This window comes from Salmo salar, chromosome 12 (genome assembly GCF_965601325.2).
Source record: "Salmo salar chromosome 12, fSalSal1, whole genome shotgun sequence".
NCBI classification, from domain to species: Eukaryota; Metazoa; Chordata; class Actinopteri; order Salmoniformes; family Salmonidae; genus Salmo; species Salmo salar.
This window is the reverse complement of record NC_138302.1, coordinates 95,078,991-95,223,169: the sequence shown is the minus strand read 5'-3', so window position 1 is coordinate 95,223,169 and position 144,179 is coordinate 95,078,991. Positions and strand designations below refer to the sequence as shown.

Below are 144,179 nucleotides of genomic sequence, written 5' to 3'. Positions count from 1 at the left end.
TTGTGTTTTCCCCTGTGTTATTCCCTATCTTCCTGCTCATCAATGGTGTTTTCCCCTGTGTTATTCCCTATCTTCCTGCTCATCAGTGGTCTTGGTGTTTTCCCCTGTGTTATTCCCTATCTTCCTGCTCATCAGTGGTCTTGTTGTTTTCCCCAGTGTTATTCCCTATCTTCCTGCTCATCAGTGGTCTTGGTGTTTTCCCCTGTGTTATTCCCTATCTTCCTGCTCATCAGTGGTCTTGTTGTTTTCCCCAGTGTTATTCTCTATCTTCCTGCTCATCAGTGGTCTTGTTGTTTTCCCCTGTGTTATTCCCTATCTTCCTGCTCATCAATGGTGTTTTCCCCAGTGTTATTCCCTATCTTCCTGCTCATCAGTGGTCTTGTTGTTTTCCCCAGTGTTATTCTCTATCTTCCTGCTCATCAGTGGTCTTGGTGTTTTCCCCAGTGTTATTCCCTATCTTCCTGCTCATCAGTGGTCTTGTTGTTTTCCCCTGTGTTATTCCCTATCTTCCTGCTCATCAATGGTGTTTTCCCCTGTGTTATTCCCTATCTTCCTGTTCATCAGTGGTCTTGGTGTTTTCCCCAGTGTTATTCCCTATCTTCCTGCTCATCAGTGGTCTTGTTGTTTTCCCCAGTGTTATTCTCTATCTTCCTGCTCATCAGTGGTCTTGGTGTTTTCCCCAGTGTTATTCTCTATCTTTCTGCTCATCAGTGGTCTTGGTGTTTTCCCCAGTGTTATTCCCTATCTTCCTGCTCATCAGTGGTCTTGTTGTTTTCCCCAGTGTTATTCTCTATCTTCCTGCTCATCAGTGGTCTTGGTGTTTTCCCCAGTGTTATTCCCTATCTTCCTGCTCATCAGTGGTCTTGTTGTTTTCCCCAGTGTTATTCTCTATCTTCCTGCTCATCAGTGGTCTTGGTGTTTTCCCCAGTGTTATTCTCTATCTTTCTGCTCATCAGTGGTCTTGGTGTTTTCCCCAGTGTTATTCCCTATCTTCCTGCTCATCAGTGGTCTTGTTGTTTTCCCCAGTGTTATTCTCTATCTTCCTGCTCATCAGTGGTCTTGGTGTTTTCCCCAGTGTTATTCCCTATCTTCCTGTTCATCAGTGGTCTTGGTGTTTTCCCTAGTGTTATTCCCTATCTTCCTGCTCATCAGTGGTCTTGTTGTTTTCCCCTGTGTTATTCTCTATCTTCCTGCTCATCAGTGGTCTTGTTGTTTTCCCCAGCACTGGCACTATACCTGACGATACAACGGGGGAACCCAACATGACACACAGACACTAATACACTATATATACAAATGTATGTGGACACCCCTTCAAATGAGTGGATTCTGCTATTTCAGCCACACCCTTTGCTGACAAGTGTTTAAAATCGAGCACACCGCCATGCAATCTCCATAGACAAACATTGGCAGTAGAATGGCCTTACTGAAGAGCTCAGTGACTTTCAACGTGGCACCGTCATAGGACGCCACCTTTCCAACAGGGCAGTTTGTCAAATTTCGGCCCTGCTAGAGCTGCCCCGGTCAACTATAAGTGCTGTTGTTGTGAAGTGGAAATGTCTAGGCGCAACAATGGTTCAGCTTCGAAGTGGTAGGAACAACAATGGTTCAGCGTCGAAGTGGTTGGACTCTGGAGCAGTAGAAACGCGTTCTCTTAAGTGATGAATCATGCTTTACCATCTGACAGTCCGACGGACGAATCTGGGTTTGGCGGATGCCAGGAGAAAGCTACCTGCCACAATGCATAGTGCCAACTGTAAAGCTTGGTGGAGGAGGAATAATGGTCTGAGGCTATTTTTCATGGTTCGGGCCCCTTAGTTCCAGTGAAGGAAAATCTTAACGCTACAGTATACAATGACATTCTAGACGATTCTGTGCTTCCAATTTTGTAGCAACAGTTTGTGGAAGGCCCTTTCCTGTTTCAGCATGACAATGTCCCCGTGCACAAAGCGAGGTCCATACATAAATGTTTTGTTGATGTGGAAGAACTTGACTGGCCTGCACAGAGCCCTGACCTCAATCCCATCGAACACCTTTGGGATGAATTGAAACGGTGACTCTGACCTCACTAATGCTCTTGTGGCTGAATGGAGCAAGTCCCCGCAGCAATGTTCCAGCATCTAGTGGAAAGCCTTCCCAGATGAGTGGAAGCTGTTATAGCAGCAAAGGGGGGGACCAACTCCATCTTAATGGCCACGATTTTGGAATGAGATGTTCGAGGAGCAGGTGTCCACATACTTTCATGTAACGTATAAACATTCGGATTCAGAAAACTTCAATGTCTTCAAAGAGGCCATTCATCTTGCAGCAGTCATAAAACATATCACACATAAAAAAATGGAAATACATAGTACAGGATATTTACAAACAAATAGGCAGGTTAAGTACAATTTCATAGTGCAAATGCTAAGTGCAATTAGTACAACATTTTGTTAAGTTGCAGAATTGCATTCGGAATAAAAGAGTACTTGGCCCTATTTTTACATTTTACATTACATTTTAGTCATTTAGCAGACGCTCTTATCCAGAGCGACTTACAAATTGGTGCATTCACCTATAATATCCAGTGGAACAACCACTTTACAATAGTGCATCTAAATCTTTTAAGGGGGGGGGTTAGAAGGATTACTTTATCCTATCCCAGGTATTCCTTGAAGAGGTGGGGTTTCAGGTGTCTCCGGAAGGTGGTGATTGACTCCGCTGTCCTGGCGTCGTGAGGGAGCTTGTTCCACCATTGGGGTGCCAGAGCAGCGAACAGTTTTGACTGGGCTGAGCGGGAACTGTGCTTCCTCAGAGGTAGGGAGGCGAGCAGGCCAGAGGTGGATGAACGGAGTGCCCTTGTTTGGGTGTAGGGCCTGATCAGAGCCTGAAGGTACGGAGGTGCCGTTCCCCTCACAGCTCCGTAGGCAAGCACCATGGTCTTGTAGCGGATGCGAGCTTCGACTGGAAGCCAGTGGAGAGAGCGGAGGAGCGGGGTGACGTGAGAGAACTTGGGAAGGTTGAACACCAGACGGGCTGCGGCGTTCTGGATGAGTTGTAGGGGTTTAATGGCACAGGCAGGGAGCCCAGCCAACAGCGAGTTGCAGTAATCCAGACGGGAGATGACAAGTGCCTGGATTAGGACCTGCGCCGCTTCCTGTGTGAGGCAGGGTCGTACTCTGCGAATGTTGTAGAGCATGAACCTACAGGATCGGGTCACCGCCTTGATGTTGGTGGAGAACGACAGGGTGTTGTCCAGGGTCACGCCAAGGCTCTTAGCACTCTGGGAGGAGGACACAGGGGAGTTGTCAACCGTGATGGCGAGATCATGGAACGGGCAGTCCTTCCCCGGGAGGAAGAGCAGCTCCGTCTTGCCGAGGTTCAGCTTGAGGTGGTGATCCGTCATCCACACTGATATGTCTGCCAGACATGCAGAGATGCGATTCGCCACCTGGTTGTCAGAAGGGGGAAAGGAGAAGATTAATTGTGTGTCATCTGCATAGCAATGATATGAGAGACCATGTGAGGATATGACAGAGCCAAGTGACTTGGTGTATAGCGAGAATAGGAGTGGGCCAAGAACAGAGCCCTGGGGGACACCAGTGGTGAGAGCACGTGGTGCTCTGTACCTGAGTCCAGTAGTCTGTACCTGAGTCCAGAGAATCAAATGCAAATGTACTTCCTGTCCTGGGTCATTTGCATAACATGCACATACACAGAGGATCAGACTGCATCACACCAAACCATTTACATGCTAAACCCATGACAGAGGATCAGACTGCATCACACCAAACCCATTTACATGCTAAACCCATGACAGAGGATCAGACTGCATCACACCAAGCCCATTTACATGCTAAACCCATGACAGAGGATCAGCCCGCATCACACCAAACCATTTACATGCTAAACCCATGACAGAGGATCAGACTGCATCACACCAAACCCATTTACATGCTAAACCCATGACAGAGGATCAGCCCGCATCACACCAAGCCCATTTACATGCTAAACCCATGACAGAGGATCAGCCCGCATCACACCAAACCATTTACATGCTAAACCCATGACAGAGGATCAGACTGCATCACACCAAGCCCATTTACATGCTAAACCCATGACAGAGGATCAGACCGCATCACACCAAACCATTTACATGCTAAACCCATGACAGAGGATCAGACTGCATCACACCAAACCCATTTACATGCTAAACCCATGACAGAGGATCAGACTGCATCACACCAAATCATTTACATGCTAAACCCATGACAGAGGATCAGACTGCATCACACCAAACCCATTTACATGCTAAACCCATGACAGAGGATCAGACTGCATCACACCAAATCATTTACATGCTAAACCCATGACAGAGGATCAGACTGCATCACACCAAGCCAATTTACATGCTAAGCCGATTACAGAGGGAGGACTGAGTGTTCACTCGCACTCAGGTTGTACCCAAACCCACTGCTGTACTGGCCTGTCCCTGGGGGTGGTGCAGAGTGGGGAAACCCTGCTGTACTGGCCTGTCCCTGGGAGGGGTGCAGAGTGGGGAAACCCTGCTGTACTGGCCTGTCCCTGGGGGTGGTGCAGAGTGGGGAAACCCTGCTGTACTGGCCTGTCCCTGGGGGTGGTGCAGAGTGGGGAAACCCTGCTGTACTGGCCTGTCCCTGGGAGTGGTGCAGAGTGGGGAAACCCTGCTGTACTGGCCTGTCCCTGGGGGTGGTGCAGAGTGGGGAAACCCTGCTGTACTGGCCTGTCCCTGGGGGTGGTGCAGAGTGGGGAAACCCTGCTGTACTGGCCTGTCCCTGGGGGTGGTGCAGAGTGGGGAAACCCTGCTGTACTGGCCTGTCCCTGGGGGTGGTGCAGAGTGGGGAAACCCTGCTGGTGCTTCAGATGGCAATACTACAAAGCAGGATCAATGAGTAAACCAGCTAACTTCCCTTCATTTTCTGAAGTAAGTTCTTCAGAAAGATAAGCTTGAAATTGTCATGGTCTAATTGACCCAACAACCAAAAACACATATATAAGTTTAGCTTTCTTATTGAACCAGAAAATCAGTAGTTATTTCTGGTTGTTTATCAAAGTTAACTGGCTAACTCATTGATCCTGCTTTGTAGTAAATCCGTCAGGGCAGCCTTCAGAGTGTGCTTACACAGAGTTTTCTACCGTGTGGTTATCACTCAGGCTATGCGTAAACCCATGCTGTTCTTCATGTATGGTCTTTCCTTGTGGCTCAGGGCTACAGAGGGTTTTCCTCTCATCCAGGCTGTACCCACAAACCCACTGCTGTATGTAGTGTGGCCTCTCCTCTTCTGGGGTTGAGGAACCCTGGTACCTAAACGCTGCAGTCAGAGTGTGTTTCCACAGCGCTGCTAAGCCCCCAGAGGATAGAGGCCCACAGTGGACGCCTCCTAATACCCATAAAACCTAGGGGTCAAACACTGGAAATGGTTCCAATCGTTGTTTTTTTCACCATAAATTGTCTCCCATATGGGAAACCCACTTCAAACAAGGTTTGTGTTTCATGCAAGCTTTCCCTGGCGTGACGTTTTGATAACCGTTTAAATCTCTCTCGGACAAGGTGACTTTTATCAATATATTGGCTCTATTTACTCTCAGATTCTAAAATGCTAATTAACATCAAAGTAGACATCATCCAAAACTACAAATCCCTGCAGGCTCCTAGCAACTAGCTACATCGATCCAAAACTACAAATCCCTGCAGGCTCCTAGCAACTAGCTACACTGATCCAAAACTACAAATCCCTGCAGGCTCCTAGCAACTAGCTACACTGATCCAAAACTACAAATCCCTGCAGGCTCCTAGCAACTAGCTACACTGATCCAAAACAAACTATATTGAACATTTGCATTTATTGTTCCATATTTTCTTTAACTAACAATAATATTTGTCTTATTTATGCATTTGGTCTTGTGTCTTATACTGAATACTACCCTAGTAGCAGTCAGACATTTATAATGTGACATGAAAACTAGACTTGTTTTTTGCAAAGAAGTTATATAGCTAGCTAGCTGATTATTAGCAACATACCCTTATTTGACCAGATCCTCTTCTCCTTCCGCCGGTGGTCTATATTTAATCCCTTGTAATTTCTGCCAACTATATGAACGAGGTGAAATCTATTTCAATTCATGGTGTCAGAATGCATTGCTGTATTAAAGCAATTCAGAACTAACTTGTTGACATGTTCTGTTAGACCAGATGAACTCATTGCAGAATGAAATAAGCAGCTATTTGACAAGAACTCACCTAGTCACCCATCAATCACGTCAAACAACTGAACTCCAACAATGACATTGTTTTAAAGAAATCAAAATACTAAACAATGCATACATATGCCTTTTATACATAACATACACTGGGTGTACAAAACATTAAGAACACCTGCATTTTCCATGACATAGACTGACCAGGTGAATCCAGGTGAAAGCTATGATCCCTTATTGATGGCACTTGTTAAATCCACTTCAATCAGTGTAGACAAAGGGGAGGAGACAGGTTAAAGAAGGATTTTTAAGCCTTGAGACAATTGAGACTTGGATTGTGTATGTGTGCCATTCAGAGTGTGAATGTGCAAGACAAAAGATTGAAGCACCTTTGAACTTGGCATGGTAGTAAGTGCCAGGTGTACCGGTTTGTGTCAAGAACTGCAACGCTGCTGGGTTTTTTCATGCGTGTGTATCAAGAATGGTCCACCACCCAAAGGACATTCAGCCAACTTGACACAAATGTGGGAAGCATTAGAGTCAACATGAGCCAGCATCCCTGTGGAACGCTTTCGACACCTTGTAGAGTCCATGCCTCGTTGAATTGAGGCTGTTCTGAGGGCAGAAAAGGGGGGGTGCAACTCAATATTAGAAAGGTGTTCTTAATATTTGATATACTCAGTGTATAAACATCTGACTTTGAAGTAAAGATTAAATGGTTTATTCTCAATGTCACAAACCTGGGACATAAAGTACCATACAAACAATTATTATTACTATCCGAGAGCTCAGCGATTCTTCTGCTTTTCCATTTTAGGAATTAGACCGACACAAATAACACAACATTTAAAGCAGCATATTGAGATTTTTGATGGGTGAGTTACAAATGGAGAAACAACTGGATTTGTAAGGTAGGTTTAATATAAAATACTAGTTTGACTCCTGCAGAATGAGAAACACACTTTACAGACTCAAAACAAGGAATGCCTAAACACAGCTATATCAACACCCTTCTGGTCAATGTAACAGGTCCATGTAGCCATGCCTAAACATAGCTATATCAACAGCCTTCTGGTCAATGTAACAGGTCCATGTAGCCATGCCTAAACATAGCTATATCAACAGCCTTCTGGTCAATGTAACAGGTCCATGTAGCCATGCCTAAACACAGCTATATCAACACCCTTCTGGTCAATGTAACAGGTCCATGTAGCCATGCCTAAACACAGCTATATCAACACCCTTCTGGTCAATGTAACAGGTCCATGTAGCCATGCCTAAACACAGCTATATCAACAGCCTTCTGGTCAATGTAACAGGTCCATGTAGCCATGCCTAAACACAGCTATATCAACAGCCTTCTGGTCAATGTAACAGGTCCATGTAGCCATGCCTAAACACAGCTATATCAACACCCTTCTGGTCAATGTAACAGGTCCATGTAGCCATGCCTAAACACAGCTATATCAACACCCTTCTGGTCAATGTAACAGGTCCATGTAGCCATGCCTAAACATAGCTATATCAACAGCCTTCTGGTCAATGTAACAGGTCCATGTAGCCATGTCTAAACACAGCTATATCAACACCCTTCTGGTCAATGTAACAGGTCCATGTAGCCATGCCTAAACATAGCTATATCAACAGCCTTCTGGTCAATGTAACAGGTCCATGTAGCCATGCCTAAACATAGCTATATCAACAGCCTTCTGGTCAATGTAACAGGTCCATGTAGCCATGCCTAAACACAGCTATATCAACACCCTTCTGGTCAATGTAACAGGTCCATGTAGCCATGCCTAAACATAGCTATATCAACAGCCTTCTGGTCAATGTAACAGGTCCATGTAGCCATGCCTAAACACAGCTATATCAACAGCCTTCTGGTCAATGTAACAGGTCCATGTAGCCATGCCTAAACACAGCTATATCAACAGCCTTCTGGTCAATGTAACAGGTCCATGTAGCCATGCCTAAACACAGCTATATCAACAGCCTTCTGGTCAATGTAACAGGTCCATGTAGCCATGCCTAAACACAGCTATATCAACAGCCTTCTGGTCAATGTAACAGGTCCATGTAGCCATGCCTAAACACAGCTATATCAACACCCTTCTGGTCAATGTAACAGGTCCATGTAGCCATGCCTAAACATAGCTATATCAACAGCCTTCTGGTCAATGTAACAGGTCCATGTAGCCATGCCTAAACATAGCTATATCAACAGCCTTCTGGTCAATGTAACAGGTCCATGTAGCCATGCCTAAACACAGCTATATCAACACCCTTCTGGTCAATGTAACAGGTCCATGTAGCCATGCCTAAACGTAGCTATATCAACAGCCTTCTGGTCAATGTAACAGGTCCATGTAGCCATGCCTAAACACAGCTATATCAACAGCCTTCTGGTCAATGTAACAGGTCCATGTAGCCATGCCTAAACACAGCTATATCAACACCCTTCTGGTCAATGTAACAGGTCCATGTAGCCATGCCTAAACACAGCTATATCAACAGCCTTCTGGTCAATGTAACAGGTCCATGTAGCCATGCCTAAACACAGCTATATCAACACCCTTCTGGTCAATGTAACAGGTCCATGTAGCCATGCCTAAACACAGCTATATCAACAGCCTTCTGGTCAATGTAACAGGTCCATGTAGCTGATGTCAGTTGTGAGCAGCACATTTACCACTGCATTCAGTCTGAACCCCAGAAGAAGCAGGAAGAACACACCATTACACAGGAGAAAAAAAAGGTAGCAAAAGCAGTTTAAATGTGTTACTGAGTCTAGATGTTATCCAATCTGGAGAAGAACAAGTGAAGGAAGCAGGGAGAATGGGTGAAGGTAGGGGGGGTTATAGAGATAAGACGTAGAGTTCCAAAGTGTCTGAAGTTGAGGGACCATGGAGCAGAAAATGCATTGTGTGGAATAAGCGGTAGCTAAAGGGATGGTTGGAATAAACATTAAACAGGGTGCTGGAATAAACATTAAATGGGGTGCTGGTAGGCTGAAATAAACATTAATGGGGTGCTGGTAGGCTGGAATAAACATTAATGGGGTGCTGGTATGCTGAAATAAACATTAATGGGGTGCTGGTAGGCTGAAATAAACATTAAATGGGGTGCTGGTAGGCTGAAATAAACATTACATGGGGTGCTGGTATGCTGAAATAAACATAAATGGGGTGCTGGTAGGCTGAAATAAACATTAAATGGGGTGCTGGTAGGCTGAAATAAACATTAAACAGGGTGCTGGAATAAACATTAAATGGGGTGCTGGTAGGCTGAAATAAACATTAAATGGGGTGCTGGTATGCTGAAATAAACATTAAATGGGGTGCTGAAATAAACATTAAATGGGGTGCTGGAATAAACATGAAATGGGGTGCTGGTAGGCTGAAATAAACATTAAACAGGGTGCTGGTAGGCTGAAATAAACATTAAATGGGGTGCTGGTAGGCTGAAATAAACATTAAACGGGGTGCTGGCATGCTTAAATCATACTCGACGTCATTCCGACTCAGTTGCAGCATTCAGATCGTGGTCATCGTGTGAGTGACCACAACATTAAAGATGAGTGATCACAACATTAAAGATGAGTGACCACAACATTAAAGATGAGTGACCACAACATTAAAGATGAGTGACCACAACATTAAAAATGAGTGACCACAACATTAAAGATGAGTGACCACAACATTAAAGATGAGTGACCACAACATTAAAGATGAGTGATCACAACATTAAAGATGAGTGACCACAACATTAAAGATGAGTGACCACAACATTAAAGATGAGTGACCACAACATTAAAAATGAGTGACCACAACATTAAAGATGAGTGACCACAACATTAAAGATGAGTGACCACAACATTAAAGATGAGTGATTACAGGATTTCCACATATTGAGCCATATGCAATACAACTTCAGCATTGAGAGCAGCATTTTGTTGACAACATGGTGGTTTGCTCTGTGTCCCCTGTGTGTGAATGATGGAAGAATCTTACCCCAGCTGTAAATCCATTTTTTAATGTTTAGGTATTTTTCTTAAAACTGCCATGTTGGTTAAGGTCTTGTCAGTAAGCATTTCACTGTAAGGTCTACTACACCTGTTGTATTCGGCACATGTGACTAATAAAATTTGATTTGAGTGTGTGTGGTCCCTTAGGCCTTCACATCAACCAGTACTGGGACCATTATATAGACATGAGATGCTTACTCTCAAAATGCAGGAAGTTGACAATCTGTGGCTTAGATTAAATTCAAAGTTAACACAATTTATAAAACTAAGCAATACGATGCAATAACCTACACATATGAAAGACCGTAGCACACAGGCCAGTACATTAACCTACACATATGAAAGACCGTAGCACACAGGCCAGTACATTAACCTACACATATGAAAGACCGTAGCACACAGGCCAGTACAATAACCTACACATATGAAAGACCGTAGCACACAGGCCAGTACATTAACCTACACATATGAAAGACCGCAGCACACAGGCCAGTACATTAACCTACACATATGAAAGACCGCAGCACACAGGCCAGTACATTAACCTACACATATGAAAGACCGCAGCATACAGGCCAGTACATTAACCTACACATATGAAAGACCGCAGCACACAGGCCAGTACATTAACCTACACATGGAGGAGGCCCTAAAGGCACATGCAGTACCAACCAATACTACTCACCCGACAGACAGGGCAGGTGTGGTGCCAGCCCTTGGCTGCAGTCTTCTGGTCAGCAGCTACTCATTTCCTCTTCTTAGCAGCCACCGCCTTGGCATCAGTCAACAAGTTCAACTTCAACTTCAGATTGGAGCATGCTGTCACAATCGTCAAAATGAGTAGACCAAGGTGCAGCGTGGAATATGTTCATCTCGTAGTTTAATGCGAAAGAATGAACACTTTACAAATAACACAAAAAATGGCAGCAGACAGTTCCGTCAGGTACTTAGAACTAAACGGAAAACAACTACCCACAAAAAAAACAAATGAAAAACAGGCTGCCTAAGTATGGCTTCCAATCAGAGACAACGATAGACACCTGCCTCTGATTGGAAACCATACCCGGCCAAAACATAGAACACAAAACATAGAATGCCCACCCACCTATCACACCCTGGCCTAGCTAAACAGAGAAAACACAGCTCTCCTAGGTCAGAGCATGACCATACACCCCCCCCCCCCCCCCCCCCAAAGGTGCGGACTCCCGGCCACAAACCTGAACCTATTGGGGAGGGTCCGGGTGGGCATCTATTAATGGTTCGGGGTGGAGCCCCCACACCGCCCGCTGATCCCCCCGCTTCTGTGTTACCGGAGGAACCAGACCGTGGATCAGCGCCGGAGGCTCTGAACTGCCGACCGCCGCTGAGGACTCTGGGCTGCAGGCCGCCGCTGAAGACTCTGAACTGCCGGCCGCCGCTGAAGACTCTGGGCTGCAGGCCGCCGCTGAAGACTCTGGGCTGCAGGCCGCCGCTGAAGACTCTGGGCTGCAGGCCGCCGCTGAAGACTCTGGGCTGCAGGCCGCCGCTGAAGACTCTGGGCTGCAGGCCGCCGCTGAAGACTCTGGGCTGCAGGCCGCCGCTGAAGACTCTGGGCTGCAGGCCGCCGCTGAAGACTCGGGGCTGCAGGCCGCCGCTGAAGACTCGGGGCTGCAGGCCGCCGCTGAAGACTCTGGGCTGCAGGCCGCCGCTGAAGACTCGGGGCTGCACGGGGCTGCAGGCCGCCGCTGAAGACTCGGGGCTGCAGGCCGTCGCTGAAGACTCCGGGCTGCGGACCGCCGCTGAAGGCTCCGGACTGGGGAGCGTCGCTGAAGGCTCCGGGCTGCAGACCGTCACTGAAGACTCCGGGCCATGGATTATCACTACAGGCTCCGGGCCATGGATCATCACTGGAGGCTTCGTGCCATGGATTATCACTGGAGGCTTCGGACCATTGATCATCACTGGAGGCTTCCTACGGGGAGCTGGAACCGGTCTCACCAGACTGGGGAGACGCACAGGAGACTGGGTGCGCAGAGCAGGCACAAGGCACACTGGGCCATGGAGGCTTACTGGAGGTCTGGCGCTTAGGGCTGGCACAACCCGTCCTGGCTCGATGTTGACTTTAGCCCGGCAAGGGCGGAGCGTTGGTACAGGATGAACTGGGCTGTGCTGGTGAATGAGGGGTACCGTGCGTAGAGCAGGCGCAGGATAACCTGGGCCGAAGAGACTGGCACAACCAAGGTGCAGCGTGGAATATGTTCATCTTGTAGTTTAATGCGAAAGAATGAACACTTTACAAATAACACAAAAAATGACAGCAGACAGTTCCGTCAGGTACTTACAACTAAACGGAAAACAACTACCCACAAAAAAAACAAAGGAAAAACAGGCTGCCTAAGTATGGCTTCCAATCAGAGACAACAATAGACACCTGCCTCTGATTGGAAACCATACCCGGCCAAAACATAGAACACAAAACATAGAATGCCCACCCACCTATCACACCCTGGCCTAGCTAAACAGAGAAAAAACACAGCTCTCCTAGGTCAGAGCATGACACATGCATTATGTAAGGGATAATCAACGAGGGGCTATGCGTTCTATGGAAAATAATCAACAACATGGTAGATGTGTTCCACAGCGCACTATTTATACCATGGCTATAATTTAACACATTTGCCGCTAGAAATGTGTTCAACATCCACTGAAGTAGCTACAAATGTTACTAGATAGCTACAGTAGTTGCCTTGGTAACAAAACAAACAGACTTGCTTGTTTAGCTAATCAATACCCTGTAATCAATGGCTCCTGCATGCTGGGAACAGGGTGGATAGCTCCAGATCTGAATGGCAGGAGTGTGTAGAAGCTTTCCTTCCAGCTCATACCTGATTACAAATCATAGCCTATCGCTGTGATTCGTTATGTTGATTGTTTAAGTCAGGTGTTTGGGCTGGACCAGGACAATAACCTTCACACACTGCTGGTCTTCAGGACTTCCTGCAACGACTGAAAGACCAACGCAGGGGAATAGTGTTCCAGGTGAAAACAGCTGACCTAGTTGAGAGGTGATGAGACTCAGGCACACCCATTGGTTATGGAATAAACAAGGTGCAAATAAGGTTTGCAATTTGGCATTAATAACATGACAGTAATTTTACCTCAAAAACAAATGTGTGAATCCCAATTCATTTAAAACCCAACATAGCAGGTAGGACTAAGTACAGTTACATAACCGTATTTACTAGCTATACTAATGATCTGCTGTTCAGAGGGTAACAGCAAACAGATCAATGTCTTCCAGCAGTAAAGTAAGCACACTGTTGACTCAAGAGAGGATGCTAATCAGTCCATTTCTGAAACCTCTCAAAAAGCCAGACCAAAATAATACAGCAAGCCAGGGTCGCTACAAAGTCAAGTAGTTACTTGAAGTAGGATACCCATCCCTCACCCACAGACACAAACAAACTGTAAAAACTATTGTTCGCTAAATCCGGAGAAATTACGGACCATGTAAAAAACTATTAGTCACTAAATCCGTCTAGAAGGACCAGTAAAAACAGTTGGTTGGTATGGCCTCACCTGTCTGAGTGGTCGGCTGTGAATGCCCTCATTCGCTATATACAGTTGAAGTCGGAAGTTTACATACACCTTAGCCAAGTACATTTAAACTCAGTTTTTCACAATTCCTGACATTTAATCCTAGTAAAAACCCCTGTCTTAGGTCAGTTAGGATCACCACTTTATTTTAAGAATGTGAAATGTCAGAATAATTGTAGAGAGAATTAATTATTTCAGCTTTCATCACATTGCCAGTGGGTCAGAAGTTTACATACACTCAATTAGTATTTGGTAGCATTGCCTTTAAATTGTTTAACTTGGGTCAAACGTTTCAGGTAGCCTTCCACAAGCTTCCCACAATAAGTTGGGTGAATTTTGGCCCATTCCTCCTGACAGAGCTGGTGTAACTGAGCCAGGTTTGTAGGCCTCCTTGCTCGCACACGCTTTTTCAGTTCTGCCCACAAATTTTCTATAGGATTGAGGTCAGGGCTTTGTGATTGCCACTCCAATACCCCGATTTGTTGTCCTTAAGCCATTTTGCCACAACTTTGGAAGTATGCTTGGGGTCATTGTCCATTTGGAAGACCCATTTGCGACCAAGCTTTAACTTCCTGACTAATGTCTTGAGATGTTGCTTCAATATATCCACATAATTTTCCTCCCTCATGATGCCATCTATTTTGTGAAGTGCACCTGTCCCTCCTGCTGCAAAACACCCCCACAACATGATGCTGCCACCCCCGTGCTTCACGGTTGGGATGGTGTTCGTCGGCTTGCAAGCCTCCCCCCTTTTCCTCCAAACATAACAATGGTCATTACGGCCAAACAGTTCTATTTTTGTTTCATCAAACCTGAGGACATTTCTCCAAAAAGTACTATGTTTGTCCCCATGTGCAGTTGCAAACTGTAGTCTGTTTTTTTATGGTGGTTTTGGAGCAGTGGCTTCTTCCTTGCTGAGCGGCCTTTCAGGTTATGTCAATATAGGACTCATTTTACTGTGGATATAGATACTTTTGTACCTCTTTCCTCCAGCATCTTCACAAGGTCCTTTTCTGTTGTTCTGGGATTGATTTACACTTTTCGCACCAAAGTATGTTCATCTCTAGGAGACAGAACGCGTCTCCTTCCTGAGCGGTATGACGGCTGCGTGGTCCCATGGTGTTTATTCTGCGTACAATTGTTTGTACAGATGAACGTGGTACCTTCAGGCGTTTGGAAATTGCTCCCAAGGAGGTCTTGGCTGATTTCTTTTGATTTTCCCATGATGTCAAGCAAGGAGGCACTGAGTTTGAAGGTAGGCCTTGAAATACATCCACAGGTACACCTCCAATTGACTCAAATTATGTCAATTAGCCTATCAGAAGCTTCTAAAGCCATGACATCATTTTCTGGAATTTTCCAAGCTGTTTAAAGGCTCAGTCAACTTAGTGTATGTAAACTTCTGACCCACTGGAATTGTGATACAGTGAATTATAAGTGAAATAATCTGTCTGTAAACAAATGTTGAAAAAATTACCTGTGTCATGCACAAAGTAGATGTCCTAACCGACTTGCCAAAACTATAGCTGGTTAAGAAGACATTTGTGGAGTGGTTGAAAAACGAGTTTTAATGACTCCAACCTAAGTGTATGTAAACTTCCAACTTCAACTGTACTTCTAACTGACTGGTTTGGTTCTGTGCTCTATAGTGCTGTCCGGTTAGAACATGATGTTGAGGCCCATCACTGTACTCTTGACTGTCACCACCACACACAGACAGCTGTTTCCATTTGAAGATGTTTATATGATTCTGGTAATCCGGATGACTTGGAATGTTACTGTTGTGGTTCTATAAGACAAAGATATGAACACATGTAAACAGTATTAGTTAAGGGTTATTACTATGCAATGTACATGTACATGAATAAATGCATATGGCATTACACTTATAACATGTCTATAAAGGTCTATAAACACGGCATCAATATAAACATACACTTAAACATTCACTTCTTGGAGAGAGAGAAAAACAAATTACTTGGATTGACAAAAGGTAAAGATTTATGGCACCTTCTCTCTCCAGCCTTGTGTGAGAATGGAAAACTACTATGGAAAACTATGGAAAACTACAAAGGAAAACTACAAAGGAAAACTACTATGGAAAATTACTATGGAAAACTACTATGGAAAACTATGGAAAACTACTATGGAAAACTTCTATGGAAAACTACGGAAAACGCTGTGGTAGCGTGTTCATGCAAAGACTAAGTTTACCAATACAACATTTAAACCACTTCTGTAAAAGTACTGGTGCAACCAATGCAATAATAACACTGATGGTAGTACGGTATAATACAACATACGATAAACAATAGGCAAAGCAGCATTGGTAACTCTTAACATTGAAGAATAGTAACAGTTATACAGTAATGGCTGAAACTTGTCAAATTAACAGGAAGTAATTAGTGGTAATTACCTGTTATTACATAGCATGTAAAAACCTCAATAAACCCCCCTGCAACTTACATTTTGATGCAGGCACAACGTTCAGACATTCATGTTACCGTTGAAAAATAAAAAGTCCCCTGAAACATGTGTTCTCCCTTCAGACTACTATAACTACTGAGTGGGCGGGCACAGCGTTTCCAAGCGCTCTGATTGGTTGGGAATGGCAGGGCTCTGATGGGTGAGGGATAACTAAGGTAGGCTGAGCAGCCAAACTAACGGGACTTAAGGGAAACTGAAGGGACTGTGAGGGGAAGTTAGGTAGAGAGGAGAGGAGCGGGAAGGCCTTTTTTTTATACAAACATTATTAAGAATGCCTAGCTTCACCATCTAAATTAGCTAGCTAGTTAAAAGCAAAGGAAGCTAAACCCGTTTTTATGAATTTCTTATGTGTTTAAATGGTTAGACAAATAGACGGCTAATGTAGCCATCTAGCCAGACTAATGTTGCTAACCATGAGCTAGCTGGCTAAATAATATTGTGTACATTTAAAACCTGCCCAAGACAGTTCTCAGAATTGGCAATTTAAACAAATGTAGCCAATTTATGAATTACTAAATGTAGCAATTTAATGTTAGATAGTTCATCCAGAGATTCTTACCAGTCTCGTCCAGATCATCATAACCCTGGTGAATGAGGTGAAGCTTGAGACAGGTATTTGTAGTTCTGATAGCCACATTAACAGCTAATTAGCGTTTCATGGGGGGGGGGGGGGGGGGGCAGTAAATACAGGCGAATAAGTCACCTTGTCCGAGAGAGATTTACACAGTTATCAAAACATCAAGCCTACACGAAACACATCCCTTATTTTAAGTAGAAAATTACGATTGGAACCATTACCGTGTTGGAACGCTAGGTTTTATGGGTATTATGACTCATACTGTGGTTCTCTATAGCCAAGGGCAATATCTACCCCATGTTCACCTTGTGATTTACACCCAGGTTATGCCCCTAACCCACTGCTGTTCTGCTGTATAGCTTCTCCTGGGGACGGTGTGTGGATGATGTGGGTAATGGGGGCAGCCTAGTGCCTCAGGTGTTTCCAAACTGCTGCTAATGTAACTCCCAGAGGAGGAGAGGAAAGCCCAGGGTCCATCCCATCCTCAGGTCCCCCGTGGAAAAACACCCAGAACGCATCTCTCTCTCTGTGTAGTAGCAAATAACTGAAGTTGGTATTTTCCTGAGTGAGACAGATGACTGTGTGTGTGTGTGTGTGTGTGTGTGTGTGTGGTGTGTGTGTGTGTGTGTGTGTGTGTGTGTGTGTGTGTGTGTGTGTGTGTGTGTTGTTAGAGGTCTTGTTGAGTGAGATTCCCCTGGCGGTCACAGTGACCTTTCAACCTGTCACAGCTTATGTAACCCTCAACAGCCCAGCCACTGCACTCCACATGTTCATTTTATTCCACTCATTTGTAGTGTGTGTGTGTTTGTGCACTGCGTGTGTACGTAATCTGTGTGCGTGTGCATGTGTGTGCCAGTCAGTCAGTCAGTCCGTACTCCGCTGCATGGAGGAAGAGTCTGGAGATTCTTCTCAGTGAAACAACTCCCCGTCTCCCTGCCGCGGCAGCAGGCAAGGTGCACACGTTGTCATGGCAGCAAGCCCAGGCAGGCAGCCTCTTTCATGTCTGTCAAGACTGGCTAGAGAGACAGAGAGAGAGACAGAGAGAGAGAGAGAGAGAGAGAGACAGAGAGAGAGACAGAGAGAGAGAGACAGAGAGAGACAGAGAGAGACAGAGAGAGAGATAGAGATAGAGAGAGAGAGAGAGAGAGAGAGAGAGAGACAGAGAGAGAGAGAGAGAGAGAGAGACAGAGAGAGAGAGAGAGAGACAGAGAGAGAGAGACAGAGAGAGAGAGAGAGAGAGAGAGAGAGAGAGACAGAGAGAGAGAGAGAGAGAGACAGAGAGAGAGAGAGAGAGAGAGAGAGAGAGAGAGAGAGAGAGACAGAGAGAGAGAGAGAGAGAGAGAGAGAGAGAGAGAGAGAGATGAGAGAGAGAGAGAGAGAGAGAGAGAGAGAGAGAGACAGAGAGAGAGAGAGAGAGAGACAGAGAGAGAGAGAGAGAGAGAGAGACAGAGAGAGAGAGACAGAGAGAGAGAGAGAGAGAGAGAGAGAGAGAGAGAGAGAGACAGAGAGAGAGAGAGAGAGAGACAGAGAGAGAGAGAGAGAGAGAGAGAGAGAGACAGAGAGAGAGAGAGAGAGAGACAGAGAGAGAGAGACAGAGAGAGAGAGAGAGAGAGACCTAAAGTAGGGGGAACCAGCTATCTAATGGTGTGGCATGTAGTTTGAGTGGCACAAATATGTGTGTGTGTGTGTGTGTGTGTGTGTGTGTGTGTGTGTGTGTGTGTGTGTGTGTGTGTGTGTGTGTCTTTGTGCAGGTGCATGTAAATGTGTATGTTTTTCAGTGTGCATATGTGCATACATCTGTGTGTGTATGTGCATTCACACCCGTGTGTGTGTGTGTGTGTGTGTGTGTCTTTGTGCAGGTGCATGTAAATGTGTATGTTTTTCAGTGTGCATATGTGCATACATCTGTGTGTGTATGTGCATTCACACCCGTGTGTGTGTGTGTGTGTGTGTGTGTGTGTCTGTGTGTCTGTGTGTGTGTGTGTGTGTGTGTTTGTGTTCCTTACTACTATATCTCAGTGGACCAGACTCAGGCTCAGCTTGGACTTAAAGTGATGCTGTTGATTTGCTGACAGAGAGCCTGCCTGGTCACAGAACATGAATCATTTAGTCACCAGAGCAGCCCTGGAAATGTCACGTCTCATCACGACGCACCATGCCTCAGTGCCCCAGTAGCTTCACTGTTTACATTACAGCAACCTGAGTTAAGAGGAAGAAGACTTGAGTAGAGATAAACTGAGATTTGTTGCGTCAGGGTTGCTGTTCCTGGGGGGATACCGACACTATCAAGGCCCAACCCAGTGACTCTGCTGAGAGAAAATACAGAACATAACAAAGATTCATTTAAGGAATCAAGAGATTGATCCCTCTAGTCTCTTGATCCCTCTAGTCTCTTGATTCCTCTAGTCTCTTGATTTCTCTAGTCTCTTGATCCCTCTAGTCTCTTGATTTCTCTAGTCTCTTGATCCCTCTAGTCTCTTGATTTCTCTAGTCTCTTGATCCCTCTAGTCTCTTGATTTCTCTAGTCTCTTGATTTCTCTAGTCTCTTGATTTCTCTAGTCTCTTGATTTCTCTAGGTCTCTTGATCCCTCTAGTCTCTTGATTCCTCTAGTCTCTTGATCCCTCTAGTCTCTTGATTTCTCTAGTCTCTTGATTTCTCTAGTCTCTTGATTCCTCTAGTCTCTTAATCCCTCTAGTCTCTTGATTTCTCTAGTCTCTTGATTTCTCTAGTCTCTTGATTCCTCTAGTCTCTTGATTCCTCTAGTCTCTTGATTCCTCTAGTCTCTTGATCCCTCTAGTCTCTTGATTCCTCTAGTCTCTTGATTCCTCTAGTCTCTTGATTCCTCTAGTCTCTTGATCCCTCTAGTCTCTTGATTCCTCTAGTTAAGCTTATTGAAATCAGTTTTGAAGTCAAACTGTGGCCTGATTCTCTTATTTTCTTGGTCACCCAGTTCCTGTCAATCCAATTTCATTCCTTATCTGAGTTTTACCCTAACTGACCCGACTTCTAAAAAATGCTGACTTGACCTTGACTGTCAGATGGGAAACTAACAGTCTGAAAGACATCGTAAGCAAAATGTATTTTGTAGTGCTTCCATTCCTCTAGGACCAGGTTTCAAGAACAAGATTAAGACTGCTCCTGAATTTTAAATGATTCTGAATAGGCATTTTAGTCCAGGACTAGACTTAATCTGAGCTGGGAAAAAACAAGTTTGACTTGAAAGCATATTTCTGTGTTGTGTAAGCGGAGTCTTTCCAATTAAGCAGGACCATTTAGAAAGTAACAAAACATAGAATTATCCAACATACATCACAATAAACACGGAACACTTCTTAATTATCTTCTTCAGAATCTTTATTACAAGATATTAGGCTACAGTACAAATCAGTAAGATCATAGTACAGTACAGTACAGTACAAGGTATGTAGTATTAAGATGGTTCTGGAGGTTAGTCGTTCAAAGCTGGGTACCAGGTGTTCCAGAATACACTAAGATCATCTTTAGAACGTTGCCATGCATCAATCCATTTCTGCCATGCATCAACCCATTTCTGCCATGCATCAACCCATTTCTGCCATGCATCCACCCATTTCTGCCATGCATGCGTTGGTAATTCAGTGGTAAGAAATAGCCCTGAACAATGGCAACAACCGAAGAAGAACAAAATGTCTACATTTATAACGGTATAGAAAGCACAACATAAACAACCAAGTGGTCTGCTTATCCCTCATGATATTTGGCACACACGATAATGCGCAATGCAATAGAAATAGTTTATCAATAGGGGAGGGTGTACAGTTGTATTTAACGATCCAGACTTAAGCCTCTTGGAACATTACAAACATGTGATGTACAGTCCTGTATAACGTATATAAATGACTCTATAGCTGCAAAAACTGATCAGGCGACATAAAAATTCATAAGAAGTAAAAAAGGGGAAATCGCTTTCATTCATTCTGTCATCGCAATTCTCTACATACAAAACTGTCCCTCAGTCAGGCCTTGAGCACTGGAAAATACGTATCCAAAGGGTCAATAAATAAGGTATCTTTACACACACACGTTATGTTAGATTACAACAAACCATTTCACGCTTCTTTTCTCCTCTGTGCAACAAAACGCTAGCCTGGTTTCCAGATCTATTTGTGCTGTCTTGCCAACTCTTTATCACTCATTCTGACGCCAAACATGACAATTCCATAAGGAGTTGACAAGACAGCAGGAACAGACTGGTGTCCAGGCTAACAAAACGTGGGGCTACCATTTCTTATTTACACGTTTCCTATATTATTTGTTTGCACTCGTCGTCATAAGAATCAAGAGCAGAAAGAATGGTTATGTAATATCATACGGTTTGATTGATATAACAATGTGTGCTTTAGTTAAGTAGATCATTTATACTGTTTTTATACTGTTCCTTCCCTGATTTCTGTGAGGGTTCGAAAGCATCGTCTCTTTCTACCGCTGGAACCTTAGATTCATCCTCTTCCTCCTTCATCATCCTCTCCTGGTTACATGGTTTAGCTGCTCCAAACATACTGTAAACACACCTGATTCTACTAATCACCTGCTACCCAGGAACTTGATTGGCTGAATCTGGTGTGTGAAAGACCCTTTCTACACGGCTACATTTGTTGGCTGCCTGCTTAGGAGTTTTGATTGTACGACCAATGGTTGACTAGTGTAAAAAAAGTGTAGGGCTGGAGCAAAAGCCTGCTGCTCACCCAGTAGCTCTCTTAGGCCATTCCTGTTTTAGAAGAGTTCTGTGGGCCTAAACCCTGGATGATAGAATTCACCTATTTCACCTGGGCCTCTGTCTCCGCCTCTCTCTTCATCTCTGTCTCTCTCTTCATCTCTGTCTCTCTCTTCATCTCTGTCTCTCTCTTCATCTCTGTCTCTCTCTTCATCTCTGTCTCTGTCTTCATCTCTGTCTCTGCCTCTCTCTTTATCTCTGTCTTTATCTCTGTCTCCGCCTCTCTCTGTCTCCGCCTCTCTCTCTGTCTCCGCCTCTCTCTTTATCTCTCTCTTCATCTCTGTCTCTGTCTTCATCTCTGTCTCTGCCTCTCTCTTTATCTCTGTCTTTATCTCTGTCTCTGTCTTTATCTCTGTCTCTGTCTCCGCCTCTCTCTGTCTCCGCCTCTCTCTCTGTCTCCGCCTCTCTCTCTGTCTCCGCCTCTCTCTTTATCTCTCTCTTCATCTCTGTCTCTGTCTTCATCTCTGTCTCTGCCTCTCTCTTTATCTCTGTCTCTGTCTTTATCTCTGTCTCCGCCTCTCTCTGTCTCCGCCTCTCTCTCTGTCTCCGCCTCTCTCTCTGTCTCCGCCTCTCTCTTTATCTCTGTCTTCATCTCTGTCTCTGCCTCTCTCTTTATCTCTGTCTCTGTATCTGTCTCTCTCTCTGTCTCCGCCTCTCTCTTCATCCGTCTCTCTCTGCCTCTCTCTTCATCTCTGTCTCTCTCTCTCCGCCTCTCTCTTCATCTCTGTCTCTCTCTCTGTCTCCACCTCTGTCTTCATCTCTCTGTCTCCACCTCTGTCTTCATCTCTCTGTCTGTCTCCATCACTCTCTCTGTCTCCACCTCTGTCTTCATCTCTCTGTCTGTCTCCATCACTCTCTCTGTCTCCACCTCTGTCTTCATCTCTCTGTCTGTCTCCATCACTCTCTCTGTCTCCACCTCTGTCTTCATCTCTCTGTCTGTCTCCATCACTCTCTCTGTCTCCACCTCTGTCTTCATCTCTCTGTCTGTCTCCATCACTCTCTCTGTCTCCACCTCTGTCTTCATCTCTCTGTCTGTCTCCATCACTCTCTCTGTCTCCACCTCTGTCTTCATCTCTCTGTCTGTCTCCATCACTCTCTCTGTCTCCACCTCTGTCTTCATCTCTCTGTCTGTCTCCATCTCGGCTGCTTCCCCATCCTGCCAGTATAAGTCTCAGGAGATCATCATGAGGACTGGGAGAGAGAGGAGATGGGACAGGAAGTGCTTGCTGCCACATGGAGTAAAAGTGCTTATATACAGTGTCTTTGGATCAAATAGAAAATGAGAATCTATGTCCTTCCGGGGGTTGATGTGTTTAAGCCTCTGTCTGTGTTTTCTCTGTCCCGTTTTTTAGCGCCTCGTCAACACCGTTCTCGTCCTCGACAACTGTGGAGAACATGGAAGAGATGAGGAGGAGGAGGGTGGGCACGTTATCACATCTAACAATCTAATATTTCATTGATATGAATGCATGGAACTCATGCACTAGGCTACAGCACTGCACGGAGGTAGAGAGAGCGAGATGGTGTGTGTGTGTGTGTGAGCATGTTTTGGAAGTGTTACATGTGCTACGTTTATTTAATTGGCCATGCACGACACACACACACACACACACACACACACACACACACACACACACACACACACACACACAAGAATAAGAGACACATCCAGAAAATATTCTAGAATCCTCTAGAATCCCAGCATGCATGTTGGTTGGAATATTCAGTAGAACAGCAGGACAACAGGCATTTAACAGTGCGAGCACTGCGCATCCAAACGTGTGTTGCAATGCCAACAGAATGGTTCAAACCCATTGATCCATACCATAATCATCAGAATACAGTCATAGAATGCGATAGCCTAGTGTGCGTCACGGAGAGATGCTGAATAGATTGGACTTCCCATTGAATCGCCCATACCATTATTTCCCATCCCATGATCGGATTATGAACATTGAAGACATCCCCATAACACAACTGAAAATGCTTTGATGGTCATAGGTACCTCGTTTGCTTCTGCCTATCTGTCCAAGTTTGGGCGGGCGTTTTCCCCCCTGCGAGCCGCTGAAGAAGTTGTTGGTGTCTTGGAGACGACAGGTGAAGGAAAGGTGTCCCTCGTCATCCTCATTTCCATAATGACTCATTTTGTCTTGTAGTACTTCCGACATGTCCAACTGCGTCTCAATTATCAACCAAGGTGCACAAACGAAAACAAAATGAACCTCCGCTCGACGTCTACGTCCACTATGGTGGCGTTATAACCGCTTATGCACGCTTAAAACGCAGGAGAAAAACAATGTAACGTTAACCAAGGCTACTATCTGGCTGTCCAGTCCTGCTGTCTGTTTACCTCGAAGGCACGTGTCTCGTCTGGTGCGCAACCAAACGCGATTGATCCAAATGGATTTTAAAAAAACACCCAAAAACCGCTCAATTTGTACTTTCGGAAAGCTTCGGCAACATTATTCAGATGTTCCAGTGGGTTCTACTGTGCGTATTGTTCTGTAAACGCGGGCCGCGTGGATACTGCCACCGTTGTACGACCTCTCGCTAGAAGAACGGCTGGAGCGCCGCACGGAAAGTCTGAGGAATAAATGCAAATTGGGGAGCGATGCAAAACACGGATCCCGCGGGCTGAGGGAGGGAGGGAGAGCAGAGAGAGAGAGAGAGAGAGAGAGAGAGAGGTAGAGCAGAGCAGGTGGTGCTGCAGACCACAGCCGATCCAGAACGGAGAAGATTCCAGTTTGGACCGACTGACTGACTGACTGACGGATTGATGTTACATCCGCACGCAGTGATCTAGCTGGAATCACAATCAAATTCAATCACATGTATTTATAAAGCCCTTCTTACATCATCTGATATCTCAGTGTCCTGTACAGAAACCCAGCCTGAAACCCCAAACAGCAAGTAATGCAGGTGTAGAAGCACAGTGGCTAGGAAAAACAATGACCCTGGAAAATGATTTAACTGTAGGCTAAATGGTGAATATGGTCACCTGGAAGACAAAATATTGAGCTATACATTATTTATGCATTTTCATCGACGTATTAAATAGGCTAAGTAAGAAAGAGAATGATTCACATTTTGGAAATGTAAATTCAACATTGTCTTTTTAATCCAGAGAATTGTAGGCCTACTGAGATTTTTGGCTGATTTAAAATCGAAAGTTGAGCTGGTGTCCTGTACAGGCCTTGTCACTGTATTTCCCCACTACTGTGTGATGGCCTATATTGATCTATAGTTCTTCCTCCTGTCGTGTTGTGTAGCCTAATGCCTTGTGTTACAGTCGTGTTGTAATGGATGGACCCAGCTAGTAGACAAGCAGCAAGCCTCACCAGAGGATGGCAGTGTTTTCTTATATGATCAGACAGACAGGCAGTCAGATTTATGCCCTGGTTCTGTTTGTCACCCTGAACCATGTACCTCAACTAACCTGGGAACATAAAGCCCCTACAGACTTGTACACACGTACAGTTTGTTCCCATTATACTGTTCTGAATCCCCATATTTACACACACAGGGGCAGGTTGAGTCCACTCTATCCAGAAACCACAGAGACTAAACCACACAACACAATCAAATCCCTGTAGGAAACATTCACCAGGGATGGAAAGAGAGAAGGGGGGGGGCATAGAGCGATACTACTGCTCACTACGGTAAGTCTCTCTCTACTGCTCACTATGGTAAGTCTCTCTGGATAAGAGATATACTACTGCTCACTATGGTAAGTCTCTCTGGATAAGAGATATACTACTGCTCACTACGGTAAGTCTCTCTCTACTGCTCACTATGGTAAGTCTCTCTGGATAAGAGAGATACTACTGCTCACTATGGTAAGTCTCTCTGGATAAGAGAGATACTACTGCTCACTATGGTAAGTCTCTCTGGATAAGAGATACTACTGCTCACTATGGTAAGTCTCTCTGGATAAGAGATACTACTGCTCACTATGGTAAGTCTCTGGATAAGAGATACCACTGCTCACTATGGTAAGTCTCTCTGGATAAGAGAGATACTACTGCTCACTATGGTAAGTCTCTCTGGATAAGAGATACTACTGCTCACTATGGTAAGTCTCTCTGGATACGAGAGATACTACTGCTCACTACGGTAAGTCTCTCTGGATAAGAGAGATACTACTGCTCACTATGGTAAGTCTCTCTGGATAAGAGAGATACTACTGCTCACTATGGTAAGTCTCTCTGGATAAGAGAGATACTACTGCTCACTACGGTAAGTCTCTCTGGATAAGAGATACTACTGCTCACTATGGTAAGTCTCTCTGGATAAGAGAGATACTACTGCTCACTACGGTAAGTCTCTCTGGATAAGAGAGATACTACTGCTCACTATGGTAAGTCTCTCTGGATAAGAGATACTACTGCTCACTACGGTAAGTCTCTCTGGATAAGAGATACTACTGCTCACTATGGTAAGTCTCTCTGGATAAGAGATACTACTGCTCACTACGGTAAGTCTCTCTGGATAAGAGAGATACTACTGCTCACTATGGTAAGTCTCTCTGGATAAGAGATACTACTGCTCACTATGGTAAGTCTCTCTTGATAAGAGATACTACTGCTCACTATGGTAAGTCTCTCTGGATAAGAGAGATACTACTGCTCACTATGGTAAGTCTCTCTGGATAAGAGAGATACTACTGCTCACTACGGTAAGTCTCTCTGGATAAGAGAGATACTACTGCTCACTATGGTAAGTCTCTCTGGATAAGAGATACTACTGCTCACTACGGTAAGTCTCTCTGGATAAGAGATACTACTGCTCACTATGGTAAGTCTCTCTGGATAAGAGATACTACTGCTCACTACGATAAGTCTCTCTGGATAAGAGAGATACTACTGCTCACTATGGTAAGTCTCTCTGGATAAGAGATACTACTGCTCACTACGGTAAGTCTCTCTGGATAAGAGATACTACTGCTCACTATGGTAAGTCTCTCTGGATAAGAGAGATACTACTGCTCACTATGGTAAGTCTCTCTGGATAAGAGATACTACTGCTCACTACGGTAAGTCTCTCTGGATAAGAGATACTACTGCTCACTATGGTAAGTCTCTCTGCTCGTTTTACAGGCGGTGTGGAGTGAGAGAGAGGTGATGAAAACAACAGGTCTGGTAGCGGGGCCAACTTCAATATGCCGTCAACTGTTCCTGGTCCAACCCTGTCTCACCCCGTCTCACCCAGTCTCACCCTGTCTCACCCTGTCACACCCTGTCACACCCTGTCTCACCCTGTCACACCCTGTCACACCCTGTCTCACCCCATCTCACCCTGTCACACCCTGTCTCACCCTGTCTCACCCTGTCACACCCTGTCTCACCCCATCTCACCCCATCTCACCCCGTCACACCCTGTCTCACCCTGTCACACCCAGTCACACCCCGTCTCACACCGTCTCACCCCGTCTCACCCCGTCTCACCCAGTCACACCCCATCTCACCCAGTCACACCCCGTCTCACACCGTCTCACCCCGTCACACCCTGTCCTACCCTGTCTCACCCTGTCACACCCTGTCTCACACAGTCACACCCTGTCTCACCCTGTCTCACAGTCACACCCTGTCTCACCCTGTCTCACCCTGTCACACCCAGTCTCACCCTGTCACACCCAGTCTCACCCTGTCTCACACAGTCACACCCTGTCTCACACAGTCACACCCTGTCACACCCTGTCTCACCCTGTCACACCCTGTCTCACCCTCTCACACCCTCTCACCCTGTCACACCCAGTCTCACCCTGTCACACCCTGTCACACCCTGTCACACCCTGTCTTACCCTGTCTCACCCAGTCTCACCCTGTCACACCCAGTCTCACCCAGTCTCACCCAGTCTCACCCAGTCCCCCAGGACCCGTGGGAGTCAAAGGAGAGCCCTGAAGTTAGAGACATGTATCTGACGTGTGTTTTATAGCCTTCTGTATAGAGACATTATCTAAGGGTAATGCACAGTATTAACGTATAGAGACATTATCTAAGGGTAATGCACAGCATTAACGTATAGAGACATTATCTAAGGGTAATGCACAGTATTAACGTATAGCAACATTATCTAAGGGTAATGCACAGTATTAACGTATAGAGACATTATCTAAGGGTAATGCACAGTATTAACGTATAGCAACATTATCTAAGGGTAATGCACAGTATTAACGTATAGAGACATTATCTAAGGGTAATGCACAGTATTAACGTATAGAGACATTATCTAAGGGTAATGCACAGCATTAGCGTATCAGTGGATTATTAATGTGTTATAATAGTTAGTGCAGCCCTGCATGTGTTATTACTCATCAATGCAATCAGAGGGATAGAAATGAAGAACTGTAAAGCAAAATCCAACGTGTTTTAAAATCTGGCCATTTATTCGTATAAAATGATGAGGACGTACGTGTCAGTAAATTCATAATTACAAATTATAAATCCATAAAGTGCTGTTTAACCCAAATGGTGGCATCTATTCATGAATAGAGACTGCTGGCATCTACAGAAACACAGGCACTCCTTTCTCAAGTAGTTTAATCACAACCTCATTTAAGTAGTTATGATTGTACAAGGACTTGTGTAGCGTCTTTAATACCATCAACACCTTCTATAATAGCCATTATACACTCTGTCAATCATTGTTACTGGATAACGTTTTGTCATTTTATACTCTTTCTCCCCCTCTCTACCTCTCTCTCCCTCTCTACCTCTCTCTCTCTCCCCCTCTCTACCTCTCTCCCCCTCTCAACCTCTGTCTCCCCCTCTCTACCTCTGTCTCCCCCTCTCTACCTCTCTCTCTCCCCCTCTCTACCTCTCTCCCCTCTCACTCTCTCCCCCTCTCTCTCCCTCCCCCTCTTTCGCTTTCTCTTTCTCCCCATCTCTATCTCTCTCTCTCCCTCTCTCTCCCGCTCTCTCCCCCTTTCTCCCGCTCTCTCTCCCTCTTTCGCTCTCTCTCCCTTCTCTACCTCTCTCTCTCTCCCTCTCTCTACCCCTCTCTCTCTCCCCCTCTCTCTCTCTCTCCCCACCTTTACCTCTCTCTCACTCCCGCTCTCACGCTCTCTCACTCCCGCTCTCTCCCTCTCCCTCTCTCCCTCTCTCTCTCCCCCTCTCTCCCTCTCTCCCCCTCTCTCTCCCTCCCCCTCTACCTCTCTTTAATACTTCAGACAGCGTGTGTAGGAGCTATAGATGGTTCTGTCGACCCACCGCCGGAACTTGGACACCGCTGTGTAAACGCCCGGAAACTTGGCATCTCCGCAGCCGTTTCCCCATGATACCACACCGTAGACACGCCCCTCGCACACCAGCGGCCCGCCGGAATCTCCCTGGAAACCACAAGGTACACCAAATCCTCACTCAGTTTCCATGACAACGTGTCTCTTTTTCTGAGGCCACCAATGGTAGGTAACTATCATGAGAAGAGAGGAAATTTGGAATTAAAATGTGATTGTGTTGTGTAACTATAGATTAAGGTAATAGGTTCTCGAACGCACCCTTAACTATCCTATACAGCTAGTGGGAACTGACAGGCCAATAGGGCGTGTTGGAAAACTCAACCTGTTACATCTATCAGGTCCAGTACCTTGCACGCGTCCTTGCCCCCAGCATTGTATCCGGCACAGATCATGTTGGAGGTGATGTTCCCGTTGAACGACTCGCTGCTGTTGCACCTAGCCGATGACACGATGGGCAGCTTGACAGTCCGCAGGGTGGAGGGGATCTGACCCCCTCCCAGAGAGGTGTACCCCCACCCTGACACACGACACACCCGCCCCGCCATAACCCCCGTACCCTGCCGAGGGAGGGGCGCCAGGGACACATAGCTACCCATCACCATGGGAACCCTCAGCTGCAAAGGGTGGAAGAAAAGAGATAGAGGGGGGAGTTGAATTGAGTTGAGCTGAGTTGACTGAGCTGAGTTGAACTGAGTTGAATTGAACTGAACTGAATTGAACTGAAATACATCTACTTACTAAGTTATTACAAGGTAATTACAAATGTAATACACAGCTAGTTACTCTAATAGAAGGCCTATCACTTGGCCAAACATCCTAAAACGGCTGTATCCAGTGATGTTATAAGAAACATGAATATGAAAGGTAGGTAAATATGTATATTGTCTATGGTTTTATCCTGTACCTTGATGAGCATGATGTCAGCATTGTTGGTGGTCTTGTTGTACAGAGGATGGGGGATGATTCTGTGGGGTTTGGAATACTGCTCCGTTCCCTCAAACATACTCAGAGAGTAGTCCCCTGCTACGATCATCATCTGCTCTGTCCTGGGAGGACAGGCGAGAGAGACATCAGAGACACATTCAAATGCATTGTTTACATTATCGGAGTATTGCCATCTGCTCTGTCCTTAGAAGGTGGAGTGCAATTTGAGCTGTGTTCAACTTGGCAAACACGGACTAACGTTATTTAAAATACATTTCCCCTTCTTCTTTATGCAAAAAAATAATAAAGGAAAAGACTGATTCAAAAGACTGATTCAATCTGATTCAACGTCCCAAAAGTTTCCTTTGCGCTGACTGCACTGAAGTGGGTGTATGAGTGGGTACAATGCTTCTCTGTGTGAAACAGGAACAATGTGACTGTTATCCTTTCTGAACTTACAACGTCTGACACGTTGACACCTTGTCGTGTAACGCTGCGATGACAGACATGCCAAGGTTGCCCTGCTGAGCTGAGCCCACAGTCTCTCTTATCGTCCTCACTGTCTGTCTGACCTCCCAGTCCCAGGACTCACTGAGGCTGCTAACAACCGACAATCAGAGCTCATGTCTGATTCTCACAACAACAACACATGAAAAATAATCACAGGTAAATGTGAAAACATGAAAAAATAATCACAGGTAAATGTGAAAACATGAAAAAATAATCACAGGTAAATGTGAAAACATGAAAAAATAATCACAGGTAAATGTGAAAACATGAAAAAATAATCACAGGTAAATGTGAAAACATGAAAAAATAATCACAGGTAAATGTGAAAACATGAAAAAATAATCACAGGTAAATGTGAAAACATTAAAAAATAATCACAGGTAAATGTGAAAACATGAAAAAATAATCACAGGTAAATGTGAAAACATTAAAAAATAATCACAGGTAAATGTGAAAACATTAAAAAATAATCACAGGTAAATGTGAAAACATTAAAAAATAATCACAGGTAAATGTGAAAACATAAAAATAAAAAATATTAAAACGTGGTTATTGGACATGTGTGAAACAAATCATATGAAATTCTAGTATTTTTTATATACATTTTCATGAGTGTGACGTGTTTTTTAAAAAGTTTTTAACATGTGAGAGAGACCTTTTTTTTGGAATGGGTGGCCAGTAATACACAGTTATATATAATTATTGTGTTTTTTTTGTTCTGCTTGACTTTTTCAAGCAAGAAAAACAGCCTCAGTGAGTCCTATGGATACAGTGTTTGGGAGTCATGCTAACTTCTCCTCAGTGTTATAAAGCAGTATATTGACTGACTCACCCTATGTTACAGTGAGCGGCTGTAAGCACCCAGTACTTGTGCACTAGCGATCCGCCACAGAAGTGCTGTCCCTTGGTGGTCTGTAAGGATACAATGTATTTGATGGAATTGGGGGCTGGAGCGTAACCTCCAACTATACGACCCTGTATGATCTCCTGACCTGCAGGAAGACATGGAAACAACATGTATCGTATTACACCGTCTGGGATGCGTTATAATATACAACATATTAAGAACACCTTCCTCATATTGAGTCAGATCCTGAACCATGGAAACAGAAACAGTTACATTATATTGTATGACAGGTAGAAACCTGATTATAGTGTTGTAGGACAGACAGGTAGAAACCTGATTATAGTGTTGTAGAACAGACAGGTAGAAACCTGATTATAGTGTTGTAGGACAGACAGGTAGAAACCTGATTATAGTGTTGTAGAACAGACAGGTAGAAACCTGATTATAGTGTTGTAGAACAGACAGGTAGAAACCTGATTATAGTGTTGTAGGACAGACAGGTAGAAACCTGATTATAGTGTTGTAGGGCAGACAGGTGGAAACCTGATTATAGTGTTGTAGGACAGACAGGTGGAAACCTGATTATAGTGTTGTAGAACAGACAGGTAGAAACCTGATTATAGTGTTGTAGGACAGATAGGTAGAAACCTGATTATAGTGTTGTAGGACAGACAGGTAGAAACCTGATTATAGTGTTGTAGGACAGATAGGTAGAAACCTGATTATAGTGTTGTAGGACAGACAGGTAGAAACCTGATTATTGTGTTGTAGAACAGACAGGTAGAAACCTGATTATAGTGTTGTAGGACAGACAGGTAGAAACCTGATTATAGTGTTGTAGGACAGATAGGTAGAAACCTGATTATAGTGTTGTAGGACAGACAGGTAGAAACCTGATTATTGTGTTGTAGAACAGACAGGTAGAAACCTGATTATAGTGTTGTAGGACAGACAGGTAGAAACCTGATTATAGTGTTGTAGAACAGACAGGTAGAAACCTGATTATAGTGTTGTAGGACAGACAGGTAGAAACCTGATTATTGTGTTGTAGAACAGACAGGTAGAAACCTGATTATAGTGTTGTAGGACAGACAGGTAGAAACCTGATTATAGTGTTGTAGAACAGACAGGTAGAAACCTGATTATAGTGTTGTAGAACAGACAGGTAGAAACCTGATTATAGTGTTGTAGAACAGACAGGTAGAAACCTGATTATAGTGTTGTAGGACAGACAGGTAGAAACCTGATTATAGTGTTGTAGGACAGACAGGTAGAAACCTGATTATAGTGTTGTAGAACAGACAGGTAGAAACCTGATTATAGTGTTGTAGGACAGATAGGTAGAAACCTGATTATAGTGTTGTAGAACAGACAGGTAGAAACCTGATTATAGTGTTGTAGAACAGACAGGTAGAAACCTGATTATAGTGTTGTAGGACAGACAGGTAGAAACCTGATTATAGTGTTGTAGGACAGACAGGTAGAAACCTGATTATAGTGTTGTAGAACAGACAGGTAGAAACCTGATTATAGTGTTGTAGAACAGACAGGTAGAAACCTGATTATAGTGTTGTAGAACAGACAGGTAGAAACCTGATTATAGTGTTGTAGGACAGACAGGTGGAAACCTGATTATAGTGTTGTAGGACAGACAGGTGGAAACCTGTTGGAAAAATCCAGAAAAAAGAAACCTGGAAAGGTCTAGAAATAGTGTACAATATAATACAGTACATAACATGCAGAAGGTGGAATAATACTATTCCCATAACATTGGATCTTTCACCCCTCTTAGACCCAGTAGGGAATAGAGGCTCCTTTCACCCCTCTTAGACCCAGTAGGGAATAGAGGCTCCTTTCACCCCTCTTAGACCCAGTAGGGAATAGAGGCAAAACTAACTCACTCTGCTGAGAATTACAGAATAGAGGCTCCTTTCACCCTCTAGATAAAAAAGTCCCGATACAAAAACATGATTAATTTGAATTAATCATCATTTAAATTCCGAAGTATTCATTACAAATGACCAATAAACTTTGAATCAGTGGTTTCGGCACAAAAATCGACCAGTGCTGTAAATGTTTTTCTACTGGTTAATCTTAAACAGGGCAATAAATCACAAACATTTTAGGACAAAAAAAGGACGTAAAGAACACAAAGGGCTAAGTACATCTCCTTTTCATGTCCAGTGAACTCACCAGGCTCAGCTAGCAGCCATTAACGTTGCTCGTTCTGTGACCTCCGACTCCAGAGCCGAATAAAGGATTCCCTATCTGACCTGACCTTCTACCTGTGTCCTCTAGTGTCTCCTCTAGGATGCATCCCAAATGGTATCCTATTCCCTACATAATGCACTACTTTTGACCAGATCCCTATGGGCCCTATGGGCCTTGGTCGAAAGTAGTGCACTATATAGGGAATATGGTGCTGTTTGAGACACATCCATCCTCATAGTGTTTCCTCTCTCTTCGATCTCACAGGGCTGTGTAACACCAGAGAGAGCTTGCCTTCACAGGGCTGTGTAACACCAGAGAGAGCTTGCCTTCACAGGGCTGTGTACACCAGAGAGAGCTGCCTTCACAGGGCTGTGTAACACAGAGAGAGCTTGCCTTCACAGGGCTGTGTAACACCAGAGAGCGCTTGCCTTCACAGGGCTGTGTAACACCAGAGAGAGCTTGCCTTCACAGGGCTGTGTAACACAGAGAGAGCTTGCCTTCACAGGGCTGTGTAACACCAGAGAGAGCTTGCTTCACAGGGCTGTGTAACACAGAGAGAGCTTGTCTTCACAGGGCTGTGTAACACCAGAGAGAGCTTGCCTTCACAGGGCTGTGTAACACCAGAGAGAGCTTGCCTTCACAGGGCTGTGTAACACCAGAGAGAGCTTGCCTTCACAGGGCTGTGTAACACCAGAGAGAGCTTGTCTTCACAGGGCTGTGTAACACCAGAGAGAGCTTGCCTTCACAGGGCTGTGTAACACCAGAGAGAGCTTGTCTTCACAGGGCTGTGTAACACCAGAGAGCGCTTGCCTTCACAGGGCTGTGTAACACCAGAGAGAGCTTGCCTTCACAGGGCTGTGTAACACCAGAGAGAGCTTGCCTTCACAGGGCTGTGTAACACCAGAGAGAGCTTGCCTTCACAGGGCTGTGTAACACCAGAGAGAGCTTGCCTTCACAGGGCTGTGTAACACCAGAGAGAGCTTGCCTTCACAGGGCTGTGTAACACCAGAGAGAGCTTGCCTTCACAGGGCTGTGTAACACCAGAGAGTGCTTGTCTTCACAGGGCTGTGTAACACCAGAGAGAGCTTGCCTTCACAGGGCTGTGTAACACCAGAGAGAGCTTGCCTTCACAGGGTTATGCAACACCAGAGAGAGCTTGTCTTCACAGGGCTGTGTAACACCAGAGAGAGCTTGTCTTCACAGGGCTGTGTAACACCAGAGAGAGCTTGTCTTCACAGGGTTATGCAACACCAGAGAGAGCTTGTCTTCACAGGGCTGTGTAACACCAGAGAGAGCTTGTCTTCACAGGGCTGTGTAACACCAGAGAGTGCTTGCCTTCACAGGGCTGTGTAACACCAGAGAGAGCTTGCCTTCACAGGGTTATGCAACACTCAACTACACTCACTTTCCTGTGGTCAGGATAGAAGAGAGAGGAAAAATCACTGTCATTGTTACTGTTGGTAATACTGTATAGCTCGGTTTCTACCTAGTTCTGGACAACAAGGCATGCTAAATAGAGAATCTCCTTTGGGCATGTTTTTTAGTCCAGAACAAGGCTTAATCTGTGTTCAAGAAACCTGGCCTGTGAGTTCATCCCAGTAGGACAGATTATAAATTCTGTTGTCAACAGAAAATCTAATCTAAATTCTGTTCTATTCAACATCAAAGGATCGTGACACCAATATAATACCTTTATAACAAGTTACAACATATGTCTAGACCCTGAGCATTATGTGTACTGCTGAGTAAACAGGTTTCTACTTTAGGAGGCAGTCAGCATGCAAAGACAAGCAATACAACACAATGCTAAACATGCATTGTTTTATCGTGCATATTATTGAAAGCAATTCATATATAAACACACAAATCATCAGCATATCTCCGCACTCTGGGTCACATAAAAACCTGAATAAATGATAATGAAGTATTCACCACATGAACTAGGAGGAAAATGTTATACTTACAACTGACTGCCAAGAGCTCCAAAAGCGCATAGCACAGACGGACTACTAGCAGGTTCATGATGAGAGGAGAGAGTGGAGTGCAGGCTGAGCAGTGTGATGCAATGCCGGACAGGAATAAGACTTCTATATCCTCCCTGATTCCTATAACAGGAAGAAGGACATCTCACCAGACAGCGATGAGCAGAGATCCTCAGATTTCTGAAAGTTCCGATTTCAGTCATCATGGCCCACTGTCCAGATACAACGATATATGATGGAGAGAGAGAGAGAGAGAGAGAGAGACAGAGAGAGAGAGAGAGAGAGAGAGAGAGAGAGAGAGAGAGAGAGACAGAGAGAGAGAGAGAGAGAAAGGAAGAGCAACAAAGTGCACCTTTATAAACTGTCCCCCTTCTCTGACCCCCTGACTCTCCACAGGGGCCCTTACAGTACATTACACTGTCTCCATAGTAACATATCTCATGTCCTGTGTCATCAGCAGGAGGTTCACACAGATTTTCCTCCTGTGGAAGTTCTCAATGGACCTCTGTGTGAGAGTGTGTGTGTGTGTGTGTGTGTGTGTGTGTGTGTGTGTGTGTGTGTGTGTGTGTGTGTGTGTGTGTGTGTGTGTGTGTGTGTGTGTGTGTGTTTGTGTGTGCGTGCGTGTGTGCGTGCGTGCGTGCGTATGTGTCTTGGAGATTAATTCTGAATGACAAAGCAGTATTTTATACAGTCATACCATCTGTATAACACAAATGTATTTCCCTCTGTAGAATCAACATTAGACACTGTTCTAGACTGAAGTGTTAACACTGGGCTTCTTGAGGTGTGCCATCTCACTTTCCAGGGGTCCTTCCATATAAAAAATCTGGACAGATTTGACATAATTACAGTGGATAGTACAACAGGGTAAGCATTACACCCCCCTTGTGGAAGACTCTCTCCTGAGTCCTGACCTGTCCTTGTCCCACATTTAGGGAATGAATAATTCATACTGTATTTCACCCAGAAGAATATGGCTTCTCTTTACTGCTCTTCCCACAGCAAGGTATTTTCTGAACCCAAGGTCCTTAACTGGCAGGTATAACCAAGGACAGATACTCTATACAGTATATAGGGCAGTGAATATAACCCAATGAGAATGGATATAACCCAATGAGAATGGATATAACCCTATGAGAATGGATATAACCCTATGAGAATGGATATAACCCTATGAGAATGGATATAACCCTATGAGAATGGATATAACCCTATGAAAATGGATATAACCCAACGAGAATGGATATAACCCAATGAGAATGGATATAACCCTATGAAAATGGATATAACCCTATGAGAATGGATATAACCCTATGAGAATGGATATAACCCTATGAAAATGGATATAACCCAATGAGAATGGATATAACCCTATGAAAATGGATATAACCCTATGAGAATGGATATAACCCTATGAGAATGGATATAACCCTATGAAAATGGATATAACCCTATGAGAATGGATATAACCCTATGAAAATGGATATAACCCAATGAGAATGAATATAACCCAATGAGAATGGATATAACCCAATAAGAATAAACTCTCACTGAAATGGGTTGGTTGGTTAGTTGGTTAGTTAAGTTGGTTGGTTGGTTGGTTGGTTAGTTAGCGTGTTTGTTGTGAGTAAGGATTTATTCAAAGACATACTGCATATATATGACATCATACACACTATATTCTGTCTACATATGGTCTAGTTTTCACTAACATTGTTTAAACACAAACGTGTGAAAGCTGGAAATCAAGGTTCCTGCACATATGCTTGGTTTATTCTGTTAGTGCAAACGTGGCTCAGTAACATTGTCTCCTCTATCACGAGCATATACCTACATAATATACAGTATTTTATTCACGTCTATATACATCATTGATCACGAGTAGGGCGAGACAGAAGCTGCTTCAGCATACACCTGTCTGTGCCAACACAACATATTTTACACACAATGAGATTGTGGTTATACTCTAACAGTTCCAGTTGGAAGGAAAGCATCTCTGGAGTGAGAAGGCCATTATAGTTTGGCCTCAATTGGTACCTGTGTGTCTGTGTCACATGAGGTGGCCACCTAACAGCCCTGTGCACCACATGCACACGGAAATCTACAGTACACACACACACACATGCACATAGACATCCTGTTTGTGCCTGTAGATATGTTCTCTGGGAAGAGGGAACATACCATCACCTTTCTCCTTCCCTGTAATGGTGACACCTGGGAGGAGTTACCACAGTATGGCTTCAAGTCGCACACTATGAATCACGTCAACCCACGCAGCCAGCGGTTTGTATTGATCCCTGATGAGAACTACAGACAAACATGAGAAGAACACGGGGACTCACAGACTCATGGGACGGATGTTAGGTCTGCACAAAGTCATTTGTGTGCTTGTGTAGCGTTTCAACCTGCACTGACACAGTCTACTGTCCAGATCAGTGGTCATTTTAATGAAAGATGGAAGGAAGAATGGATAAAAAGACAGAGGAAGGGATCAAATCAAATCAAATGCTACTGGTCGCATTACACATATTAGCAGATGTTATGCTGGTGTTCCTAACTGCATCTAACAATACACAACAATATGCACAAATCTAAAAAGTAAAATAATGTATATATATATATTTATATGTGTATATATATATATATGTATATATATATATACCAAATCAAATGTTAATTGTCACATGCGCCGAATAGAACAGGTGTAGACCTTACAGTGAAATGCTGAATACAAGCCCTGAACCAACAATGCAGTTCAAGAAATAGACTTAAGAAAAATATTTACTAAATAAACAAAAGTAAAATAATAAATCAATCAATCAAATCAATCAAAAAGTAACACAATAAATGTACATAACAATAACGAGACTCTATACAGGGTGTTACGGTACAGAGTCAATGTGGAGGCTCTATACAGGGTGTTACGGTACAGAGTCAATGTGGAGGCTCTATACAGGGTGTTACGGTACCGAGTCAATGTGGAGGCTGTATACAGGGTGTTACGGTACAGAGTCAATGTGGAGGCTCTATACAGGGTGTTACGGTACAGAATCAATGTGGAGGCTCTATACAGGGGTTACTGGTACTGAGTCAATGTGGGGTACAGGTTAATCAAGGTAATTTGTAAAGTGACTATGCATAGATAAATAGTCTGGGTGGCCATTTGATTAACTGTTCAACAGTCTTATAGCTTGGGGGTAGAAGCTGTTAAGGAGCCTTTTGGTCCTAGACTTGGTGCTCCGGTACCGCTTGCCGTGCAGTAGTAGAGAGAACAGTCTATGACTTGGGTGACTGGAGTCTTTGACAATTTTTGGGGCCTTCCTCTGACACCGCCTGGTATAGAGGTCCTGGATGGCAGGAAGCTTGGCCCCAGTGATGTACTGGGCCGTACGCACTACCCTCTGTTGCGGCTTACGGTCAGATGCCGAGCAGTTGCATCATATATAGCATCCCATCATATATATATATATATATATATATATATATATATATATATATATATATATATATATATATATATATATATATATATATATGATGGGATGTATTGACATTATGGACAGTATGTTGATAGAATATTTAGTATTTCTGTAGAATACGTAGATAGAATACTATATGTACAGAAATAGTTGAATAGGGTGGCCTTGACTAGAATACAGTATATATATATAAAGTGGGTAACAGTATGTAAACATTATTAAAGTGACCAGTGTTCCATGTCTATGTACATAGGGCAGAAGCCTCTAAGGTGCAGGGTAGAGTAACCGGGTGGTAGCCGGCTAGTAACAGTGACTAAAGTTCAGGGCAGGGTACTGGGCGGAAGGAGAAAGGGAAGGAAAAGTGGGATGTAGAAGAATGAGAAGGCATTGTAGAAGGCAGAAGTATTCAGACAGGCAAGTTTAAAGGGCCCAGTTTTGTCAAAAATGTGATTTCCCTGTGTTTTATATATACTTCCACACTATGAGGTTGAAATAATCGAGTAACATTTAGAAAATGATGATAATGCTCTTTTGGTGTTTTAGCTGTTTGAAAAGACAGAAACTATAGCCTGTTTTGGTGGGATGGAGTTGTGGCCTGCCTGGTGACATCACCAAGCAGTAACTTGGTTCATAGACCAATAAGAAAGAGAGTTCCAAACCTCTCAGCCAATAACAGCTAGTTTTCAGACCACTCCCAGACAGTCCTAGCAAAATTCTTGCTTGAGAAGTAGCTTTTTGCTAAGAAGCTATTTTTGTTTATTTTGGACTACTTTAATTGAAAACAAATCACAGTAAGATACTTAATTATTACCCATAAATTATTTGATATTGAGATAAAAATGGTTGCATTGGTCCTTTAAGCACAGCAATAATCATACAACGCCATTGTCTTTTCCCGCTCCCTCTCTCTCAGACTGACACTATCATATACCATCCAGCCAAACTACACAATAACCAACATACCTGGAGACTTTTCTGTGACCAGACAACATATTCAGTTCCACCTCCCTAAACGATCTCTTTTCTTCCCCCACTATTAGCAGACAATGAATGTCAGAACACAAATAATCAAGTCCCTAGAGAGAACAGGGAGGGATAATTCAAGGGATGGCTGTCTTTGGGATGTACTTGTTCAGTCTCAGCTTTGTGTCTGTCACATCACCATCTGACAGCCACGGTCATGTTCATTAGGTCATCAAACAGAAGAAAACACACTGAAACAGAGAGGGACTACCTGAATTTGTCCCTATTTTTAGTTTCCGGTGCAAAGTGTTTTGGTTTGTTGTGCGCTAATGAATAAGACTTTGTTACGTAGAGACACGGTAGGGTGGACAATAACCACAATAACAGGAACAGTCGAGGGAGAGCAGGTATGGTTACTATATAAAAAGGTGATGGGTATTTCACAGCTGTTCTGTCTGGGTGTGAGACGAGGGGGAGGGGGTGAAGACTTGTCTGTAGACAGTGTTTAGTTGACTGTCAGAAGGGTGAGTAGGTTAATGATGCTTTGGATGTACATTTTCTGTTTGCAGTCTTTTGGTAAAAATGAAAATGTAAGACATTGAAGAAGACATAAGTGATGATTTGGTCTTTGGTAACACATATCACACTTGTAACATAAATATTGAAAACCTTTTTTTATGAAATATTAAGTGCATTAGATAGAGCACAATTGGTGAATGTGTTTATACACAGGGGTCTGAGCATGCTCAGAGCTGTCAGCTTGGATGATCTGGGAGATTTTATGGATATGAGGAAATTGATAGATTAATTAAGAATTATTGTGTGATTCTAACTAATCGTTCATGTCTGCGTTGGAACAGACCAGACCAGACCAGTCCAGACCAGACCAGTCCAGACCAAACCAGACCAAACCAGACCAGACCAGTCCAGACCAAACCAGACCAAACCAGACCAGACCAGACCAGACCAGTCCAGACCAAACCAGACCAGTCCAGACCAGTCCAGACCAGACCAGTCCAGACCAGACCAGTCCAGACCAGTCCAGACCAGACCAGTCCAGACCAGACCAGACCAGACCAAACCAGTCCAGACCAGTCCAGACCAGACCAGTCCAGACCAGACCAGCACAGACCAGTCTCACCTTAAACATCCCTTTCCCACATCCCCCACCCCTTTTCTATTGTTCACTTGAATTAATCCACTTTTCATGTATTTTACTTTCATCTATTATCATTCATATATTCATTCCCTCCCAGGTGTACTGGGCCAGAGGATCATCGGGGGTCAGGAGGTGATGCCCTACTCTATAAAATACCAAGCCTCCATCCGGCACCCTCATACACCCTCAGTGGGTGGTGTCTGCTGCCCACTGCTGGAAACCATGAGTAGTGCAACTTCAAATTCATTTTGTAAAGGTCGCGTTGACATGCTCAGATGTTGCATGCATCAACCAATAGTTGCGTGCCACGTCATCGACCGTGTCATCGACTGACAGATTGCTATATCATATGATGTGATTAGCTGATAGTTGAAATACCCATCAAGGCATTGTAAGATGCGGCATGCGTCAGACACAACTGGGCAGAGGAACGCGTCTACAGTCTCTTTCAACAGCCACTGTGTCTGGAGTGCATCCAGTCTGGCTAATCTCGACCACCAGCTGGCTCTCTCTCCCAACCTTCCTCAGTCTGGCTAATCTCGACCACCGGCTGGCTCTCTCTCCCAACCTTCCTCAGTCTGGCTAATCTCGACCACCGGCTGGCTCTCTCTCCCAACCTTCCTCAGTCTGGCTAATCTCGACCACCGGCTGGCTCTCTCTCCCAACCTTCCTCAGTCTGGCTAATCTCGACCACCGGCTGGCTCTCTCTCCGAACCTTCCTCAGTCTGGCTAATCTCGACCACCGGCTGGCTCTCTCTCCGAACCTTCCTCAGTCTGGCTAATCTCGACCACCGGCTGGCTCTCTCTCCGAACTTTCCTCAGTCTGGCTAATCTCGACCACCGGCTGGCTCTCTCTCCGAACCTTCCTCAGTCTGGCTAATCTCGACCACCGGCTGGCTCTCTCTCCGAACCTTCCTCAGTCTGGCTAATCTCGACCACTGGCTGGCTCTCTCTCCCTACCTTCCTCAGTCTGGCTAATCAAGACCACCGGCTGGCTCTCTCTCCGAACCTTCCTCAGTCTGGCTAATCTCGACCACCGGCTGGCTCTCTCTCCGAACCTTCCTCAGTCTGGCTAATCTCGACCACCGGCTGGCTCTCTCTCCGAACCTTCCTCAGTCTGGCTAATCTCGACCACCGGCTGGCTCTCTCTCCGAACCTTCCTCAGTCTGGCTAATCTCGACCACCAGCTGGCTCTCTCTCCAAACCTTCTTCGGTCTGGAAATTGAGGCTACCAATAGTACTACATGATAGGTTATGATACCATCATAGGATAGAGTTAGGCATTTATAAATGGTACTAGTACTCCCTATATGTAGCTTCATTATTTTGTATTTTATTCATCTTGTGAGTAGTCGTGTTATTTTTTATTATTCCTGATTTTTAACAAATTCAAATTTGATATACATTTTTTTTGTCATTTAGCAGACACTCTTTGCGACTTACAGGAGCAATTAGTGTTCAGTGACTTGCTCAAGGACACATCGGCAGATTTTTCACTTAGTCATCTCCGGGATTCGAACCAGCGACCTTGTTTTCAGATCTCTCCAGAGATGTTCGATCGGGTTCAAGTCTGGGCTCTGCCTGGGCCACTCAAGGACATTCAGAGACTTGTCCCGAATCCACTCCTGCGTTGTCTTGGCTGTGTACTTAGGGTCGTTGTCCTGTTGGAAGGTGAACCTTCACCCCAGTCTGAGGTCCTGAGCGCTCTAGAACAGGTTTTTATCAAGGATCTCTCTGTACTTTGCTCCCTTCATTGTTCCCTTGATCCTGACTAGTCTCCCAGTCCCTGCCTCTGAAAAACATCCCCACAGCATGATGCTGCCACCATCATGCTTCACCGTAGGGATGGTGCCAGGTTTCCTCCAGACGTGACGCTTGGCATCAGACAATAGAATCTTGTTTCTCATGGTCTGAGAGTCTTTAGGTGCCTTTTGGCAAACTCCAAGCTGGCTGTCATGTGCCTTTTACTGAGGAGTGGCTTCCGTCTGGCCACTCTACCATAAAAAGCCTGATTGTTGAAGTGCTGCAGAGATTGTTGTCCTTCTGGAAGGTTCTCCCATCTCCACAGAGGAACTCTAGAGCTCTGTCAGAGTGACCATCGGGTTCTTGGTCACCTCCCAGACCAAGGCCCTTCTCCCCCGATTGCTCAGTTTGGCCGGGTGACCAGCTCTAGGAGTCTTGGTGGTTCCAAACTTCACCCATTTAAGAATGATGGAGGCCACTGTGTTCTTTGGGACCTTTAATACGGCAGGCATTTTTTGGTACCCTTCCCCAGATCTGTGCCTCAACATAGTCCTGTCTCGGAGCTCTACAGACAATTCCTTAGACCTCGTGGCTTGGATTTTGCTCTGACATGCACTGTCAACTGTGGGACCTCATATAGACAGGTGTGAGCCTTTCCAAATCATGTCCAATCAATTTAATTTACCACAGGTAGACTCCAATCAATTTGTAGAAACATCTCAAGGACGATCAATGGAAACAGGATGAACCTGAGCTCAATTTTGTCTCATAGCAAAGGGTCTGAATACTTATGGAAATAAGGTATTTCTGTTTCTTATTTTTAATACATTTGCAAAAATGTCCAAAAACCTGTTTTCGCTTTGTCATTATGGGGTATTGTGATGTCATTATGGGGTATTGTGATGTCATTATGGGGTATTGTGATGTCATTATGGGGTATTGTGTTAAGATTGCAGAATTTTATTTTTTATTTCATCCATTTTAGAATAAAGCTGTAACGTAACAAAATGTGGAAAAATTCAAGGGGTCTGAATACTTTCCCAAGGCACTGTATGTGACTTAGTATGTCTTAGAAAACACTTTATACATCCTATTCATTGCATCTGTTGAGAGATAACAGACATTAATGCATCATCTGCATGTTTCTAAGGGAGTGCTTTTGCCCTGTGCTTTTCCATGTCTCTACAATAAAACAATAAAGATTCATATTTTTACCAAGCTGTTCCGTTACTAATCAGTAGCTACTCATCAACAAAACAAATTATATTTTATCAGCACACAAATCTCATTCTGTGAACTTTATACACTGCCACAAAGAGAACACTTACAGTCAGCTGTAAACACCCCCAACTCATCCAGACCTATCAGAGAGGGGGAGGATATACACGCAACAGGGATTGGCTATAAAGCAACTCCCGCCCCCTCATCTATTACAGAACAAGGTAGACTCACACTTCCACAAAGTAAGATAAACTCAACAATAACAGACACAAAGACCTACGAGCAGATACCCAGGCACAGACTCAGAAGCTAGGATAACACAGATACCCAGGCACAGACTCAGAAGCTAGGATAACACAGATACCCAGGCACAGACTCAGAAGCTAGGATAACACAGATACCCAGGCACAGACTCAGAAGCTAGGATAACACAGATACCCAGGCACAGACTCAGAAGCTAGGATAACACAGATACCCAGGCACAGACTCAGAAGCTAGGATAACACAGATACCCAGGCACAGACTCAGAAGCTAGGATAACACAGATACCCAGGCACAGACTCAGAAGCTAGGATAACACAGATACCCAGGCACAGACTCAGAAGCTAGGATAACACAGATACCCAGGCACAGACTCAGAAGCTAGGATAACACAGATACCCAGGCACAGACTCAGAAGCTAGGATAACACAGATACCCAGGCACAGACTCAGAAGCTAGGATAACACAGATACCCAGGCACAGACTCAGAAGCTAGGATAACACAGATACCCAGGCACAGACTCAGAAGCTAGGATAACACAGATACCCAGGCACAGACTCAGAAGCTAGGATAACACAGATACCCAGGCACAGACTCAGAAGCTAGGATAACACAGATACCCAGGCACAGACTCAGAAGCTAGGATAACACAGATACCCAGGCACAGACTCAGAAGCTAGGATAACACAGATACCCAGGGACAGACTCAGAAGCTAGGATAACACAGATACCCAGGCACAGACTCAGAAGCTAGGATAACACAGATACCCAGGGACAGAGCTGAAATGGGAGACCTACCGATCCAGATGCTCCACGGTAAGGACCAGCGGTCGTGGCTCCACCACCCACCCAGCCAGCGTGTACCAGGACGGGATAACAGTAGAGGGGCTCATTCGTCGGTCCCTGGAGGCCAAGGAGTTCGCCTACTGCCCCTACAGCCGGTTCAGGGTGGGGGCAGCCCTCCTGGCCCATGACGGCAAGGTGTTCACAGGTGAGCTATCTGCTCAATAGATTGATTAATTGATTGATTGAGTTTATGGGGCAATTTAAAAAGATACCACTGTCAATCAGTACTTACGTTCAGTTATCTTTATTAGACCAGGTAAGTGAATTGAAAGATGTGGGAATATTCTCAGTGGTGAGAGATTGAACAGGCTAAGTGTTGTTACTACATTAATGTAAACATGTGCAGAGCCTGTCTCTGGAATAAAATGCTTTTATGTTGCGTTCACAAAGATAGATTTACTTATGATCTATTTCTTAATTATAATCAATAACTCTCCAGTTCGGAGGCTTTGTGAGTATTTCATCACATGACAATATCATCATTTTTACACTGTAAAGTGTTAAAGTTGATAGTGTACAGTAACAATATCATCCTTTTTACACTGTAAAGTGTTAAAGTTGATAGTGTACAGTAACAATATCATCCTTTTTACACTGTAAAGTGTTAAAGTTGATAGTGTACACTCAAAGCTTGGTTTCAATCTGGAGCAGGGGCGTGTAAGGGTGTCAAATGCAACGCTCCAAGGTTCATATCTGTTTTTGCCATTTCTGACTACTCATCATAAGGAATTGTTTCATGAGTCCATCTGACTAAGCATTATAGTGAAGCAAACCTGCGATGTACATACAGTATGATGTAGTTCTGTCTGTCCAAGATCTGCACTTCGGGAGATTATTTCCTCAGTCAGCATTGGAATTTAGTCAGTCAGAATTTAGTCAGTCAGAATTTAGTCAGTCAGTCAGTCAGTAAATTGGGCAAGAAGCCTTTTTGTGCACAAGTATAATTAACAGTCAGTAATTCAGAGTTTCATTAACTTTGAAGAGTATATTATGTTATTTTGGCTGACTGATTTTGAATAACCTGTTAATGATGATTGGAGGGGAGACCATCTAAACTAAGTTATCTCCGTGGCATAAAGACATGCTTTTAGCCAAACAGAGCAATTAGCATATTGGCCTGTTCGGACACACATTTTTTCTCGAGGTCAGCCGAAGTTCTAGGAGCCGAAATCTCAGCCCCATCGTCCGTGATTGGTCACCTGTAGGGATTCTTCAATAAAGTAAGTGTTGTCAGTAAGTGTTGCACATTTTTTCATTGAGAAATACTGCACCAAACATGTTAGTTAGATGTAATAAATTGCGCAACTAAGATCTTTCTCTGCAAAAATTTCAAAATGAATGACAGATTTCTTGAGTTATTTTAGATTAATTCTGACCTTTTTGAGGAATGTATACTGGCTACGGAATCTGAAATATGACAAACAGTACTATTACTCTTTTTAAGCGAAGGTCTTTTAAGGGAGTATACGAGTACACTCGTTCGGTTTGCCTAGCGGACTTCGGCTAGCCGTCAGCTGAACTGAAGCATGCTGACCAGAGGTAGAAAAACTACTACATCCTCATACTTGAGTAAAAGTAAAGATGCCTTAATAGAAAATGACTCAAGTAAAAATGAAAGTCACCCAGTAAAATACTACTTGATTAAAAGTCTGAAAGCATTTGGTTTTAAATATACTTTAGTATCAGGAGTAAATGGAATTGCTAAAACTCCAACACTCCTACACTCAGACATCATTTACAGATAGCCAGGGGCACACTCCAACACTCCTACACTCAGACATCATTTACAAACAAAGCATTTGTGATTAGTGAGTCCACCAGATCAGAGGCAGCAGTGAAGCATTCAAAATATAACGAGTACTTTTGGGTGTCAGGGAAAATGTATGGAATAAAAAGTACATTATTGTCTTTAGGAATGTAGTGAAGTAAAAGTAAAAATATAAATAGTAAAATACAGATACCCCCAAAAAACTACTTAAGTAGTACTTTAAAGTATTTTTACTTAAGTATTTTACACCACTGATGCTGACGACATGGAAATAAGTGTTGCATAAAGTCAGAGATGATTTCAAGTGTTATACTCCGTACAATTTCAAAAATCAATAACAAAAATGAAAATCAAATGATTGATCAATTAATCAAGCTCATTAGAGGGGACAGGCAGGACATCTCTTCAGCTCTGCCTGGTCTACCTGACTGTTGGTGAATCAGAGATGTTAACCCCAATATAATGTGAAGCTCTGTTAGACCATGGGAAACTCTCTATACTTGCACACTCATCTTCTGCACATCTATCACTCCAGTATCTCTACTTGCACACTCATCTTCTGCACATCTATCACTCCAGTATCTCTACTTGCACACTCATCTTCTGCACATATATCACTCCAGTATCTCTACTTGCACACTCATCTTCTGCACATATATCACTCCAGTATCTCTACTTGCACACTCATCTATCACTACAGTATCTTTACTTGCACACTCATCTTCTGCACATCTATCACTCCAGTATCTCTACTTGCACACTCATCTTCTGCACATCTATCACTCCAGTGTTTAATTGCTATATCGTAATTATTTCGCCACTATGGCCTATTTATTGCCTTACCTCCCTTATCCTACCTCATTTGCACACACTGTATATAGACTTTTTCTACTGTATTATTGACTGTATGTTTGTTTATTCCATGTGTAACTCTGTGTTGTTGTTTGTGTTGAACTGCTTTGCTTTATCTTGGCCAGGTCGCAGTTGTAAATGAGAACTTGTTCTCAACGAGCCTACCTGGTTAAATAAAGGTGAAATAAAATAAATTAAAAAACATGACAGTAAATGTGATGTTATCTCTTTAGGCTGCAATGTGGAGAATGCGTGTTACAACCTGGGGGTGTGTGCAGAGAGGAACACCATCTCTAAAGCAGTGCCAGAGGCTTACAGGAGCTTCAAGGCCATCGCTATCGCCAGGTAAAGTTCACGAAGTAGGTGTTCTTGGAACTGTTCTAGTTTACGTCCCAAATCTCTTCCAAGTTTTCACCACTCTAATGCTGACCCCTAGTGTCAAGAACGTGCTATAACATCTTGATAACAGTCAAGCGTTCTGTAACAACTGTGTCAGAGGGGCATAGTGCAGTGTGCAAGGATATTGGTTTTATTTTCATCAACTGTATTGTAAAATGTCTTGTATCTATAATATCTGCAGTGACTTAATCGACCAATTCATCTCACCATGCGGCGGCTGCAGGCAGTTCATGAGAGAGGTAAGGATCATTCAAGCCTGGCATCAAGCCTGGAAGTTGAGAACAGGTATCAGTGTCATTTACAGCATCTTTACTGTAGGACTACTGTGTCTCCTTCCGTTACTATGCCTTTTGAGTGCTTATTGGTCCATGTTACATCCTGGTTACCAAGGTAGTTGTAGAGCAAGAAATGTTATCCAAGGTGTCCATGTACTACAACATGCTTATGCTTGTCTCTCCTCTTCCTTCTCCTCCTCCTCCCCCTCTCCTCCTCCTCTTCCTCCTCCCCCTCCCCCCTTTCCTCCTCTTCCTCCTCCCCTTCCCCCTTTTCCTCCTCTTCCCCCTCTTCCTCCTCCCCCTCCTCTTCCCCCTCTTCCTCCTCCTCCTCCCCCCCTCTTCCTCCACTTCTTCCTCCCCCCTTCCTCTTCCTCCTCCCCCTCCTCTTCCTTCTCTTCCTTCTCCTCTTCCTCTTCCACCTCCTCCTTTCCACTTTGGGGCCAGCTGGGACGTGTATCTGTCCTAGCCAGACGGCTCGTACGTAGAAATGAACATAAGCGATCTGCTTCCTGTCTCCTTCGGACCTGAAGACCTTAAGACCTGTCCATGAAAAAACTCTTAACGATCCCCAACCAGTATTAACCTGTTAATATCCTACCTGTTAACCTATTACCTGTACACTGCCTGTTCTAACTACCCGTGTTTCATATTTAATCCTATTAGGAAACATAAAGCATTGGTGCTTTTATAAATCAGGAGAGAGGAGTAGTTAAAGCCACTGTTATAAATTATCAATATATATTTTATAAGTAATATATATGTCTGGAAATCTATTGGAGAGATGCAACACCATTCTTCCACGAGAAAGTCCATAATTTGGTATTTTGTTGATGGTGGTGGAAAACGCCGCTCCAGAATCTCCAATAAGTGTTGAATTGGGTTGAGATTGGGAGACTATGGCTGCGTTTACACTTTCTTGCCACTAATTGGTCTTTTTGACCAAAAATAACACTAATTGGTCTCTTTTCACATCAGATATTTTTAAGATCTGATTAGTCAAAATACCAATGAGTGAAAAAAAAGATCAGAATTGGGCTGCCTGTCTAAACCCACCCACACACACACACACACACACACACACACACACACACACACACACACACACACACACACACACACACACACACACACACACACACACACACACACACACCCACACACACCTATTAAACCACCTATGTGCCTTTGGAATGTTAATTGCTTAATTAACTCAGAAAACACACCTGTGTGGAAGCATCTGCTTTCAATATACTTGGCAATGTATCAAGTATTTCCTTTATTTTGGCAGTTACCTGTATATCATTGAAATATAGTAGATTGAGGATGAGGATGACTGGATTGAGGATGACTGGATGTAGAATTCTATGCATTTTCATTGTTAATGTATATAAAATTGTAAGTAACTTTACATATTTAAGTGCATTGATCAATTTGTTGTGTATTAAATAAATACGTAAAATGTTTGTCTCATTTAGCTGGTATTTTTCTTCAATCTAATTCTGTGAGTGATAGATTGAGAAAAAGTGTATTTGTGTTAAGTATGCATATAGGCAATATGAAATACGTATGAACAGCACATCAAATAATTATATATTATTCACATTTTCACAAATAAACAGTACATACAAATATTTTAAAATGGTCTACAGTACTACCGATTCTCCCAAACAGCTGATATAAAAAATTAAAGGGGCAGTGCAGTTTTTTTTATGTAAGGGGGGTGGGCCCTAGATCGTCCTACCAGCCAATCAGGGTTGTGTATGTAAATATCTTCAAATTTGTTGCCTAACGCCTACATGATCAGACTGAGTATTTCAAAGGCCAAAGAAGGCTCATTCATTAAATAGTACCCGAAAAACACCAGTCTCAACATCAACAGTGAAGAGGCGACTCCGGGATGATGGCCTTCTAGGCAGAGTTGCAAAGAAAAAGCCATCTCAGACTGGCCAATAAAAAGAAAAGATTAAGATGGGCAAAAGAACAGACACTGGACAGAGGAATTCTGCCTAGAAGGCCAGCATCCCGGAGTCGCCTCTTCAATGTTGACGTTGAGACTGGTGTTTTGCGGGTACTATTTAATGAAGCTGTAGTTGAGGACTTGTGAGGCGTCTGTTTCTCAAACTAGACACTCTAATGTACTTGTCCTCTTGCTCAGTTGTGCACCGGGGCCTCCCATTCCTCTTTCTATTCTGGTTAGAGCCAGTTTGTGCTGTTCTGTGAAGGGAGTAGTACACAGCGTTGTACGAGATCTTCAGTTTCTTTGCAATTTCCCGCATGGAATAGACTTCATTTCTCAGAACAAGAATAGACTGATGACTTTCAGAAGAAAGTTCTTTGTTTCTGGCCATTTTGAGCCTGTAATCAAACCCACAAATACTGATGCTCCAGAAACTCAACTAGTCTAAAGAAGGCCAATTGTATTGCTTCTTAAATCAGCACAACAGTTTTCAGCTGTGCTAACATAATTGCAAAAGGGTTTTCTAATGATAGATTTGCCTTTTAAAATGATAAACTAGGATTAGCTTACACAACGTACCATTGGAACACAGGAGTGATGGTTGCTGATAATGGGCCTCTGTATGCCTATGTAGATATTCCATAAAAAAAACAAAAAAATAAATAAATAAAATCAGCCGTTTCCAGCTACAATAGTCATTTACAATATTAACAATGTCTACACTGTATTTCTGGTTAACTTGATGTTATTTAATGGACAAAAAATGTGCTTTTCTTTCTAAAACAAGGACATTTTTAAGTGACCCCAAACTTTTGAACGGTAGCCTGTATATAGAGTTGAAGTCGGAAGTTTACATACACCTTAGCCAAATACATTTAAACTCAGTTTTTCACAATTCCTGACATTTAATCCTAGTAAAAAATCCGTGTTTTAGGACTGTTAGGCTCACCACTTTATTTTAAGAATGTGAAATGTCAGAATAATAGTAGAGAGAATGATTTATTTCAGCTTTTATTTCTTTCATCACAATCCCAGTGGGTCAGAAGTTTACATACACTCAATTAGTATTTGGTAGCATTGCCTTTAAATTGTTTAACTTGGGTCAAACGTTTCAGGTAGCCTTCCACAAGCTTCCCACAATAAGTTGGGTGAATTTTGGCCCATTCCTCCTGACAGAGCTGGTGTAACTGAGTCAGGTTTGTAGGCCTCCTTGCTCGCACACGCTTTTTCAGTTCTGCCCACAAATTTTCTATAGGCTTGAGGTCAGGGCTTTGTGATGACCACTCCAATACCTTGACTTTGTTGTCCTTAAGCCATTTTGCCACAACTTTGGATGTACGCTTGGGGTCATTGTCCATTTGGAAGACCCATTTGCAACCAAGCTTTAACTTCCTGACTGATGTCTTGAGATGTTTCAATATATCCACGTAATTTTTCTTCCTCATGGTGCCATCCATTTTGTGAAGCGCACCAGTCCCTCCTGCAGCAAAGCACCCCCACAACATGATGCTGCCACCCCCGTGCTTCACGGTTGCGATGGTGTTCTTGGGCTTGCAAGTCTCCCCCTTTTTCCTCCAAACATAACGATGGTCATTATGGCCAAACAGTTCTATTATTGTTTCATCAGACCAGAGGACATTTCTCCAAAAAGTACGACCTTTGTCCCCATATGCAGTTGCAAACCGTAGTCTGGCTTTTTTATGGCGGTTTTGGAGCAGTGGCTTCTTCCTTGCTGAGCGGCCTTTCAGGTTATGTCGATATTGGACTCGTTTTACTGTGGATATAGATACTTTTGTACCCGTTTCCTCCAGCATCTTCACAAGGTCCTTTTCTGTTGTTCTGGGATTGATTTGCACTTTTCGCACCAAAGTACGTTCATCTCTAGGAGACAGAACGCGTCTCTTCCTGAGCGGTATGACTGCTGCGTGGTCCCATGGTGTTTATACTTGCGTACAATTGTTTGTACAGATGAACGTGGTACCTTCAGGTGTTTGGAACTTGCTCCCAAGGATGAACCAGACTTTTTCTGAGGTTTTGACTGATTTCTTTTGATTTTCCCATGATGTCAAGCAAAGAGGCACTGAGTTTGAAGGTAGGCCTTGAAATACATCCACAGATACACCTCCAATTGACTCAAATTATGTCAATTAGCCTATCAGAAGCTTCTAAAGCCATGACGTAATTTTCTGGAATTTTCCAAGGTGTTTAAAGGCACAGTCAACTTAGTGTATGTAAACTTCTGACCCAATGGAATTGTCATACAGTGAATTATAAGTGAAATAATCTGTCTGTAAACAATTGTTGGAAAATTGTCTTGTGTCATGCACAAACTAGATGTCCTAACCGACTTGCCAAAACTTTAGTTTGTTAACAAGAAATTTGTGGAGTGGTTGAAAAATGAGTTTTAATGACTCCAACCTATGTGTATGTAAACTTCCAACTTCAACTGTATACACACACACACACACACACACACACACACACACACACACACACACACACACACATACAGTGTGTATACATACATACAGTATCTCACAAAAGTGAGTACACCCCTCACATTTTTGTAAATATTTGAGTATATCTTTTCATGTGATAACACTGAAGAAATGACACTTTGCTACAATGTAAAGTAGTGAGTGTACAGCTTGTATAACAGTGTAAATTTGCTGTCCCCTCAAAATAACACAACACACAGCCATTAATGTCTAAACCGCTGGCAACAAAAGTGAGTACACCCCTAAGTGAAAATATCCAAATTGGGCCCAAAGTGTCAATATTTAGTGTGGCCACCATCATTTTCCAGCACTGCCTTAACCCTCTTGGGCATGGAGTTCACCAGAGCTTCACAGGTTGCCACTGGAGTCCTCTTCCACTCCTCCATGACGACATCACGGAGCTGGTGGATGTTAGAGACCTTGCACTCCTCCACCTTCCGTTTGAGGATGCCCCACAGATGCTCAATAGGGTTTAGGTCTGGAGACATGCTTGGCCAGTCCATCACCTTTACCCTCAGCTTCTTTAGCAAGGCAGTGGTCGTCTTGGAGGTGTGTTTGGGGTTGTTATCATGTTGGAGTACTGCCCTGCGGCCCAGTCTCCAAAGGGAGGGGATCATGCTCTGCTTCAGTATGTCACAGTACATGTAGGCATTCATGGTTCCCTCAATGAGCTGTAGCTCCCCAGTGCCGGCAGCGCTCATGCAGCCCCAGACCATGACACTCCCACCACCATGCTGGACTGTAGGCAAGACACACTTGTCTTTGTACTCCTCACCTGGTTGCCGCCACACACGCTTGACACCATCTGAACCAAATAAGTTTATCTTGGTCTCATCAGACCACAGGACATGGTTCCAGTAATCCATGTCCTTAGTCTGCTTGTCTTCAGCAAACTGTTTGCGGGCTTTCTTGTGCATCATCTTTAGAAGAGGCTTCCTTCTGGGACGACAGCCATGCAGACCAATTTGATGCAGTGTGCGGCGTATGGTCTGAGCACTGACAGGCTGACCCCCCCCCACCCCTTCAACCTCTGCAGCAATGCTGGCAGCACTCATACGTCTATTTCCCAAAGACAACCTCTGGATATGACGCTGAGCACGTGCACTCAACTTCTTTGGTCGACCATGGCGAGGCCTGTTCTGAGTGGAACCTGTCCTGTTAAACCGCTGTATGGTCTTGGCCACCGTGCTGCAGCTCAGTTTCAGGGTCTTGGCAATCTTCTTATAGCCCAGGCCATCTTTATGTAGAGCAACAATTCTTTTTTTCAGATCCTCAGAGAGTTCTTTGCCATGAGGTGCCGTGTTGAACTTCCAGTGACCAGTCAGCATGAGGGAGTGTGAGAGCAGATGACACCAAATTTAACACACCTGCTCCCCATTCACACCTGAGACCTTGTAACACTAACGAGTCACATGACACCGGGGAGGGAAAATGGCTAATTGGGCCCAATTTAGACATTTTCACTTAGGGGTGTACTCACTTTTGTTGCCAGCAGTTTAGACATTAATGGCTGTGAGTTATTTTGAGGGGACAGCAAATTTACACCGTTATACAAGCTGTACACTCACTACTTTACATTGTAGCAAAGTGTCATTTCTTCAGTGTTGTCACATGAAAAGATATACTCAAATATTTACAAAAATGTGAGGGGTGTACTCACTTTTGTGAGATACTGTACATACATACATACATGTGTATCTATTCATCAATATCTTCTACGAGGTCTTCCTTACAATGTTGTTTTACATGTTTTGCGTCGTTGGGAAAAGCCTCTATCAATCCTTGATACAGTTTGGAAATCCACTTTGGAGGTTTGTCAGACTGCCTTGAAAAAAAGCATCCGTCTTGTCCAGTGTTAACTGTATAGAGAGAATAAAGTGTTGTACCTGAAAAAAATTCACCTCACCCCTTTCACTGACTGGTCTTCCCTGGCTGCCTTACCCTGCTGAGACCCCTGTCACCATCTGATCCTCCTAAAATGAGGCATGATAAAGAATTACCATAGTATACATTTATACATTATATTATCCAAGAACAGAATCAACGGCTCAATAATTGAAATTATCATTATTCCCAGATCCCAGACTGTAGCTTTAATCTTAAACTGCTGTCCTGTAGGTCTACCCATCAATTAAAGAGGGAACTTTGTATCAGTCACTAATATTGTTAATATAGGCCTACTGCAAAACTCACCTGAGCTCTGTCTGATCCTGCTAAGACATGATGAGCATAGTGTTGTGTACTGACTGCACTACAGAGCTGTATTCCCACGGGATGCCTGCAGGATGTGATGAGCATAGTGTTGTGTACTGACTGCACTACAGAGCTGCATTCCCACGGGATGCCTGCAGGATGTGATGAGCATAGTGTTGTGTACTGACTGCACTACAGAGCTGCATTCCCACGGGATGCCTGCAGGATGTGATGAGCATAATGTTGTGTACTGACTGCACTAGAGAGCTGCATTCCCACGGGATGCCTGCAGGATGTGATGAGCATAATGTTGTGTACTGACTGCACTAGAGAGCTGCATTCCCACGGGATGCCTGCAGGATGTGATGAGCATAGTGTTGTGTACTGACTGCACTACAGAGCTGCATTCCCACGGGATGCCTGCAGGATGTGATGAGCATAGTGTTGTGTACTGACTGCACTACAGAGCTGCATTCCCACGGGATGCCTGCAGGATGTGATGAGCATAATGTTGTGTACTGACTGCACTACAGAGCTGCATTCCCACGGGATGCCTGCAGGATGTGATGAGCATAGTGTTGTGTACTGACTGCACTAGAGAGCTGCATTCCCACGGGATGCCTGCAGGATGTGCGAGTCCCGACAGATCATTGATGCGTGGTCAGCATTTTTCATGCTGCGGGCGGGAGCAGGCCATCAGACAGACGACTTTGGGATGAAAATATTTTTTGTTGTCCCACAGATTATTTGGAAACAGTCTACTTTTTGCTTTGTATGCGTTAGCCTAAATATTGTATTAAAAAAACATATATTTTTTTGTATTCAAATTCAGTAGCCCACCTCTCCTAGTTGAGCGTGAGAGTTCGAGTGTGCCTAGTATGTGTGGTCTCATTGAAATAGAGTAGGCTGCCTACATGGGCAGAGAATCACGTGGAAGTTAACTTGAATAGGAAATTAACTTAAATAAGATTAGACTGTAGTTTACTACAGAGTCTGTAAATAAATATTGATAATGGAAAGAAGTGGAGGGTGCTCAACCAACGTGAGTCGAAGTTCAATCAAAAAATGCAATCATCATTGAAAAGGAAAAGGCACAATGCCCACATAGGTTAGCGAGCATTGAGCCTTTTCATTTTCAATAAATATTGATTACACATTTATTTCTCTCTGCCTGCAAATCGCCCTCCTAAAAGGACTATAGGCCTACGCAAAACGTAGCAAGTGTCACTACATTACAACGGCTTGATTTGTTTGATCTGAGCAATTCTTCTTAGCTAGCTACATAGCCGTCTTTGTATCAAAGATAATTGTGTTGTTTAGAGTAATTAGAGTAAATATCGAGGCTAGCTATCTTCGTCCTCCTAACGTAGTCAACACTGCTAGCTGCTAGCTAGCTAGTCATCACTGCTAGCTAGCCAACTTCTACCGACTAGCAGCACTGCAGAAACTATTACATTACAACGTAACGACTTGATTAGTGTGGTGTTAGTGTTAGTTAGCCAGCTACATAGTTATCTTTGCTGTCTTTGCATCTAAGATAATTGTGTAGTTTGAGTAATTATCGAGGTGAGCTAGCCAGCCGCGACGCGGCGCCAGACTTAGTCAACACACCTAGTCATCATTAACCCACTGCTAGCTAGCCAACCGTTACCGACTAGCAGCGCTGTAGATACTAATACTTTACAACGGAACGATTTGACTAGTGCAGTGTTAGCTAGCTAGCTACTTAGTTGTCTTTGTCATAGCTTGATAATTGTGTAGTTTAGTAATTACCGAGGTTAGCTAGCCAGCCATCGAGGTCAGCTAGCCAGCTATTTCCGTCCCCCGCGACGCCATTTTTCCTAACCCAGCCAACTATTACCGACGAGCAGCATTGTAGAAACTAAATACATTACAAGGAACGTCTTGATTAGTGTTATGTTAGCTAGCTAGCTACAAAGTTGCTTTGTATCATGACAAGGGGTAGTACTGAAACTAGCGAGGTTACCTAGCCAGCTACACGTTCAAAGTCAACAACGCAGCCACTGCTAGCTAGCCTACTCCACCAGCCAGCAGTACTGTATCATTTTTGTCATTTTAGTCAATAAGATTTTTGCAACGTAAGCTTAACTTTCTGAACATTCGAGACGTGTAGTCCACTTGTCATTCCAATCTCCTTTGCATTAGCGTAGGCTCTTCTGTAGCTTGTCTACTATGTGTCTGTCTATCCCTGTTCTCTCCCCTCTGCACAGGCCATACAAACGCTCCACACCGCGTGGCCGCTGCCACTCTAACCTGGTGGTCCCAGCGCACACGACCCACGTGGAGTTCCAGGTCTCCGGCAGCCTCTGGAACTGCCGGTCTGCGGCCAACAAGGCTGAGTTCATCTCAGCCTATGCTACCCTCCAGTCCCTAGACTTCCTGGCGCTGACGGAAACATGGATTACCACAGAGAACACTGCTACTCCTACTGCTCTCTCCTCGTCTGCCTACGTGTTCTCGCATACCCCTAGAGCATCGAGCCAGCGGGGTGGTGGCACTGGAATCCTCATCTCTCCCAAGTGGACATTCTCTCTTTCTCCCCTGACCCATCTGTCTATCTCCTCATTTGAATTCCATGCTGTCACAGTTACCAGCCCTTTCAAGCTTAACATCCTTATCATTTATCGCCCTCCAGGTTCCCTTGGAGAGTTCATCAATGAGCTTGACGCCTTGATAAGTTCCTTTCCTGAGGATGGCTCACCTCTCACAGTTCTGGGTGACTTTAACCTCCCCACATCTACCTTTGACTCATTCCTCTCTGCCTCCTTCTTTCCACTCCTCTCCTCTTTTGACCTCACCCTCTCACCTTCCCCCCCTACTCACAAGGCAGGCAATACGCTTGACCTCATCTTTACTAGATGCTGTTCTTCCACTAATCTCATTGCAACTCCCCTCCAAGTCTCCGACCACTACCTTGTATCCTTTTCCCTCTCGCTCTCATCCAACACTTCTCACTCTGCCCCTACTCGGATGGTATTGCGCCGTCCCAACCTTCGCTCTCTCTCTCCCGCTACTCTCTCCTCTTCCATCCTATCATCTCTTCCCTCTGCTCAAACCTTCTCCAACCTATCTCCTGATTCTGCCTCCTCAACCCTCCTCTCCTCCCTCTCTGCATCCTTTGATTTCCTCTGATCCCCTATCCTCCAGGCCGGCTCGGTCCCCCCCTCCTGCTCCGTGGCTCGACGACTCACTGCGAGCTCACAGAACAGGGCTCCGGGCAGCCGAGCGGAAATGGAGGAAAACTCGCCTCCCTGCGGACCTGGCATCCTTTCACTCCCTCCTCTCTACATTTTCCTCTTCTGTCTCTGCTGCTAAAGCCACTTTCTACCACTCTAAACTCCAAGCATCTGCCTCTAACCCTAGGAAGCTCTTCGCTACCTTCTCCTCCCTCCTGAATCCTCCTCCCCCCCCCCCTCCTCCCTCTCTGCGGATGACTTCGTCAACCATTTTGAAAAGAAGGTTGACGACATCCGATCCTCGTTTGCTAAGTCAAACGACACCGCTGGTCCTGCTCACACTGCCCTACCCTGTGCTTTGACCTCTTTCTCCCCTCTCTCTCCAGATGAAATCTCGCGTCTTGTGACGGCCGGCCGCCCAACAACCTGCCCACTTGACCCTATCCCCTCCTCTCTTCTCCAGACCATTTCCGGAGACCTTCTCCCCTACCTCACCTCGCTCATCAACTCATCCTTGACCGCTGGCTACGTCCCTTCCGTCTTCAAGAGAGCGAGAGTTGCACCCCTTCTGAAAAAACCTACACTCGATCCCTCCGATGTCAACAACTACAGACCAGTATCCCTTCTTTCCTTTCTCTCCAAAACTCTTGAACGTGCCGTCCTTGGCCAGCTCTCTTGCTATCTCTCTCAGAATGACCTTCTTGATCCTAATCAGTCAGGTTTCAAGACTGGGCATTCAACTGAGACTGCTCTTCTCTGTGTCACAGAGGCTCTCCGCACTGCTAAAGCTAACTCTCTCTCCTCTGCTCTCATCCTTCTAGACCTATCTGCTGCCTTTGATACTGTGAACCATCAGATCCTCCTCTCCACCCTCTCCGACCTGGGCATCTCCGGCACGGCCCACGCTTGGATTGCGTCCTACCTGACAGGTCGCTCCTACCAGGTGGCGTGGCGAGAATCTGTCTCCGCACCACGTGCTCTCACCACTGGTGTCCCCCAGGGCTCTGTTCTAGGCCCTCTCCTATTCTCGCTATACACCAAGTCTCTTGGCTCTGTCATATCCTCACATGGTCTCTCCTATCATTGCTATGCAGATGACACACAATTAATCTTCTCCTTTCCCCCTTCTGACAACCAGGTGGCGAATCGCATCTCTGCATGTCTGGCAGACATATCAGTGTGGATGACGGATCACCACCTCAAGCTGAACCTCGGCAAGACGGAGCAGCTCTTCCTCCGGGGAAGGACTGCCCGTTCCATGATCTCGCCATCACGGTTGACAACTCCCTTGTGTCCTTCAGGCTCTGATCAGGCCCTACACCCAAACAAGGGCACTGCGTTCATCCACCTCTGGCCTGCTCGCCTCCCTACCTCTGAGGAAGCACAGTTCCCGCTCAGCCCAGTCAAAACTGTTCGCTGCTCTGGCACCCCAATGGTGGAACAAGCTCCCTCACGACGCCAGGACAGCGGAGTCAATCACCACCTTCCGGAGACACCTGAAACCCCACCTCTTTAAGGAATACCTGGGATAGGATAAAGTAATCCTTCTAACCCCCCCTTAAAAGATGTAGATGCACTATTGTAAAGTGGTTGTTCCACTGGATATTATAAGGTGAATGCACCAATTTGTAAGTCGCTCTGGATAAGAGCGTCTGCTAAATGACTTATATGTAAATGTAAATGTAATGTAAATGTCGTCATTCTAGCTGCTTTCAGGTCAGTAGCCATACCTGCGAGATCAGGTGCGCGTGTGTTCTCAGTTAAATAGAGTAGGCTATAGCCTATACATGGGCGGAGAAGCACGTGCAGTTATCTTTCCAAGGAAATGTTCTTCCTAAATAGGCCTATGATTAGGCTATAGTTTACTACATTGTCTAGAAATAGGCCTAAATATTGATCAACCATATTTCTCCGTCTGAAAATATTCCCACTCCTAAAAAGGTGGGCTATAACAATAGCTCAAGAGAAAGTGCAAGTCACTCCAACTCTGCTCTCTTCAAACTACAGTACCAGTCAAACGTTTGGACATACTCATTCAAGGGTTTTTCTATATTTTGACTATTTTCTACATTGTCGAAAAATAGTTGAGAAATCAAAACTATGAAATAAAATATGGAATCATGTAGTAACCAAAAAAAAGTGTTAAACAAATCTAAATATATTTTAGATTCTTCAAAGTAGCCACCCTTTGCCTTGATGACAGCTTTGCACACTCTTGGCATTCTCTCAACCAGCTTCACCTGGAATGCTTTTCCAACAGTCTTGAAGGAGTTCCCACATATGCTGAGCACTTGTTGGCTGCTTTTCCCTCACTCTGCGGTCCAACTCATCCCAAAACATCTCAATTGGGTTAAGGTCGGTTGATTGTGGAGGCCAGGTCATCTGATGCAGCACTCCATCAAACTCCTTGGTCAAATAGTCCTTACACAACTTGGAAGTGTGTTTTGTGTCATTATCCTGTTGAAAAACAAATGATAGTCCCACTAAGCGCAAACCAGATGGGATGGCGTATCACTGCAGAATGCTGTAGTAGCCATGTTTGTTAAGTGTGCCTTGAATTCTAAATAAATCACATAGTGTCACCAGCACACCACCTCCTCTATGCTTCACAGTGGGAACCACACCTCCTCCTCCATGCTTCACAGTGGGAACCACACATGCAGATGTAGCGTGGTTCGCTCTGCATTGTGTAATTTAATGAGGAAACTGCATATAGTAAGGAAGAATGACAGGCCAGTTCTGAAAAATAATAGCCTTTATTTTCTAACAGTGGTATTAACAGGTGACATTACCTGCTCTCATGGTTCTGAATGTGGGGAATCATTAAAGTACAAAGTAAACATGGTCTGTCTGTTAAAAACATATAAATCAAATAAACAACCATAACAATAGCAAAATAAGGTAACCAATACTCATTGCATGATCAGCCAGATTATGAATAGTAATTTGCTGTGACACACACACAGAGAGAGACAGAGAGAGAGAGCGAGAGAGAGAGAGAGAGAGAGAGAGATTGCTGGAGGACAGTAACCTAACTAACCTGGGGGGCCAGCACAGGAAAAAAAAAAGAGAAATGTATGCACTCACTACTGTAAGTCGCTCTGGATAAGAGCGTCTGCTAAATCACTAACCTATGTTACTGTGTCAATACAATGTATGGGGTTTCTGTATTACCCTCCAGCATCCTGCTGCTGTAACCATGAAAACACACAACGCTGTATCGCAAAGCAGGATCAACGGGTCAGCCAACGAAATGATCAGAAATAAATGATCAGAAATATATTTCCAACATTAAGACTTGAAATGGGCATGCTATAACTGACTTGACAGTCCCAACAACTCTTAGCTTTTTAAATGAGCCAGACAAGAGCTGCGGTCTAATCATTAATCCAAACAGTTGCGTTTTGCAACGAAAACAAGAGTTTCTATTGGACAAATTCAGGTAGGTCCCGCCCCGTTTCGTTTGCTTCCGTTTCAGTTTGTTTTTTAACAGACCGGCGTAATGAATACGCCCCAGCTGTCTGTTAGTGATCCTGCTATGATACAGCCCTCAAGTGGACACTCACTGATTTACACAGAAAGACCACAGCCCTGTATGTCATGAGTCTATGTTCAGAACGCAGCAAACGGTAAACAAAAAAAAAAACACATTTTGAAACATGCAATTAGAAAGCCCATTTGTTTCAAAAGGTTTTCTCCAGTTTTATGCCTAATGAACACAGAGATACAGCCGTGGGAAGAGCTAGAGACGGGTTCAAGTCCATTTGAAATAAATTGAATGACTTTGACACCAACACTGATTTGATAGGTAGTCTACTGCTTTACAGAGCCAGAACAATTCCCACCATGAGCAGTCATAAAATAATACTAAATAAAAAGTAGTTACTGTGTTAAGATTCAGGCATTGTTTTTGTTTTAACTGGAAGAGATTCTGAATATTGTCTGGTTTGAGCGCTGTACTGTATAAATAAGAAGAGATAAATATGTTGATCGCTCTATGGGAATAATCACAGTACATCCTATATGGCAACATATTCCCTATTTAGTGCACTACTTTTGAACAGGGCCCTATGAGATCTGATCCAAAATAGTGCATTATATAAGGAATAATGTGCTATTTTGGCATGCACTCAGAGACTAACATGAAGCCACTTCATGTAGAAATGAAAAGATAAAAAGGTGTTAAATACAGTAGGGGGAGCTACCATCCCACATATTTAATAGAACAGAATAACAAGATACAGCTACGGAAATATAGTTATTTAAAAATACATTGTCAATAACTAGGACTGGGAATCCAGTGATTTATCAAGACTTCCTATAGATTCCTAGAACCATAGAATTGTATGTTATTAATAGGATCTCTATGCCTATAGATATCTAATGGAAGCTCCAACTCTGAACCTTAAAGCACTCGACAGAGCAGACACTATGGATGCTTGGGAAAACCCATTCTGATTTCAGCATCAGTCTTGTGATATGGGGTTGGAGGATTTTAAATACATTCTATTAAATAACATTTTGTGACAGTCACATTACCTCTGCACTTACTTTTCATCAGACTACACAGAGGACAGGACAGTGCTCAAGGGGGCAATGATACAACGATGGAGTGAAAAGAAACAGACAGAGATGGGTAGAAAAATAGATAAGTTAAGAGGCAGGATAAGCGAATAAACTACCAAGCCCTCCCCTTCCCTCTTTCTGGGTGATTGACTTAGAGAGAAAAGATGGATGTCAAAACTTTACTATGATTAAGTTAAAACTAGTGTACATTCTAATGGAATACTATTAAATAACAATCCCTCTGAGTATGGAACCTGCCAGTCATTCCTAAAGGGTTCTTGTAGCTAGGGGCAACGTTCTAAGCCTTGAGGGGTCTATGCTCTATGATAATAGGGACTTCTAGACAGTATTACTTTTGGTGCACAGTATGATTTATTTACAAGAGGGCAGTCTTATTTACACATCTAAAACCCTGGTAGGCATAACAACAGAGTACAGTTTGACAGTGGAGACAAGGTTTGTCGTAGAGGAGCAGGTCATGACCACTGTTGTATTTCCTACCATCTTCTATCCAAAAGGCTATGAACTACAGACCATAAATAACTGTTCTAAAAATGCAGTGGTTTGTTGGTTAAACCATGTGATTGTTTTTGCTATATTGAACGTTAAAATCTGAGCACCTTTTCCAGGAATTTAGGTAGTTTTTGGCAAATAATGTGACTTAATACATTCTAAAACACACAAACACTAGATAATATATTACAAAGTAATTTCCCCAATTCATCCCAGGGACCCAATCAAAGACGATATAATACAGCAAGCTGGAGGAGGGTGTAGGAGGGGGGGGGGGGGTCACCTTTGACCCTTGACCTCTAACCCCAGAAATGAATGACGGCAGGCACTTGAATGTCGTGGTTTCCTGTTTGTTTGTTTGAACTAGTCTGGTGAGTTGATAGTCCTCACACAAGGTTGCGTGCTCCGGATGTAAGTTGTATATAAGTACAGATCTAGGATCAGCTTACCCCCAGATCCTAACCTAAACCATTAGGGGATGAAACACAAAACTGGCCCTAGATCAGTGTCTACATGCAACTTCTTCCTCACAGTTCAGTAAGAGAAGGAGGCGGGATTAGCAATGACTTCACCCTCGTCCACTCAGGACTCCATCTCGTCTCCATCGAATGGCAGGGGCTCAAAGCTGCAAACCTCCTCATACGTCAACCCTGGGAGAGCGAGAGGAGGGAAAACAAGAGAATCAGAGGTCAGTAGACTTGTACAGTACCTAGTTAAATAAGAGTATTTTGTTATGTCCACCTACTTTTCCACTCCTCTATCTCCAGCTCTCTGCTCTCGAAGCTCTGGTCGTATGGCTCGGACTCTGGCTCATCGTCAGGGTCGTGGTACTGGGAGAAGTAGGGGTGGGCCAGGGCCTCGGACGCTGTGATCCGCTTATCAGTGTCCAGAACCAGCATCTTCTCTAACAGATCCACCGCTAGTGGGAGAGAAGGGGGAGGGGAGAAAGGGACAGAGAGTGTGTCTGATTAGACAGTGTGAGTGAGTGTGAACGTTACACTAAACAGACAAAAACCTTATTTCTTACTGGGTAGTACCAAAAGATGGAGAGTATAAAGGAAATGCTGTGTGTTAAACAGTGTGTGTGTACGCATGTTACACAACACAGACTAGCCCATTATTACCTAGTGGGTTAGCGCCAACAAACACATCAGCAAAGTTCCTCTTGAGCATCTGGGGAAGGGAGTTGATGTAGTTTCTGGCCTGTCAAAGATACACACATAGCAGCTCAACACATATTCCACTCAACACAGCTCAAAAACACACTGGATAGAGAACACAGACGACTGTTTCTGAAATCAAGTGATCCCACAGGTCGGCTGTGAAGATAGCTTTCTGTACACTTAGGGTCAAAACTTGATCAGAATGCGTAAATCATGCATTGACGCCAATGGGAGAAGGACATTTCAGTTACGGGCACAGTGGATGTACAGGTAACTGCCAAAATAAAGGAAACACTTGAGTAAATACAGGGAGAAAAAGTATATTGAAAGCAGGTGCTTCCATACAGGTGTGGTTCCTGAGTTCATTAAGCAATTAACATCCCAACATGCTTAGGGTCATCTATTAAAAAATAAATCACCTAATCATATTTCATGAAATGTTTATCTACTTTGAAAATTCTTATACCACATTTCAAAACTTATTAGGAGATCACGTCAACAACTTCCTTGTTCTGTTTTATACTTCGAGATTACTTTTATGGAATTGTGTGCTCCATTTTGCCCAACTGCTGCCTCAAACACTCACTGTGAAAAATGATAAGTGCATCTTCTCTTTGGGCATGCTTGGAATCCAATAATATATGCATGGACTATAATAGTTCTGGGCAGGTATGCATACTGAAGTATCAACTCAACCTTAAATAGCTTTACTGCTATTTATTTTTTTAAATCTGAAATCTCAGTGACTTTAAAAAGAGGGGTCTCAAAGGAGCACAGGGGGTTTAAAGGGTGTGGGTGTGTGTGTGTGTGTGTGTGTGTCTCAGTCACCAGATCTCAACCCAGTTGAACACTTCTGGTAGATTCTGGAGCAGTGCCTGAGACAGCGTTTTCCACCACCATCAACAAAACACCAAATGATGGAATTTCTGGTGGAAGAATGGTGTCTCATCTCTCCAATAGAGTTCCAGACACTTGTAGAATCTATGCCAAGGTGCATTGAAGCTGTTCTGGCGGTTCGTGGTGGCTCAACGCCCTATTAAGACACTATGTTGGTATTTCCTTTATTTTTGACAGTTACCAGGAATTAGGGCTTTCAAAGCACTCTGGGAAGTGGTGAGATTACATCAGAGACAAAAAGCAGACTGGTGTAGAGAGAGGGTGGGAAGAGCTCTGCAGAGTGTAACAAAATTCTAGGGGCATATTGTCATCAATCAAAAAAATAGCAAGGTTGATTGGCTTTCAGAGGGAAAAGGGCATTGGTTGATGTTGTGACTCCAATTCTGTTTCTGCCTGGGTTCCGTGGACAGAGAGCAATATCAAATCAAAGTTTGTCACATGACAGAATACAACAGGTGTAATCCATACAGTGAAATGCTTACCTACAAGCCCTTCCTCAACAATAAAGAGTTCAAAATCAGAGGTGTGAAAAAATAAATTGGATCTTAAAGACATGCTCCGGTTTTTTTCATATATATATTTTTTTTTTAACACCCCACTTTGGGCTGGATGTGTTAATGTGTAGTTCACACACGCATAATCTATGAGCAGAATTACTGTTTTACCTCAATTAGCCACAAAATCCCTAGTTTGAAAGAGACTGTTTTCTGGAATCTGTGCGGTGCCAGCCCCCTAGCAATTAGTTTCAACCAATGAGCTTCAGCCCCTCGCCATCTGAGCGACAGCTAGCGAGACGCACACACAGCAGAGTGAGAGAGCATTGATGTGGTGCACATACAGTGCCTATTGAAAATCTACACCCCCTTGAACTTTTTTCACATTTGGTTGCGTTACAAAGTGGGATTGATATAGATTTAATTGCATTTTTTTGTCATTGATCTACAGTACACAAAATACTCCAAGTCAAAGTGAAAAGAGAATGCTACACACTTTTACAAATTAAATAACTAAAATATAGTTTTGTTTAGGCAAGTTTTTCAGGAAGATAATAAACAGGCAACAGCAAAATCCTACAGCAAAACCTGCTTCAGTCTGCTTTACACCAGTGTCATGACGTTGGCCTCTTTTGGTACAGGGAGGACAGTTGACCCCTCCCTTTTGCACACAATCCACCCTGTGTGTAAAGGGTCGTAAAAACTCAAAAATTCCAGGAGAGTCTCTGGCCACATGGCCCATCGAGAGACACAGGAAATTCTTCCAACTCATAGAATTGGAGAGCCAAGCGACATTTTGTGTTCTGGAGAAGGTATGGAAGATTGGTGAAGAATCCAGCTACGAACTGATCCGCTTGGTACCATTTTGTGATACTCAGAAGAGACAATATAGCCATATTACCATAAAACTGTTTATATAATAGACTCAGTTTAAGACTTGCCTCATATGGGTGTATGGAATGTATTAATAAGGATAAAGCTTTTGTAAGACATTGAGATGCTATGTACTGATGTAATGTGATAGAATTGTATTTCTGTAACCAAATCTAACTCAGTCATAGGCACGCCCCAGGGACACATACAGGACCAGGTGTCATTTGACCAGCCTGTTCGATGGGCACTATAAAACACTCCCTGATTTACATTTCTCCAGACCAGGCCTACACTCCGTTGGCAAATAGGTTCTACCATCTAATTCCTCTACTGAAAGTGAACCATACCACGTGGTTAACTTTTAGACTATTGATACCGACAGAATAAGAACAAGTCTTTGATATTAATTATTAGTCTGCAGCTAAGTAAATTATATCATCGAACGCGAAGACCAACGAAACCACCATTCTATGACGACATTAATGAATGTCACTCTGAAAGATCCATTCTAACCGAGAGAGAGAGAGAGAGAGAACGCGGACAAAACTTCCCAACAGAACCGAAATCTCCAACAAGAATCAGAACGACACACTGAGCATAAATATATATTGATTGCAATTGTTCCCGAATGAGTGAGCCTTCAATTGTTAATATTAATGAACCCTGTGTAACTTCTCAGCCGACCTTTTATGATCCATTGTTCAACAGGCCGACCTGCCTGTTTAGCCAGTAGGGCACATTCCGATACCAATCCTTTGTGACGATAATTACTGTTTGTATGTTTTTCTGTTAATTACTTAGTGTAGTAAATAAATGATTTTAAGACAATTGATGTATGGATGATTTTAGTAAAGACTGGGTTCGTGCAGATACAACAATTTACGACGTTTGGTATGAGACTGGACTAGAGGTAAAATACACCAATTAAACTAGAAGATAATCTGCCTATACTATAATAGAATATAATATTATAGTACAGGAAAGTTATATTAGGAAAATTATAGCTTTGTAATCTGAATATTCTCCTTGGTGCCCCGATCTCCTAGTTAATTACAATTAAACGATTAATCAGTTTAATCGCGTGATTACCAAGAAGATAGTGAATGTTCCTGAGTGGCCAAGTTACAGTTCTGAAGAATTTTGAAAAGAATAATGGGCAAATATTGCACAATACAGGTGTGCAAAGCTCTTATGAGACTTACCCAAGAATACTTATCTAATCAAGGTATATTAGCGTTTTAGTTTTCATTCATCTTTATTTTTTTTAAATCTATTTTGTTGACAAAAAAATGACAATTAAATACATTTTCATCCCACTAAGTAAGACAATAAAATGTGAATAAATCCAAGGGGGATGTAGACTTTCTATGGGCACTGTATGTGCACATATGTGACGTAGTACGCAATTTCCGAGGACCACTTTTGCCTCGTGAGCTCTACTTTCAGAACTACTCGCTAAAAAGTATACAAAAGTACCGGAGAATCTCTTTAAAAAAGGCATGGAAACAACATGGGACTTGTGGGAAGGCCTGTTGCAGCCTGGAGGAACTGGAGAGACCTGGGAAGGACATATCGTAGTGCCTCACCTCGTGGCTGGGCATCTGGCTAATGAGACAGGCCGGGGGCGTTCCTGTCAGCCTCATGATCTGCTGCAGCTGGTTTATATCTTTCAGGGTCAGGGTCAAGGGTCACACATCATACTGTCACACAGGTCAAAGTGTCCCTAAACTACAGTTGAAGTCAGAAGTTTACATACACAAAGGTTGGAGTCATTAAAACTCATTTTTCAACCACTCCACAAATTCCTTGTTAACAAACTATAGTTTTGGCAAGTCGGTTAGGACATCTAGTTTGTGCATGACACAAGTAATTTTTCCAAAAATTGTTTACAGACAGATTATTTCACTGTATCACAATTCCAGTGGGTCAGAAGTTTACATACACTAAGTTGACTGTGCCTTTAAACAGCTTGGAAAATTCCAGAAAATTATGTCATGGCTTTAGAAGCTTCTGATAGGCTAATTGACATCATTTGAGTCAATTGGAGGTGTATCTGTGGATGTATTTCAAGGCCTACCTTCAAACTCAGTGCTTCTTTGCTTGACATAATTGGAAAATCAAAAGAAATCAGTCAAAACCTCTGAAAAAGTCTGGTTCATCCTTGGGAGCAATTTCCAAACACCTGAAGGTACCACGTTCATCTGTACAAACAATAGTACGCAAGTATAAACACCATGGGACCACGCAGCAGTCATACCGCTCAGGAAGGATGTCTCCTAGAGATGAACTTACTTTGGTGCGAAATGTGCAAATCAATCCCAGAACAGCAAAGGACCATGTGAAGATGCTGGAGAAAACAGGTACAAAAGTATCTATATCCAGAGTAAAACGAGTCCTATATCGACATAACCTGAAAGACCGCTGAGCAAGGAAGAAGCCACTGCTCCAAAACCACCATAAAAAATCCAGACTACAGTTTGCAACTGTAAATGGGGACAAAGGTCGTACTTTTTGGAGAAATGTCCTCTGGTCTGATGAAACAAAAATAGAACTGTTTGGCCATAATGACCATGGTTATGTTTGGAGGAAAAAGGGGGAGGCTTACAAGCTGAGGAACACCATCCCAACCGTGAAGCACGGGGGTGGCAGCATCATGTTGTGGGGGTGCTTTGCTGCAGGAGGGACTGGTGCGCTTCACAAAATAGATGGCATCACGAGGGAGGAAAATGATGTGGATATATTGAAGCAATATCTCAAGACATCAGTCAGGAAGTTAAAGCTTGGTCGCAAATGGGTCTTCCAAATGGACAATGACCCCAAGCATACTTCCAAAGTTGAAGCAAAACGGCTTAAGGACAACAAAGTCAAGGTATTGGAGTGGCCAGCACAAAGCCCTGACCACAATCCTATAGAAAATTTGTGGGCAGAACTGAAAAAGTGTGTGCGAGCAAGGAAGCCTACTAACCTGACTCAGTTACACCAGCTCTGTCAGGAGGAATGGGCCAAAATTCACCCAACTTATTGTGGGAAGCTTGTGGAAGGCTACCTGAAACGTTTGACCCAAGTTAAACAATTTAAAGGCAATGCTACCAAATACTAATTTAGTGTATTTAAACTTCTGACCCACTGGGAATGAGATTAAAAAAAATAAAAGCTGAAATATATCATTCTCTCTACTATTATTCTGACATTTCACATTCTTAAAATGAAGTGGTGATTCTAACAGTCCTAAAACAGGGAATGTTTACTAGGATTAAATGTCAGGAATTGTGAAAAACCGAGTTTAAATGTATTTGGCTAAGGTGCATGTAAACTTCCGACTTCAACTGTAAATACTGAATAAATGTTTTCCTATTTTTGTGTGTGTGTGTGTGTGTGTGTGTGTGGGGTAGAGAATAAGATGGGGTGATGAGAGTGAATGTAGGGAGAGGAGAGAGGGAGGTAGAGAGGATGGAGAGAGCTGTACTACTGAATAGAGACAACATGCTTTGAGATCACAGTAGAGAAACATGTGTCAGAGGAACAGATGAACTCAGATTGACAAGAGGGAATCGAGGGCATTACAAGGCAGCTCTACTCAATGACAACTAGATAAGTGTTTCCCAACCTTGGTCCTCCAGTTCCACCAACAGTACACAGTTGTATTGTATCCCTGGACAAACACACCTCATTGGGTTGAATGAGGTGTGTTTGTCCAAGGATACAATACAACTGTGTACTGTTGGTGGTACTGGAGGAGCAGAGTTGGGGAACTGAACTAGATGGTCGTCTTTGCTTCTCTTAATAGACACACTATGGAAGTTTTTAGTTACTAATTGTTTACCTTAAATATTGGCTTTAAGAATACAAGAATATTGACTGAGAGCAGCCCATGTATCTGGGAGCTGGACATACACAGGGAGCTGTGGTGTTGAGTTAGAGTTACAGTGAGTAGCTATATAAGGGCAGGACAGGAAGAAAGTATAGTAGTTTAGGAGGTTGTCATAGTAACGCAGAGGCACAACCCAAATGCAGGCAAGCGGGCGTGGGCGGAGCCAAAGCGGAAAAGAACGTGGCAGAAGACTCAGATTTTCATAAAGAGCTCAGGTTCTGGGATTGCCATGGGAGCATTATAAGCTTCAACTGATCAACGTCTACACCACACCAACGTCAGTCTATACCACACCAACGTCTATACCACTCCAACGTCTATACCACACCAACGTCTATACCACACCAACGTCAGTCTATACCACTCCAACGTCAGTCTATACCACTCCAACGTCAGTCTATACCACTCCAACGTCTATACCACACCAACGTCAACGTCTATACCACACCAACGTCAACGTCAACACCACACCAACGTCTATACCACTCCAACGTCTATACCACTCCAACGTCCATACCACACCAACGTCCATACCACACCAACGTCCATACCACACCAACGTCCATACCACACCAACGTCTATACCACTCCAACGTCTACGTCTATACCACACCAACGTCTACGTCTATACCACTCCAACGTCTATACCACACCAACGTCTATACCACACCAACGTCTATACCACACCAACGTCTATACCACTCCAACGTCTATACCACACCAACGTCAGTCTATACCACACCAACGTCAGTCTATACCACACCAACGTCAGTCTATACCACACCAACGTCAGTCTATACCACTCCAACGTCAGTCTATACCACTCCAACGTCTATACCACACCAACGTCAGTCTATACCACACCAACGTCAGTCTATACCACACCAACGTCAGTCTATACCACACCAACGTCAGTCTATACCACTCCAACGTCTATACCACTCCAACGTCTATACCACTCCAACGTCTATACCACTCCAACGTCTATACCACTCCAACGTCTATACCACTCCAACGTCTATACCACTCCAACGTCTATACCACACCAACGTCAGTCTATACCACACCAACGTCAGTCTATACCACACCAACGTCAGTCTATACCACACCAACGTCTATACCACACCAACGTCTATACCACACCAACGTCTATACCACACCAACGTCTATACCACTCCAACGCCAACGTCTATACCACTCCAACGTCAACGTCTATACCACACCAACGTCAACACCACACCAACGTCTATACCACACCAACGTCTACGTCTATACCACACCAACGTCTACGTCTATACCACACCAACGTCTACGTCTATACCACACCAACGTCAGTCTATACCACACCAACGTCAGTCTATACCACACCAACGTCCATACCACAACAACGTCCATACCACACCAACGTCCATACCACACCAACGTCCATACCACACCAACGTCCATACCACACCAACGTCTATACCACTCCAACGTCTACGTCTATACCACACCAACGTCTATACCACACCAACGTCAGTCTATACCACACCAACGTCAGTCTATACCACACCAACGTCAGTCTATACCACACCAACGTCAGTCTATACCACACCAACGTCCATACCACACCAACGTCCATACCACACCAACGTCCATACCACTCCAACGTCCATACCACACCAACGTCAGTCTATACCACACCAACGTCAGTCTATACCACTCCAACGTCAGTCTATACCACACCAACGTCAGTCTATACCACACCAACGTCTATACCACACCAAAGTCAGTCTATACCACTCCAACGTCTATACCACACCAACGTCAGTCTATACCACACCAACGTCAGTCTATACCACACCAACGTCAGTCTATACCACTCCAACGTCTATACCACTCCAACGTCTATACCACTCCAACGTCTATACCACTCCAACGTCTATACCACTCCAACGTCTATACCACACCAACGTCTATACCACACCAACGTCAGTCTATACCACACCAACGTCAGTCTATACCACACCAACGTCAGTCTATACCACACCAACGTCAGTCTATACCACACCAACGTCTATACCACACCAACGTCTATACCACTCCAACGCCAACGTCTATACCACTCCAACGTCAACGTCTATACCACACCAACGTCAACACCACACCAACGTCTATACCACACCAACGTCTACGTCTATACCACACCAACGTCTACGTCTATACCACACCAACGTCTACGTCTATACCACACCAACGTCTACGTCTATACCACACCAACGTCAGTCTATACCACACCAACGTCAGTCTATACCACACCAACGTCAGTCTATACCACACCAACGTCAGTCTATACCACACCAACGTCCATACCACACCAACGTCCATACCACACCAACGTCTATACCACTCCAACGTCTATACCACTCCAACGTCTACGTCTATACCACACCAACGTCAGTCTATACCACACCAACGTCAGTCTATACCACACCAACGTCAGTCTATACCACACCAACGTCAGTCTATACCACACCAACGTCAGTCTATACCACACCAACGTCCATACCACACCAACGTCCATACCACACCAACGTCCATACCACACCAACGTCCATACCACACCAACGTCCATACCACACCAACGTCCATACCACACCAACGTCCATACCACACCAACGTCCATACCACTCCAACGTCCATACCACACCAACGTCTATACCACACCAACGTCAGTCTATACCACTCCAACGTCAGTCTATACCACACCAACGTCTATACCACACCAACGTCTATACCACACCAACGTCTATACCACACCAATGTCTATACCACACCAACGTCTATACCACACCAACGTCTACGTCTATACCACTCCAACGTCTATACCACACCAACGTCTATACCACTCCAACGTCTATACCACTCCAACGTCTATACCACTCCAACGTCTATACCACTCCAACGTCTATACCACTCCAACGTCTATACCACTCCAACGTCTATACCACTCCAACGTCTATACCACACCAACGTCTATACCACACCAACGTCTACGTCTATACCACTCCAACGTCTATACCACACCAACGTCTACGTCTATACCACTCCAACGTCTATACCACACCAACGTCTATACCACTCCAACGTCTATACCACACCAACGTCTATACCACACCAACGTCTATACCACACCAACGTCTATACCACACCAACGTCTATACCACACCAACGTCTATACCACACCAACGTCTACGTCTATACCACACCAACGTCTATACCACACCAACGTCTATACCACACCAACGTCTACGTCTATACCACTCCAACATAAAGGAAAACCGAGGGATGGGATGGATGAATGGAACGAGGTGGGAAGAGAAGGAAAAGTTGGATAAGACTTGAGGACAGTTCTCAAAACTCTCTAAAAAATATGTATGTATGTATGTATGTATGTATGTATGTATGTATGTATGTATGTATGCATGTATGCATGTATAGGCCCATTAAAATGTGTATCTATGCAAACTCGTCCCTTTTTCAGGACCCTGTCTTTAAAAGATAATTCGTAAAAATCCAAATAACTTCACAGATCTTCATTGTAAAGGGTTTAAACAGTTTCCCATGCTTGTTCAATGGACCATATAGCCCCGGTTCAAACCCTTGTCCGTAGTGACGCCTATAGCACTGCGATGCAGTGCTTTAGGGGACTATATTTTTTTATAAACCCGAAATAATACTTTCCCAAATAAACAAAACAATTAAACCTCCCGTGGGCCATATTGATTGGGCTCGCGGGCAAGATCCGTATGTTACCCACCAATGATGTAGGGGATAGGGGTCAATATTGAACTTTTCTCCGTCACCATGATGACAGTGAAAGGATACGGTCAGTGCCGGGGAATAACGTCCGTCCAGTGAGCAGCTCTGCCATGATGCAGCCTACTGACCAGATGTCCACTACAACAACAAAAACAATCCATTCATGTAGTTGTCAGTTTTCTTGTGTGTGTGTACTAGATGAATATGTACCAGGTGTGTGTTGTATCTATCATGTAGTAGTGATAGTTATAGTATATCATTACCTGTCATGTTGTAGTGATAGTATATCATTACCTGTCATGTTGTAGTGATAGTTATAGTATATCATTACCTGTCATGTTGTAGTGATAGTATATCATTACCTGTCATGTTGTAGTGATAGTTATAGTATATCATTACCTGTCATGTTGTAGTGATAGTTATAGTATATCATTACCTGTCATGTTGTAGTGATAGTTATAGTATATCATTACCTGTCATGTTGTAGTGATAGTATATCATTACCTGTCATGTTGTAGTGATAGTATATCATTACCTGTCATGTTGTAGTGATAGTATATCATTACCTGTCATGTAGTAGTGATAGTTATAGTATATCATTACCTGTCATGTTGTAGTGATAGTATATCATTACCTGTCATGTAGTAGTGATAGTTATAGTATATCATTACCTGTCATGTTGTAGTGATAGTATATCATTACCTGTCATGTTGTAGTGATAGTATATCATTACCTGTCATGTTGTAGTGATAGTTATAGTATATCATTACCTGTCATGTTGTAGTGATAGTTATAGTATATCATTACCTGTCATGTTGTAGTGATAGTTATAGTATATCATTACCTTTCATGTTGTAGTGATAGTTATAGTATATCATTACCTGTCATGTTGTAGTGATAGTATATCATTACCTGTCATGTAGTAGTGATAGTTATAGTATATCATTACCTGTCATGTTGTAGTGATAGTATATCATTACCTGTCATGTTGTAGTGATAGTATATCATTACCTGTCATGTTGTAGTGATAGTATATCATTACCTGTCATGTTGTAGTGATAGTTATAGTATATCATTACCTGTCATGTTGTAGTGATAGTTATAGTATATCATTACCTGTCATGTTGTAGTGATAGTTATAGTATATCATTACCTTTCATGTTGTAGTGATAGTTATAGTATATCATTACCTTTCATGTTGTAGTGATAGTTATAGTATATCATTACCTGTCATGTTGTAGTGATAGTTATAGTATATCATTACCTGTCATGTTGTAGTGATAGTTATAGTATATCATTACCTGTCATGTTGTAATGCATCCAGTTCAGCATGATCTCTGGGGCGCGGTACCACCTGGTCGCTACATAACCCGTCATCTCATCATCAGTGTGTCGCGCCAAACCAAAGTCCAGGATCTGACGGATAAATTAGGAGATAGGGGTGTGTGTGTGTGTGTGTGTGTGTGTGTGTGTGTGTGTGTGTGTGTGTGTTGTATATGCGTGGGTGTATGTGAAGATAGGGTTAGCTATAAACAAACTCCACAGCAGATTAAATCCTACGCTTCTAACCTCGTGCGTGGGTGGAGTGCATTAAAGCCACTAATAATAATAATGAACACACAGTACTGTAAACAGTACTATCCAACAAGAACTATAACTGCTGGTACAAATTGTGTTATTACATGTTTTAAGATGGTGATCTGTCAGGTGTTAAAAAAAAAAACATTTAAAATAAAATGTTTTAAAAAGACAACTATAGTAACATATCACTTTCGAGCTGGAGAGGAGCTGATCAGAACAGATGCTAGATCTTAATTTGACCCTGCTTCTCACAGCACCAAGATAATACTGCAGCAACAGGAAATGGGAATTATTATGTGGATTATAGTTAATGGACATTGTTGTAGGGGTTGACATTTTTCGTTAGGGTAAATCAAGTCTGACATTTTAAAGTGGAATCTACTAACTTTAGAAGCCTTTTAAAACCTTTAATACACTACAACAGAGTGATCAGATTAAGATAGCAGATCTATAGGCACTAAAGAGGGTACAGTAGGCCGATAGTATTTTTTTTACCTTGAGCTCACAGTCCTCATTCACTGCCAGATTACTGGGCTTCAGATCCTGTGGCGAGAGGGAGGGAGGGAGAAAGAGGAGGGAGGGAGAAGAGAGAGAGAGGGAGAAGAAAGTGGGAGGGAGAAGAAAATGGGAGGGAGGGAGAAGAGAGAGGGAGAAGAGAGAGATGGAGGGAGGGAGAAGAGAGAGATGGAGGGAGGGAGAAGAGAGAGATGGAGGGAGGGAGAAGAGAGAGATGGAGGGAGGGAGAAGAGAGAGATGGAGGGAGGGAGGGAGAAGAGAGAGATGGAGGGAGGGAGAAGAGAGGGAGGGAAGGAGAAGAGAGAGGGAGGGAGGAGATGGAGCGAGAGAGGGACAGAGGGGAGAATAAGGAAGGTATTGAGTAATATTCCCATCCTCCATCCCATGCAAGCATCTTGATTTAAATATGAAATGTAAATATGATGTAACTTACTCTGTGGATGATGTCTGCTGAATGGATATACTGCAAAACAAAACAACAATTAAGAACACTGTATACCTACGGAACCTTTACCTGCTGCAGCTATGGAAAAACGCAGACAGACAGACAGACAGACAGACAGACAGACAGACAGACAGACAGACAGACAGACAGACAGACAGACAGACAGACAGACAGACAGACAGACAGACAGACAGACAGACAGACAGACAGACAGACAGACAGACAGACAGACAGACAGACAGACAGACAGACAGACAGACAGACAGACAGACAGACAGACAGACAGACCTTGAGTCCCCTGAGGATCTGGTATATGAGAAATTGCACATGGTCGTCTGTCAGCTTCTGACACTTCACTATGTTGTTGAGGTCCGCCCCCATCAGATGGGTCACCAGGTACCTGCCAATCAAAAAAAAAAAAAAAAGAGGAAGACCGGTTGTTACCATGGCAACACAAAAACGGTTGAGCGAGAATGAAAAAGCGAGAGTCTCTGCCAGCACTACGAATTTCAAGCCATAAGCACTGCTAAATGCTTTACATATCCTTTAGGGTGAACCAGGGAGAGTTGTGTGTGTGTGTGTGAAGTGAAGGTTATTGCGTCAGTATTCTGCACACACACTGGCAGCCATGGAGAAAGTGGAATGCTTGTTACCATGGAAATAAGGAATGATGCGTGCACGTGGTAATCCTGTATGTTCCTTAGTGAGATGAACCACACGACAAACCATACGAAATAAAGATCTGCAGAAATTGGTTTGTTTAAATAAACCATCATATCACACATGCGTGCGTGCGTGCGTTCTGCTAGGCAATTTAAACTCCAAGAGCTATATGAACTGCCAGAGAGAGGGGGGATAGAAGTGGAGGAAAGAGAAAGAAAGAAAGTGATTACTCACACGTCGTTGAATTCCTCTAGGCTGGTGGCGGGTGTGAACACATCCAACAGACCAATCACCTAACAGAGAGCAAAAGGTCAAAAGGTTACACAACATTCTACACACAACAGACACGACTCACACTAGAGATAAAGGTCACACTACAGAAAGAAAAATATCAGTTTCTGAATAACCGTACTTGCGTTCTAAACTTCAAGCAGACCACCATAGTCCCTGTGCCCAAGGAAGCGACGCTAACCTGTCTAAATGATTACCGCCCCGTGGCACTCACATCGGTAACCATGAAGTGCTTTGAAAGGCTGGTCATGGCTCACATCAACAGCATCCTGCCGGACACCCTAGACCCACTCCAATTCGCATACCGCCCCAACAGATCCACAGATGACGCAAACTCAATCGCACTGCCCTTTCCCACCTGGACAATAAGAACACCTACGTGAGAATACTGTTCATTGACTACAGCTCAGCGTTCAACACCATAGTGCCCACGAAGCTCATCACTATGCTAAGGACCCTGGGACTAAACACCTCCCTCTGTAACTGGATCCTGGACTTCCTGACGGGCCACCCGCAGGTGGTAAGAGTAGGCAACAACACGTCTGCCACGCTGATCCTTAACACTGGGGCCCCTCAGGGGTGTGTACTTAGTCCCCTCCTGTATTCCCTGTTCACCCACGACTGCGTGGCCAAACACGACTCCCAACACAATCATTAAGTTTGCTGACAACACAACAGTGCTAGGCCTGATCACCGACAATGATGAGACAGCCTATAGGGAGGAGGTCACAGAAGTGTGGTGCCAGGACAACAACCTCTCTCTCAAAGTGAGCAAGACAAAGGAGCTGATCGTGGACTACAGGAAAAGGTGGGCCGAACAGGCCCCATTAACATCGACGGGGCTGTAGTAGAGCGGGGAGAGTTTTAAGTTCTTTGGTGTCCACATCACCAACAAACTAACATGGTCCAAACACACCAAGACAGTCGTGAAGAAGGCACGACAAAACCTTTTCCCCCTCAGGAGACTGAAAAGATTTGGCATGGGTCCCCAGATCCTCAAAAGGTTCTACAGCTGCACCATCGAGAGCATCCTGACCGGTTGCATCTCCGTCTGTTATGGCAACTGCTCGGCATCTGACCGTAAGGCGATAGAGAGGGTAGTGCGAACGGCCCAATACATCACTGGGGCCAAGTTCCCTGCCATCCAGGACCTATATAATAGGCGGTGTCAGAGGAAAGCCCATAAAAATTGTCAGAGACTTCAGTCACCCAAGTTATAGACTGTTTTCTCTGCTACCGCACGGCAAGTGGTACCGGAGCGCCAAGTCTAGGTCCAATAGGCTTCTCAACAGCTTCTACCCCCCAAGCCATTAGACTGCTGAACAATTCATAAAATCACCACCGGACAATTTACATTGACCACCCCCTCCTTTAGTACACTGCTGCTACTTGCTGTTTATTATCTATGCATAGCCACTTTACCCACACCTACATGTACAGATTACCTCAACTAGCCTGTACCCCTGCACATTGACTTTGTACCGGTGCCCCCTGTATATAGCCTCATTATTGTTATTCTCATTGTGTTACTTTTTATTATTACTTTTTATTTTAGTCTACTTGGTACATTTTTTCTTCACTCTTCTTGAACTGCACTGTTGGTTAAGGGCTCGTAATTAAGCATTTCACGGTAAAGTCTACACTCGTCGTATTCGGCGCATGTGACAAATAAAGTTTGATCTGATTTGAAGAGTAGGCTGATTGGTTATGCGAAAACAGAACGTTTTCTATTTTCTAAACTGTAGTATGATTTGAAATGCCAGGATGTCATACTCATAGCTGCATGCTATTGAGGAAGAGATGAGTCTTTTCTGATCTACGTGTGTTTGACAGCAGCTAATAAAATCAGCTGATAATCACAGAATGGGACCAGCTGTAGCAAAAATGAATGAATGGCGGGAAACAAAGCAATTCCACATTAGATGATGCATTCTCAGTATGGGTGAGTAGTAGGTTGATGTTTGTTGCTTAGTACATAGTGCGTTTTTTGGACAAGGACATTCCTTTGGGAAATCCATTTGTAATATTGAGGACTGTGAAGAAAGCAGTGGGAAAAGGTGGATTCAAATCAAGGTGACTAGAAGCAGCCTTGTTTTGGTTAATTGTGTCGATGAAGAACAGAAGAAGCGTCTACTGGATCTGGCTAAATTGTCCACGTCAGAAGTAACATGTATTGATCTTCGGAGCAAGGCGCCTGCCAAAGGAGTTCTAGCTGGAGTCTCATTGGATATAGATAATGAGTACCTTAGTCAGAAAATCCCAGGAGTGGTCAGTGCCCGTCACCTGACCCATATGGTAAATGGAAGGAAGGAGAAAAGCCTGTCGATACACTGCCCTGTGGCTCAGTTGGTAGAGCATGGTGTTTGCAACGCCAGCATGGTGTGTGAAACGCCAGGGTTGTGGGTTCGATTCCCACGGGGGGCCAGTACAATTATAATTTTTTTAAATGCATGAAATGTATGCATTCACTACTGTAAGTCGCTCTAGATAAGAGCGTCTGCTAAATGACTAAAATGTAAATGTAAAAAATGTGTCCAAACCATTACAGTGTGGAAATTGTAAAGGATTTGGTCACGTGTCAAAATGTTTACAGATGGGAGAAGTATGATATTGAAGAATCTGTGAATGGAAAATGTTACATCTGTGATGGGGATCATACTCCGGACTTCCTTGAGTGCCCTGTTAGGGTGAAGGAGGTTGAGGTGTCAAGGATCAGGGCTGTGCAGCAGATCTCCTATGTGGAGGCGGTGAAGAGAGTTGAAGGAGGAAGAGACAACAGTGTTGAAGATATGGAGGTGGATGCATTGAAACCAGTTGGTAGTGTTTTAAGTCAATCGAGTGATCTGGATACACTCAATGTGAAGAAAGTGGATTTCATGTCCTTTATAGACACAGTGATTAATTGTACAGCACAAGTGTCTAAGAAGTCCAAGAAGCTGGACATCACATCTGCAGCCAAGATGTTTTTGACTTGACGGCAGAAGCACTACAAGGACTATTGTCGCTAAGAAATGTTCCGCTCTCACAGGAGGCTTCTGAGGCTGTGTTAGGACCTGCTTAGAATTAGAATCAGAATTTTACCTGATTAGAATTAGAATTTTCCCTGATTAGAATTAGCTTCTTTTTTATTTTCTTCACAACACAACTGATTGGCTCAAATGCATTAAGGAAAGAAATTCCACAAATTAACTTTTAACAAGGCACACCTGTTAATTGAAATGCATTCCAGGTGACTACCTCATAAAGCTGGTTGAGAGAATGCCAAGAGCGTGCAAAGCTGTCATCAAGGCAAAGGGTGGCTACTTTGAAGAATCTCAAATATATTTTTGATTTCCTTAACACTTTTTGGTTACTACATGATTCCATATGTGTCATTTCATAGTTTTGATGTCTTCACTATTATTCTACAATGTTGAAAATAGTAAAAATAAAGAAAAACCCTTGAATGAGTAGGTATGTCCAAACTTTTGACTGGTACTGTATACTTTAGACTGCTTGTCTGATCTTGGTCGACCAACAGCCTATCGACCAGTCGACTAAATGGGGTCAGCCCTAAGGACGATTATCACACCGTATGTAGTTTTAGTAAGTAGCAGGCAAGACCGAGTCGGACATGGCCATTGACACTGACACAAAACAAACATGTGGTCTTCTTTCAATTGCTAAAACTCTTCAGGGTGAATGAGGCAATGTGCAGAGTACACACATAGAGGGAATGGTTTCCAGCTTCGTCACTATGCAAGGAAAACAAGCAACGTCACGGTGAGACTGTGCTACCACCCGGTGTCCTTGACATGATCCATCACTTTGTTTTAACATTAGATAAAAGGTTCATTTGACAACCAAGAACATCCCGTTTCATTAAACAAAGATGATGGATGTTAGACTCCAGTAACGTCGGTTTTCAAAGCTTTGGAACAGCCTACACCACCGTTCTCTCTCCTCACAAGGTAGAAAATCTAATCAAATGTTATCGTAGGTGCAGCGAAATGCTTGCGTTTCTAGCTCCAACAGTGCAGTAACACCTAGCAATACCTAGCAACACCTAGCAATACACACAACAGAAAGAAATAGCAGAACGAGCAATGACAGGAATATAAAACAGTATGTGGACACCCCTTCAAATGAGTGGATACGGCTATTTCAGCCACAACCTTTGCTGACAGGTGTATAAAATCAAGCACACAACCATACAATCTCCATAGACAAAAATCGGCAGTAGAATGGCCTTATTGAAGAGCTCAGTGACTTTCAAACTGCCTCTGGAAGCATCGTCAGCACAAGAACTGTTTGTCGGGAACATCATAAAATGGGTTTCCATGGCTGAGCAGCCGCACAAAAGCCTAAGATCACCATGGCAAGCATCAGTTGGAGAGGGGTAAAGCTCACCTCCATTGGACTCTGGAGCAGTGGAAATGCGTTCTCTGGAGTGATGAATCACGCTTCACCCTCTGGCAGTCCGACCGACGAATCAGTGTTTGGTGGATGCCAGGAGAACGCTACCTTCTCGAATGCATAGTGCCAACTGTAAAGTTTGGTGGAGAAGGAATAATGGTCTGCGGCTGTTTTCATGGTTCGGGCTAGGCCTCAGTTCCAATGAAGGGAAAATGTAACGCCACAACATACAATGACATTCTAGATGATTCGGTTCTCCCAACTTTGTGGCAACAGTTCGCGGAAGGCCCTTTCTTGTTTCAGCATGACAATGCCCCTGTGCACAAAGCGAGGTCCATACAGAAATGGTTTGTCAAGATCTGTGTGGAAGAACTTGACTGACCTGCACAGAGCCCTGACCTCAACCCCATTGAACACCTTTGAGATGAATTGGAACGCAGACTGCGAGCCACGTCTAATCACCCAACATCAGTGCCCGACCTCATTCAGCAATGTTCCAACATCTAGTAGAAAGCTTCCCAGAAGAGTGGAGGCTGTTATATCAGAAAAAGGGGGGACCAACTCAATATTAATGTTCATGATTTTGGAATGAAATGTTTGATGAGCAGGTGTCCACATACTTTTGGCCATGTATATAAACAAAACATGAACAAATATAAAGGCAACATGTAAAGTGTTGGTTCCATGTTTCATGACCTGAAAAATATGATCTCAGAAATGTTCCATAGGCACAAAAAATATATTTCTCTCAAATTCTGGGAACAAATGTGTTTACATTCCCTGACAGGTGTGGCATATCAAGAAGCTAGGGACAATAAAAGGCCACTCTAAAATGCACAGTTTTTTCACACAAAACAATGCCACAGATGCCTCAAGTTTGAGGGAGCGTGTAATTGGCATGCTGACTGTATGAATGTCCACCAGTGCTGTTGCCAGAGAATTGAATGTTAATTTTCTACCATAAGCCACCTCTGTCATTTGGAAAATTTGGTAGTACGTCCAACCTTCCTTACAACCGCAGACCACATGTGACCAGGGACCTCCAGATCCTGCTTCTTCACTTGCTGGATCATCTGAGACCAGCCACCCGGATAGCTGAAGCAACTAAAGAGTATTTCTGTCTGTAATAAAGCCCTTTTGTGGGGAAAAACGAATTCTGATTGGCTGGGCTTGGCTCCCCAGTGGGTAGGCCTATGCACTCTCACTCTCCTATGCACCACCCATGGCTGCGGCCCTGCCCAGTCATGTGAAATCCATAGGTTAGCGGCTAATGAATTTATTTCAATTTTCAGATTTCCTTATATGAACTGTAACTTAGTACAATTGTTGAATTTACATGTTTGTTCAGTATAGTATTAGTGTGTGTGTGTGTGTGTGTATTTTATTCTAAAATGGATTAAATTTAAGTGTTCCTCATCAATCTACACACAATACCCCATATTGATAACACAAAAACAGGTTCTGAAATGTATGAAAAATAAAAAACTGAAATACCTTACTTATATAAGTATTCAGACCCTTTAACATGAGACTCAAACTTAAGCTCAGGTACATCCTGTTTCCATTGATCATCCTTGAGATGTTTCTACAACTTGATTGGAGTCCACCTGTGGTAAATTCAATTGATTGGACATGATTTGGAAAGGCACACACCTGTCTATATAAAAGGTTCCACAGTTGACAGTGCATGTCAGAGCAAAAACCAAGCCATGAGGTCCGAGGAATTGTCCGTAGAGCTCTGAGACAGGACTGTGTTGAGGCACAGATATGGGGAAGGATACCAAAACATTTCTGCAGCATTGAAGGTCCACAAGAACACAGTGGCCTACATCATTCTTAAATGGAAGAAGTTTGGAACCACCAAGACTCTTCCTAGAGCTGGCTGCCCGGCCAAACTGAGCAACCGGAGGAGAAGGGCCTTGGTCAGGGAGGTGACCAAGAACCTGATGGTCACTCTGACAGAGCTCCATAATTCCTCTGTTGAGATGGGAGAACCTTCCAGAAGGACAACCATCTCTGCAGCACTCCACCAATCAGGCATTTATGATAGAGTGGGCAGACAGAAACCCCTCCTCAGTAAAAGGCACATGACAGCCTGCTTGGAGTTTTCCAAAAGGCACCTAAAGACTCTCAGACCATAAGAAACAATATTCTCTGGTCTGATGAAACCAAGATTGAACTCTTTCGCCTGAATGCCAAGTGTCAGGTCTTGAGGAAACCTGCCACCATCCCTATGGTGAAGCATGGTGGTGGCAGCATCATGCTGTGGGTATGTTTTTCAGCAGCAGGGACTGGGAGACTAGTCAGGATCGAGGGAAAGATGAACAGAGCAAAGTACAGAGAGATCCTTGATGAAAACCTGCTTCAGAGCGATCAGGACCTTAGACTGGGGTGAAGGTTCACCTTCCAACAGGACAACAATCCTAAGCACACAGCCAATAAAAACGCAGGAGAGGCTTCGGGACAAGTCTCTGAATGTCCTTGAGTGGCCCAGCTAGAGCCCGGACTTGAACCCGATCAAATATCTCTGGAGACCTGAAAATAGCTGGGCAGCGAGGCTCCCCATCCAACCTGACAGAGCTTGAGAGAATCTGCAGAGAAAAATTAGAGAAACTCCCCAAATACAGGTGTGCCAAGCTTGTAGCGTCATACCCAAGAAGACTCAAGGATGTAATCGCTGCCAAAGGTGCTTCAACAAAGTACTGAGTAAAGGGTCTGAATACTTATGTAAATGTATATTTCATTATGGGGTATTGTGTGTAGATTGATGAGGGATAAAAACGATTTAATCCATTCTACGATAAGGCTGTAATGTAACAAAATGTGGAAAAAGTCAAGGGGTCTGAATACTTTCTGAATGCACTGTGTGTGTATGTGTATGTGTATATATATATATATATATATATATATATATATAGACTCTTCCTATATAACTACTGCTGTACATTTTCTATTCATATACTGTCCATACATTTTATTTATTTATTTATATATTTATATTTAAATAAATAAATAAATAAATATATATATATATATATATATATATATATATATATATATATATATATATATAAAAAAAAATATATATATATATATATATATATATATAAAAATAAATAAATAAATAAATAAATAAATATATATATATATAAATAAAATGTATGGACAGTATATATATAAATAAAATGTATGGACAGTATATGAATAGAAAATGTACAGCAGTAGTTATATAGGAAGAGTCTTGACTAGAATACAGTATATACATATAAAGTGGGTAAAACAGCAGCAGCCTCTTAGGTGCAGGGTATAGTAACCGGGTGGTAGCTGGCTAGTAACAGTGACTAAAGTTCAGGGCAGGGTACTGGGTGGAGGCCGGCTAGAGGGGAGTGTTTAACCGTCTGATGGCCTTGAGATAGAAGCGGTTTATCCCAGCTTTGATGCACCTGTACTGTCTCTACCTTCTAGACGGTAGCGGGATGAACAAGCTGTGGCTCGAGAGGCTGAGGTCCTTGATGATCTTCTTGGCCTTCCTGTGACATCGGGTGCTGTAGGTGTCCTGGGGGGCAGGTAGACCACACCACCTTCTGGATGGCCCTCCGGTTGCAGACGGTGCAATTGCTGTACCAGGCGGTGAAACAGCCCAACAGGATACTCTCAATGGTGGATCTCTAGAAGTTTGTGATGGTCTTAGGGGCCAAGCCAAACCTCTTTAGCCTCCTGAGGTTGTAGAGGCGCTGTTCTTCACCACACTGTCAGTGTGGAGGGAACATTTCAGGTACTCAGTGATGTGCACACAGAGGAACTTGAAGCATTTGACCCTCTACACTGTGGCCCCGTAGATGTAGATGGGGGCGTGCTCTCTGTTGTCTCCTGAAGTCCACGATCAGCTCCTTCGTTTTGTTGACATTGAGGGAGAGGTTATTTTCCTGGCACCACTTTGCCAGGGCCCTCACCTCCTCCCTGTAGGCTGTCTCGTCATTGTTGGTAATATGGCCTACTAATGTGTCGACAGCAAACTTGATGATTGAGTTGGAGATGTGAAGCTAATGTTTGCTGTGTGTGTAGACGTGTTTAACTATTCTTGTGGGGACCAAAAGTCCCCACTACAATAGTAAACAAACAAAAATGTGACCAACTGGGGACATTTTGTTAGTCCCCAGATGTCAAATGCAATTTCTAGGGGGTTTAGGGTTAATGTTAAAATTTGTGTTAGAATTACGTTAAAGACTGAGGGTGAGGAGCTACGGTTAGTTTTAGGGTGAGGGTTAGGAGCTACGGTTAGTTTTAGGGTGAGGGTGAGGAGCTACGGTTAGTTTTAGGGTGAGGAGCTACGGTTAGTTTTAGGGTGAGGGTTAGGAGCTACGGTTAGTTTTAGAGTGAGGGTGAGGAGCTACGGTTAGTTTTAGGGTGAGGGTTAGGAGCTACGGTTAGTTTTAGAGTGAGGGTTAGGAGCTACGGTTAGTTTTAGGGTGAGGGTTAGGAGCTACGGTTAGTTTTAGGGTGAGGGTTAGGAGCTACGGTTAGTTTTAGGGTGAGGGTTAGGAGCTACGGTTAGTTTTATGGTGAGGGTGAGGAGCTACGGATAGTTTTAGGGTTAGGAGCTACGGATAGTTTTAGGGTTAGGAGCTACGGATAGTTTTAGGGTGAGGGTTAGGAGCTACGGTTAGTTTTAGAGTGAGGGTTAGGAGCTACGGATTGTTTTAGGGTGAGGGTTAGGAGCTACGGTTAGTTTTAGGGTTAGGAGCTACGGATAGTTTTAGGGTGAGGGTTAGGAGCTACGGTTAGTTTTAGAGTGAGGGTTAGGAGCTACGGTTAGTTTTAGGGTGAGGGTTAGGAGCTACGGTTAGTTTTAGGGTGAGGGTTAGGAGCTACGGTTAGTTTTAGAGTGAGGGTTAGGAGCTACGGTTATTTTTAGGGTGAGGGTTAGGAGCTATGGTTAGTTTTAGGGTGAGGAGCTACGGTTAGTTTTAGAGTGAGGGTTAGGAGCTACGGTTAGTTTTAGGGTGAGGGTGAGGAGCTACGGTTAGTTTTAGGGTGAGGGTTAGGAGCTACGGTTAGTTTTAGAGTGAGGGTTAGGAGCTACGATTAGTTTTAGAGTGAGGGTGAGGAGCTACGGTTAGTTTTAGGGTGAGGGTGAGGAGCTACGGTTAGTTTTAGGGTGAGGGTGAGGAGCTACGGTTAGTTTTAGGGTGAGGGTTAGGAGCTACGGTTAGTTTTAGGGTTAGGAGCTACGGTTAGTTTTAGGGTGAGGGTGAGGAGCTACGGTTAGTTTTAGGGTGAGGGTTAGGAGCTACGGTTAGTTTTAGAGTGAGGGTGAGGAGCTACGGTTAGTTTTAGGGTGAGGGTTAGGAGCTACGGTTAGTTTTAGAGTGAGGGTTAGGAGCTACGGTTAGTTTTAGGGTGAGGGTTAGGAGCTACGGTTAGTTTTAGGGTGAGGGTTAGGAGCTACGGTTAGTTTTATGGTGAGGGTGAGGAGCTACGGATAGTTTTAGGGTGAGGGTTAGGAGCTACGGTTAGTTTTAGGGTTAGGAGCTACGGATAGTTTTAGGGTGAGGGTTAGGAGCTACGGTTAGTTTTGGAGTGAGGGTTAGGAGCTACGGATTGTTTTAGGGTGAGGGTTAGGAGCTACGGTTAGTTTTAGGGTTAGGAGCTACGGATAGTTTTAGGGTGAGGGTTAGGAGCTACGGTTAGTTTTAGAGTGAGGGTTAGGAGCTACGGTTCGTTTTAGGGTGAGGGTTAGGAGCTACGGTTAGTTTTAGGGTGAGGGTTAGGAGCTACGGTTAGTTTTAGAGTGAGGGTTAGGAGCTACGGTTATTTTTAGGGTGAGGGTTAGGAGCTACGGTTAGTTTTAGGGTGAGGAGCTACGGTTAGTTTTAGAGTGAGGGTTAGGAGCTACGGTTAGTTTTAGGGTGAGGGTGAGGAGCTACGGTTAGTTTTAGGGTGAGGGTTAGGAGCTACGGTTAGTTTTAGAGTGAGGGTTAGGAGCTACGGTTAGTTTTAGAGTGAGGGTGAGGAGCTACGGTTAGTTTTAGAGTGAGGGTGAGGAGCTACGGTTAGTTTTAGGGTGAGGGTGAGGAGCTACGGTTAGTTTTAGGGTGAGGGTGAGGAGCTACGGTTAGTTTTAGGGTTAGGAGCTAGGGTTAGTTTTAGGGTGAGGGTGAGGAGCTACGGTTAGTTTTAGGGTGAGGGTTAGGAGCTACGGTTAGTTTTAGGGTTAGGAGCTAGGGTTAGTTTTAGGGTGAGGGTGAGGAGCTACGGTTAGTTTTAGGGTGAGGGTTAGGAGCTACGGTTAGTTTTAGGGTGAGGGTTAGGATCTACGGATAGTTTTAGAGTGAGGGTTAGGATCTACGGTTAGTTTTAGGGTGAGGGTTAGGAGCTACGGTTAGTTTTAGGGTAAGGGTTAGGAGCTACGGTTAGTTTTAGGGTGAGGGTTAGGAGCTACGGATTGTTTTAGGGTGAGGGTTAGGAGCTACGGATTGTTTTAGGGTGAGGGTTAGGAGCTACGGATAGATTTAGGGTGAGGGTTAGGAGCTATGGTTAGTTTTAGGGTTAGGAGCTACGGTTAGTTTTAGAGTGAGGGTGAGAGCTACGGATTGTTTTAGGGTGAGGGTTAGGAGCTACGGTTAGTTTTAGGGTTAGGAGCTACGGATAGTTTTAGGGTGAGGGTTAGGAGCTACGGTTAGTTTTAGAGTGAGGGTTAGGAGCTACGGTTAGTTTTAGGGTGAGGGTTAGGAGCTACGGTTAGTTTTAGGGTGAGGGTTAGGAGCTACGGTTAGTTTTAGAGTGAGGGTTAGGAGCTACGGTTATTTTTAGGGTGAGGGTTAGGAGCTACGGTTAGTTTTAGGGTGAGGGTTAGGATCTACGGATAGTTTTAGAGTGAGGGTTAGGATCTACGGTTAGTTTTAGGGTGAGGGTTAGGAGCTACGGTTAGTTTTAGGGTAAGGGTTAGGAGCTACGGTTAGTTTTAGGGTGAGGGTTAGGAGCTACGGATTGTTTTAGGGTGAGGGTTAGGAGCTACGGATAGTTTTAGGGTGAGGGTTAGGAGCTACGGATTGTTTTAGGGTGAGGGTTAGGAGCTACGGATTGTTTTAGGGTGAGGGTTAGGAGCTACGGATAGATTTAGGGTGAGGGTTAGGAGCTATGGTTAGTTTTAGGGTTAGGAGCTACGGTTAGTTTTAGAGTGAGGGTGAGGAGCTACGGATTGTTTTAGGGTGAGGGTTAGGAGCTACGGTTAGTTTTAGGGTTAGGAGCTACGGATAGTTTTAGGGTGAGGGTTAGGAGCTACGGTTAGTTTTAGAGTGAGGGTTAGGAGCTACGGTTAGTTTTAGGGTGAGGGTTAGGAGCTACGGTTAGTTTTAGGGTGAGGGTTAGGAGCTACGGTTAGTTTTAGGGTGAGGGTTAGGAGCTACGGTTAGTTTTAGAGTGAGGGTTAGGAGCTACGGTTAGTTTTAGGGTGAGGAGCTACGGTTAGTTTTAGGGTGAGGAGCTACGGTTAGTTTTAGGGTGAGGAGCTACGGTTAGTTTTAGGGTGAGGGTGAGGAGCTACGGTTAGTTTTAGGGTGAGGGTCAGGAGCTACGGTTGGTTTTAGGGTTAGGAGCTACGGTTAGTTTTAGGGTGAGGGTTAGGAGCTACGGTTAGTTTTAGGGTGAGGAGCTACGGTTAGTTTTAGGGTGAGGAGCTACGGTTAGTTTTAGGGTGAGGAGCTACGGTTAGTTTTAGAGTGAGGGTTAGGAGCTACGGTTAGTTTTAGGGTGAGGGTTAGGAGCTACGGTTAGTTTTAGAATGAGGGTTAGGAGCTACGGTTAGTTTTAGGGTGAGGGTGAGGAGCTACGGTTAGTTTTAGGGTGAGGGTTAGGAGCTACGGTTAGTTTTAGGGTGAGGGTGAGGAGCTACGGTTAGTTTTAGGGTGAGGGTTAGGAGCTACGGTTAGTTTTAGGGTGAGGGTTAGGAGCTACGGTAAGTTTTAGGGTGAGGGTGAGGAGCTACGGTTAGTTTTAGGGTGAGGAGCTACGGTTAGTTTTAGGGTGAGGGTGAGGAGCTACGGTTAGTTTTAGGGTGAGGGTTAGGAGCTACGGTTAGTTTTAGGGTGAGGGTGAGGAGCTACGGTTAGTTTTAGGGTGAGGGTTAGGAGCTACGGTTAGTTTTAGGGTGAGGAGCTACGGTTAGTTTTAAGGTGAGGGTTAGGAGCTACGGTTAGTTTTAGGGTGTGGAGCTACGGTTAGTTTTAGGGTGAGGGTGAGGAGCTACGGTTAGTTTTAGGGTGAGGGTGAGGAGCTACGGTTAGTTTTACGGTGAGGGTGAGGAGCTACGGTTAGTTTTACGGTGAGGGTTAGGAGCTACGGTTAGTTTTAGGGTTAGGAGCTACGGTTAGTTTTAGGGTGAGGAGCTACGGTTAGTTTTAGGGTGAGGAGCTACGGTTAGTTTTAGGGTGAGGGTGAGGAGCTACGGTTAGTTTTAGGGTGAGGGTTAGGAGCTACGGTTAGTTTTAGGGTGAGGGTGAGGAGCTACGGTTAGTTTTAGGGTGAGGGTTAGGAGCTACGGTTAGTTTTAGGGTGAGGAGCTACGGTTAGTTTTAAGGTGAGGGTTAGGAGCTACGGTTAGTTTTAGGGTGTGGAGCTACGGTTAGTTTTAGGGTGAGGGTGAGGAGCTACGGTTAGTTTTAGGGTGAGGAGCTACGGTTAGTTTTACGGTGAGGGTGAGGAGCTACGGTTAGTTTTACGGTGAGGGTTAGGAGCTACGGTTAGTTTTAGGGTTAGGAGCTACGGTTAGTTTTAGGGTGAGGAGCTACGGTTAGTTTTAGAGTGAGGGTTAGGAGCTACGGTTAGTTTTAGGGTGAGGGTTAGGAGCTACGGTTAGTTTTAGAGTGAGGGTTAGGAGCTACGGTTAGTTTTAGGGTGAGGGTTAGGAGCTACGGTTAGTTTTAGGGTTAGGGTGAGGAGCTAAGGTTAGTTTTAGGGTGAGGGTGAGGAGCTACGGTTAGTTTTAGGGTTAGGAGCTACGGTTAGTTTTAGGGTGAGGGTCAGGAGCTACGGTTAGTTTTAGGGTGAGGGTCAGGAGCTACGGTTAGTTTTAGGGTGAGGGTGAGGAGCTACGGTTAGTTTTAGGGTGAGGGTCAGGAGCTACGGTTAGTTTTAGGGTGAGGGTCAGGAGCTACGGTTAGTTTTAGGGTGAGGGTGAGGAGCTACGGTTAGTTTTAGGGTGAGGGTCAGGAGCTACGGTTGGTTTTAGGGTTAGGAGCTACGGTTAGTTTTAGGGTGAGGGTTAGGAGCTACGGTTAGTTTTAGGGTGAGGAGCTACGGTTAGTTTTAGAGTGAGGAGCTACGGTTAGTTTTAGGGTGAGGGTTAGGAGCTACGGTTAGTTTTAGGGTGAGGGTTAGGAGCTACGGTTAGTTTTAGGGTGAGGAGCTACGGTTAGTTTTAGGGTGAGGAGCTACGGTTAGTTTTAGAGTGAGGGTTAGGAGCTATGGTTAGTTTTAGGGTGAGGGTTAGGAGCTACGGTTAGTTTTAGGGTGAGGAGCTACGGTTAGTTTTAGAGTGAGGAGCTACGGTTAGTTTTAGGGTGAGGGTTAGGAGCTACGGTTAGTTTTAGGGTGAGGGTTAGGAGCTACGGTTAGTTTTAGGGTGAGGGTTAGGAGCTACGGTTAGTTTTAGGGTGAGGGTTAGGAGCTACGGTTAGTTTTAGGGTGAGGGTTAGGAGCTACGGTTAGTTTTAGGGTGAGGGTTAGGAGCTACGGTTAGTTTTAGGGTGAGGGTGAGGAGCTACGGTTAGTTTTAGGGTGAGGGTGAGGAGCTACGGTTAGTTTTAGGGTGAGGAGCTACGGTTAGTTTTAGGGTGAGGGTGAGGAGCTACGGTTAGTTTTAGGGTGAGGAGCTACGGTTAGTTTTAGGGTGAGGGTGAGGAGCTATGGATATTTTTAGGGTGAGGGTTAGGAGCTACGGTTAGTTTTAGGGTGAGGAGCTACGGTTAGTTTTAGAGTGAGGGTTAGGAGCTATGGTTAGTTTTAGAGTGAGGGTTAGGAGCTACGGTTAGTTTTAGAGTGAGGGTTAGGAGCTACGGTTAGTTTTAGGGTGAGGAGCTACGGTTAGTTTTAGGGTGAGGAGCTACGGTTAGTTTTAGGGTGAGGGTGAGGAGCTACGGTTAGTTTTAGGGTGAGGAGCTACGGTTAGTTTTAGGGTGAGGGTTAGGAGCTACGGTTACTTTTAGGGTGAGGATGAGGAGCTACGGTTAGTTTTAGGGTGAGGGTTAGGAGCTACGGTTAGTTTTAGGGTTAGGAGCTACGGTTAGTTTTAGGGTGAGGAGCTACGGTTAGTTTTAGGGTGAGGAGCTACGGTTAGTTTTAGGGTGAGGAGCTACGGTTAGTTTTAGAGTGAGGGTTAGGAGCTACGGTTAGTTTTAGGGTGAGGGTTAGGAGCTACGGTTAGTTTTAGGGTGAGGAGCTACGGTTAGTTTTAGAGTGAGGGTTAGGAGCTACGGTTAGTTTTAGAGTGAGGGTTAGGAGCTACGGTTAGTTTTAGAGTGAGGGTGAGGAGCTACGGTTAGTTTTAGGGTGAGGAGCTACGGTTAGTTTTAGGGTGAGGGTTAGGAGCTACGGTTAGTTTTAGGGTGATGGTGAGGAGCTACGGTTAGTTTTAGGGTGAGGGTGAGGAGCTACGGTTAGTTTTAGGGTGAGGGTGAGGAGCTACGGTTAGTTTTAGGGTGAGGGTTAGGAGCTACGGATTGTTTTAGGGTGAGGGTTAGGAGCTACGGATAGATTTAGGGTGAGGGTTAGGAGCTACGGTTAGTTTTAGGGTTAGGAGCTACGGTTAGTTTTAGGGTGAGGGTGAGGAGGTACGGTTAGTTTTAGGGTGAGGGTGAGGAGCTACGGTTAGTTTTAGGGTGAGGGTGAGGAGCTACGGTTAGTTTTAGGGTTAGGAGCTACGGTTAGTTTTAGGGTTAGGAGCTACGGTTAGTTTTAGGGTGAGGAGCTACGGTTAGTTTTAGGGTGAGGAGCTACGGTTAGTTTTAGAGTGAGGGTTAGGAGCTACGGTTAGTTTTAGGGTGAGGGTTAGGAGCTACGGTTAGTTTTAGAGTGAGGGTTAGGAGCTACGGTTAGTTTTAGTGTGAGGGTTAGGAGCTACGGTTAGTTTTAGGGTTAGGAGCTACGGTTAGTTTTAGGGTGAAGGTTAGGAGCTACGGTTAGTTTTAGAGTGAGGGTTAGGAGCTACGGTTAGTTTTAGGGTGAGGAGCTACGGTTAGTTTTAGGGTGAGGGTCAGGAGCTACGGTTAGTTTTAGGGTGAGGATTAGGAGCTACGGTTAGTTTTAGGGTGAGGGTGAGGAGCTACGGTTAGTTTTAGGGTGAGGGTCAGGAGCTACGGTTGGTTTTAGGGTTAGGAGCTACGGTTAGTTTTAGGGTGAGGGTTAGGAGCTACGGTTAGTTTTAGGGTGAGGAGCTACGGTTAAGGAGCTACGGTTAGTTTTAGGGTGAGGAGCTATGGTTAGTTTTAGGGTGAGGGTTAGGAGCTACGGTTAGTTTTAGAATGAGGGTTAGGAGCTATGGTTAGTTTTAGGGTGAGGGTTAGGAGCTACGGTTAGTTTTAGGGTGAGGAGCTACGGTTAGTTTTAGAGTGAGGAGCTACGGTTAGTTTTAGGGTGAGGGTTAGGAGCTACGGTTAGTTTTAGGGTGAGGGTTAGGAGCTACGGTTAGTTTTAGGGTGAGGGTTAGGAGCTACGGTTAGTTTTTGGGGTGAGGGTTAGGAGCTACGGTTAGTTTTAGGGTGAGGGTGAGGAGCTACGGTTAGTTTTAGGGTGAGGGTTAGGAGCTACGGTTAGTTTTAGGGTGAGGGTTAGGAGCTACGGTAAGTTTTAGGGTGAGGGTGAGGAGCTACGGTTAGTTTTAGGGTGAGGAGCTACGGTTAGTTTTAGGGTGAGGAGCTACGATTAGTTTTAGGGTGAGGGTTAGGAGCTACGGTTAGTTTTAGGGTGAGGGTGAGGAGCTACGGTTAGTTTTAGGGTGAGGGTTAGGAGCTACGGTTAGTTTTAGGGTGAGGAGCTACGGTTAGTTTTAGGGTGAGGGTTAGGAGCTACGGTTAGTTTTAGGGTGAGGGTGAGGAGCTACGGTTAGTTTTACGGTGAGGGTTAGGAGCTACGGTTAGTTTTAGGGTTAGGAGCTACGGTTAGTTTTAGGGTGAGGAGCTACGGTTAGTTTTAGGGTGAGGAGCTACGGTTAGTTTTAGGGTGAGGGTTAGGAGCTACGGTTAGTTTTAGGGTGAGGGTTAGGAGCTACGGTTAGTTTTAGGGTGAGGGTTAGGAGCTACGGTTAGTTTTTGGGGTGAGGGTTAGGAGCTACGGTTAGTTTTAGGGTGAGGGTGAGGAGCTACGGTTAGTTTTAGGGTGAGGGTTAGGAGCTACGGTTAGTTTTAGGGTGAGGGTTAGGAGCTACGGTAAGTTTTAGGGTGAGGGTGAGGAGCTACGGTTAGTTTTAGGGTGAGGAGCTACGGTTAGTTTTAGGGTGAGGGTGAGGAGCTACGATTAGTTTTAGGGTGAGGGTTAGGAGCTACGGTTAGTTTTAGGGTGAGGGTGAGGAGCTACGGTTAGTTTTAGGGTGAGGGTTAGGAGCTACGGTTAGTTTTAGGGTGAGGAGCTACGGTTAGTTTTAGGGTGAGGGTTAGGAGCTACGGTTAGTTTTAGGGTGAGGGTGAGGAGCTACGGTTAGTTTTACGGTGAGGGTTAGGAGCTACGGTTAGTTTTAGGGTTAGGAGCTACGGTTAGTTTTAGGGTTAGGAGCTATGGTTAGTTTTAGGGTGAGGAGCTACGGTTAGTTTTAGGGTGAGGAGCTACGGTTAGTTTTAGGGTGAGGGTTAGGAGCTACGGTTAGTTTTAGAGTGAGGGTTAGGAGCTACGGTTAGTTTTAGGGTGAGGGTTAGGAGCTACGGTTAGTTTTAGGGTGAGGGTTAGGAGCTACGGTTAGTTTTAGGGTGAGGGTTAGGAGCTACGGTTAGTTTTAGGGTGAGGGTGAGGAGCTACGGTTAGTTTTAGGGTGAGGGTTAGGAGCTACGGTTAGTTTTAGAGTGAGGGTTAGGAGCTACGGTTAGTTTTAGGGTGAGGGTGAGGAGCTACGGTTAGTTTTAGGGTGAGGGTGAGGAGCTACGGTTAGTTTTAGGGTGAGGGTCAGGAGCTACGGTTAGTTTTAGGGTGAGGGTCAGGAGCTACGGTTAGTTTTAGGGTGAGGAGCTACGGTTAGTTTTAGGGTGAGGAGCTACGGTTAGTTTTAGGGTGAGGAGCTACGGTTAGTTTTAGGGTGAGGAGCTACGGTTAGTTTTAGAGTGAGGAGCTACGGTTAGTTTTAGAGTGAGGGTTAGGAGCTATGGTTAGTTTTAGGGTGAGGGTTAGGAGCTACGGTTAGTTTTAGGGTGAGGAGCTACGGTTAGTTTTAGGGTGAGGGTTAGGAGCTACGGTTAGTTTTAGGGTGAGGGTTAGGAGCTACGGTTAGTTTTAGGGTGAGGGTTAGGAGCTACGGTTAGTTTTAGGGTGAGGGTTAGGAGCTACGGTTAGTTTTAGGGTGAGGGTGAGGAGCTACGGTTAGTTTTAGGTGAGGGTTAGGAGCTACGGTTAGTTTTAGGGTGAGGGTTAGGAGCTACGGTTAGTTTTAGGGTGAGGGTTAGGAGCTACGGTTAGTCTTAGGGTGAGGAGCTACGGTTAGTTTTAGGGTGAGGAGCTACGGTTAGTTTTAGGGTGAGGGTGAGGAGCTACGGTTAGTTTTAGGGTGAGGGTTAGGAGCTACGGTTAGTTTTAGGGTGAGGGTGAGGAGCTACGGTTAGTTTTAGGGTGAGGGTTAGGAGCTACGGTTAGTTTTAGGGTGAGGGTGAGGAGCTACGGTTAGTTTTAGGGTGAGGGTTAGGAGCTACGGTTAGTTTTAGGGTGAGGGTTAGGTTTAGGGTTAGGGTTAAGGTTAGGTTTTTTGTTTAGGGTAAGAGTACAGGTTAGGGTTAGGGGTTAGGGAAACTAGGTTTTGAATGGGACTGAATTATGTGTGAGGCTGTTAACACATAGGGAAAGTGATGAATGAACTCTGAACAGGAAAATCATCCAGAATGCAATTAGAGAGAGGCTAAGGAGAGAGAAAAAGAAAGAGGGAGAGTGTGTGAGCAGAGCGAGCATGCAGGCAGTGTGTGGGCAGAGCGAGCATGCAGGCAGTGTGTGGGCAGAGCGAGCATGCAGGCAGTGTGTGGGCAGAGCGAGCATGCAGGCAGTGTGTGGGCAGAGCGAGCATGCAGGCAGTGTGTGGGCAGAGCGAGCATGCAGGCAGTGTGTGGGCAGAGCGAGCATGCAGGCAGTGTGTGAGCAGAGCGAGCATGCAGGCAGTGTGTGAGCAGAGCGAGCATGCAGGCAGTGTGTGAGCAGAGCGAGCATGCAGGCAGTGCGTGAGCAGAGCGAGCATGCAGGCAGTGCGTGAGCAGAGCGAGCATGCAGGCAGTGCGTGAGCAGAGCGAGCATGCAGGCAGTGTGTGGGCAGAGCGAGCATGCAGGCAGTGTGTGGGCAGAGCGAGCATGCAGGCAGTGTGTGCGCACAGCAAGCATGCAGGCAGTGTGTGCGCACAGCAAGCATGCAGGCAGTGTGTGAGCAGAGCGAGCATGCAGGCAGTGTGTGAGCAGAGCGAGCATGCAGGCAGTGCGTGAGCAGAGCGAGCATGCAGGCAGTGCGTGAGCAGAGCGAGCATGCAGGCAGTGTGTGGGCAGAGCGAGCATGCAGGCAGTGTGTGGGCAGAGCGAGCATGCAGGCAGTGTGTGCGCACAGCAAGCATGCAGGCAGTGTGTGCGCACAGCAAGCATGCAGGCAGTGTGTGAGCAGAGCGAGCATGCAGGCAGTGTGTGAGCAGAGCGAGCATGCAGGCAGTGTGTGAGCAGAGCGAGCATGCAGGCAGTGTGTGGGTGACTAGAGGGGGGGGAGAAGAGGAGACATCGTGCCAGACCCAGTGTGCCCCCTTCTAGAGAAAGGGACTGAGGTGGGTGGGTTTCATAACAACACGACTCCACACCGCCCACGCAGGGCAGTGCCCGCTGCGAATGGTGGACTCCAGCCAAAGCAAACAGTGATTGGCCGACTCAGGCTTTCCAAAAAAGCACAACCAACAGTGTAACCAGGCAACAGCGGGGAAATCAGCTCAAAGAATAACCGGGTCAAGAGCTGCGTCAGGTAGATCAGTGTTTTGTACTGTTACCTCACCCTGCTGCTGAGAGTTACCTCACCCTGCTGCTGAGAGTTACCTCACCCTGCTGCTGAGAGTTACCTCACCCTGCTGCTGAGAGTTACCTCACCCTGCTGCTGAGAGTTACCTCACCCTGCTGCTGAGAGTTACCTCACCCTGCTGCTGAGAGTTACCTCACCCTGCTGCTGAGAGTTACCTCACCCTGCTGCTGAGCGTTACCTCACCCTGCTGCTGAGCGTTACCTCACCCTGCTGCTGAGCGTTACCTCACCCTGCTGCTGAGCGTTTCCTCACCCTGCTGCTGAGCGTTTCCTCACCCTGCTGCTGAGCGTTTCCTCACCCTGCTGCTGAGCGTTTCCTCACCCTGCTGCTGAGCGTTTCCTCACCCTGCTGCTGAGCGTTTCCTCACCCTGCTGCTGAGCGTTACCTCAACTTAGAGAGAGGTTTTTAAAACTTTTAAAAACTTAAAACACACAGTCTTTCTGTCAGGTGTAGCATACTATTTTGTAGCATACTATCAAACACACACTCTCTGTGGATCATACTGTATTCTCCTGTTCCCTTCCTGCAGCTGAGTTACCTCAACTCACAGAGAGACAAGTTTGAAAGTTTGGGTAGACCTTCTGCACAATCGCCACCAGCACTGTCAGATTCAGATTATTTGTTAAACTCCGACTTGACCCCGACACACAGCAGTTGACCCTCCATTGTAAACACCCCTGAATCATTCAGTGAAACCCCACACCCCTGAAGGAAGAGACTGGTGTTGTCTAATCTAGAGAAAACTTCCCTTTGCACCAGAAGCACGGCTTTAACAGGGCTTTGTCGGTTCTAGTGATTGTGGTTCTATGGATGTGACACGGATCTGTTGACAGCTCAGAGAGAAGCTACACTGTTAGAAACTGGAGGATTTTTATTTTACCTTTATTTAAGCAGGCAAGTCAGTTAAGAACAAATTCTTATTATCAATGACGGTCTAGGAACTGCTCCTTGTTCAGGAGCAGAACGACAGATTTTTACCTTGACAGCTCGGGGATTCGATCTTGCAACCTTTCAGTTACTGGCCCAACGCTCTAACCACTAGGCTACCCTGCCTCCCCAGGATCATGTAACAGCTCAGAGAGAAGCTACTCTGTTAGAAGCTGGAGGATCATGTAACAGCTCAGAGAGAAGCTACTCTGTTAGAAGCTGGAGGATCATGTAACAGCTCAGAGAGAAGCTACTCTGTTAGAAACTGGAGGACCATGTAACAGCTCAGAGAGAAGCTACTCTGTTAGAAGCTGGAGGATCATGTAACAGCTCAGAGAGAAGCTACACTGTTAGAAGCTGGAGGATCATGTAACAAACTTGTTACAGAGACATCTTACACTTGACCCCCTTCACACACAGACACTCAGGTGCACACACACACTTCTCCATCTGCTCTTGAGTTTAAGAGACAGCGATCAATAGCCTTTTTATAGAACACAGACATTCAGTACCACAGTCAGATACAACTCCTCTCACTCTGAGGTCAGGTCAGCTTGCCCAAGAGTGAAGGCATGTCCACTCGTGCGCACGCACACACACACACGCACGACAGATTTCCCCCGACATCTCGGTTGGAGGACTCTTGGAAGTTAAATAATCCTCTAGGCTCAAAATGAGATTTGTGAAAACCTGGGAACTTTGGAAAAGTTTATAGAATTTCTTCACCCCAGTGATGGATCAGTAAAAGGTCATGGAGGGGTTAACTCACACGTCGTGTGTGTGTGTGTGTGTGTGTGTGTGTGTGTGTGTGAACTCACATTCTCGTGTTTCATGTGTTTCAGGAGACGTAGTTCTCTGTAGGTCCTCTTAGCGTGGATAATTGACTGGAACGGCCTGGACAGCTTCTTCACCGCCATCTTCAGCCCCGACTTCACATCATACGACGAGCTGCAGTATTGAAGAGCACACACACACACACACACACACACACACACTAGATAGCTTACGACATGGTAATGACAACATTCATATCACATTCATAACATTCCTGATATCACATGAAATTCCTGTTATCACATTCATGACATGTACATCAATAATTCAACACTAACATTGCTTTTATTCCGTGTGTGTATGCTACTTTCAACCAAACTTTTAATTCAACAATTATGTAATATTGTGTGAAGTGGCGATGTAAACATTGGACCTGGAGAGGTGCTGTACACATGGAGAGGAATCTATTCTAGCACGCCCAGAAATCTGCTCCTTTTATTCTCTGTCCCCAACGCACTAGACGACCAGTCCTTATAGCCTTTAGCCGTACCCTCATCCTACTCTGTTCCTATGGTGATGTAGAGGTTAACCCAGGCCCTGTATCCCCGAGTTCCACCCCTATTCCCCAGGCGCTATCATTTGTTTACTTCTGTAACCGTAAAAGCCTTGGTTTCATGCATGTTAACATCAGAAGCCTCCTCCCTGTGTTTGTTTTATTCACTGCTTTAGCACACTCCGCCAACCCTGATGTCCTAGCCGTGTCTGAATCCTGGCGTAGGAAGGCCACCAAAAATTTAGAAATGTCCAACCCCAACTACAACATTTTCCCCCAAGATAGAACTGCCAAAGGGGGTAGAGTTGCAATCTACTGCAGAGATAGCCTGCAGAGTTCTGTCATGCTATCCAGGTCTGTGCCCAAACAGTTCGAACTTCTACTTTTAAAAATCCATCTCGCCAGAAATAAGAGTCTCACTGTGGTGCCCTAGACACCATATGTGAATTAATTGCCCCCCATTTATCTTCAGAGTTTGTACTGTTAGGTGACCTAAACTGGGATATGCTTAACACCCCGGCTGTCCTACAGTCTAAGCTAGATGCCATCAATCTCACACAAATTATCAATGAACCTACCAGGTGCAACCCTAAATCCGTAAACACGGGCACCCTCATAGATAGATATAAAAGAGCTTTCCCTCACCATCTTAAATGATCATGCCCCATTAAAAAATGTAAAACTAAGAACAGATATAGCTCTTGGTTCACTCCAGACTTGACTGCCCTTGAACAGCACAAAAACATACTGTGCAGCCATCTTCATCGACCTGGCCAAGGCTTTCGACTCTGTCAATCACCGCTTTCTTATCGGCAGACTCAATAGACTTGGTTTCTCAAATGACTGCCTTGCCTGGTTCACCAACTACTTCTCAGACAAAGTTCAGTGTGTCAAATCGGAGGGCATGTTGTCCGGACCTCTGGGGGTGCCACAGGGTTCAATTCTCAGGCCGACTCTCTTCTCTGTATACATCAATGATGTCGCTCTTGCTGTTGGTGATTCTCTGATCCACCTCTATGCAGACGACACCATTCTGTATACTTCTGGCCCTTCTTTGGGCACTGTGTTAACTAACCTCCAGACGAGCTTCAACGCCATACAACACTCCTTCTGTGGCCTCCAACTGCTCTTAAATGCAAGTAAAACTAAATGCATGCTCTTCAACCGATCGCTGCCCGCACCCGCCTGCCCGTCTAGCATCACTAGTCTGGATGGTTCGGACTTAGAATATGTGGACAACTACAAATACTTAGGTGTCTGGTTAGACTGTAAACTCTCCTTCCAGACTCACATTAAGAATCTCCAATCCAAAATTAAATCTAGAATTGGCTTCCTATTTCGCAACAAAGCATCCTTCATTCATGCTGCCAAACATACCCTCTTAAAACTGACTATCCTAACGATCCTTGACTTCGGCGATGTCATTTACAAAATAGCCTCCAACACTCTAGTCAGCAAATTGGATGTAGTCTATCACAGTGCCATCCGTTTTGTCACCAAAGCCCCGTATACTACCCACCACTGCGACCTGTATGCTCTCGTCGGCTGTCCCTCGCTCCATATTTGTCGCCAAACCCACTGGCTCCAGGTCATCTATAAGTCTTTGCTAGGTAAAGCCCCGCCTTATCTCACCTCACTGGTCACCATAGCAGCACCCACCTGTAGCACACGCTCCAGCAGGTATATCTCACTGGTCACCCCCAAAGCCTATTCCTCCTTTGGCCGCCTTTCCTTCCAGTTCTCTGCTGCCAATGACTGGAACGAATTGCAAAAATCACTGAAGCTGGAGACTCATATCTCCCTCTCTAACTTTAAGCATCAGCTGTCAGAGCAGCTCACAGATCACTGCACCTGTACACAGCCCATCTGTAAATAGCCCATCCAACTACCTCATCCCCATATTGTTATTTTTTTCCCCTTCTCCTTTTCACCCAAGTATCTCTATTTGCACATTCATCTTCTGCACATCTATCACTCCAGTGTTTAATTGCTAAATTGTAATTACTTTGCCACTACGGCCTATTTATTGCCTTACCTCCCTAATCTTATTACATTTGCACACACTGTATATAGATTTTTCTATTGTGTTATTGACTGTACGTTTGTTTCTCCCATGTGTAACTCTGTGTTGTTTGTGTCGCACAGCTTTGCTTTATCTTGGCCAGGTCGCAGTTGTAAATGAGAACTTGTTCTCAACTGGCCTACCTGGTTAAATAAAGGTGAAATATATATATATATATTTTTTTAAACATGGGACCTGGAGAGGTGCTGTACACATGGGACCTGGAGAGGTGCTGTACACAGTTTCTCAAAACTCCCCTGATTTCTCCCCCTTCTACCAACTACACACCCTCTTCCCCAACCCCCCTCCCGACTGATCTTGGAAACAACAATGGGTCTCCCTACTAGGTTACCATGGCGGCAGGAGCTGGCATGGTCAGAATTCTGTGAAATGTTGTTTCCAGGAAGTCGTAAGTAGGGCAGTAGTTGTAACATTCAGAATGCCATAAACACACTGCTACCGCACACTAGAGCAAACAAACATTGGCTACAAAACCCAGGCAACAACATTGTAGTGAATCATACTCCGGTAGGCCAGGAGAGAGATATGCTTCTGGCTGGTTGCTGTTCATTGACCCTTTCCTAATTCTGTTCTGCTTATGGCCTATATTCATGGAGGCTTGTTATTGCACTTAGTTTCATCATCGGGTAATGAGATCTTACGTCCAGACCGGCCTGTTAGTTCTGCAGATTGCCAACTGCTTTGTAGATGGATGGTGTCCTGTGTGTGTGTGTGTGTGTGTCAGACTCTCAGCATTGTTGTCTGTGTCCTGCAGTCTCCCCAGCCATTAAGCAGGCTAAAAAAGGCAGTGACACTCAGCCAGGGCCTGCATGCAGTGAAACACCAAACCACTCGCTCCTCATGTTAGATTATCTGAGATGGTTGATCATGTTGTATGTGTGACCGTCTGTATGGGAGATTCTTGGGGCAACCTTTACCCTTCCACCTGATAGATGATATACAACATGGTCTCTCAACACATGGTTGTAGTATATGTTAACAGCTAATACAGCTGCTGCAGCCTTCTCATAACAATCCCATCAGCTCCTGACCATCCGGTTCCTATGGCAGCTGACTGTTAACAGATTACAGCACCACTGTAACAGGAAATACAGTGATGTCACTATCCATGGGGAGCCAGAGCAGACCATCTGGCAGTCAGAGTCTCTAGAAGCTCCTACTTTACTGGTCTCAATGGGGCCAATCCTAACTTCCACCTAAGTCACATTTTTCACTCACCTAGTCTCCCATTGACAGTGATGCCTGCCTTAGGATTCGCCCCTATGTTATGTTACTGTCTGCTAAGAGGTGGATGTGACCGATAGTGACTCCGCTTTATCACGACGGTGCTGAAACTTCTGTGTCCATATGTACAACAGTAACACGGCTTGGCTCCAACACACACGGCTTGGCTCCAACACACACGGCTTGGCTCCAACACACACGGCTTGGCTCCAACACACACGGCTTGGCTCCAACACACACGGCTTGGCTCCAACACACACGGCTTGGCTCCAACACACACGGCTTGGCTCCAACACACACGGCTTGGCTCCAACACACACGGCTTGGCTCCAACACACACGGCTTGGCTCCAACACACACGGCTTGGCTCCAACACACACGGCTTGGCTGTAACACACACGGCTTGGCTGTAACACACACGGATTGGCTGTAACACACACGGCTTGGCTGTGCTCCCTGCTACAGTGATTCCTCAGCATGTCCACACCCTGAGACTGAACAGAGAGTACAGAGAGCAGAGGTTGAGTGGGTGTTAAACCTGCCCTGCCCATCTGAGTCTCTCACTCACCACACACACACACACACACATCTGATTTGTATCAGTGATATATTGGAGCAGTGGCATATCTCCTGACAAACACTTTCCGATAAATTAACTCTCTATATACACACCATGTTGCCTAATACAGACTATGTTGTGTTTCCCCTTCAAATACCAAGGAAGCAAGTTCCTAGGAAGAAGTCTGACATGTATGGGAGCTGGTTTCCTTTCTGAGAGTGAACTACCACAACTACATGTCCACTTTTTATTTTTTTACTGTTAAATCCACTTCAATCAGTGTAGATGAAGGGGAGGATACAGGTTAAATAAAGATTTTTAAGCCTTGAGACATGGATTGTGTATGTGTGCCACTCAAAGGCTGAATGGGCAAGACAAAATATTTAAGTGTCTTTGAACAGGGTATGGTAGTAGGTACCAGGCATACCTGTTTGTGTCAAGAACTGCAATGCTGCTGGGTTTTTCACACTCAACAGTTTCCTGTGTGTATCAAGAATGGTCCACCACCCAAAGGACATCCAGTCAAATTAACTGTGGGAAGCATTGGAGTCAACATGGACCAGCATTCCTGTGGAACGCTTTTGACACCTTGTAGAGTCTATGCCCTGACGAATTGAGGCTGTTCTGAAGACAAAAGTGTGGAGGGTGTGCAACTTAATGTTAAGAATGTGTTATGAATAACTCTGTGAATAAACTCGCATAGCCAACCTACCAATTCCTGGATGGCTTCCACATTCTAAGAACAGAACAGGAATAAAGTGAGGTCTGAGATGGGAGTGGTTTTCTCAGGAAGACTGAGTGACAGATGGGGTAAAATCTAGCATGCTTAACATGGTGCTTTACATTCCTTTAGCAGGCAGAGGTCAAACTGAGGCCTAGGAGGGAGGGACAGCATGGCAGCAGGAACAAAGGCATACATACATTAACTATGACTGACGAGATGGTTGAATGGCTGAAAGGCTGGCATGCCAGGTTGTTGTGTTGTCATGCTGCGCATATGATAAGATCAGTACTATGTGTTAAAGTGGTTCCTGATATGTTAGATAACTCCAGGCGACGTGAGATCTGATCATCTGAGTAGCAGGACGGAAAAAAGGAAAACCTGGAACACAGCCACAGAGTGACTGAATAGACTGACCATCAGTGTGGCAGGGCGACCAACTGACTGAACGACGTGCTGACGGACTGACTGACTGAACAACTAACTGAGTGGAGACAGAACTACAGGACTACAGGAACTGACCCATGGAAGAAGTGTAATGTTTCATGCACACACAGAGTGAAATGCCTTTCTTGAAAACTGAAATACCAAATAAACTAAAAAGTAAAAAAAAAAAAAGTAACACAATAAAATAACAATGTGGAGGCTATATACAGGGGGTACCGGTACTGAGTCAATGTGCGGGGGTACAGGTTAGTCCAGGTCATTTCTACATGTAGGTAGGGGTAAAGTGACTATGCATAGATAATAAACAGTGAATAGTAGCAGTGTAAAAATAAATGTGTGGGGGGAGGGGTCAATGTAAATAGTCCAGGTGGCCATTTGATTAATTGTTCAGCAGTCTTATGGCTTGGGGGTAGAAGCTGTTAAGAAGGGCCTCCCAAGTGGCACAGTGCAAGCTGTGCCACGAGAGATTCTGGATTCGAGTCTAGGATCTGTTGAAGCCGGCCGCGACCGGAAGGCCCATGGGGCGGCGCACAATTGGCCGAGCGTCATCCGCGTTAGGGGAGGGTTTGGCCGGCAGGGAGTCCTTGTCCTATCGCACACTAGAGACTCCTGTGGCGGGCCGGGCACAGGGCATGCTGACACGGTTGCCAGGTGTGCTGTGTTTCCTCCAACACATTGATGCGGCTTCTGGGTTAAGTGGGCATTGTGTTTCGACCTTCGCCTCTCCAGAGTCCGTACGGGAGTTGCAGCGATGAGACAAGACTGTAACTACCAATTGGATACCACGAAATTGGGGAGAGAAATGGGTCAAATTAAAAAATAAGCTGTTAAGGAGCCTTTTGGTCCTAGACTTAATAATACTAAAAATAACAAGGTAGAATAAAACATACCAGATTTAAAAATAAGAAATAAGAAGAACACAAAGTATGCAAGCATACTTTATACAGGGTCAGTTCCAGTACCATATTTACAATGTGCAGGGATACTGGTTAATATGTATAGGAGTAAGGTGACTAGGCATCAGGATATATGATAAACAGAATAGCATGATGATTGTATGTGAGTGGGTGTGTGTAGAGTCATATTATGTGTGTGTGAGCAAATGATGGAGTGAGTGTTTGTGTGCGAGTGTGTATGAGTGACAGTGTGTGTGAGTGTGTAGGGCCGTGTGAGTGTGTAAGGCCGTGTGAGTGTGCACAGAGACTAATAAAATACCAAGGTCAACTCAGATAGTCTCTGTAGCCATTTTATTAGCTATTTATCAGTCTTATGGCTTGGGGATAGAAGTTGTTCAGGAGCCTGTTGGTGACTTGATGCAGCGGTACCGCTTGCCGTGCGGAAGCAGAGAGAACAGTCTATGGCTTGGGTGGCTGGAGTCTATCATTTCCCCAGGCCTTCTTTTTACACCGCCTGATATAGAGGTCCCGGATGGCAGGGAGCTCAGCCCGTGATGTACTGGGATGTCCGCACCACCCTCTGTAGCGCCATGCGATCGAGGGCGGTGTTATTGCCATACCAAGCAGTGATACAGCCAGTCAATATGCTCTCAGTGGTCTAACTGTATAACATTTTGAGGATTTGAGGGCCCAAGCCAAACCTTTTCAACCTCCTGAGGGGGAAGAAGCACTGTCACATCTTCTGTGCGCGTGGATCCTTTTAAGTTCTTAGTGATTTGAACAGCCAAGACAACTGGGAGGAAGTAGAGTTAGTCTATTAATACCTCACTACTCTCCCATTATACTGTTTCCTACTGCCTCTCTCGCCACTCCATTAAATCAGTATACATCTGCTGTGTCCAGGAGAGCAGAGAAATGCAGCAGGTCATCAATATGTGGCTATCATACTGAGAAAGACATTCTGAAGTTAGCTAACCTAACCTTAAATTAACCCCTGCAGCTACCCTTACCACTAGCTCTAAACATCTCATATATTTGATAATCAGTTTGGTTGCTTTTCACTTTCTGATGATATTCGCCATTACCGTAGTTCTTTATAGAATGACCATCGAGTGACACAGACGGTCAAAGCATCATTCTCCAACTAAAAGCAAAATGAGACATCTACAGCTGCTACTGTACAAAACAACCCAGTAGTGACACACACACTTATCCTGTCCAGAAGAGAAAATAACTATTCTCCAAGGGCACGAGGATTAAGTAATAATAGTACATAATAATGAAGTCTTCTTGTCAAAGCGACATTCAATAGGATGACTAAACCAAATCAGTGCTGAGGAGTGTAGGCTACCTAAGCTTATGGCTGTGACTCATCCCTGTAGACACAATGGGTAATTATGACATCATTCTAGACCAGGGTTCGCCCCCCCCCCCAAGTTCTGAGCCAAATGTTTCTTAAAATGTTATATTATTATTATTATTATTATTATTGTTGGACATCAACGACTAAAAACACCAGGAAATCAGCTCAAGTAATTTTAATTTAGGAAATCTTTTCAAGTATTCTCACGCATAACTGGGTGACTTGATTGTATACAAATGTAAGCCTGACACCTTCTGCCCGAAAACCATGTGACTTACTGTCAGTCACACACACTGCTGGCTTGGAGTGGAGTACTAGAACGAACATGCATAGCTGTAAAGGAGGCAAAGGGCTATTGGTCACAGGGGTGATGTAACTACAAGCTTACGTTCAGTTTCAGTCACTTTAAGCTTACATACAGGCGCAAAGCACAATGATTTAGCCAAGTTCAAGAAACATAATGTGGGCCAAATCTAATAGCCTATATATAGCTTGTAAACACCATGCAGAAAAGGTTTTTCATTTAGAACACATCATTTTTATGACCCTAGTCATTTAGCAGACGCTCTAATATGGAACAATTTACAGGAGCAATTCGGGTTAAGTGCCTTGCTCAAAGAGCACGCACGTCGGCAGATTTCTCATCAAGTCGGCTCGGGGATTCGAACCAGCAAGATACAGACGTCACAGTTGAAAACACACTTATTGTTATCCAACATTTTGGAGATAGGCGCCAGAACCATATAGGCTACACATTCTGATTCTACAATCTTGACAGATGATGCATTAACATTGTTGTTTATGTGCTGCTGGCAACGACATGCGATACGTGCGTGCACACATTGGCACACTGCGTCCTCACCGATAAGTAGGCTATGTAATCAACAATAACAATCTGCACCATTAAACAAATTCCTCGAAAACTATTTCGATTGTGCCTTAATGTTTACTTGAGTCATAAGTGAATAGCCTTTCTTCCGTCAGCTAACTTCTCGCAAATGACAATCTATTTTTGTTTACAGGATGTTGTGCACCATGAAAAACATCCCGGTCAGACAAAAATGTTTCGATCAGCACAAAAGAACCATAATCCGAGACATACCCGAGCCACACCGAAGCGTGCGTAAAACAGCGATCTGGTTTGAGTAACATTAGTCTAATAATTTGTTACACTTGCTGAAACTTTGTAGATTCCCTGCTCGATTTGTGATTTGACGCATTTGCATATTGCTACACTGATGCTATCGTTTATTGGTAGATCATCAGTAGATTGAGCAAACTTTGAATTTCCCCAGGCCCTATAACTATGGGGTTGGGCGTTAGGTTAAACCTCAGCCAACTCTGCTATTTGTTATGCAACAGTCAACTCTATAGCAAATCCTCTGAGATATTGTTGTTATAATGCACGGTATTTACCAGACTGATCCATAGGCTCCAGAGCCGACCGGGGACAGGGATTGGTACCGCTCCGGGACCTCCCATATCGTTTTGTTCAGCTCCTGTCTGTAGAAAGTGGGTCTCTCCTTGTGAGACATTCCTGCAGAATTCAGAGACTACGAGACAAACAATCCAGTCGTAACTTCGGTTTCCTCCTTCGCGTGGCAGTGAAGCCTCTCTGAAAACTAAAACTCAATACAACGAGAACTATTGTTGACCCAACCAATACACAAATTGGATCTCGCGCATTCCGGGCAATGCAACTGTGCAAACGTTATCCCGTGCACTATATATGATGACGTCTCTTTGAGGACAGCAGACGCCTAACACAACACGTTCGGTCAGCGAGCTACAGTAGATTTTCCCTCTATGCAGATTCCAACCTGTTTCTTGTGTTGAAGAGGACCTAAACTGAACATAAATCTCGCTCCGTCAAAGACGAAGCGCGCTCCCGTCCCGATTCCCACTTCTCGCGCGATTTCAGTTTAGTAGCTGGGGAAATCCCGCTGTGGGGATTCCTAATCTCTTTTTACTGTAGGCTACGTAATATGTTGACATAAATTAAATAGCCCTATGAAATACAGTGATTGACATTTGCGCATTGCCACAATATATATAATAAATCACAGATCTTATGATGACCAAACCCTTCAAAGTGTAAGATTCCTTACTATCGTGATGGTCCTCCTATATTTTGAATTTCACTTGGACAAGCATTCTGCATACATTTTTACTTGCAGTAATAGTAGGTATTACCTGTTCGTTTAATTCGGTAACACATAATGATTATTAATGATTATCAAATACATTTGATTTGATTAGCCTATGTATGCTATAGGTTTATATCAAAGACACTCATTACACCCAATTTATTTTGCTATATATACTGAACAAAAATATAAATGCAACATATAAAGTGTTGGTCCCATGTTTCATGAGCTGAAATAAAAGATCCCAGAAATGTTCCATATGCACAAAAAGCTTGTTTCTCTCCAATTTTGTTTACATCCCTGTTAGTGAGCATTTCTCCTTTCACAAGACAATAATCCACCTTCTTATTCTTTGACATAATGACATTCGCAACAATTATAAGTGCATTCAGCCACCTACTGTACAGGTAGATCATAAAGATCCAAACAGGAAATCAATCCACCTGACAGGTGTGCCATATCAAGAAGCTGATTAAACAGCATGATCATCACACAGGTGCACTTTGTGCCGAGGACAATAAAAGCCACTGAAAAACCCAACATTATGCCACAGTTTTTGAGGGAGCATGCAATTGGCATGCTGACTGCAGGAATGTCCAACAGAGCTCTTGCCAGAGAATTTGGCAGTATGTCCAACCAGCCCCACAACCACAGACCAGGTGTAACCACACAAGCCCTGGACCTCCACATCTGGCTTCTTCATGTTTGTAATTTCTGTAATAAAGCCCTTTTGTGGGGGGAAAAACGAATTCTGATTGGCTGGGCCTTGATCCCCAGTGGCTGTACCTCTGCCCTGTCATGTGAAATCCATAGACTAGCATCTAATGAATTTATTTCAATTGACTGATTTCCTTATATGAACTGTAACTCAGTAAAATCATTGAAATTGTTGCAGGTTGCGTTTATATTTGATACACAATTGTCTGGGACATAAGACCACCTTTGAGGTCTGAAACCATTTGACAAACTTTAATTTTGGTGTGAATTGTCCCTTTTAATGTGGAGGAGACCATGGATTACAAATTCACATTTAGAAATATTTCATTAAAAAAACATTACACACACAGTTTATCTCTGTTCCTAACAATATCCGAGTTCCATTGCTCTGTCCTGATGAATCCGGATATGTCGCTTGATTGGTCATCCTGGCTGCTGCCTGTCACAGGGAAGGGAGGACAACGTTTAACAACATGGATGATTGAAAAATAACTGAGAATTCAACACAGTCTTGGACAACAGCAAACTGCAAACATGACAAATGGTCAGTTTGATCATACGTGTGTCATTTTATAGGTAATCTTGCAGTAGATGCACTGTTTTCAAAGCAAAGAAGTAGACGTTGGCTGGCTGGCTGGACGGACGTTAGCAAGCTTTGATTCTTACTACTTTTGTAGTTAGCATAGATTTCTGTAGACGTGGCTGCAGACCGTCGCCAGCCAACATCAATTTGCTAACATTTGGATTTATGAACATAAAAAGTGCATCGTCAATTTGGAACCAAAAACTACGTAGTTATGGACAAGGACACGTCCAGTTGGTGGCTATCTAACGTTAGCTATAGGCCATAATGGAGTAAAGGAGCCTAATGGGACCTTTATATGTTCTGTTTAAATGGCGAATTGGCTCTGGAAGACTAAACAACTGAATACTACATCTAAACGTGAATCGATTCTAGAAACAACCCTCTACTTTCATATCACATACATCAAAATAACTAATTAAACGGTTACTTGTACACTGTTTTATTAACAGTTGCAGTCAACACTATTTTGTTCAGATACAGCACATTTGTGGTGTCTGTCTTCCGTTGACACAAAGGTGTTCAGAGAAGCGAATAACGAATTAGCACAGGTACAATAGTCCACTAACGTCTTTTCCGTGAACCAGCGCTGTAACATGGAAATATGGCCATATGGGAACCCTACTCCTATAAAACTGTGTATCAATATTTCGTTGTTTGAAAATGATTTCTCGCCCATATTAAAGATACGATCCATATGCTTCCAAACCTTACCGCAAGCGATTTAGGCTCTTACCAAAACCCCTTACAGAAGACTCGTTATCCAATGACTTGTGTAATGGAACTGAGAGACATGATCAAGGGCCAGCCAGCTATATCTGGCTAGTTTGCTACCTACCTACCTACCTACCTATGTGACATGTTTGGTGGCCAGTTTAGAAATCATGTTGCTATTACTGGCTCCTACAGCCATCTATGCAACACTGCTTTTGTACATTATATTAACATAAGTGACAATTGTTTGTAATGTTATCTAGATGTGGTTCCACACAGGTATCAAGTGTAGCCTAGCTGTCGAACAGGTTTAACTGGCAATGGTTTTTTTAACATTGCGGTAGACCTCAAATCGTTATTGTGTGCTAGCTACATCAAGATGCAATCTGTCAAACTATTGTTGTCATTGAAATATTCAACTATCCAAAGTAATGCTAATCTTTGAAAATTGAATGACCAGTCATGTCTACAGATGTCATCTTCAAACCAAATGATATTTTTTTTCTCCTCTTCTCCACCCGTCAGTGTACTCGTTCGATGGGATTGTGGTGTTTGGGCTTCTGTTCATCTGTACGTGTGCGTACCTCAAGAAGGTGCCTCGCCTAAACAGTTGGCTACTTTCTGAGAAGAAGGGAGTGTGGGGGGTGTTCTATAAAGGTAAGATGTCAGTCAATCAATCAAGCTGTCAATGGTTCATCTATGTAATAGAACAATGGAATGTAAATACAGGTTATATGTTTCTGACTACAATCAAAGAGCTATGCTATAGCTTCACCACAGTGAAGCAGAGAGGTCCACTACTATATCTTCACCACAGTGAAGCAGAGAGGTCCACTACAATAGCTTCACCACAGTGAAGCAGAGGACCACTACAATAGCTTCACCACAGTGAAGCAGAGAGGTCCACTACTATAGCTTCACCACTGTGAAGAAGATAGCTCCACTACTATAGCTTCACCACAGTGAAGAAGAGAGCTCCACTACTATAGCTTCACCACAGTGAAGCAGAGAGGTCCACTCATATAGCTTCACCATAGTCTGAAGCAGAGAGGTCCACTACTATAGCTTCATCACAGTGAAGCAGAGAGGTCCACTCATATAGCTTCACCACAGTGAAGAAGATAGGTCCACTACTATAGCTCCACCACAGTGAAGCAGAGAGGTCCACTACTATAGCTTCACCACAGTGAAGCAGAGAGGTCCACTACAATAGCTTCACAACAGTGAAGCAGAGGACCACTACAATAGCTTCACCACAGTGAAGCAGAGAGGTCCACTACTATAGCTTCACCACAGTGAAGAAGAGAGCTCCACTACTATAGCTTCACCACAGTGAAGCAGAGAGGTCCACTCATATAGCTTCACCATAGTCTGAAGCAGAGAGGTCCACTACTATAGCTTCATCACAGTGAAGCAGAGAGGTCCACTACTATAGCTTCACCACAGTGAAGCAGAGAGGTCCACTACTATAGCTTCATCACAGTGAAGCAGAGAGGTCCACTACTATAGCTTCATCACAGTGAAACAGAGAGGTCCACTACTATAGCTTCACCACAGTGAAGCAGAGAGGTCCACTACTATAGCTTCACCACAGTGAAGCAGAGAGGTCCACTACTATAGCTTCACCACAGTGAAGCAGAGAGGTCCACTACTATAGCTTCATCACAGTGAAGCAGAGAGGTCCACTACTATAGCTTCACCACAGTGAAGCAGAGAGGTCCACTACTATAGCTTCACCACAGTGAAGCAGAGAGGTCCACTACTATAGCTTCACCACAGTGAAGCAGAGAGGTCCACTACTATAGCTTCACCACAGTGAAGCAGAGAGGTCCACTACTATAGCTTCACCACAGTGAAGCAGAGAGGTCCACTACTATAGCTTCACCACAGTGAAGCAGAGAGGTCCACTACTATAGCTTCACCACAGTGAAGCAGAGAGGTCCACTACTATAGCTTCACCACAGTGAAGCAGAGAGGTCCACTACTATAGCTTCACCACAGTGAAGCAGAGAGGTCCACTACTATAGCTTCACCACAGTGAAGCAGAGAGGTCCACTACTATAGCTTCATCACAGTGAAGCAGAGAGGTCCACTACTATAGCTTCATCACAGTGAAGCAGAGAGGTCCACTACTATAGCTTCATCACAGTGAAGCAGAGAGGTCCACTACTATAGCTTCACCACAGTGAAGCAGAGAGGTCCACTACTATAGCTTCACCACAGTGAAGCAGAGAGGTCCACTACTATAGCTTCATCACAGTGAAGCAGAGAGGTCCACTACTATAGCTTCATCACAGTGAAGCAGAGAGGTCCACTACTATAGCTTCATCACAGTGAAGCAGAGAGGTCCACTACTATAGCTTCACCACAGTGAAGCAGAGAGGTCCACTACTATAGCTTCATCACAGTGAAGCAGAGAGGTCCACTACTATAGCTTCATCACAGTGAAGCAGAGAGGTCCACTACTATAGCTTCATCACAGTGAAGCAGAGAGGTCCACTACTATAGCTTCACCACAGTGAAGCAGAGAGGTCCACTACTATAGCTTCATCACAGTGAAGCAGAGAGGTCCACTACTATAGCTTCATCACAGTGAAGCAGAGAGGTCCACTACTATAGCTTCATCACAGTGAAACAGAGAGGTCCACTACTATAGCTTCATCACAGTGAAGCAGAGAGGTCCACTACTATAGCTTCATCACAGTGAAGCAGAGAGGTCCACTACTATAGCTTCATCACAGTGAAGCAGAGAGGTCCACTACTATAGCTTCATCACAGTGAAGAAGAGAGGTCCACTACTATAGCTTCATCACAGTGAAGCAGAGAGGTCCACTACTATAGCTTCACCACAGTGAAGCAGAGAGGTCCACTACTATAGCTTCACCACAGTGAAGCAGAGAGGTCCACTACTATAGCTTCACCACAGTGAAGCAGAGAGGACCACTACTATAGCTTCATCACAGTGAAGCAGAGAGGTCCACTACTATAGCTTCATCACAGTGAAGCAGAGAGGTCCACTACTATAGCTTCATCACAGTGAAGCAGAGAGGTCCACTACTATAGCTTCATCACAGTGAAGCAGAGAGGTCCACTACTATAGCTTCACCACAGTGAAGCAGAGAGGTCCACTACTATAGCTTCACCACAGTGAAGCAGAGACGTCCACTACTATAGCTTCATCACAGTGAAGCAGAGAGGTCCACTACTATAGCTTCATCACAGTGAAGCAGAGAGGTCCACTACTATAGCTTCACCACAGTGAAGCAGAGAGGTCCACTACTATAGCTTCATCACAGGGAAGCAGAGAGGTCCACTACTATAGCTTCATCACAGTGAAGCAGAGAGGTCCACTACTATAGCTTCATCACAGTGAAGCAGAGAGGTCCACTACTATAGCTTCACCACAGTGAAGCAGAGAGGTCCACTACTATAGCTTCACCACAGTGAAGCAGAGAGGTCCACTACTATAGCTTCACCACAGTGAAACAGAGAGGTCCACTACTATAGCTTCACCACAGTGAAACAGAGAGGTCCACTACTATAGCTTCACCACAGTGAAGCAGAGAGGTCCACTACTATAGCTTCACCACAGTGAAACAGAGACTGTCTACTGTCTTTTTTTCTCCTTTTTTTTCTCCCTCTCCCATTCTCTCTCCCACTCTCTCTCCCCCTCTATCTTCCTGTTTCTCTTTGTCCATCTCTCCACTCTGTATCCCTCTCCTCAATTTCACTCTTCCTCTCTCCCCCTCTATCTTCCTCTGTCTCTCTTTCTCTGTCTTTCTGCCTCTCAGCTGCAGTGATTGGGACCAGACTCCACCATGCCGTGGCTATAACCTGTCTGTCGATGGCATTGTACCTTGTCTTCTTAAAGTGACAGCGTCAGGCTGGGATGGACTGGACTGAGATGGACTGATCCAGGGCAGGCTTGGCTGGGCTTTGCAGAGCTGGGTTGGGCTGCACTGGGTTGCCACCCATGGAAACTTAGGACCGTGTGCCCCCAGAACGCCAATTCATTCACTCATTAACCTCAAAGGACCTGTATAAAGGACATACTGCCCCCAGGTGGTGAAAAAGATCCCAGTCACTCTCTGCACTCTTCTACACCTGTGTGCGTCCCAATAACATCTCCTTTCTCCTGAAGTGTGCACTCGTTCACTACTCCCCATAAATGTAAAAGCATTGGATTGGTGTTAGCATGGGACTAGGAAGTTTCCACATACCAGTGATTTCTGTTCAGAGATCTATGAAGGGGAGTGTTCAAGTGCACACTTCGGGAGAAAGGAGAGACTACTGGGACGCACCTGTTGTATCCATCCCTGCACGACACCACCGTCACCCAGTTTAACCTGTGTTTACTGTACACATCCCATCAGAACACTGTTTGTCAATCTATTCTCCAGGGGCACATTTTTGTCTTTGCTCAGCACTAACACATTTCCCTCTGTTATTTTTCACACCAAATACACACACAACAATTTATAGACGAACACAAATAACTACAACATTTTCCCTGCCCAGACCCGCATGCTCACACACCCATCCCTGGTGCCTGCATTATTATTTGCCACGTGGTCTGAAACTGCACCATTTTGTTTCTCTCTGTAGCCCACACACTTTCAATATTGAAATAATAAATAATAGATTTTTCCATTGTGTTAATGATGGTCGATTGATTCATTTCCAAGTTTTTAGTATGTGTTTTTCAAGATGAGAATTGCCCAACACATCGGGTATGTCACTACACCCACATATGCCATATCTTAAAATATGCAGACAGACACATTCAAAGTAAGTTTACATTGCAATACTTCTGATAGCCAACTTTCTAACACCACCCACAGCTTCTGGACTTAATAGCATTCCCAGAAAGCATTGATTATTGAGTCATTATTAGTTTTACACTTACATGACTCTGCCGTTGTGCTGTAGAATTAGAGAATTTTGTCTCTTGTATTCTATACAATAGCTTATACTGGATTAAGCATACATTTTGTTAAATATTTTGTTAGTTATGCTCCAACTTTCCCTCCGTCTTCTTCCAACAGCAGTTATTTTTAAGTCTTGGTTCCAATAGTTTATATTTGTTTCTAAGAGATTGTCAGTTGGACATGATCTCTGCTATCGGTGGGCTAATTTGGTATTACTGAAAATACAAAAACTTTGATTAGTTGTATCAGATGTGTTGGTGCTGCGCTGAAACCAAAATATGCCCAGCCCCCATGAATGGTTTGTTGAACAGAGGTGATGTGGCTCATGTGCCGAGCAGAGTCTCTATTTAAAACTGTAGTTAATAACAATAAACCTTCTATTGATCACCTAGTTACCATTCTCAATGGTTTATTCTGGGGGAAAGCACTGGTATTTACAAAGGAGGAGTCTAAAATGTGGAAAATATGACTTCCTGTATAAAGTCTGACTGGTTGTAAAGTCATAATACGTATGAAAAGGCAGGTTTCTGTAGAGCACCTTAGAGAATTACACGCATTGGGGTTGAGTTTAAAGATCTCTTTGTAGATCAAAATGACTTTAACGTTAATATGTCATGGTTATAGTCACTATTTCCTTTTCCAACAACCAGGAAAAACTCTGTGCTGTCATTAAACTATAAGGTCTCATTGTCAGGTAAAACTCTTGGCCCTAGCCAAATTTACAGTGTCAAAACCTAATCTTTCAGAGAGAGAGAGAGACACACACACACACACACACATAAACAAAACAAATATATGAAACTGTTCTTGGTGTCCAGCTTAATATATACATTACCAGTCAAAGGTTTGGACACACCTACTCATTGAATTGTTTTTTTTTACTATTTTCTAGGAGTTCCCACATATGCTGAGCACTTGTTGGTTGCTTTTCCTTCACTCTGTGGTCCAACTCACCCCAAAACATCTCAATTGGATTGCGGTCGGGTGATTGTGGAGACCAGGTCATCTGGTGCAGCACCATTACTCTCCTTCTCGGTCAAATAGCCTTGCACAGCCTGGAGGTGTGTTTTGGGTCATTGTCCTGTAGAAAAACAAATGATAGTCTCACTAAGTGCAAACCAGATGGGATGGCGTATCGCTGCAGAATGCTGTGGTAACCATGCTGGTTAAGTGTGCCTTGAATTCTAAATAAATCGCAGACAGTGTCACCATCAAAGCACCATCACACCTCCTCCTCCATGCTTCACGGTGGGAACCACACATGTGGAGATAATCCGTTCACCTACTCTGCGTCTCACAAAGACACAGCATTTGGAACCAAAAATCTCAAATTTGGACTCATCAGACCAAAGGACAGATATCCACCAGTCTAATGTCCATTGCTCGTGTTTCTTGGCCCAAGCAAGTGTCTTCTTATTATTGATGACCTTTAGTAGTGTTTTTTGTTGTTGCAGCAATTCGAGCATGAAGGTCTGATTCACACAGTCTTCTCTGAACAGTTGATGTTGAGATGTGTCTGTTACTTGAACTCTGTGAAGTATTTATTTGGGCTGCAATTTCTGAGGCTGGTAACTCGAATTAACGTATCCTCTGCAGCAGAGGTAACTCTTGGTCTTCCTTTCCTGTGGCGGTCCTCATGAGAGCCAGTTTCATCATAGTGCTTGATGGTTTTTGTGACTGCACATGAAGAAGCGTTCAAAGTTCTTGAAAATGTCCGCATTGATTGACCTTCATGTCTATAAGTAATGATGGACTGTCGTTTCTCTTTGCTTATATGAGCTGCTCTTGCGATAATATGGCCTTTACAAAACCACCCCTACCTTGTCACAAAACAACTGATTGGCTCAAACGCATAAAGAAGGAAAGACATTCCACAAATTAACTTCTAACTTTTTTGGTTACTACATGATTCCATATGTGTTATTTCATAGTTCTGATGTCTTCACTATTATTCTACAATGTAGAAAATAGTAAAAATAAAGAGAAACCCGTGAATGAGTAGGTGTGTCCAAACTTTTGAATGGTACTGTATATACACATACAATGGATTCAGAAAATATTTAGACCCCTTGACTTTTTCCACATTTTGTTACATTATAGCCTTATTCTAAAATGGATTAAATTGTTTTTTCCCTTATCAGTCTACACACAATACAATATAATGACAAAGCAAAAATAGGTTTTTAGTTGTTTTAGCACCTTTGGCAGTGATTACAGCCTCGAGTCTTCTTGGGTATGCCGCTACAAGCTTGGCACATCTGTATTTGGGGAGTTTCTCCCATTCTTCTCTGCAGAGCCTCTCAAGCTCTGTCAGGTTGGATGGGGAGCTGCACAGCTATTTTCAGGTCTCTCCAGAGATGTTCGATCAGGTTGAAGTCCGGGCTCTGGCTGAGGTCCTGAGCGCTTTGGAGCAGGTTTTTATCAAGGATCTCTGTGATTTGCTCCGTTCATATTTCCCTCAATCCTGACTAGTCTGCCAGTCCCTGCCACTGAAAAACATCCCCACAGCATGATGCTGCCACCACCATGCTTCACCGTAAGGATGGTGTAAGGTTTCCTCCAGATGTGACGCTTAGCATTCAGGCGAAAGAGTTCAATCTTGGTTTCATCAGACCAGAGGATCTTGTTTCTCATGGTCTGAGAGTCCTTTAGGTGTCTTTTGGCAAATTCCAAGCGGGCTGTCGTGCCTTTTAAATTTTTTTATATTTAACAATTTATTACTAGGAAAGTCAGGTAAGAACAAATTCTTATTTACAATGACTGCCTACCCCCTCGGCCAAACCTTCCCCTAACCCGGACGACGCTGGGACAATTGTGCGCTGCCCTATGGGACTTCCGATCACAGGCGGTTGTGACACAGCCTGGGAACGAACCAGGGTGATGCCTCTACCACTGCAATGCAGTGACTTAGACCGGTGCGCCACTCGGGAGGCCTGGGAGGCTTTTACTGAGGAGGGGCTTCCTTCGGGCCACTCTACCATAAAGGGCTGATTGGTGGAGTGCTGCAGAGATGGTTGTCCTTCTGGAAGATTTCATGGCTTCAGATGGGAGTGCTACGGGTTGATAGTAATTTAGACAGGTTACTTTGGCGTTCTTGGGCACAGGGACTATGGTGGTTCTGCTTGAAACATGTAGGTATTACAGACTCGGTCAGGGAGAGGTTGAAAATGATCAGTGAAGACACTTGCCAGCTGGTCAGCGTATGCTCTGAGTATGCGTCCTTGTAATCTGTCTGGCCCCGCGGCCTTGTAAATGTTAACCTGTTTAAAGGTCTTACTCACATCGGCTACGGAGAGCGAGATCACACAGTCGTCTGGAACAGCTGGTGTTCTCATGCATGGTTCAGTGTTTCTTTTTTTGTCATTCTGATATTATGTATTACCACTATGCTGTAATTTATATTATGTATTACCATGCATGTTCACAATATACTGTATTTAGAATTGATAAATGTGTGTATTTTTAACATATATAACCGTGACCCTCTGGATATGCATGATGATCAGTCATGATTGCTAATGTCGGTGGCTAATGACAACTAACTTAACTCTGCCATCATGGCACGAATCATTATATGTGGCCCTAAGCCAGCTGGAGGTCAGACATCAGTATGTCAAGCCAATTAGCTGACCCAAACAATTGTTTGTACAGGGACAAAGTCAAGTCAGTGGCTTTTTTTCTCAATCTGATATTATGTTTTACCAGGCTCACAATATACTGTACTTTTAAGAATGATTTTGTCCTCTCTCTCTCTCTCTCTCTCTGAGCAGCTGCGACACCAGTTTCCCTTGAAAAGAGTGGGAGGAATGATTAGACGTAATCACATTTGACCTGCATAGGGCTGTAAGCTGCACCTGTTCAACATGTCACTACATTCACTGCTGCTACTGCTGAGTCCACTCTCAGAGGAGAGAGCTTCTTCTGAAGACAATACCAAGGTTTTGCTTGGAAGTGTGTGCATGTCTGTTTGAAAGAGAACGTATACCAGAATGAAGATCTATCAAGACAGTACATGCGTTCTTCTCTCAGAGCAGCAGTCTATCTAAAATGTGACTGTAAAACTGCACATTGGTAAGGCTGTTCTTTTGGGAAGTACTGTACAGTGCATTCTGAAAGTATTCAGACCCCTTGACTTTTTCCACATTTTGTTACGTTACAACCTTATTCTAAAATTGATCAAATAAAAAATGTTCCTCATCAATCTACACTCAATACCCCATAATGACCAAGTCAAAAAAAAGTTTTTAGAAATGTTTGCAAATTTATAAAAATAACAGAAATACCTTATTTCCATAAGTATTCAGATCCTTTGCTATGAGACTTGAAATTGAGCTCAGGTTCATCCCGTTTCCATTGATCATCCTTGAGATGTTTCTACAACTTGATTGGCGTCCACCTGTGGTAAATTCAATTGATTGGACATGATTTGGAAAGGCACACACCTGTCTATATAAGGTCCCACAGTTGACAGTGCATGTCAGAGCAAAAACCAAGCCTGAGGTCAAAGGAATTGTCCGTAGAGCTCCGAGACAGGATTTTGTCGAGGCACATATCTGGGGAAGGGTACCAAAACATTTCTGCAGCATTGAAGGTCCCCAAGAACACATTGGGAGGTGACCAAGAACCAGATGATCACTGACAGAGCTCCAGAGTTCCTCTGTGGAGATGGGAGAATCTTCCAGAAGGACAACCATCTCTGCAGCACTCCACCAATCAGGCCTTTCTGGTAGAGTGGCCACAGTAGCCACTCCTCAGTAAAAGGCACATGACAGCCCGCTTGGAGTTTGCCAAAAGGCACCTAAAAGACTCAGACCATGAGAAACAAGAATCTCTGGTCTGATGAAACCAAGATTGAACTCTTTCGCCTGAATGCCAAGCGTCACATCTGGAGGAAACCTGGCACCATCCCTACGGTGAAGCATGATGGTGGCAGCATCATGCTGTGGGGATGTTTTTCAGAGGCAGGGACTGGGAGACTAGTCAGGATCAAGGGAATGATGAAGGGAGTAAAGTACAGAGAGATCCTTGATAAAAACCTGTTCTAGAGCGCTCAGGACCTCAGACTGGGGCGAAGGTTCACCTTCCAACAGGACAACGACCCTAAGCACACAACCAAGACAATGCAGCAGTGGCTTTGGGACAAGTCTCTGAATGTCTTTGAGTGGCCCAGCCAGACTCCAGACTTGAACCCAATCAAACATCTCTGGAGAGACCTGAAAATAGCTGTGCAGCGATGCTCCCCATCCAATTTGACAGAGCTTGAGAGTATCTGCAGATAATGGGAGAAATACCCAGATACAGGTTTGTCAAGCTTGTAGCGTCATACCCAAGAAGATTCTAGGCTGTAATCGCTGTCAAAGGTGCTTCAATAAAGTACTGAATAAAGGGTCTGAATACTAATGTAAATGTGATATTTCCATTTTTTTATTTTATAAATTCGCAAGAAAAAGCTACACTTTTTTTGCTTTGTCATTATGGTGTATAGTGTGTAGATGATTTAATTCATTTTAAAATAAGGCTGTAACGTAACAAAATGTGGAAAATGTCAAGGGGTCTGAACACTTTCCGAATGCAAAGTATGTGTGGGGTTTCATCATGATACAGTGTGTTTTGTGTGGGTTCAAAGGAGAGTAGAAAGGGAAATGTTGCGACTTCACTACTGTTGTGTGAACTCTAACATAATGCTTCTCTACAACTCTCAGATGTTAGGGTACTGTGGGTGGGGAACCCTGCTGCAGGGATTATTAGGGTACTGTGGGTGGGGAACCCTGCTATAGGGATTATTAGGGTACTGTGGGTGGGGAACCCTGCTGCAGGGATTATTAGGCTACTGTGGGTGGGGAACCCTGCTATAGGGGTTATTAGGGTACTGTGGGTGGGGAACCCTGCTATAGGGGTTATTAGGGTACTGTGGGTGGGGAACCCTGCTATAGTGGTTATTAGGCTACTGTGGGTGGGGAACCCTGCTATAGGGGTTATTAGGGTTGAGGAACCCTGCTATAGGGGTTATTAGGGTTGAGGAACCCTGCTGTAGGGGTTATTAGGGTTGAGGAACCCTGCTGTAGGGGTTATTAGGGTTGAGGAACCTTGCTGTAGGTGTATTAGGGTTGAGGAACCCTGCTGTAGGGTGGGGGGGTATTAGGGTTGAGGAACCCTGCTGTAGGGGTATTAGGGTGGAGGAACCCTGCTGTAGGGGTATTAGGGTTGAGGAACCCTGCTGTAGGGGTATTAGGGTTGAGGAACCCTGCTGTAGGGGTATTAGGGTTGAGGAACCCTGCTGTAGGGGTATTAGGGTGGAGGAACCCTGCTGTAGGGGGTATTAGGGTTGAGGAACCCTGCTGTAGGGGGTATTAGGGTTGAGGAACCCTGCTGTAGGGGTATTAGGGTTGAGGAACCCTGCAGTAGGGGTATTAGGGTTGAGGAACCCTGCTGTAGGGGTTATTAGGGTTGAGGAACCCTGCTGTTGGGGGGTATTAGGGTTGAGGAACCCTGCTGTAGGGGGTATTAGGATTGAGGAACCTGCAGTAGGGGGTATTAGGGTTGAGGAACCCTGCTGTAGGGGTATTAGGGTTGAGAAACCCTGCTGTAGGGGTATTAGGGTTGAGGAACCCTGCTGTAGGGGTATTAGGGTTGAGGAACCCTGCTGTAGGGGGTATTAGGGTTGAGGAACCCTGCTGTAGGGGTATTAGGGTTGAGGAACCCTGCTGTAGGGTTATTAGGGTGGAGGAACCCTGCTGTAGGGGTATTAGGGTGGAGGAACCCTGCTGTAGGGGGTATTAGGGTTGAGGAACCCTGCTGTAGGGGTATTAGGGTTGAGGAACCCTGCTGTAGGGGGTATTAGGGTTGAGGAACCCTGCTGTTGGGGGGTATTAGGGTTGAGGAACCCTGCTGTAGGGGGTATTAGGGTTGAGGAACCCTGCTGTAGGGGGTATTAGTGTTGAGGAACCCTGCTGTTGGGGGGTATTAGGGTTGAGGAACCCTGCTGTAGGGGGTATTAGGGTTGAGGAACCTGCAGTAGGGGGTATTAGGGTTGAGGAACCCTGCTGTAGGGGGTATTAGGGTTGAGGAACCCTGCTGTAGGGGGTATTACATTTACATTTAAGTCATTTAGCAGACACTCTTATCCAGAGCGACTTACAAATTGGTGCATTCACCTTATGCTATCCAGTGGAACAACCACTTTACAATAGTACATCTAAATATTTTAGGGGGGGGGGGGGTTAGAAGGATTACTTTGTCCTATCCCAGGTATTCCTTAAAGAGGTGGGGTTTCAGGTGTCTCCGGAAGGTGGTGATTGACTCCGCTGTCCTGGCGTCGTGAGGGAGCTTGTTCCACCATAGGGGTGCCAGAGCAGCGAACAGTTTTGACTGGGCTGAGCGGGAACTGTGCTTCCTCAGAGGTAGGGGGGCCAGCAGGCCAGAGGTGGATGAGCGCAGTGCCCTCGTTTGGGTGTAGGGACTGATCAGAGCCTGAAGGTACGGAGGTGCCGTTCCCCTCACGGCTCCGTAGGCAAGCACCATGGTCTTGTAGCGGATGCGAGCTTCAACTGGAAGCCAGTGGAGAGAGCGGAGGAGCGGGGTGACGTGAGAGAACTTGGGAAGGTTGAACACCAGACGGGCTGCGGCGTTCTGGATGAGTTGTAGGGGTTTAATGGCACAGGCAGGGAGCCCAGCCAACAGCGAGTTGCAGTAATCCAGACGGGAGATGACAAGTGCCTGGATTAGGACCTGCGCCGCTTCCTGTGTGAGGCAGGGTCGTACTCTGCGAATGTTGTAGAGCATGAACCTACAGGATCGGGTCACCGCCTTGATGTTAGTGGAGAACGACAGGGTGTTGTCCAGGGTCACGCCAAGGTTCTTAGCACTCTGGGAGGAGGACACAATGGAGTTGTCAACCGTGATGGCGAGATCATGGAACGGGCAGTCCTCCCCCGGGAGGAAAAGCAGCTCCGTCTTGCCGGGGTTCAGCTTGAGGTGGTGATCCGTCATCCACACTGATATGTCTGCCAGACATGCAGAGATGCGATTCGCCACCTGGTTATCAGAAGGGGGAAAGGAGAATATTAATTGAGTGTCGTCTGCATAGCAATGATAGGAGAGACCATGTGAGGATATGACAGAGCCAAGTGACTTGGTGTATAGCGAGAATAGGAGAGGGCCTAGAACTGAGCCCTGGGGGACACCAGTGGTGAGAGCACGTGGTGCGGAGACAGATTCTCGCCACGCCACCTGGTAGGAGCGACCTGTCAGGTAGGACGCAATCCAAGCGTGGGCCGCACCGGAGATGCCCAGCTCGGAGAGGGTGGAGAGGAGGATCTGGTGGTTCACAGTATCAAAGGCAGCAGATAGGTCTAGAAGGATGAGAGGAACCCTGCTGTAGGGGGTATTAGGGTTGAGGAACCCTGCTGTAGGGGGTATTAGGATGGAGGAACCCTGCTGTAGGGGTATTAGGGTTGAGGAACCCTGCTGTAGGGGGTATTAGGGTTGAGGAACCCTGCTGTAGGGGGTATTAGGGTTGAGGAACCCTGCTGTAGGGGGTATTAGGGTTGAGGAACCCTGCTGTAGGGGTATTAGGGTGGAGGAACCCTGCTGTAGGGGGTATTAGGGTTGAGGAACCCTGCTGTAGGGGTATTAGGGTTGAGGAACCCTGCTGTTGGGGGGTATTAGGGTTGAGGAACCCTGCTGTAGGGGGTATTAGGGTTGAGGAACCCTGCTGTAGGGGGTATTAGTGTTGAGGAACCCTGCTGTTGGGGGGTATTAGGGTTGAGGAACCCTGCTGTAGGGGGTATTAGGGTTGAGGAACCTGCAGTAGGGGGTATTAGGGTTGAGGAACCCTGCTGTAGGGGGTATTACATTTACATTTAAGTCATTTAGCAGACACTCTTATCCAGAGCGACTTACAAATTGGTGCATTCACCTTATGCTATCCAGTGGAACAACCACTTTACAATAGTACATCTAAATATTTTAGGGGGGGGGGGGGTTAGAAGGATTACTTTGTCCTATCCCAGGTATTCCTTAAAGTGGTGGGGTTTCAGGTGTCTCCGGAAGGTGGTGATTGACTCCGCTGTCCTGGCGTCGTGAGGGAGCTTGTTCCACCATAGGGGTGCCAGAGCAGTGAACAGTTTTGACTGGGCTGAGCGGGAACTGTGCTTCCTCAGAGGTAGGGGGGCCAGCAGGCCAGAGGTGGATGAGCGCAGTGCCCTCGTTTGGGTGTAGGGACTGATCAGAGCCTGAAGGTACGGAGGTGCCGTTCCCCTCACGGCTCCGTAGGCAAGCACCATGGTCTTGTAGCGGATGCGAGCTTCAACTGGAAGCCAGTGGAGAGAGCGGAGGAGCGGGGTGACGTGAGAGAACTTGGGAAGGTTGAACACCAGACGGGCTGCGGCGTTCTGGATGAGTTGTAGGGGTTTAATGGCACAGGCAGGGAGCCCAGCCAACAGCGAGTTGCAGTAATCCAGACGGGAGATGACAAGTGCCTGGATTAGGACCTGCGCCGCTTCCTGTGTGAGGCAGGGTCGTACTCTGCGAATGTTGTAGAGCATGAACCTACAGGATCGGGTCACCGCCTTGATGTTAGTGGAGAACGACAGGGTGTTGTCCAGGGTCACGCCAAGGTTCTTAGCACTCTGGGAGGAGGACACAATGGAGTCGTCAACCGTGATGGCGAGATCATGGAACGGGCAGTCCTTCCCCGGGAGGAAAAGCAGGTCCGTCTTGCCGGGGTTCAGCTTGAGGTGGTGATCCGTCATCCACACTGATATGTCTGCCAGACATGCAGAGATGCGATTCGCCACCTGGTTATCAGAAGGGGGAAAGGAGAATATTAATTGAGTGTCGTCTGCATAGCAATGATAGGAGAGACCATGTGAGGATATGACAGAGCCAAGTGACTTGGTGTATAGCGAGAATAGGAGAGGGCCTAGAACTGAGCCCTGGGGGACACCAGTGGTGAGAGCACGTGGTGCGGAGACAGATTCTCGCCACGCCACCTGGTAGGAGCGACCTGTCAGGTAGGACGCAATCCAAGCGTGGGCCGCACCGGAGATGCCCAGCTCGGAGAGGGTGGAGAGGAGGATCTGGTGGTTCACAGTATCAAAGGCAGCAGATAGGTCTAGAAGGATGAGAGGAACCCTGCTGTAGGGGGTATTAGGGTTGAGGAACCCTGCTGTAGGGGGTATTAGGATGGAGGAACCCTGCTGTAGGGGTATTAGGGTTGAGGAACCCTGCTGTAGGGGGTATTAGGGTTGAGGAACCCTGCTGTAGGGGGTATTAGGGTTGAGGAACCCTGCTGTAGGGGGTATTAGGGTTGAGGAACCCTGCTGTAGGGGTATTAGGGTGGAGGAACCCTGCTGTAGGGGGTATTAGGGTTGAGGAACCCTGCTGTAGGGGTATTAGGGTTGAGGAACCCTGCTGTAGGGGTATTAGGGTGGAGGAACCCTGCTGTAGGGGGTATTAGGGTTGAGGAACCCTGCTGTAGGGGGTATTAGGGTTGAGGAACCCTGCTGTAGGGGTATTAGGGTTGAGGAACCCTGCAGTAGGGGTATTAGGGTTGAGGAACCCTGCTGTAGGGGTTATTAGGGTTGAGGAACCCTGCTGTTGGGGGGTATTAGGGTTGAGGAACCCTGCTGTAGGGGGTATTAGGGTTGAGGAACCTGCAGTAGGGGGTATTAGGGTTGAGGAACCCTGCTGTAGGGGTATTAGGGTTGAGAAACCCTGCTGTAGGGGTATTAGGGTTGAGGAACCCTGCTGTAGGGGTATTAGGGTTGAGGAACCCTGCTGTAGGGGGTATTAGGGTTGAGGAACCCTGCTGTAGGGGTATTAGGGTTGAGGAACCCTGCTGTAGGGGTATTAGGGTGGAGGAACCCTGCTGTAGGGGGTATTAGGGTTGAGGAACCCTGCTGTAGGGGTATTAGGGTTGAGGAACCCTGCTGTAGGGGGTATTAGGGTTGAGGAACCCTGCTGTTGGGGGGTATTAGGGTTGAGGAACCCTGCTGTAGGGGGTATTAGGGTTGAGGAACCCTGCTGTAGGGGGTATTAGTGTTGAGGAACCCTGCTGTTGGGGGGTATTAGGGTTGAGGAACCCTGCTGTAGGGGGTATTAAGGTTGAGGAACCTGCAGTAGGTGGTATTAGGGTTGAGGAACCCTGCTGTAGGGGGTATTAGGGTTGAGGAACCCTGCTGTAGGGGGTATTACATTTACATTTAAGTCATTTAGCAGACACTCTTATCCAGAGCGACTTACAAATTGGTGCATTCACCTTATGCTATCCAGTGGAACAACCACTTTACAATAGTACATCTAAATATTTTAGGGGGGGGGGGGGTTAGAAGGATTACTTTGTCCTATCCCAGGTATTCCTTAAAGAGGTGGGGTTTCAGGTGTCTCCGGAAGGTGGTGATTGACTCCGCTGTCCTGGCGTCGTGAGGGAGCTTGTTCCACCATAGGGGTGTCAGAGCAGCGAACAGTTTTGACTGGGCTGAGCGGGAACTGTGCTTCCTCAGAGGTAGGGGGGCCAGCAGGCCAGAGGTGGATGAGCGCAGTGCCCTCGTTTGGGTGTAGGGGCTGATCAGAGCCTGAAGGTACGGAGGTGCCGTTCCCCTCACGGCTCCGTAGGCAAGCACCATGGTCTTGTAGCGGATGCGAGCTTCAACTGGAAGCCAGTGGAGAGAGCGGAGGAGCGGGGTGACGTGAGAGAACTTGGGAAGGTTGAACACCAGACGGGCTGCGGCGTTCTGGATGAGTTGTAGGGGTTTAATGGCACAGGCAGGGAGCCCAGCCAACAGCGAGTTGCAGTAATCCAGACGGGAGATGACAAGTGCCTGGATTAGGACCTGCGCCGCTTCCTGTGTGAGGCAGGGTCGTACTCTGCGAATGTTGTAGAGCATGAACCTACAGGATCGGGTCACCGCCTTGATGTTAGTGGAGAACGACAGGGTGTTGTCCAGGGTCACGCCAAGGTTCTTAGCACTCTGGGAGGAGGACACAATGGAGTCGTCAACCGTGATGGCGAGATCATGGAACGGGCAGTCCTTCCCCGGGAGGAAAAGCAGCTCCGTCTTGCCGGGGTTCAGCTTGAGGTGGTGATCCGTCATCCACACTGATATGTCTGCCAGACATGCAGAGATGCGATTCGCCACCTGGTTATCAGAAGGGGGAAAGGAGAATATTAATTGAGTGTCGTCTGCATAGCAATGATAGGAGAGACCATGTGAGGATATGACAGAGCCAAGTGACTTGGTGTATGGTGTATAGCGAGAATAGGAGAGGGCCTAGAACTGAGCCCTGGGGGACACCAGTGGTGAGAGCACGTGGTGCGGAGACAGATTCTCGCCACGCCACCTGGTAGGAGCGACCTGTCAGGTAGGACGCAATCCAAGCGTGGGCCGCACCGGAGATGCCCAGCTCGGAGAGGGTGGAGAGGAGGATCTGGTGGTTCACAGTATCAAAGGCAGCAGATAGGTCTAGAAGGATGAGAGGAACCCTGCTGTAGGGGGTATTAGGGTTGAGGAACCCTGCTGTAGGGGGTATTAGGATGGAGGAACCCTGCTGTAGGGGTATTAGGGTTGAGGAACCCTGCTGTAGGGGGTATTAGGGTTGAGGAACCCTGCTGTAGGGGGTATTAGGGTTGAGGAACCCTGCTGTAGGGGGTATTAGGGTTGAGGAACCCTGCTGTAGGGGTATTAGGGTGGAGGAACCCTGCTGTAGGGGGTATTAGGGTTGAGGAACCCTGCTGTAGGGGTATTAGGGTTGAGGAACCCTGCTGTAGGGGTATTAGGGTGGAGGAACCCTGCTGTAGGGGGTATTAGGGTTGAGGAACCCTGCTGTAGGGGGTATTAGGGTTGAGGAACCCTGCTGTAGGGGTATTAGGGTTGAGGAACCCTGCAGTAGGGGTATTAGGGTTGAGGAACCCTGCTGTAGGGGTTATTAGGGTTGAGGAACCCTGCTGTTGGGGGGTATTAGGGTTGAGGAACCCTGCTGTAGGGGGTATTAGGGTTGAGGAACCTGCAGTAGGGGGTATTAGGGTTGAGGAACCCTGCTGTAGGGGTATTAGGGTTGAGAAACCCTGCTGTAGGGGTATTAGGGTTGAGGAACCCTGCTGTAGGGGTATTAGGGTTGAGGAACCCTGCTGTAGGGGGTATTAGGGTTGAGGAACCCTGCTGTAGGGGTATTAGGGTTGAGGAACCCTGCTGTAGGGGTATTAGGGTGGAGGAACCCTGCTGTAGGGGTATTAGGGTGGAGGAACCCTGCTGTAGGGGGTATTAGGGTTGAGGAACCCTGCTGTAGGGGTATTAGGGTTGAGGAACCCTGCTGTAGGGGGTATTAGGGTTGAGGAACCCTGCTGTTGGGGGGTATTAGGGTTGAGGAACCCTGCTGTAGGGGGTATTAGGGTTGAGGAACCCTGCTGTAGGGGGTATTAGTGTTGAGGAACCCTGCTGTTGGGGGGTATTAGGGTTGAGGAACCCTGCTGTAGGGGGTATTAAGGTTGAGGAACCTGCAGTAGGTGGTATTAGGGTTGAGGAACCCTGCTGTAGGGGGTATTAGGGTTGAGGAACCCTGCTGTAGGGGGTATTACATTTACATTTAAGTCATTTAGCAGACACTCTTATCCAGAGCGACTTACAAATTGGTGCATTCACCTTATGCTATCCAGTGGAACAACCACTTTACAATAGTACATCTAAATATTTTAGGGGGGGGGGGGGTTAGAAGGATTACTTTGTCCTATCCCAGGTATTCCTTAAAGAGGTGGGGTTTCAGGTGTCTCCGGAAGGTGGTGATTGACTCCGCTGTCCTGGCGTCGTGAGGGAGCTTGTTCCACCATAGGGGTGCCAGAGCAGCGAACAGTTTTGACTGGGCTGAGCGGGAACTGTGCTTCCTCAGAGGTAGGGGGGCCAGCAGGCCAGAGGTGGATGAGCGCAGTGCCCTCGTTTGGGTGTAGGGATTGATCAGAGCCTGAAGGTACGGAGGTGCCGTTCCCCTCACGGCTCCGTAGGCAAGCACCATGGTCTTGTAGCGGATGCGAGCTTCAACTGGAAGCCAGTGGAGAGAGCGGAGGAGCGGGGTGACGTGAGAGAACTTGGGAAGGTTGAACACCAGACGGGCTGCGGCGTTCTGGATGAGTTGTAGGGGTTTAATGGCACAGGCAGGGAGCCCAGCCAAAAGCGAGTTGCAGTAATCCAGACGGGAGATGACAAGTGCCTGGATTAGGACCTGCGCCGCTTCCTGTGTGAGGCAGGGTCGTACTCTGCGAATGTTGTAGAGCATGAACCTACAGGATCGGGTCACCACCTTGATGTTAGTGGAGAACGACAGGGTGTTGTCCAGGGTCACGCCAAGGTTCTTAGCACTCTGGGAGGAGGACACAATGGAGTTGTCAACCGTGATGGCGAGATCATGGAACGGGCAGTCCTTCCCCGGGAGGAAAAGCAGCTCCGTCTTGCCGGGGTTCAGCTTGAGGTGGTGATCCGTCATCCACACTGATATGTCTGCCAGACATGCAGAGATGCGATTCGCCACCTGGTTATCAGAAGGGGGAAAGGAGAATATTAATTGAGTGTCGTCTGCATAGCAATGATAGGAGAGACCATGTGAGGATATGACAGAGCCAAGTGACTTGGTGTATAGCGAGAATAGGAGAGGGCCTAGAACTGAGCCCTGGGGGACACCAGTGGTGAGAGCACGTGGTGCGGAGACAGATTCTCGCCACGCCACCTGGTAGGAGCGACCTGTCAGGTAGGACGCAATCCAAGCGTGGGCCGCACCGGAGATGCCCAGCTCGGAGAGGGTGGAGAGGAGGATCTGGTGGTTCACAGTATCAAAGGCAGCAGATAGGTCTAGAAGGATGAGAGGAACCCTGCTGTAGGGGGCATTAGGGTTGAGGAACCCTGCTGTAGGGGGTATTAGGATGGAGGAACCCTGCTGTAGGGGTATTAGGGTTGAGGAACCCTGCTGTAGGGGGTATTAGGGTTGAGGAACCCTGCTGTAGGGGGTATTAGGGTTGAGGAACCCTGCTGTAGGGGGTATTAGGGTTGAGGAACCCTGCTGTAGGGGGTATTAGGGTTGAGGAACCCTGCTGTAGGGGTATTAGGGTGGAGGAACCCTGCTGTAGGGGGTATTAGGGTTGAGGAACCCTGCTGTAGGGGGTATTAGGGTTGAGGAACCCTGCTGTAGGGGTATTAGGGTGGAGGAACCCTGCTGTAGGGGGTATTAGGGTTGAGGAACCCTGCTGTAGGGGTATTAGGGTAGAGGAACCCTGCTGTAGGGGGTATTAGGGTTGAGGAACCCTGCTGTAGGGGTATTAGGGTGGAGGAACCCTGCTGTAGGGGTATTAGGGTTGAGGAACCCTGCTGTAGGGGGTATTAGGGTTGAGGAACCCTGCTGTAGGGGTATTAGGGTTGAGGAACCCTGCTGTAGGGTTATTAGGGTGGAGGAACCCTGCTGTAGGGGTATTAGGGTGGAGGAACCCTGCTGTAGGGGGTATTAGAGTTGAGGAACCCTGCTGTAGGGGTATTAGGGTTGAGGAACCCTGCTGTTGGGGGGTATTAGGGTTGAGGAACCCTGCTGTTGGGGGGTATTAGGGTTGAGGAACCCTGCTGTAGGGGGTATTAGTGTTGAGGAACCCTGCTGTTGGGGGGTATTAGGGTTGAGGAACCCTGCTGTAGGGGGTATTAGGGTTGAGGAACCTGCAGTAGGGGGTATTAGGGTTGAGGAACCCTGCTGTAGGGGGTATTAGGGTTGAGGAACCCTGCTGTAGGGGTATTACATTTACATTTAAGTCATTTAGCAGACACTCTTATCCAGAGCGACTTACAAATTGGTGCATTCACCTTATGCTATCCAGTGGAACAAGCACTTTACAATAGTACATCTAAATATTTTAGGGGGGGGGGGGGTTAGAAGGATTACTTTGTCCTATCCCAGGTATTCCTTAAAGAGGTGGGGTTTCAGGTCTCTCCGGAAGGTGGTGATTGACTCCGCTGTCCTGGCGTCGTGAGGGAGCTTGTTCCACCATAGGGGTGCCAGAGCAGCGAACAGTTTTGACTGGGCTGAGCGGGAACTGTGCTTCCTCAGAGGTAGGGGGGCCAGCAGGCCAGAGGTGGATGAGCGCAGTGCCCTCGTTTGGGTGTAGGGACTGATCAGAGCCTGAAGGTACGGAGGTGCCGTTCCCCTCACGGCTCCGTAGGCAAGCACCATGGTCTTGTAGCGGATGCGAGCTTCAACTGGAAGCCAGTGGAGAGAGCGGAGGAGCGGGGTGACGTGAGAGAACTTGGGAAGGTTGAACACCAGACGGGCTGCGGCGTTCTGGATGAGTTGTAGGGGTTTAATGGCACAGGCAGGGAGCCCAGCCAACAGCGAGTTGCAGTAATCCAGACGGGAGATGACAAGTGCCTGGATTAGGACCTGCGCCGCTTCCTGTGTGAGGCAGGGTCGTACTCTGCGAATGTTGTAGAGCATGAACCTACAGGATCGGGTCACCGCCTTGATGTTAGTGGAGAACGACAGGGTGTTGTCCAGGGTCACGCCAAGGTTCTTAGCACTCTGGGAGGAGGACACAATGGAGTCGTCAACCGTGATGGCGAGATCATGGAACGGGCAGTCCTTCCCCGGGAGGAAAAGCAGCTCCGTCTTGCCGGGGTTCAGCTTGAGGTGGTGATCCGTCATCCACACTGATATGTCTGCCAGACATGCAGAGATGCGATTCGCCACCTGGTTATCAGAAGGGGGAAAGGAGAATATTAATTGAGTGTCGTCTGCATAGCAATGATAGTAGAGACCATGTGAGGATATGACAGAGCCAAGTGACTTGGTGTATAGCGAGAATAGGAGAGGGCCTAGAACTGAGCCCTGGGGGACACCAGTGGTGAGAGCACGTGGTGCGGAGACAGATTCTCGCCACGCCACCTGGTAGGAGCGACCTGTCAGGTAGGACGCAATCCAAGCGTGGGCCGCACCGGAGATGCCCAGCTCGGAGAGGGTGGAGAGGAGGATCTGGTGGTTCACAGTATCAAAGGCAGCAGATAGGTCTAGAAGGATGAGAGGAACCCTGCTGTAGGGGGTATTAGGGTTGAGGAACCCTGCTGTAGGGGGTATTAGGATGGAGGAACCCTGCTGTAGGGGTATTAGGGTTGAGGAACCCTGCTGTAGGGGGTATTAGGGTTGAGGAACCCTGCTGTAGGGGGTATTAGGGTTGAGGAACCCTGCTGTAGGGGGTATTAGGGTGGAGGAACCCTGCTGTAGGGGGTATTAGGGTTGAGGAACCCTGCTGTAGGGGGTATTAGGGTTGAGGAACCCTGCTGTAGGGGTATTAGGGTGGAGGAACCCTGCTGTAGGGGGTATTAGGGTTGAGGAACCCTGCTGTAGGGGTATTAGGGTAGAGGAACCCTGCTGTAGGGGGTATTAGGGTTGAGGAACCCTGCTGTAGGGGTATTAGGGTGGAGGAACCCTGCTGTAGGGGTATTAGGGTTGAGGAACCCTGCTGTAGGGGGTATTAGGGTTGAGGAACCCTGCTGTAGGGGTATTAGGGTTGAGGAACCCTGCTGTAGGGTTATTAGGGTGGAGGAACCCTGCTGTAGGGGTATTAGGGTGGAGGAACCCTGCTGTAGGGGGTATTAGGGTTGAGGAACCCTGCTGTAGGGGTATTAGGGTTGAGGAACCCTGCTGTTGGGGGGTATTAGGGTTGAGGAACCCTGCTGTTGGGGGGTATTAGGGTTGAGGAACCCTGCTGTAGGGGGTATTAGGGTTGAGGAACCCTGCTGTAGGGGGTATTAGTGTTGAGGAACCCTGCTGTTGGGGGGTATTAGGGTTGAGGAACCCTGCTGTAGGGGGTATTAGGGTTGAGGAACCTGCAGTAGGGGGTATTAGGGTTGAGGAACCCTGCTGTAGGGGGTATTAGGGTTGAGGAACCCTGCTGTAGGGGGTATTACATTTACATTTAAGTCATTTAGCAGACACTCTTATCCAGAGCGACTTACAAATTGGTGCAGTCACCTTATGCTATCCAGTGGAACAAGCACTTTACAATAGTACATCTAAATATTTTAGGGGGGGGGGGGGGGGTTAGAAGGATTACTTTGTCCTATCCCAGGTATTCCTTAAAGAGGTGGGGTTTCAGGTGTCTCCGGAAGGTGGTGATTGACTCCGCTGTCCTGGCGTCGTAAGGGAGCTTGTTCCACCATAGGGGTGCCAGAGCAGCGAACAGTTTTGACTGGGCTGAGCGGGAACTGTGCTTCCTCAGAGGTAGGGGGGCCAGCAGGCCAGAGGTGGATGAGCGCAGTGCCCTCGTTTGGGTGTAGGGACTGATCAGAGCCTGAAGGTACGGAGGTGCCGTTCCCCTCACGGCTCCGTAGGCAAGCACCATGGTCTTGTAGCGGATGCGAGCTTCAACTGGAAGCCAGTGGAGAGAGCGGAGGAGCGGGGTGACGTGAGAGAACTTGGGAAGGTTGAACACCAGACGGGCTGCGGCGTTCTGGATGAGTTGTAGGGGTTTAATGGCACAGGCAGGGAGCCCAGCCAACAGCGAGTTGCAGTAATCCAGACGGGAGATGACAAGTGCCTGGATTAGGACCTGCGCCGCTTCCTGTGTGAGGCAGGGTCGTACTCTGCGAATGTTGTAGAGCATGAACCTACAGGATCGGGTCACCGCCTTGATGTTAGTGGAGAACGACAGGGTGTTGTCCAGGGTCACGCCAAGGTTCTTAGCACTCTGGGAGGAGGACACAATGGAGTCGTCAACCGTGATGGCGAGATCATGGAACGGGCAGTCCTTCCCCGGGAGGAAAAGCAGCTCCGTCTTGCCGGGGTTCAGCTTGAGGTGGTGATCCGTCATCCACACTGATATGTCTGCCAGACATGCAGAGATGCGATTCGCCACCTGGTTATCAGAAGGGGGAAAGGAGAATATTAATTGAGTGTCGTCTGCATAGCAATGATAGGAGAGACCATGTGAGGATATGACAGAGCCAAGTGACTTGGTGTATAGCGAGAATAGGAGAGGGCCTAGAACTGAGCCCTGGGGGACACCAGTGGTGAGAGCACGTGGTGCGGAGACAGATTCTCGCCACGCCACCTGGTAGGAGCGACCTGTCAGGTAGGACGCAATCCAAGCGTGGGCCGCACCGGAGATGCCCAGCTCGGAGAGGGTGGAGAGGAGGATCTGGTGGTTCACAGTATCAAAGGCAGCAGATAGGTCTAGAAGGATGAGAGGAACCTTGCTGTAGGGGGTATTAGGGTTGAGGAACCCTGCTGTAGGGGGTATTAGGATGGAGGAACCCTGCTGTAGGGGTATTAGGGTTGAGGAACCCTGCTGTAGGGGGTATTAGGGTTGAGGAACCCTGCTGTAGGGGGTATTAGGGTTGAGGAACCCTGCTGTAGGGGGTATTAGGGTTGAGAAACCCTGCTGTAGGGGGTATTAGGGTTGAGGAACCCTGCTGTAGGGGTATTAGGGTGGAGGAACCCTGCTGTAGGGGGTATTAGGGTTGAGGAACCCTGCTGTAGGGGGTATTAGGGTTGAGGAACCCTGCTGTAGGGGTATTAGGGTGGAGGAACCCTGCTGTAGGGGGTATTAGGGTTGAGGAACCCTGCTGTAGGGGTATTAGGGTAGAGGAACCCTGCTGTAGGGGGTATTAGGGTTGAGGAACCCTGCTGTAGGGGTATTAGGGTGGAGGAACCCTGCTGTAGGGGTATTAGGGTTGAGGAACCCTGCTGTAGGGGGTATTAGGGTTGAGGAACCCTGCTGTAGGGGTATTAGGGTGGAGGAACCCTGCTGTAGGGGTATTAGGGTGGAGGAACCCTGCTGTAGGGGGTATTAGGGTTGAGGAACCCTGCTGTAGGGGTATTAGGGTTGAGGAACCCTGCTGTTGGGGGGTATTAGGGTTGAGGAACCCTGCTGTTGGGGGGTATTAGGGTTGAGGAACCCTGCTTTAGGGGGTATTAGGGTTGAGGAACCCTGCTGTAGGGGGTATTAGTGTTGAGGAACCCTGCTGTTGGGGGGTATTAGGGTTGAGGAACCCTGCTGTAGGGGGTATTAGGGTTGAGGAACCTGCAGTAGGGGGTATTAGGGTTGAGGAACCCTGCTGTAGGGGGTATTAGGGTTGAGGAACCCTGCTGTAGGGGGTATTGGGGGGGGGGGGGGGTGTACAGTAGGTATTTTCCTTTAGTGTTTATACCCATTTATTATTAATAAATATTTGTCACAAAAATACATGTTTCAAAAACTTTTTAATAGGTCCAAATATTTGAAACATTCATATTGAAGTAGTTTGACAGTAGGTTTTAAACAACACTGGTGATGAGAGGACAAAGTCAGTCACACAATAATACAACGGCTGGTTTCTTTCAACGACATTAACACAAGCAGACTTTTTTGGGGTTTAAAAGTAACCGAATATCAGCTGGAAAATCGCCTGTAGAGTAGCTCAGCTGAACACAAACAGCTCTGTTGACCATCACTGAACTTTGTAAATACGTCAACCAAACACAGACAGCAGGTAGGGTAAATCTCCCAACTGAACATAACTCTCAGTAAGCAGGGGAGAGGAGAGAGGCCTACAATATTACACATAGTCTCAATGGAACTCCAAATACCATGAACCCATGACTGGCTCATTCTGTACCACTGTTCTGAAGCAATACAACCATTTTCATATCAAGATAATCACTTCCATCACATTCATAAATAGGGCCACTTAGAGTCTCCGGGACATTTTAAACAGATTCAGGAATGACTCGAGTCTTTTCATTGTCCAACCAGAAAGCTGAATACTGGTTCCTTTAAGTACACTTCCTCCCAACATACATGTGCTGTTATTAATAACTGAAGGTCTCCCGTTGTGTGGCTGTACCCAGTCAGGTCCACTCTCCCAGTCCTGTACCAGTGTGCTTTAGTTCAGTCAGCGACGGCTCCAGAATAAATAAATAAATAAACATATATAAAAGGGAATGGGGATCAGTGTTTTCCTCAGGTCTTTTCATAGGCGGGCTGCCATAACACACATCTTCTATGGAGGTCAACTGAAGGCAGTACAATGTTTTACGGGGAAGGGGGGGGGGGGGGGGGGGGCACCACAGAACAGAGTAAGGCTTAGGGGGAGCACCACACCGCCTGGGTAACCGTAGTAGGGGAAACACTGATGAGAATTACATGGGTGGACAAAGTGAGGAAGGTTAAGGGTTATAGTTCAGGGTATTCCGTCCTTCCTCTGGCAGCACTGTGAGGGCGGGACGCTCCAGTCGTACACGTAGCTCAGGCGGAGTTTAACCTCTTCCTTACACAGCCTCCCGTCTCTCTGCAGCGTCTGCTGTTTCTCCAACATGTCCTCCAGGCTCTGCTTGTGAGTCACCAGGTATTTATTACTACACCCCCGAGACTTGTATTCCGTGTCGAATCGAGGGTCGTGTGTTCGTTTGACGTCCACCGGGGCCAGCCACGCCCCCAGTGACACGTCCTCGCTCTGCCACACCTTGAGGTAGGCCGTATTGATTTGGATGTAGTGTACGAGGTCACAGGAGAGCAGGTAGCCTCCACCCAGGGCGTAGGGTAGGTAGTAGTCACACAGCTCCCAGGCCGACTCCCTCCACTTCCCTGCCGTCTTCACGCGACCGCGGCCTGAGAAGAAGCCCCAGTACAGCCGGCTGGGTTCTTTAGTCTTCAGCTCCTCCTATGAGATTAGAAGAGATTATACATTATGGGGTGTTTGCACATACATTTGTTTTGCAGCACAAGCGCCATATTTAAGCAATAATGCTCGAGGGGGTGTGGTATATGGCCAAAATACCATGGCTAAGGGCTATTCTTAAGCATGACGCAACGGTTACCAACGTAATTAGAGCAAGAAAAGTACATGTTTTGTCATACCCCTGGTATACAGTCTGATATACCACAGCTTTCAGCCAATCAGCATTGAGGGCTCAAACCATCCAGTTTACAATACACATTATGTCCCAAATGGCACCCTATTACCTACATAGGTTCCCTATGGACCCTTGTCAAAAGTAGTGCACTACATAGTGAAAAGGGTGCCATTTGGGATGCATCCCATATCAAACACATACCTTCAACAGGTCCAGACGAGCAAAGGTGTCATCGTCCGCTTTTAACACAAACTTGAAGTCTACGTTGTGATCTAGCCAGGAATACATATGCAGCAGCTTCAGGGTCAGGTTCTCATACGAGTCTCGCAGCGCAGGGAGTAAGAGCAGGTCTTTGTGCCGTCCCTGCTCCGTGTTGATGTTCTGCATATCCTCTGCGGGCAGACCCTCGGTTCCCACCACGAACATAGCTAGAACCTCTGGATCCTTCTTAGCCAGCCAGGTACTACGGATGATGCTCCTGCGCTCTGTGTACTTGGGTCCTGTGGTGATGAGGACCACCAGGAAGGCTGAGAGGTCTTTGGGGCGTGAGGGGAGCTCAAGGTGCTCTGCTCGGGGCTGGGAGTGGGCAGCGTGGGGGGCTAGGCCTGGAGGGTCGGCCTGGCCCTGTTTTAGGGTCTCCGAGGTACACTTGGCGAGGAAAAGGAGGACAACAGCAAAGAGGCACACTCCTCCGATGGCCAGGGCCGTCTTGTGACGACACACGACGCGGACCAGGCTCATGGTGCTGAGACTGAGAAGGAGAGAGATGGGGTGGAGAGAGATGGGGGGGGGGGAAAGAGAGACGTGTGGAGAGAGATGGGGGGAAAAGAGAGACGGGGTGGAGAGAGATGGGGGGAAAGAGAGACGGGGTAGAGAGAGATGGGGGAAAGAGAGACGGGGTAGAGAGAGATGGGGGAAAGAGAGACGGGGTGGAGAGAGATGGGGGGGAAAGAGAGACGGGGTAGAGAGAGATGGGGGAAAGAGAGACGGGGTGGAGAGAGATGGGGGGAAAGAGAGACGGGGTGGAGAGAGATGGGGGGGAAAGAGAGACGGGGTGGAGAGAGATGGGGGGGAAAGAGAGACGGGGTAGAGAGAGATGGGGGAAAGAGAGACGGGGTAGAGAGAGATGGGGGAAAGAGAGACGGGGTAGAGAGAGATGGGGGGGGGGGAAAGAGACGGGGTGGAGAGAGATGGGGGAAAGAGAGATGGGGGGAAAAGAGAGACGGGGTGGTGAGAGATGGGGGGGAAAGAGAGACGAGAGAGATCTGTAAGCAACAATGCATGTCTGTTCATTCAGTTAACAAAAGACAGCAGTCAATGAATATCTCCCAGAGAAATGAGGTAGCTAGAGAACAATACATTCTGAAGTTGATCAACAATTCAACAGACAGCTAACTTAACGTTACCTAATCGACCTCGGCAAACATATCAGTGCTAAGCAGACCACCCACAGCTTGCCTGCAACCTGGTTAACGATAACATTACCCGATCAATCTCATTCCATGCAAGCGACGGAAATCATGCTCATTGCATCAAAACAAAGGCGGAAATATAGACTACAGTACCTGAATGTGTCACACAACGCTAGATGTTTAATGCATCGATGACAGTTACATGGACATTGCTTCTGTCTGTAGCTAGTTAGTTAGCTAGCCGAGATAGCACAAATGTGGAAACGTTAGCAGGCTCGCTAGCTATCTTAATAGCTATCGAGGAATGAGGATTTGATTTACTGCTCACTTCGCTAGGTACAAAATGACGCGAATTAATACAATTATTAAACAAAAAGAGCAATCATTTTGTGTGTAGCTAGATGAACAGCGAGCTAGTGAACTACCTACGCTAGACGTTATTGTTGACTCGACTGGTGACACGCAGTAAATACAAGACAGACGGCGAGTTCAAGACAACATGGAAATCGGAAATATTCGACCTCCGACTTCAGTTTATTTAACACAAATGGAAAGTCGTAAAAAAAAAAGGAGCTCAGAATGCGAAAATATTTTTTTACGTTCATAAAAATCGGAATTACAATTCGGAAACTCAGGCATCATCCTAGAGCTACAACTTCTCCAATCTGGACATCACTGACGTCACCGTCACACGTTTTTTTTCCTCGCCTGAGCCTGTTTTTTCCGAGTTCCCAGTTGGTTTGAAGGCAGTATGTGATGACGCATCCCCTTCACTGCTGGAAAGACACGCCTTTGGAGCCTCCCAGTGGATACAAGTAGAATGAGTAAAACATTTCAACTAACTACACTACAGCACTGATTCTAAATTCTATGGAATGTGGAAGGTACTTAAGTAAACATACTTGAAAGTACTACTTAAGTATTTTTTTTTTTACTTTACTATTTATATTTTTGACAACTTTTACTTTTACTTCAATACATTCCTACTTTTTACTCCATACTTTTTCCTTGACACCCATAGGGACTCGTTGCATTTTGACTGGAAAATTGTCTAATTCACACAGTTACAAGAGAACATCCCTGGTCATCCCTACTGCCTCTGATCTGGTGGACTCACTAAACACATGCTTCATTTGTAAATTATGTCTGAGTGATGGAGCGTGTCCCTGGCTATTTGTAAATAAAAAACAACTACAAAATGTGTCCATCTGCTTTGCTTAATATAAGGAATTTGAAATGATTTATACTTTTAGTTTTGATACTTAAGTATATTATAGCAATTACATTTACTTTTGATACTTAAGTATGTTTAAAACCAAAGACTTTTAGACTTATACTCAAGTAGTATTTAACTGGGTGACTTTCACTTTTACTTGAGTCATTTTCTATTAAGGTATCTTAACTTTTACTCAAGTATGACAATTGGGTACTATCTCCACTACTGAATGTGTCGAATGGAATGTGGAACCTCCCAACTCTTTGTTCTTGTTCTTTGTTAGTTTTGTGGGTAAGAAACCATAGAGATACAATTTCTACCTCCATTCTATGACACATTCTGTGTTCTACATGTTCCAATTCTATGTTCTATCTCCATGTAAAAGGAAGAGCCCCTCTGGTTGGTTGCTAGGACACCATTGTTAAATATTTCTTGACCAGGTATGATCAAGCATTCCATTAGATATAACATGTAGTGTGACATGACAGTGTTGTCTGCTGTCAGGCTCTTGTTTCTACCAGTAGCTGACACAGCCAGACTGTCAGGCTGACTGTCAGACATGGACAATAAAAAAGCAGCAGAGGATCTGACTGATTACTTTAAAACATACTTTGGGAACAATCTTCAAAAAGAGCTACTGTAAGTGCACAAATAGTATAGAACTTCTGCAGGATTTGTTTTTCCTTTGGTATATGCTCCTTACCAATATAAACACTGAAGGAAGCTGTACATTTACACAATAAATCACATTGAGTTGTTGTTGTGTTGTTGTTGTTTATCAGGAAAGCTCCCCCATCCACTGACTATGTCTTGGCTCCCACCACTCACCTCATCAGGAAGAGAAGAGAGGAGCTGGACATACACAAAGCCATGGAGGCCCTTCAAGAGGTGATACACGCGCACACACTGACTTCTGACCCTTTGCCCGCTCCTCCTGTGTGTGTGTGTGTCTATCAGGACTTTGCCATGACCCTGATGGCCCAGCGTGTCAGAGATAAAGAGCTGAAGGAGAGGGAGGTTAAGTTAAAGGAATACCTCAGAAACTTCAACGCGTTTCTCCAGGTAACCTCCTCTAGGTTGAGAGGTCCGATAGTAGGACCTTCGTAGTAGGACGTCTCAACCTGTTGCATGTTCTGACTCTTTCAACAAATCACATACTTTATTGGCTTATTTTAGGCTTGTGTATCAGTTCATATTTTAGGCTTATTTTAGGCTTGTGTATCAGTTCATATTTTAGGCTTATTTTAGGCTTGTGTATCAGTTCATATTTTAGGCTTATTTTAGGCTTGTGTATCAGTTCATATTTTAGGCTTATTTTAGGCTTGTGTATCAGTTCATATTTTCCAATTTGTAAGTCGCTCTGGATAAGAGCGTCTGCTAAATGACTTAAATGTAAATGTAAATATTTTAGGCTTATTTTAGGCTTGTGTATCAGTTCATATTTTAGGCTTATTTTAGGCTTGTGTATCAGTTCATATTTTAGGCTTATTTTAGGCTTGTGTATCAGTTCATATTTTAGGCTTATTTTAGGCTTGTGTATCAGTTCATATTTTAGGCTTATTTTAGGCTTGTGTATCAGTTCATATTTTCCGTTGAACTCAGAGACAGTAGTTCCACATCACACAAACTGATTCCACTCAGCAATCCCCTCCTGCCTTTTTCAGGAGAATAAATTGAAAAACGTCCGTGCGTTGAAGATAGCAGTGAAGGAGAGAGAGCTAGCTCGTCAGAAAGCAGGGAACCTACTCATCCTGAAACAGGAGCTCAAGGCTCTCACTAAAGAGAGAGTAAAGATTGCCGCTCTTGTAGAGAAACATGAAATCTACTCCCGCTTTCTAGATAAAGTGGTCAAAGCCAGCAAGCAGGTAATGAGAGATATGATAAGATGGAAGAGACCATCTCCCCATAGAGGGGGTCCAGTTTGTATAGTTGAGGAGGCAGTGTGAGCTAATTCTCTGGTCTGATGTTGGCTTGGTGGTACTGACACCGATACTGAGATTTCTAAGACTCTCCATGAGTTTGTAATATATTTAATGGAACTAACTTCCATTATTAAGCCATTGAGAGAAGTATGTGGTAGATAGTCTGGTCCGGTCCGGTCCAGTCAGGGGTGGCCAATGCAATTCATAAGGTTAAACTAATAAGCTGCTCGTCATGATGTTTAATAGCCGAATCAGGTGTTTTAGAGCAGGGCTGGAACAAAAGCCTATACACCAAGTAGCTCTCCAGGAGGAGGATTGGCCATCCATGACTTACCTGACCCTCAGTCTAATAGGGATGGGTGGAGTGAGTACCTAACCTAGAGTAACCATTTTGTGAACATTATTCTAACAGTGTTAGAATCCTCTCAGTTCCAGGAGGCGTGGCAGGTGATGTCCAGGGTGGACACTCTGGTCCAGACCAGGGAAGAACTACTGACCAGCATCAAGCAGAACCAGGAGTGTTGTGAGACGGTCCGGACCCAGCTGACCCAGTACCTGGAGCAGAACGAGGACCGCCTGCTGCACTACAACAACAGGCTGGCCAAGCTACATAGGATTCTGGACAGAGTACACAGTGAGACCATGCTATGGGTGAGGGGACAGCAGTCAACAGACATGAGGCTGTGCAGATCAATCAGGATGGTTGGCACAAAAATATATTGAACCTTTATTTCGAGACCTAGGTCTCTTTCATAGATGAGCCCTGTATACACATCGATATACACTACACACATCACTATACACCTCAATATACACATCAATATACACTACACACATCACTATACACCTCAATATACACATCGATATACACTACACACATCACTATACACCTCAATATACACATCAATATACACTACACACATCACTATACACCTCAATATACACATCATTAAACACTACACACATCACTATACACCTCAATATACACATTGATATACACTACACACATCACTATACACCTCAATATACACATCAATATACACTACACACATCACTATACACCTCAATATACACATCGATATACACTACACACATCACTATACACCTCAATATACACATCAATATACACTACACACATCACTATACACCTCAATATACACATCGATATACACTACACACGTCACTATACACTATAGGTTAGGGTACTGCCCCTGAACAAGGCAGTTAACCCACTGTTCCTAGGCCGTCATTGAAAATAAGAATTTGTTCTTAGCTGACTTGCCTAGTTAAATAAAGGTAAAATAAAAGAAATTAAATAAATACACATCAATTTACACATCAATATACACTACACACATAAATATACACATCAATATACACTATACACATAAATATACACATCAATATACACTACACACATCACTATACACATAAATATGCACATCAATATACACTACACACATCACTATACACATAAATATATACACCACACGCATCACTATACACATAAATATATACACTACACACATCACTATACACATCAATATACACATCAATATTTACACCAATACACAAAAAGCTTAATACAATCATAGAAACCCCATTTTACAGTAAAAAGGACCTCAAGCAGCCTTTTGTAGAATAAAATAAAGGTTGTATTGCCCGAGAGGCACCAAACTTCA

At 45.2% G+C, this 144,179-nt stretch overlaps 6 protein-coding genes and 2 long non-coding RNA genes across 11 annotated transcripts in view; 4 read left to right on the top strand and 4 right to left on the bottom strand.

Moving 5' to 3' along the window:
- Positions 1 to 20,213: 20,213 nt before the first annotated feature.
- Positions 20,214 to 24,233, bottom strand: camk2n1a (calcium/calmodulin dependent protein kinase II inhibitor 1a). Its single transcript, XM_014133958.3, has 2 exons — positions 23,643 to 24,233; positions 20,214 to 23,021 (listed from the first exon to the last, which is right to left on the bottom strand). Exons 1-2 carry the CDS (start codon positions 23,803 to 23,805, stop codon positions 22,951 to 22,953), a joined length of 234 nt encoding a protein of 77 aa, XP_013989433.1. The 5' UTR covers positions 23,806 to 24,233; the 3' UTR covers positions 20,214 to 22,950.
- Positions 24,234 to 28,002: 3,769 nt separating this feature from the next.
- On the bottom strand, positions 28,003 to 35,582 carry LOC106566114 (trypsin). The gene is made up of 5 exons (XM_014133965.3): positions 35,332 to 35,582; positions 31,142 to 31,301; positions 29,780 to 29,921; positions 29,223 to 29,489; positions 28,003 to 28,965 (listed from the first exon to the last, which is right to left on the bottom strand). Exons 1-5 carry the CDS (start codon positions 35,387 to 35,389, stop codon positions 28,795 to 28,797), a joined length of 798 nt encoding a protein of 265 aa, XP_013989440.1. The 5' UTR covers positions 35,390 to 35,582; the 3' UTR covers positions 28,003 to 28,794.
- An 8,586-nt stretch (positions 35,583 to 44,168) lies between these two features.
- On the top strand, positions 44,169 to 49,779 carry LOC106590862 (uncharacterized). Its single transcript, XR_014379808.1, has 4 exons — positions 44,169 to 46,242; positions 47,876 to 47,987; positions 48,223 to 48,280; positions 48,761 to 49,779. It is a non-coding gene; the product is annotated as an uncharacterized LOC106590862 (long non-coding RNA).
- Positions 49,780 to 60,898: 11,119 nt separating this feature from the next.
- On the bottom strand, positions 60,899 to 108,902 carry LOC106566105 (mitogen-activated protein kinase 14A). Of its 2 annotated transcripts, none has more exons than XM_045691904.2 (12): positions 108,423 to 108,902; positions 99,205 to 99,334; positions 77,779 to 77,837; positions 77,170 to 77,281; positions 76,870 to 76,899; positions 76,416 to 76,463; positions 75,641 to 75,755; positions 74,406 to 74,477; positions 68,254 to 68,333; positions 64,365 to 64,443; positions 63,986 to 64,159; positions 60,899 to 63,890 (listed from the first exon to the last, which is right to left on the bottom strand). In XM_045691904.2, exons 1-12 carry the CDS (start codon positions 108,539 to 108,541, stop codon positions 63,823 to 63,825), a joined length of 1,086 nt encoding a protein of 361 aa, XP_045547860.1. In that variant the 5' UTR covers positions 108,542 to 108,902; the 3' UTR covers positions 60,899 to 63,822. The 2 variants fall into 2 exon arrangements, with proteins under 2 accessions (XP_045547860.1, XP_013989431.2); XM_014133956.3 differs by lacking the exon at positions 108,423 to 108,902 and adding an exon at positions 103,015 to 103,497.
- Positions 108,903 to 110,328: 1,426 nt separating this feature from the next.
- Positions 110,329 to 115,815, top strand: ca119 (CA119 protein). The gene is given in 3 exon segments (NM_001141663.1): positions 110,329 to 110,414; positions 111,693 to 111,824; positions 114,959 to 115,815. Coding segments are annotated over 3 exon segments (225 nt in total). The 5' UTR covers positions 110,329 to 110,404; the 3' UTR covers positions 115,042 to 115,815.
- LOC145859571 (uncharacterized) lies at positions 111,831 to 114,952 on the top strand. The gene is made up of 3 exons (XR_014379807.1): positions 111,831 to 113,735; positions 113,995 to 114,068; positions 114,143 to 114,952. It is a non-coding gene; the product is annotated as an uncharacterized LOC145859571 (long non-coding RNA).
- Positions 115,816 to 136,298: 20,483 nt separating the features above from the next.
- Positions 136,299 to 139,888, bottom strand: LOC106593203 (beta-1,3-galactosyltransferase 6). 3 transcript variants are annotated; one of them, XM_014184539.3, is made up of 4 exons: positions 139,513 to 139,888; positions 139,354 to 139,412; positions 138,149 to 138,698; positions 136,299 to 137,754 (listed from the first exon to the last, which is right to left on the bottom strand). In XM_014184539.3, exons 3-4 carry the CDS (start codon positions 138,686 to 138,688, stop codon positions 137,275 to 137,277), a joined length of 1,020 nt encoding a protein of 339 aa, XP_014040014.1. In that variant the 5' UTR covers positions 138,689 to 138,698; positions 139,354 to 139,412; positions 139,513 to 139,888; the 3' UTR covers positions 136,299 to 137,274. The 3 variants fall into 3 exon arrangements, with proteins under 3 accessions (XP_014040014.1, XP_014040013.1, XP_014040015.1); XM_014184538.3 differs by lacking the exon at positions 139,354 to 139,412 and having other exon boundaries at positions 139,513 to 139,881; XM_014184540.3 differs by lacking the exon at positions 139,354 to 139,412 and having other exon boundaries at positions 139,789 to 139,878.
- Positions 139,889 to 142,266: 2,378 nt separating this feature from the next.
- LOC106593201 (coiled-coil domain-containing protein 42) overlaps positions 142,267 to 144,179 on the top strand; it is a gene marked incomplete at its 5' end in the record, with an annotated part of 4,488 nt that continues 2,575 nt past the window's right edge. Inside the window, 2 exons of the mRNA XM_082959573.1 lie at positions 142,267 to 142,515; positions 142,927 to 143,148. Of these exons, the coding sequence (XP_082815699.1) occupies positions 142,267 to 142,515; positions 142,927 to 143,148 (471 nt within the window). The remainder of the gene's footprint in view (positions 142,516 to 142,926; positions 143,149 to 144,179) is intronic.

Bases quoted from the DNA above. Each gene is read 5' to 3' on its own strand.
- LOC106566114 (XM_014133965.3), bottom strand. From the start codon at position 35,389: ATGAACCTGCTAGTAGTCCGTCTGTGCTATGCGCTTTTGGAGCTCTTG. The intron at 29,922-31,141 runs GTGAGTCAGTCA...CTGTCCTCCCAG, and splicing joins GCCGCTCACTGTAACATAGG to GACAGAGCAGATGATGATCG. The intron at 29,490-29,779 runs GTACAGGATAAA...CACCCTTTGCAG, and splicing joins CTGACATCATGCTCATCAAG to CTGAGGGTTCCCATGGTGAT.
- LOC106593203 (XM_014184539.3), bottom strand. From the start codon at position 138,688: ATGAGCCTGGTCCGCGTCGTGTGTCGTCACAAGACGGCCCTGGCCATC. The intron at 137,755-138,148 runs GTATGTGTTTGA...CTAATCTCATAG, and splicing joins CTCGTCTGGACCTGTTGAAG to GAGGAGCTGAAGACTAAAGA.
- camk2n1a (XM_014133958.3), bottom strand. From the start codon at position 23,805: ATGTCGGAAGTACTACAAGACAAAATGAGTCATTATGGAAATGAGGAT. The intron at 23,022-23,642 runs GTACCTATGACC...TGTTCTCCACAG, and splicing joins GATAGGCAGAAGCAAACGAG to TTGTCGAGGACGAGAACGGT.
- LOC106566105 (XM_045691904.2), bottom strand. From the start codon at position 108,541: ATGTCTCACAAGGAGAGACCCACTTTCTACAGACAGGAGCTGAACAAA. The intron at 77,838-99,204 runs GTGAGTTCACAC...GCTCTCTGTTAG, and splicing joins AACACATGAAACACGAGAAT to GTGATTGGTCTGTTGGATGT. The intron at 76,464-76,869 runs GTAAGTTACATC...CTCTCGCCACAG, and splicing joins CAGCAGACATCATCCACAGA to GATCTGAAGCCCAGTAATCT.